Source organism: Phascolarctos cinereus, unplaced genomic scaffold (assembly GCF_003287225.1).
Source record: "Phascolarctos cinereus isolate Bilbo 61053 unplaced genomic scaffold, phaCin_HiC Scaffold_3;HRSCAF=262, whole genome shotgun sequence".
Classification (NCBI taxonomy): domain Eukaryota; kingdom Metazoa; phylum Chordata; class Mammalia; order Diprotodontia; family Phascolarctidae; genus Phascolarctos; species Phascolarctos cinereus.
In genome coordinates this window covers 155,710,492-155,847,667 of record NW_027555736.1, presented here as the reverse complement: position 1 = coordinate 155,847,667, position 137,176 = coordinate 155,710,492, and the positions used below count along the sequence as shown (strand labels likewise).

The 137,176-nt window shown below is 38.8% G+C and overlaps 1 protein-coding gene across 4 annotated transcripts; it reads left to right on the top strand.

The window, feature by feature from the left end:
• Positions 1–23,263: 23,263 nt before the first annotated feature.
• Positions 23,264–123,222, top strand: MYZAP (myocardial zonula adherens protein). Of its 4 annotated transcripts, XM_020981707.2 has the most exons (14): positions 23,265–23,673; positions 40,270–40,356; positions 48,733–48,789; positions 56,609–56,764; positions 58,513–58,605; positions 60,910–61,023; positions 66,472–66,624; positions 74,964–75,089; positions 76,805–76,933; positions 89,283–89,368; positions 91,243–91,348; positions 113,978–114,061; positions 116,083–116,183; positions 122,194–123,222. In XM_020981707.2, exons 1-14 carry the CDS (start codon positions 23,599–23,601, stop codon positions 122,300–122,302), a joined length of 1,476 nt encoding a protein of 491 aa, XP_020837366.1. In that variant the 5' UTR covers positions 23,265–23,598; the 3' UTR covers positions 122,303–123,222. The 4 variants fall into 4 exon arrangements, with proteins under 4 accessions (XP_020837386.1, XP_020837366.1, XP_020837395.1 ...); XM_020981718.2 differs by lacking the exon at positions 48,733–48,789 and having other exon boundaries at positions 23,266–23,673; XM_020981727.2 differs by lacking the exons at positions 113,978–114,061; positions 116,083–116,183; positions 122,194–123,222 and adding an exon at positions 98,937–102,799 and having other exon boundaries at positions 23,264–23,673.
• Positions 123,223–137,176: the final 13,954 nt, after the last annotated feature.

Here is a 137,176-nt window from a genome sequence, read left to right as displayed (position 1 = left end):
TACCCAGGTTGTTATAAGGATTGAGTGAGTTGGCAAATGTAAAGGGCTTAGCAAACCTTAAAGTGCTATATAAATGCTAATTATTATGATTATCATTGTTATTAGCCTCTAGTCAATACGCCTCCAGCTTAGTGATGACTTCATTCCCAGGGCCATTTTCTGGACTCTTTCTGAGCTCAAGTCTCTACTACTCCTAGTCATAGTTGTAGAAGAGGTGTTGACTTGCATTGGTAGAAGGATTTTCCTCACTTGGGAGGTAGCTCCCTACACTAATTCAATCACAGATCCAGTCCCTATCCTTTGCTCTCAGGATTCAGAACTCCAACTAGGAACAGTCATACTTGCGAGTATAATAGTGTGCTGGGTCTGGATCTGGAGCCAGGAGAGATCTTGATTCAAATGTTGCCTCTGATACTAGTTGCCATGGGTAAGTCACTGCCTCTCTAAGCCTCAGTTTCCTCTTCTGCAAAATGGGGATGCTAGTCCTAATAACTTTAGTACTTACCTTATATATTGTCATGAGAATCAAATGAAATAATACGGAGAAAGAATTTTTTTTCAAGTCTAAAAAGCATTACATGAATATCTTGCCTGGAGGCACATTTAGTTTGATGTAAGAAAAGACTTTTTAACAATTAGAACTATCCCAAAGTGGAAGGGGCTGGGGGAAGAATCTTGGAACTCTGTGTGTGTGTGTGTGTGTGTGTGTGTGTGTGTGTGTGTGTGTGTGTGTGTGTGTGTATGTTCAGTTGTTTTTCAGGCATATCCAACTTTCAATGACTCCATTTGGGGTTTTCTTGGCAAAGATACCGGAGTGGTTTGTCATTTCCTTCTCTATCTCATTTTATAGATGTGGAACTAAGGCAAAAAGGTCAAATGACTTGCTCGGGGTCACTTGGCTAGTAAGTGTTTGAGGCCAGATTTGAACTCAGGAAGCTGAGTCTTCCTGATTTTAGGCCTTGAACTCTATCTACTCCACCACCTGGAGCAAAGTATGGGTGACCACTTATCAAATAGGATGGAGAAAGGATTACTGTTCAAATATGAGATTGCCTCTGAGGTTTCCTCCAACTCTAAGGTTCTGAGTCTGTAACACTGTGACCCCTACATTATAGGGCAAAGAGGTTTTTATGGATTGGCCTAGGAAATGAACCACTGCTAAACACCGAATGAATGAACCTTTGATAAACACCAATGAAAGACTATAGGCTCATTATTTGAAGCTGGGGTAAAAGAGAGGGGGGAGAAAGTAAACTCTTTCTTGGTGCAGTTTATGGCACTGGAGATGAATTATGATCTTCACCCTCTGGAAACAGTAGAAAAGATGAAAAGAGAAAAACTATCTCGGTCTGGCCAGTTCTAAAGACACAGCCTTTTCTGACTACATGGTCAGTCAACGGAGGTCTGAATGGAAGATGCCTCCGTGGTAGGAGATCTGGGCACACCCACATCAAGCTCCCTTCTTCAAAAGAAGGATACAAATTGTCCATGGAGATGGGGAGAAATTTAGTATTTTAAAAAGAATTTTAGCTTTTTGGTAGAAGCTTCATTTGAAAGAGACTACAGAGGGATACATGATCAACCTGTGGAATTGGAAGAGAAGAATCAGAGGAAATGGGATTGTTCACGCCTTGGCCACCTCTGCCCTTGTTTGGGTCCTTGTTACATCTTTGGGGTGTTTGGACAGCCTCTGCTACCTTTTATAGTGGGTCAGCTCAAATCAATTCATTTCAAAGTTTAATAGATGCCAGCTATCTTAGAGTTACTGTTATCAGATTCAAATGCAAAAACAAAACAGTTCTGGCAGGACCTCACACTCTACTAGTTAGCTCCAATCTCAGTTTCCTCAGACATAAAACGAGGAAGTTTGACGAGGTTCTATTCAGCTCTAGTGATGTACTTAGAGTCAGGAAAGCCTGGGTTCAAATTCTGCCTGAGATAATTGCTAGCTGTGTGACTCTGGGAAAGTCATGTAACCTCCCTGGGCTTCATTTCCCCCATCTGTTAAATGAGGGTGGTAGGCTGGATAACCTCACACGTTTCTTCCAGCTGTAAAGCCATGATCTTATGATCCTTTGACCCAGGTTCCTCTGACTCCCACCCAGTGACTTTGGGCAATTACTTGACTTCCTTGGACCTCAGTTTCCTCATCTGTAAAATGAAAGGATTATACTAATACCAAGGGTTCTTAACCCAAGTCTGTGAACTTAAAAATTTTTTCCCCAATAATTATATTTCAGCATAACTGGTTTCCTTTTTAATTCTATGCATTTTATTTTGTATATTTAAAATCATTACTCTAAGAAGGGGTCCATAGGCTTCACCAGATTACCAAAAGGGTCCATGATACAAAAAGCTTAAGAATCCCTGGACTAGATGGTCTTTTCCAACTCTAAATCTATGGTCATATGAAAATATTATGTCATATCCTTTTCTTCCTCAAAAAAGAACCTTTAAAATGCACACCAATTATTACCGTGATTAGCAGCATCTCAGTATATTCTGCTCTTTCATGTAAAGAAGCATCAAATCATTTGTTGTTATTGTTGTTCAGTTGTTTAATTTGTGTTCAACTCTTCATGACCCCATTAGGAATTATATTTTTTAGTGAAGATACTGGAGTAGTTTTCCATTTCCTTCTGCAGTTCATTTTACAGATGAAAAAACTGAGGCAAACAGGGTTAAGTCACTTGCCCAAGGTCTCACAGCTAGTAAGTGTCTGAGGCCAGATTTGAACTCAGGAAGATGAGTCTTCCTGACTCCAGGCCCAGTACTTTATCCACTTCACCACCTAACCTACTTTTCAAATCACAGAAGACTGTATAAAGTTGCCTTCTCATTTGGTCTGATCCAATTCTTCTCTGACCCCTCATTGCCCTTTGAGCTCCTGGGAATTACCTACATTCCATAAAATAGCTTATCTACACAGTTCTCTGATAAGACAACCCTTTGAACATTTTATATTTTGTTGGCTTAATTTATGAAGGCAGTTTATGAATCATCAAAACCATATCATGAAACAAAATTATCTCACTTTGATCTCAAGGAAATTAGGTACTTTTCTGCCAGGCTGAATGGAGGTAGTTACCTTCTAAAGTGCCATCAATCTTACTATTGTCTCTTCAGCCAGGATCCCTGGCCAGCCTGAGCAATAGGTACTAATCATCAGCCAGCTAGCATTTATTAAATGCTTATTACGTGCCCGACATTACCAAATGCTGGAGACACAAAGAAAAGCAAAAAGACAGTCCCTGCTTTCAGGGAGCTCTCTTTCTAGCTGGGGAGACACCATGCAAACAACTATGTATGTACAAGATAATGTTCAGTGTGAAAAAGGTGGCAATCCAACGATCCAAGAAAATCCCAGGGGACTAATGATGAAGCCTACTATCTGCCTCCAGAGAAAGAACTGATATTGTTTGAATACAGATCGAAGCATGCTATTTTCCACTTCCTTTATTTCATTCTTTTTTTTTATTCAAGTCTTCTTGTACAAAATGATTAATATGGAAATGTTTTCCGCGATTGCACATGTATAACCTATATCTGATTGCTTATAGTCTCAGGGAGGAGGAGGGAAGGAAGAATAAAATTTGGAACTCAAAACATTTTTAAAAATTTTAAAAATTGCTTTGACATGTAACTTGAGGGAAAATAAAATATACTAATATTCAAAAAAGTTAATAGATAGAAAAAATAATAACAGGATTCATTTGGAAAAACAAAAGGTCCAGAATATCAAAGGAACTAATGAAAAGAAATGCAGGGGAAGGTGGCCTAGCAATTCCAGATCTTAGATTGTATTATAAAGCAGCAATCATCAAAACTGCTTGGTACTGGCTAAGAAATAGGGAGGTGGATCAGTGGAATAGGTTAAATATGCAAGACACAGTAGTCAATGACTTTAGTAATCTATTATTTGATAAACCCGAAGACCCCAGCTTCTGGGATAAGAACCCACTCTTTGAAAAAAACTGCTGGGAAAACTGGAAAAGAGTATGGCAGAAACTAGGCATAGACTCAAATCTCATACCATATACCAAAATAAAGTCAAAATGGGTTCATGACTTAGATATAAAGGCTGATACCATAAGTAAACTGGGAGAACAAGGAATAGTTTACCTATCAGATCTATGGAGAACAGAAGAATTCGTGACCAAACAGGATATAGAGAACATTATGAAAAGCAAAATGGATCATTTTAATTACATTAAATTGAAAAGTTTTTGCGCAAACAAAGCCAATGCAACTAAGATTAGAAGGAAGGTAGAAAATTGGGAAAGAATTTTTACAACCAGTCTCTCTGATAAAGACCTCATTTAAAATATATAGAGAATTAAGACAAATTTATACGAACACAAACCATTCCCCAATTGATAAATGGTCAAAGGATATGAACAGACAGTTCTCAGATGAAGAAATTAAAGCCATCTATAGTCATATGAAAAAATGTTCTAAATCATTATTGATTAGAGAAATGCAAATCAAAACAACTCTGAGGTACCACATCACACCTATCAGATTGGCCAACATGACAAAACAGGAAAATGATAAATGTTGGAGAGGAGGTGGGAAAATTGGAACACTAATGCATTGTTGGTGGAGTTGTGAAATGATCCAACCATTTTGGAGAACAATTTGGAACTATGCCCAAAGGGCTATAAAAATGTGCATACCCTTTGATCCAGCAAATAGCACTTCTAGGGCTATATCCAAAGAGATATTGGCAAAGAATTGGAAATTGAGAGGATGCCCATCAATTGGGGAATGGCTGAGTAAGTTGTGGTATATGAATGTAATGGAATACTACTGTGCTATAAGAAATGATGAACAGGCTGACTTCAGAAGAACCTGGAAAGGCTTATATGGTCTGATGCTGAGTGAAGTGAGCAGATCCAAGAGGACTTTGTAAACAATAACAGCCACGTTATGCAATGACTAAGATTGTTAAACTGAACCCTTCTCAGCATTATGAGGATCTAAGACATCTCCAAAGGCCTCGGGATGGAAAATGCTGTCCACATCCAAAGAAAGAACTATGGAAGTCGAATCGCTATCACTTATTTTTACCTCCTGTTGAGTTTTGTTTCATCTTTCTGATGGTTCCTCCTATTGGTTTTAATTTATACTTACAACTTCACTAATGTGAAAATATATTTAATGGGTATGTAAATGTAAAGCCTATATCAGATTGTGCACCGTGGTGGGGAGGGTGGGGGGGGAGGAAGGGGGAGAAAATTTTTCAACTCAAAAGCATATGGAAGTGATTGTTGATAAATCAAAATAAATTAATAAAAAAAGTTAATAGATATATTGGAAACTGTAAATGACAAAAAAGGGGGTATGATCACAGGAAAGGCCCTAACAATGGGGAAAGGCCTCTTACAGCGGGTTTGAGCTGTTCTGAAGGAAGCCAGTGAAATTGCCTACTCAGACACAAATAAGACCCTTTCAGAGTCAGAGGTCTTGACCAGACACGGTTAGACTCAACAGTTAGGCGTGAGATGAACCAAGAGAAAAAGTAGCCGAAGCTCTCAAACAATTATTGGAACTATCTGGTGATAAAAACCTGTTGTGGCTATTTTAATACGAACCTCTAGAAGTCCCCTGCTGCCTTAATCTTCTGGTTCCAGTTTTTATTTATTTATTTTTTAGGCAATTGGGGTTAAGTGACTTGCCCAGGGTCACACAGCTAGTAAGTGTCAAGTGTTTGGTCTGAGGTTGGATTTGAACTCAGGTGTTCCTGACTTCAGGATTGGTAGTCTATCCACTGTACCACCTAGCTGCCCCTGGCCCCCAGTTTTTTTTATCTTGCTCTATGGATTCCCTGGTCACTGACTCAAATGACTCTGAAGACAAGAGATCCATGCCTCCCCTAGCTTTGTCACTCCCCCACTTCCTGGCTTCTTAATGACTGACCTGAACCACTGGACTTTGCCTTTGCCCAGATCTTCTTTCACCTGACTTCATGACTGGAGCCAGATGGTAAAGGAACTGCCCCTGAAAATGGTACCAATCAGACAATCTAAGTATATATGCCAAATGCTTCTTCATTTTTCTTCATATACTCATTGAAATTAGGGTCTTATTTTAAGTAGGTTGAAAGGTCTCAGTCTGATGACATCTACAAATAACTGCTTACTAGAAATCAGAATATGACTATGAAGCTCTTTTGTCTTTATGATTTGTTCATTTGAAGCTTTTCAGTTAATTGAGCATTTTTCAAATTGAATGAAAGTCTGTGAAAACAGATTGGTTTGATAAAAACCAAAAAAAGTAGTCTCTACTTTGCTGAGTTTTTTTAAAAAAAAAGATATTGGCTTACAATGTGCTGGACAGATTAAAGTTGGAATTGGGAGATTATGTTTAAAATTCTAAGCCCGACCCCCCTTCAATCAATCAATAAATCAGCTGACAGACATTTATTAAACCTACTACTCCCCTTTTCATTTTGTTTTCCCCCATTAGAATATAAACTTCTTGAAGTCAGGGATTGTTTTGTTTGCTTATGTTTGTATCTCCAGGGTTTGCCTGATACATAGTAAGCACTTAGTATGCTCTGTCTGTGTGTCTGTCTTGTATGTACTTTGCTGTGCAAGGAGCTGGGAACACAAAGAAAAAACAACCCCTGCCCTAAAGCTTTTATTCTATCAAGGAAGACAACGGGTACATAAATAGGTATCTCTACTGCTGATATCAAAATAGCCTAGAGTTGGGGCAGCTAGGTGGCGCAGTAGATAGAGCATGGCCCTAGGTTCAGGAGGACCTGAGTTCAGATCCAGCCTCAGACACATAATACTTACTAGCTGTGTGACCCTGGGCAAGTCACTTAACCCCATTGCCTAGCCAAAAAAACCAAAACAAACCAAAACAAACAAACAAACAAAAAAACCCAAATAGCCTAGAGTCCCTGTTCTTGGGAAAAGAATCTCAGACTTAGAGAAAGGAATACTGGAGTTCAAATCTTGCCTCAAATGAGCAAGTCACTTAAATTCTGCCTGTATCAGTTTTCACATCTGTAAAATGTTAATAACAATAGTACCCACCTCCCAAGGTTGTTGAGAGGATAAAATGAGATATTTGCAAAGTACTTTGCAAACCTTAAAGCACAATATAAATGCTAGTTATTATTATTTTTGTTATTATTCTAAGGAAGGATCATAAAATCTACCACCTCTCTCTTTTGGAGCTGGGGTGAGTAAGACCATGACTCATATTTTTTGCCGCCCGTGATCAGCAATTCCTGGGTTTTCTTCCTTTGTGGCAGGATTATAATCCTTAGTCCTCTGCACCACCCTTCCCACCCCACCTAGTTCTGGACAGGTCAACACCTTCCACACCCTCTACCTGATCCTCTATACAGGAAAACAACAGATGGCAAGGTCTAAACAATTATTTTTTTCCGTTCATGACTGCCAGTGTTTCTCCACCAAATGTGTAAAAGATCTGTAGCTCAATCATCACCTCTGTGGAGAAGACTCACACAACTCCATATAGAGTACAGATTACTCTCCTGATCTGTGGTCCATCTTCACAATTTATAGAATATTTCCACCTAAGATCTATAATCATTTAAGATAATGGAATTGACTATCCATACAGGAAAAACCAAGTGGATAAAAAATGCCTATTACCCAGACTACAATATGCAGTTGGATAGACAATCAAAATAGTTGACCCTCATTGTATATATATGTGTGTATGTATGTGTGTATGCATGTATGTATGTATGTATGTATGTATGTATGTATCTGTCTATCATAGATGTGGCAAATGGACAATGAACTGGTACATAATTGAATAGAAGAGTTGACTGGATTGTCTTTGGGAAATTTTATTGTGTGGTTTTTTTTAATGACCATAAGCTTTTCCCTGAAACAAAGATCCATATTTTTAACAAATGCACATGAAATTCCTTTGGTAATGTTTATCCGCAACCTATGAAATCGCTTAGTTTCTGAAGAATTGAAGTTAAGTCTTCCCAAAAGAGCATTGGAGAGGCATAGGAGTGTAGAGGTTTCAATTCATTACACATGAGTAATCAGGCTGAAAAAGTGGTGTAAAAGATATTATCAGAGAAATGTATGAACACTCCTCCCCACCCCTACACACCCACTTTCTCTCTCTCTGTCTCTCTGTCTCTCTCTCTCTCTCTCTCTCTCTCTCTCTCTCTCATACACACACACACACACACACACACACACACACACACACACACACAAATGGTCTGGTCACATAAAGCAAAAGCAAACTTCTAGATCAGGTGTTCTTAACCTGAGGTTTCTGGAACCCCAATGGGTCTGTAGATAGCATTGTCCATTAACTTGGATGGGAACAAATCACAGTCATTTCCATTGTAATCTTATATATATTACTTTATGCATTTTATTTTATTTTAATTTTTTTTTTTAGGCAATTGGGGTTAAGCGACTTGCCCAGGGTCACACAACTAGTAAGTGTCAAGTGTTTGGTCTGAGGCTGGATCAGAACTCAGGCCCTCCTGATTTCAGGGCCTGTCCTCTATCCACTGTGCCATGTAGCTGCCTCTACTTTATGCATTTTAAAATATTATTGTGGGAAGGGATGCATAGGATTCACCAGACTGCCAAAGGGGTTCATCACATCCACACCACACACACACACACACACACACACACACACACACACACACACACACAAAACCTCTGCTGTGTTGTTGCTGGGTCATTCGATCATGTCCAGTCTTTGTGACCCCATGGACTACAGCATGCCAGCCCCTTCTATCCTCCACTATGTCCCGAAGTCTGTCGAAGCTCATGTTCATTATTTTTGCTGTAGAGGTTAAAATAAATGGCAAACTTCTACATGTTTTTAACTCTGATGTACATGTGCTTGCAGAGTCCCTATTTGCATGACAGGCAGCAGGGTTCAGTAGACAGAGTGCTGACTTTGGAGTCATATAATCTGCATTCAAATTCCAATTCTGTCCTTACCTGTTTCGTTTTGGGTAGTTCACTTTTCCTCTCTGGGCCTCAGTTTCCTCATCTGTAAAAGGAACTGGCCTCAAGAGTTCATTCTGGCCCTAAATCTATGGCCCTGTGAAAATTATTTTCTCCTACGTGATACATTCTTCAGTGAAGCCTGCAATGGGTGGGAGTGTGTCCGTGGGGGGGTGGTGGTGGGAGAGGACGAGAGGTTAGGAAGTTCTCTATCACTGGAGCATCCGTTCTGGGCCTCTGCTGGAGACAGGATACAGGCTTAGTTGGACCTTTCAGCTTTCTCTGAAGCAAGATACTTCATGATTTTAAAAACACATGTTGGGGGCAGTCCATATGGTTAAACAGTGATAAATACATTGCCCCAAAACCTGAACTGGACAGGAAGGAAATGCCTGGTGTTTATGATATATCTTCCTGCTTATTCAAGAAAGACTTTGAGGAGCTGGGTGGAAATAGTAAACACTGCAGAGATAAAAATTGTAATGTCTTTCTAGAAAGTGCTGTATTATGGTTGCCAACAGTGGCTGAGAGCTAAGACAGTTGTAATAAATTGAAAAAGCATTCCATGTCTTAAAATCCAAACCAGACAAAATTGGAAAGTTAATTTTTTTTCTATGTTCTTCTAAGGTTCTCTCCCTCTCCCCCTCCCCTCCATCTAGAGCAGGTATTCTTAGCTTTTTTTCTGTCTAGTCTGTTTTGACACAATACACTATAATATTTTGAAATGCATAATAAAATAAAATCTATCGCATTATGAAGGAAGCCAATTATATTGAAATATAGGTACATATTATATATAAATTTAATTTTATTTCATTTTTTCTCAATTATATGGAAACAAAAATTTTTAACATTCTTTTTAAAAAATTTTTGAGTTCTGTATTCTTTCCTTCCCTCCCTGCTCTCTTCCTTCCTTGAGAGGGCAAGCCATTTAATATAGGTTGTTCTGGTGCAGTCATGTAAAACATATTTCTATATTAGCCATGTTGCAAAAGAAAATACAAACAAAAAAAAAGAATGATAAAGAAAGTAAAGAAAGTATGATTCAATCTGCATTCAGACTCCTTCAGTTCTTTCTCTGGAGACGAATAGCATTTTTCATCATGGGTCCTTTGGAATTGTCTTGGATTATTGTATTGTTGAGAGTAGCTAAGTCATTCACAGTTGATCTTCATACAATATTGCTGTTACTGTGTGCAGTGTTCTTCTGATTCTGCTCATTTCACTTTGCACCAGCTCGTCTAAGTCTTCCCAGGTTTTTCTGAAGTCTGCCTGCTCATCATTTCTTACAGCACAATAGTATTCCATCACAATCCTATACCACAACTTGTTCAGACATTCTCCAATTGAGGCGCGTCCTCTCAACTTCCAATTCTTTGCCACCATAAAAAATGTTGCTATAAATATTTTTGTACATATAGGTTCTTTTCCTTTTTCTTTGATCTCTTTGAGGTCGGGAACTAGAAGTGGTATTTCTGGGTCAAAAGGTATGCACAGTTTTATAGCACTTTGGGCCTAGTTCCAAATAGTTCTCCAGAATGGTCGAATCAGTTGACAACTTCATCAGCAGTGCATTAGTGTCCCAGTTTTTCCACATCCCCTCCAACATTCATCATTTCCTTTTTTTTTTTTATCATGTTAGCCAATCTGATCAGTGTGAGGTGGCACCTCAGAGTTGTTTTAATTTGTATTTCTCTAATCTAGTTATTTAGAGCATTTTTTCATGTGACTATAGACAGCTTTGATTTCTTCTTCTGTCAAAACATAAATTTTTTAGAAGTTCAGAGTGCAATTTAAGAGCCCCTGTTATAGAGCTTGGAAAGAATACAATCACGTTGCTCACCCTTCCTTTCCTCTCCCCTCTCTATTGCTAACAGCCTGCATAGGGACCCACTGAGATGGTTCAGCCCCTCCTACCTTCTTTGCTGCCTCTTATAGACCCAAAGTTTGTTCCTGCTGGGCTCCTTCCTTGACACATTTGACAAATTAATTTTTTCTATATGAGAAGCCGATTTTTCTTGGTGTCCTTAGGTAGAACAGGTTGGGTTGAGGATCCTGACAGCTTTCAAAGACAACTAGGACATATTCTACTTCCCCCGTCAAGGCTGGGGTGTGAACTAAGTGACCAATCGATGTGTCTTCCAGGATCCTGTGATATGAGGAGACCCCAGAGACCATCTAGTCCAACCCTGTCATCTTACAAATTAAGGGAACTGAGGCCCAGGAAAGCTAAGTGACTTTGAATTTGAGTCCTTTGATTTCAGAGCTGGTGAATCATCTTTCCACTCTCCTGTATGGCCTCATCATGGGGCTAGTTTGTGTGGTGGAAAGAGTCCTGGATTTGGAGTCAGAGGATGATTGGTCTTCAAATCCCAAGCTCTGCCATTTACCACCAATTACCTGGATCTCCATTCAACTATAAAACTATAAAAAAGAAGACTAGACAAGATTTAAACCTATGATCTTAATCCTTGTCAAGGGTCCAGAGGAAGAAGGATGGAGGCTTTCTATCTGTCTCATCCACCACCACCATCTCCATTCACAAAAATAACACACCTAGAATCCCTTCATTCTAGCGACAAGGATTTTTCTTTTGTTGCTTAACCCAAGAAGTGACTTTAATGGTGAGATGATTTGGTCGGGCCCTAATAGTGGTCCTCAAATCGTGGCATATAACCAACTATGTCTAGGTAAAAAAAAATGACAAAACAAAACAAATACTTTTGTTGAATTGAATTGGCCTATCCTTTCCCAGAACCCTCACAGTTGGGGAGTTCTTACTAATATAGATTTTGACCAGAGATAAAAATACTACCCAGACAAGCTCAGCCTCTTCTTTATTTGATTTAGCATTTCAATTCAACAAGAATTTATTGAGTACCTATATTTGTTGAGGACCTGCTACGTGCAAAGCACTGTGCTGTAGAAGAGAAATACAAAGATGAATGAGACTAAGTCCTGACCTTAGACTGTTTGGAGAGAGGAGGTATTTTCAAAATAATTATATATAAAGTAAAGTATGCATAAAAGAAGTGTAAATAAAATGCTATGGTAATTCAGAACAGGAAGACATTACTTCCCAGTGGGAGTTCCAGAAGCTTTCTTCACGTGGAAGATGATGTTTAACTTAGGTCTAAATGAACATATGGCATTTAAACAGGTGGAGACTTGTGGGTTCATTCTAGGCCCAAGAAATGACCTGAACAAAGGTATAGAGATAGAAAAGTGTGAAACACATTGGATGAGCAGTAAATAACCCAGTTTAGGTTCAAGGTCATGTAGCAAAGTATCTTAAGACTCAGTTAAATAAGTATCAACTCACTCAGATAGTTGGGGGGAATGGTGTGGAGGGCTCTTCACTCACTTGCCAATGTTATAATAACTCTGAAATTATTTTTCAGGATGGTTCAAAACAAAGGACAGCATAAGATCCAGTTATACCAAAAATTAATAATCACAAAAGGAACCAAGAGAATAGAACAATAGCACATTTATAGAACATTTCATATTTACAAAATGATTTTCTCAAAATAGTATCAATATTATTATCATTCCCATTCTATAGATGAGGGAATTTAGGCTCAGTGGCTTGTCCAGAATAATATAATGAATAAATATTAGAGCTGGAAAGGGAAACCAGGTCTTCCGCCTCTAAGACCAGTACACATTCCATTCTATAACTATGTTTCAGGATGAGATGGAATAAACCATAAGCAAGTAGTAATACCATCACCTCCCTTTCTCATTGGCCTCCCATAATAATTAACACAGATAGTCACACACCTCTAACCTAAATCTACCTTGCTTGCATCACCTCTGCATTCTAGGGCATGCAAAAGCTCTGTAGCAATGTGATTTCCCCTGTACAAGTTCAAATCCTGTCAGTGGACTCTAGAGGTAAATACTTGGAGCCATAGAAATCATAACCAGGAAACAAATCATCTGCTCCCTCCACCTGTTCAGTGATAAACAGATTCTTTTTTGAAGACAGATCTATATTCTTCTATAGATCTACAACCTTCTGCTGCTTTGCCTATCTTAATCACTTTGCCTGGATGGTATGAACCCCTCCTTTGTGTGGATAAAGAGTTACCAGGTAACCCAACCCTTGCTTCACTTATGAAGCAAAACACTTATAATGGCAAATACCACGCTCTGACTCTTAAACTCTAGCCTGTGACAGTGGATGACTCAATCCATTACTTAAACACACACACACACACACACACACACACACACACACACACACACACACGCACTCCCCAAAACCAAACCAAAAACCCCCATGGCTTTCTTATTATAGGAAAGCATGCTTGGCCCCAAGTCTAAAAAAAGGAGAATTTGTTTCTTGTTTTGGATATATGTATACTGGACTAGGATTGTTGCAGAAGCATGTTCGTGGGAATGTGAACTAAGCATTCTGCTTTAAACAACATTGCTGAAAAGTTGAATTTCTGTGTTTCAAAATTTTATGTTGATAAAGTATCAGAGCTGTTTTTCTCTTAGGGAAAAATGTATGAGAACACCTTATACTTACAGCATATTATCTTACTGGTTCATCAAACAATTGTAGCTAGGTGGCAGACTCATCTTCCTGAGTTCAAATCCAGCCTTAGATATTTACTAGCTGTGTGACCTTGGGCAAGTCACTTAACCCTGCTTGCCTCAGTTTCCTCATCTGTAAAATGAGCTGAAGAAGGAAATGGTAAACCACTTCAGTGTCTTTGCTAAGTAAACCCTAAATAGGGTCACAAAGAGTCAGACGTGACTGAACAACAACAACAACAACGATGGTATTATGATCCTTCTTTGACAGACTGAGGAAAACAAGAACCAGAGATTTTAGAAGTCCTTGCCTCCAAGTTTTCAGACTTCTGCTTTCAGTGTCCTTTCAATTCAACTGATTTCAATAAACATTTATTAAGTGCCTATTGCATTCAAGACATTGTGTCAGGTGGTATGCTTTCTATTATGCCAGCTGATGATGTAATCAAATCTTTTTTAAAAGGCAGTGAGCTTTAAATGTTTAGAGGAAATGTGACTTTCTGATAAAAGAATGAAAATAAGAAACACCTTTGGTATAATAGAAAAAGTGCTGGCTTTGAAAGCCAAAGCTGTTCACTCATTTCAGTCATGTCCAATTCTTCATGATCCCATCTGGGGTTTTCTTAGCAAAGATTTGGACTGGTTTGCCATTTCCTTCTCCAACTCATTTTACAAGATGAGCAAATTGAGGTAAACAGGATTAAGTGACTTGCCGAGGGTCACACAGTTAGTGTCCAAGGCCAAGTTTGAACTCAGGAAGATCTTGTGAAGAATGTATTTTGTAAAACCTTAGAGCAGTATATAAGTGACAGTTGTACAGTTATTAGAGATGAACAAGCTAATCCATATGGATAGATGGTGGTGGGAGACAAACACAAAAGGAAGGGGAAGATAATTTTCCGTGGCACAACTCCAAAAGCTGATCCAGGGAGGTCATCTCTCAGGGGAGCCTGGACCCAGGATAAATGCCTTTCCTCCTCCTCTAAGCTGCAATCCAGCAGAGAGAGTTTCTCCTTGAATAGATCATGGACAAGAAAGGTATCTTGGTAGATCATAGCGTTTCCTTGGGAAGCAGTACCTTTTATAATGGTCAGATTAGTGTTAAGGAATAATGATGGTCACTTGAATGAAAAATGAACAAAATTCAGGTAATTTCAAAATTTCCAGATCCTAATCTATTATTTACCAATAGAGAGCAGATTATTTCAGTTTGTTGACTACATTACAATTGTGGGGCATAGGCTATGGGCTCACCTCCTAATTCTCACTTTATTGGCTATTCCCTTCTGGGAATAGCCCTTTCTGGGTTATGAGGGTAACACTGAAGAGGATGAGATCATTCAAATACTATTGCTCTCAAGCCTCCATCTGATGGGCTCCCCCAATATCATTCGCTCAAGTTAATATCTTCCCAATATCATCTGACCAGATACCCCCTTATTATAAAATAACTATTTAACCTCAATTAGCTTTTTACAAAGGATTATTTACCAAAAAGATGGAAAAGGACCAAAACGCAACTGCCTCTGCTCCAGCTGTGAGCACATTCTTTTCTACTACCTTAGCGTCTAGGTAGAACACCTTCAAATTTAAAAGTGGTTGCTATAAACATTCTTCGTAAGTTCACTTCTGGTGTGGCATAGCTGATGGATGAGTTGTTTCCTTGATTGCAAAATATGGCTCTTAAGCCACTTCACTGTTGGGTTCACTGTTCTGCTTCCTAGTCTTGTCACTAGATTCTTTGCTGGGCTCAGCTGTCTCTAGCTCCTCGCAGACTCTGCTGTGAATTCCAGTTCTCTCCAGGTCTCTGATAGCTCAAAACTCACAAAGTCATCACTGGGTCTGTCCATCACTAGTGCTCATTCACCTAATATCAGGAATGAACAAAGGCAATAGACATGAAACAGAGGCATTATGTATTCATTGATACATAGTGGTCTGGGCAGCAAGAAGCTTGTAGCATTTCTTCTACCTCCTCACTCAAAGCCTGACAGGGAATAATATTTCATCTGTTTTAGCCTTTTGTGTGAACACTCAGTTCAAGCTCAGGGGCCAATTACAGGGCTTTCTATCACAATAAAATAACTTGACAGCAATAAGTCACAGGACACCTGTTCATACTTTTTGTTGAGGAGGGAAAGGGCTCCTGCATCACGCATTTGTGAAAGCAGGCTCATAAAGCCTCATGTGGATATACAGCAGGTAAAGCATATTGTGAATGCTCTAAAGGCTGGGCCTCATTGATCAGTCCATAATTTGTTGTTATTGTTCAGTTGTTTTTCAATCACGTCTAACTCTTCATGACCCCATTTGGAGTTTTCTTGGCAAAGATACTGGTGTAGTTTGCCATTTCCTTCTCCAGCTTTTTTTTTTACAGATGAGGAAATCGAGGCAAACAAGGTTAAGTAACTTGCTCAGGGTCAGAAAGCTAGTAAATGTCTGAGGCTAGATTTGAACTCAGAAAATGAGTCTTCCTGACTCCTAGTCCAGTGTTCTATCCACTGTACCACCTACCTGTCCATAACACTATATAGCAGATACAATATTATGTAATCAATGTAGTAAAATTGTAGGACTTAGAGCTACAATGATCAAATTAGATTATAATTGTAAAGCACTTTGTAAACCTTTAATTGCTAGATTAATGCTAGCTATTATAATACCAATATAATATAATAACAATATTATTATTAATACTATTTTGTGGGTGAAGAACTGAGGCCAAGAGAGATTAAATGACTTGTCCAAGGTCTCTGATTCCAGATCTAGTGTTTTTTTCCCATGATGCCAATCTCTCTCTCCACTTTAATACACCTTTGATTAATGCTAGATCCTGTCATATTTCTGTTTTGAATCTGAAGACATGTTTCCCTCCAGCCCTCTACTTCCTTCAGATAATGTCTCACTGTGGCTCCAGAACTGTAATTTCTATATTTGGATATGGTAGTATATTATACCTTGTGAGACAGCCTGGCATAGTGCAGAGAACCATTAGTCCCTGAGGCAGGATAAGCTTAGTTCAAGTTTGGTCTCTGATACGTACTAGCTGTATGATCAAGGGCAAGTCACTTGACATCTCATTGTTCTCATTGTCCAACTTTCTTAGACTGTAAGTTGCTTATCTGGATTGGTAGTGGGAGTTTATTCATTGCAATCCCCTTTGCCAATTCACAGATTCGGAAAAATAATTTTTAAAAAATTTCAATAGGTTATGTGATGTCCCCTGTCTTTAAAAAAATCTACAACAGAGAAATAAAATAGATCTCAGGAAGAACATGAGATGTTTTAATGTGAGTGTGCCTATTAGCATGAATGATAAAATATAGCAGCTAAGATGGTTAATGGTCATTGCCAACATTTCAGAGTTCTGATATTGTGAGTACCACTGTTATAGATGTCATTTTTCCTTTTAAAATCTAATTATAATCTGTTTACATTGAAACAGAAGACGATAAATTAACATGTCCCTTTTATCCTGATACAGGGATAGGTACATCATTTTTTGGGGAGAGGGCACAGTGGATAGAGTGCTGGGCCCGGAGTCAGGAAGACCTCAGTTCAAATCCAGCCTTAGACATTTACCAGCTCTGTGACCCCGGGAAAGTCATTTAACCCTGTTTGCCTCAGTTTCTTCATCTGTGAAATGAGCTGGAGAAGGAAATGGCAAATCACTCCAGTATTTTTGCCAAGAAAACTTCAAATGGGCTCATGAAGATTCCAACTGAAATGACGGAACAACAACAAAGCTACACGAGGGAGGTATAAAGTGTTGTTTTTGGGAGTAGGGACCTAGAAGAAGAAGCAGGGGCAGCAAGGGAGAGACAATGGGGCAGCAGCTGGCTCCCAGACCGAGGGCAAGAGCTGATATATACAAACCACGGTGGCATCTGCCACCCCAAATTTGAGCAACACCCCTAAATCAGGTCAGAGATGCAACCAAAGATATTGCTAGGGCATCAGATGCAATGATCTTTAAGCTATAGGAGGGGGAGGAAGGGTGGTGGAGTCTACCACGGTCCTGCAAGAGGCCACCCTGTGATCTTGGCATAGGTAGGTAATACCAAACTCTCTTTACTCCTCCCAGTTCCATGGGTGGGATGCCGTCATCTATCATCACTCTGTTAATCAGGACAGCTGGGCTATGGGAAAGCCACAGGCTTTATAGGGAGGGGCAAGGTCTCTGGTGGGGCATCTGATTGACTTTCCTCCTCTAATGCTACAGGTAGGCACCAATTAGCAAGGTTGCATGGTTCATGAAGTTTCTATCTAGCATGGCAAAAGGTAGTGGGCATAGAAGATTCCAGAAAAGGGAGGAGGTGCCAGGCATCGGGAATGGGATGAATCCAGAACAGTCTGTTGAAAGAAGACTGAACGTCACCCTTCCATGTTTTACCACTTGTAAAAAGCAAAATTTGTAAACAAACCGGTTTTTTCTTCTCTATCCAAGCTCATTTCAATGTCTTGGGTTTAGAAGCAGACATAAATGTTACTGGTAGTTTAATTTTGTCAGAACAAGATTAACTGGCCAGACACGAATTGAGTAGCTTTTAGGATGAATCTCACATATTATTCAGTGAAGCTCACATCATATATTACATAATGGGATTTTTAGTATGGTGCCTTACAGGAAGTCTCATGGATCCTTTCACATTTCCCACCCAATTTTCTCCCTACCTTTTTGGATAGAGTGTTGTACCTGCTTCCTCTTCAAAACAAAGCAACTGCTAGAGCCTCTATCAGGAAAAAAAAATTAATTTCCTTCTTTGCATGTAAAATATAAAGTTATTACTGGGAAAAAATGGTATGTGCTGGTCACTTCCCTTATCAAACCAGATTTTATGTAAAGGCACTGGGTTCAAGTTCCAATACCAGATACTTAATAGCTGTTTGACCCTGAGAAAATCAATTAACCTGTTTGGGCCTCACTTTCCTCATTTGTAAAGGTGTCACAGTGGATCTAGTATAGAACTTAGATACAGGAAGACCCAAATTTAAATCTTGCATCAGATACTCCCTTCCTTTATGACTCTAGTTAGGTTATTTAACCTCTTTCTGTCTCAGTTTCTTCATCCGTAAAATGGGGATAGCATCTATTTCCCAGGGTTGTTGTGATGATCAAATAAGATATAACTAGCTATTATGAAGGAGGTTGGACTTGATGGTCTGTGAGGTATCTTCCAGCTCTTAATTTTTGATCCTATGACCCATTCTTCCATTCCCTGACTTGACTATGGGGTTTTCAAATAAAGATTGTACAGTCACTCCATCTGCAACTTAAAGAATTCTTCTTTAAGAAAGTAGATCTCTTTCGAGCAATATCCTCTATTACTCTTTGCTGTTGCCCATTTGTTCACATTCTTAACTGATGCAGGGACCCAGATTATTTTCAGTGGGTCTTGCATTCACCAGTGTAGTTTAGCCAAGTTCTACTCTGTGTGTCTAGACAGATTTGAGTAATACTGTAGATCTCACTGGGTTAGCTGGGTGTATTTGGTTACTTTCAGCCTGCTTCCTTATCTTTGGGTCATGTTCTCTGGTTCTCCAACTCCTTGTGAATGTACAGTGTTTCTTGTTGCACTTTATTTTTTTTTTTAAAAAGCTGTCTTTGTAATTCAATAGCCTTGTCAAAGTGTTGAAAATGTTTCCTCTGTCCTGTTACAAATGATTATTCTTTTCCTGGTGTTCAGGAGAGATGAATGTAGCAGGACTTTGGGACAAATGTTCCAGTGTCCCAGCTGATAGGACAAGAGAAACTTTAGAGATATCAGAAAAGAGGCTACAAAATGCAGAAATGGTCAATGCTTGTTCATTTCTTCCCAAAACCCACTAGGGGCAAAGCAGTGTGCTAGATGCTGAGGGATTTACAGACATAAATAAGACAAATTTACAATCTAGTAGAGGAGCTAATATGCTATGGGAAAAGTATATTGTAATATATTAATAATTGTATATAAAACACAAGCATATTATGATATACTATATATAAAAAGTTAAAATTTTTAAAAATAGAACATAAGTACATGAGAGAAGTGCAAACAAAACATTATGAAGAGTCCTAAGTCTGTGTGTATGTGTGTTGCTGTTGTTGCTCTTCCGTTGTATCCTACCCTTTGAGGCTCTGTGAACCATGCTGTCCATGGGGTTTTCTTGGCAAAGATACTGGAGTGGTTTGCCATTTCCTTTTCCAGCTCATTTTACAGATGAGGAACTGAAGCAAACAGGGTCACATAGCTAGTAAGTGTCTGAGCCTGGATCTGAACTCAGGTCTTCTTAACTGGTGTGTGTGTGTGTGTGTGTGTGTGTGTGTGTGTGTGTGTGTGTGCTTAGCAGTATTATACATCCAATGAATTGATCCCTGATTGTTTCTGCCAATAACCACATTATATCTGGCTCTTTCCTGAAAACTCACTAGAATACTTTTGGGCACCCAACTGAAGAGGGACACAAGAATTTGGAGAGAGTTCAGCAAAAAGTAGCAAAAATAGGACCAGCTAGGTGGCACAGTGGATAGAGCACCAGCCCTGGAGTCAGGAGGAGGAGTTCAAATCCAGTTTCAGATACTCACTAGTAGCTGTGTGACCCTGGGCAAGTCACTTAACCCTGATTGGCCCCCCCTTCCCCCCAAAAAATTTAAAATGATTAAGGGGCTAGCAATAAGAGCCTGTTGGGAAAGGTTAAAGAATTTGAGATTACTTAGTGTGGAAAGAGAAGCCTGAAAGGTAACCAGCAATTTAAGAACGTACTTGAATATTAATACGAAAGTATTTTGCATAGAGGGCAGGTAAACTGCCATTCTACTAAAGTCAGAACCAAATATGAACCCCTTTGTTACTTGTTTGACTAGGGTGGAGGTTGCTTGTCACTGACTTACTTCTGGATCATCTCTTGGGTTTAAGCAGAAGCAGAGGAATTTAAAATAGATATAAGGAAGAATTTAAGTTTTATGTGTATGGACAATTCTACTAGCTTTGATGGTTCAAGATGTCAAGCCAAGACTACTCTCTGGTGGCTTTTCCTGTTGCTGTCACTACTGTTCATACTGAAGTCAACTCTCTTCCATACCTTGCCCTTCCTTATCCCAGCTGTTCAGGGAGAGGTAGCAGTGAAGGAAGAAAAGGCCAAAGTGCTTAAAGGTCCAGTTACATGGTGGAGAATTCTGGAATAAGGCTATGGGAAACTAATCAGCGAACTGCAACACCCCTTGAGTGAACAGGAAGTAAACTACAGAATACGGAAGCTACAGAACATGGAAACTAACTGTAGCTGAAATTATGGAGCAAGGGAATCAAAGAGCCTTAATGGAAGGAGTGATAGACTGAGAATCAGGAGACCTGAGTTCTAGTTTTCGCTTTATCTCTAATTTTTTTTGGGGGGATGTAATTATGGGAAAGTCACTTAACTTCCTGATTTTGAGTTTCCTTAAATGTAAAATAAAGATGTTTGCCTAAACGGTCCCTAAAGTCTCTTCAAATTTCTGTGCTCTTTTTGGGTGATAGAAGAGGTTATGGTATGGTTAGTGGAAAGCTTTAAAAATAATTGGATTCCCCTACTTTTGGGGATAGTCTAAATATGGCCTCCACTTTACTCAATGTAAAACCTATATATCCTTCAAGGTCCAGTTAATTTCTGTATTCTCCAAGAAGATTTTATTAATTTCTTTAGTCAGTCAACAAGTATTTATTGAGCACTTAACCTATGCTAGGCACTGTGAGAAAAATAAAATAAAAAAGACAGTTACTTCCCTCAAGGAGGTTACATTCTAACGGGAAGATAACACATTAAAAGAAACTGAAAAGAGGGGAAAAGGAGGGGAGAAAGAAGATATTCAGCACTGGGATGGATAAATCTGTAGGAGTACAGCCTGGTGACAAATCTAGGACATTCCTAAATTCCTTTTTCATTCCCATCCATATTTTACTCTATCAAGCTGTCATTTAAACATTTATTAAATGCCTTCTCTGTGCAGGGCAGAGGCGATGGATACAAACATAAAAATATCATAGAGCCTGAACTCAGGAAGCTTCTTATTCTATTGGACATAAAATATTTTTCATAGATCAGTTACATATGTTTTCATTTTACATATGACCAGTTTTCCTTATCTTTCTATTTATAGTTATATTGCTACTACCTAGTCTAGACTGGGTTCAAATTCTGGCTCTATCAATAACTACCTGTGTGATCCGAATTCAACCTCTCTGGGCCTCAGTTTCCTCATCTGTAAAATGAGGATTAAATGACCTCTAATGTCCCTTCCTAGCTCTAAATCTATATATACAGAGATTCTTTGATTATTCTTAAAGATATATTCAAACCTATTACTTCACTTCTCAGAATTATTCCTAGAAGTGTGGCTGAGATGAACTATTATTCAGTTTTCTACTTTCCTCTCAGTTCAGTAACATATTCTATTGTTTTCTTTTTCCCAGCGCCAGTGCGCTTCCTCTCTCCTCCCCACCTCCCCCCTTCCACTTTCCTGTTTGCTCCCCATTTTTCTCTTCTTGGACTTCCTCCAATATTGCTAAATATGCTTTCCAGTGTTGGCCTGGCTGGAACATGACATAACCCAGAGAGGCATCATAATACTTTGGGAGTTTACCGAGTAATCAAAGGGCCCAAAGCCCTTCATTCCCTAGTCTTCCCAGGCAGCATGAGCCCTGGGGCTCTTGTCACACAGGCTGGCAAAGTGCTCTGAGAGCTCTGTCAGTGAGATTATCTGGAACATTTTTTTCAGTAGCAAGGTGCTGGATTTTGTTCTTGAGATTTGGAATTTGTAGAAAAGGTTTTTATATTTGTTACAAAGCACATTTGTAGAGCAACGCCCTTGGGACGGAGCATGCAAACCTATTATGTTGCAATGGCCAAATGGGACCCCAAGATAAAATGTAGATCTATTGCCTCCTTTGTCTTTACCAAAACATTCGAGAGACTCTGCAGGGGTCACCAAAATGTAAACAAACAATAGATGCCAGTTTATTTTGTCTTCGTCTGGGCCACAACCCACTTCCTTCCTCCTTAGAGCAGCTGCCCAAACTTCAAGACAATAATCATTAAGCTCTTTCATGATGTCTCTTAGTAGATATCAATTAACCAATGGAATCTCACTAATAGCCTGACCCCATTTTGACGAGTGGGGAAAAATGAGACCCAGGTGGAAAGACCTGTGTCCTCACCCTCACAAAGCCACATTTGGAGAATCATAAAGGCCACGTTAGATTCAGGGATTGGGGGTCCTTTGGACATCCCCCTCCTCAATACTAAGAGGCAGTGACTGAGGAAGACATCCTTCCCATCTCACACAGCACTCTCTAAAGCAAGGATCATTTAATAGTGTATGATAGTTATGTTTGTGTTTTCTCCTTTTACTATTAGTCCAGGGGGCTTGCTGTATATTATCTAAACTACCTATTTTCCTCAATACCAAGAACTGTGCTCTGCGCACAACAGGAGCATAACAAACGTTTGTTGAATGATTTAATGTTGTGCCAGAAGCAGTTCCTATCTCCAGTGCTAGAAAGGGGGTCTCAGAGGGCTCCCTCTCCCAGCTGTGTTAAGGTGTCTGCAGAGGAAGAAGAGTCCTTTGCACTGGCCTAGAGGAAGCGATTCAGCCTTTCCTTACCCAAACTCGGACTGACCGCCCTTGCACAGAAACACCGAGTCAGAGCCAAAAAGAGAAAATGCTGCCGGACAGGTCGGACGAGCTGGGAGTTCGCTTCTTCCGCTCGGAGGTGCGCTCCCTCCCTGTCTACCCGCCCACTCCTCCACCCGGGCGCCCTGCGACCACAGCTGGCCACACAGCTGGCTTGGCGCGGCCTCGGGGGGAGTGGGTAGGGGGCTAGTCTGGGCGTTCCCTCAAGACCCGGCGGGCTGCGGACACTCCCCCGGGGTAGCTTGGGAGAGGAGGAGCGGGAACAGTGACGAGGGCCGAGGGAGGAGGCAAGGAGGACGAAAGAGGGAGGGCAGATAGACAGACCGGCAGACAGACTGCCAACCTGGGGCCTGGGGAGCGTTATTCGAACCCGAAAGACACTCCTGCTTCGCTCCCGCCTTCCGCGCACCGCGGCACAGCTGGAGGATGCTGCGCTACAGCTCTGCGGTCACCCTGCTTTCGGGCAACGGGGCCGCTTCCTCTGGGAGTCCAGGCAAGAGGGTGAGTAGTAGCAGGAGGAGAGGGAGCGAGCGAGCCCCACTGCTCTCCGCCTTTCTCCTCAGTAGTCCAGTCTAAAGGCGCTCGGCTCCCCGCTCCTGGGTAGGTAAGCCCTTGCTCCCAGGAGCGCGCAAGCCGTGGGCCAAAGAATCGTTCAAGTTTCTGCCCACTTCCAGTTCGAGACCCCCTGCCTTCGCTTCACCCAGCCAAGCCCAGCCCCTTCACAAGCCCACCTGCTCTCAACTCTGCAAACCACCCAGACCTAAGAGGCCCCAGGAAAGGGGAAAAGGACCTGGTATTTAACAGGGTGCTCACTGATTCTTCTCTTGCTCACCTTCCTCTCTCTTGCCGCCCTGACCATCTTAAGCCTAGGATGAGGGGATGGCATCTAATTAAGAAAAAAGTGTGACCTTTTAAATCACTTTAGTTGGCCTAGGATCCAAAGGTAAAGCTATACAGAAAATGCCTCTTTGTTTTGTCCATTGATTGAACTAAAAGGACAGTGTATTTTTATTGTAGTGTCAGTTGACCTTTAATACTTTTTCTAGAGCTGCCTTTAAAAAGGGAGATGTAGGGGAAGGGGAAAAGGCCCCTTCTATGTAACTATGGCCCTTATTTTAAAATAACTCCTTTATATAGTGCTTAACAAAATGGAGAAAAGCCCGTCTGGGAGCCAGCTGATTCTATTTCCTCTGACTTCACTTAGTGGAAGTCGCCGTTTTTCCTTCTGAGTTACTTAAAAAACCCAGTGATACTATGTGGATTCTTATAGTTCTGAGCTTTGGGTACCATCTCCACAAGGCATGTAAAGAAACCGTTTTTATGTACCTTGAAATAATGTATGTAAATCAGATTCCTAAAGTATCACTTAAGTGGCAGCTGCTATTATTATTTTCAAAACTGAGTGTTTCCTGTTTTCCTGAGAGCTTTCCTCCATATTAGAGAAATTAATTTAGAAATTAGAGTCTTTTAATATTTAGTGATAATGTTAATCGTTAGAAGTCAAAACTGCACCCTTCCCTCCAAAAAAAGTCATCTGTCTAGTGATTTTTTATCTCATCGTAATATATGTACGTTTTTATCTGTACATGCATGTGTATGTACCTATATGGTAGAGGCCATCATTGGTCACATATTTATATTATTACTATTACTCAGTCAATAAACATTTATTAAGGGTCTACTATGTGCCAGGCACTGTGCTAAGTGCTGGGGATACAAAAAGAGGCATAAGGCTGTCCTTACCCTCAAGGAGTTTACAATCTAATAGATTACTACCAAATTACCACCCAAACCAGAACTACCTTAGGATAGTTTGGTATTTTCTGCTTGCTCTGAAGTTTTTACTCTTTTAGGTATGTCTGTTTTAATTTTCATACCACCAGAAAGACATTAATGGCATTCAATGCCTTGAGCCCTTTAAAGTTCTTTTTCTGGGGGTGGGGTTTGAGTAGGGCACTTGTTGACATCTTACCTAATTTTTCCTCTTGCTTTTGAAATCCAGCTAGACACATAGATCAAAAGGACTTTATCTGATTTTTAACTTCAAAATCCAGGATCTCAATTTGGGCCATTAAGGCTTTCGATAATAATGGTCTTTATACAAAGATATGTGTTCATTCAACTTTGGGGAGATCTTTGTTAATGAGGACACAATTAAGACAGTGGAATAATTAAGCTTCACAAAGGCTAGTCTAGAGCACAAAACTATGGGGTAGATAGAAATGTGACCAGCAACTGATCAACTTCCTCAAATGCTCACTCTCCTCAGTAACCAGAACAATTCTCTAGTAAATAAATGAGCTTATGTTCTTAGTGTGGTATGACAGAAATATCCTTAAGAAAGGCCTTGCCTTTGCAGTTAAATAGCATTCACATCTTTGGTCACTTTGAATACTGCTAGAATCACATAGTTTTGGTGGCTTCCAACTCTCCCAATGAATACAGCTCCTAGTTTTGTGGTCACCTGGAAAGAAGACATCTCAACTCTCCAGTTATTTTCCCTCTTCCAAGGCTGCCAGCTCTAATTACGAATTTCTCATGCCTCAACTTGAAAAGGTGCCATTTATGAGTGGGAAAAGGACACTGGATATACCATTAGTCACTTTATTAAGTATTGGAATGGTTAAGTTGAAGAAAGAAACATTTTGTTTACCTGAAGGGGAACAAAGACAATTTTTTTTTGTTTCAGCTTTATAGATCAGATCGCTGAAAAAGCAACTTTACTTGGAGGTTTGTCAGTGCTGACTGCTTCCCTTTGTGATACTGGATAAGAAGTGAAACTGGGACAATACAATGTTACTAGCAGGTGGAATTATGGTTTTTAATCAAAAGCAGCATGTCAAACATGACAAGGGGAGGTAGGGAAGACACCATGTTTTGATAGTATGGAAACTCAAGCAGAATAGAAATAGTTGTTAACAGCTAATGGGGAGTCATGAATTTTCTGAATCAGGTACCAAAAAATGATGTATCCAACCTGGGTTATTGTTGGGATTTCATTTGTTTGATGACTGTCACTTAGAAACTGTGATTGCCTCTTAACTGAAGTTGTGCCTAAAGAAATAAGGAGTAATTTCTGTCAGCCCAAAATCGGAGATGGGAGAGGCATAGAAATGTGCCAAGCAGCAGAGATTGTGAAACAAAAACGTCTGCCTCCAAACCAGTTGTGCACTAAAAATAGGTTTATCTACAGCAATAGCAGGAAGATAATTGGAAAGACTTGGAAGGAAAACATAACCAGAAAAAAACCCTGAATGATAACCTTGGTGGATGAGGGAAATCAAACATTTTGAAATTTCTTTGACTTTCAAAGGAATGTTTAGAATACTATTTCAAGGATGATCCCTTGAAAGTAAGGCAGACATTTTCTCCCTCAAGAAAAAGGCTTTGTGTGTTTGTGAACTGCATGTGTCCCAGACTGCAACCAAATATGTTCTGTTATTCTGTTGTGTAGAGTGGTGACTAATGGAGTAGGCTGAATCTTTGCTCTAACACCAGAACTTATTTATAGCCACAGGTGACTTGATTGCTAGCTGACAACTGACTCCTAAGAGATATTTACAAAAGGGGGGAATGTTCAACCTAAGGTGAAAAGAATTAGGCATCTCCTCTCTTCCTCTTCCACTACTTTCTTTATGTTGGACTAGTTTCCCCTGCAAAGAACCAAAATTAACTGGGTAGTCATCACTTCCTTGTTTTTGTGTCAATATCCTAAGTCAAACCTGAGTCTGATCATAGACTCATAGCCTTAGGATCGGATGAGCTTTAGAAATATCTTTCTCAGCTGTCAGCCACACTACTGGGTCCAAACAAGTGTTTGTCTTCATTTTACTTTCCCAATAAATATATAGAACCATGGAAATGGGAGAATTTTTGAATTGAAGAGACATTAGAAGAAATGAATAAATGAATGAATGATTGGGATGAATAAACTTATCCACCATTTACTAGTTTGCCAAGCACTGTGTCAAATGCTATGGATACAAATACGAAAGCAAGGATAATCCCTGGCCTCAAGGAACATATAATCTAAAAGGGATGGGGGAAGAAGCAGAGGGGAAGAGAATAAATACTTATATACTATGTTTCAAGTACCATGCTAAGCATTTTTAAACAAATGTTATCTCCAAAACATGGGGGAGTAATCACTAGGGAGGAGCGCTTTGGTGTACAAAATTACAGGGATGGTGAGTAGGGATATAGGTGAATAGACTGATACCACCCATCCAAAAACTATGGTAGTGTTGAATTATTGATCATGATTCATGATTCCAGAGCCGGAATGGCAGGGAAAGTACTTGAGTTGGCATAGTGGATAGGTTGTAGAAGAGAAAGCTGGAGAATGAGGGCTTTCCTGAAACAGTGGTTGGTGGGGCAGTCACCCATCAGGATTGCCAGGCTCGAGGGTCCCTCCTAGACCAGCTACTGAGCAACAACTATTTGTTCTTGGACTATCAGTGTACTTTTAAGACACAGCCTGGTACAGCAAATATAGTCCTTGATGCCAGGCAGTAGAGGAGGAGTGCTAAAAACAATGTCGAGACCTTGAAGCTATCTTTACTGATCTTAGGAAAATGTCTTTAATAATATGAGTCACCTTTAGTTCTACAAGCTACTAAGGAAGTTCGACTTCTTTAAATTCACCAGAGTACTAAGGTTACTCCATGGTTCATTGTATCTAAGTTGATGACTGTCCCTCTTTGTTCTCAGTGAGCTCAATAAATCATTCCATCAGTAAAAATTGATTAAAGTCTTACTATGTGCCGAGCACTGTTTTAAATCCTAGGGATGCAAATAAACACTTTCAAAGAGCTTACGTTCTATTTAAGGAGACAACAAGCAAAGAACTAGGTATTTACAAGCTACACACAGTAAGAGGAAGGCAATCTGAGAAGGAAGACATTAGAAGCTGGAGGGGAAGGGGAGAGACCAGGAAAGGCCTCTTGCAGATCAGCTTTGACCTGAGACGAAGTCAAGCAAACTAAGAGGGGGAGGTGAAGGAGCTGAGCATTTTAGGCGTAGGGGACAGCTAGTGCAAAGGCACAGGGAGGGGATGGAAGGTTGTGTTCAAGGAACAGCAAGTAAGCCAGCATGGCTGAATCATACTGTGGGTGGAGGGAAGAAAAGTATAAGAAGACAGAAAAGGTAGGAAGGGGCTAGGTGCTAAAAGTCAGAGTATTTTGTATTTGATCATGGAGGGAATGAAGAGCCATTTGAGGTCATTGAACAGGAATAGGGAGCAGACACTGTCAGAGCTATGCTTTAGGAAAATTGTCATGGCTGCAAAGTCAAAGGTAGATTGGAGTGAGGGAGAGAACTAAGGTATGGGTTAAGAAGGCAGTAGTCTAGGCCAAAGCCGATGAGGACTTGAACTAGATTTTGACTGTATGAGTAGAGAGGAGACATATGTCTTGTCAAAAGGGCAATATTTGGCAAGGGATTGCATATGTGGGGTGAGTGCGAATTATGTAACAATCCAATTTGTCAGTCTGTGTTAGACTTAAGAGGATCACAGGCTTTAGAAATGGAAGGGAATCCAGAATAATCCTCTCATTTTACAAATGGGGATATTAATGCTCAGAGAGGTTAGGTGTCTTGTCCAAAGCCTCAGATGTAGTAGATAAGACTTGAACCCAAGTCCTCTGACTCCAAGTCCACATCTCCTTCCCCTCAACTGTTAATTGGGGCCTGGAAGTTGGTATCAGTATGCATCAGTTCAATCATTAAATTCTTACAAATGGTGCAAGGTGCAAAGATGGATAGGACAAGGTCCATGATCTTGAAGGGTTTACTAAGAAACTTTGAATTGTTTAGGCAGCAGAAATCATCACAAGTTATGGATGTAGTCATAGAGGAACCCAGGCCCATCCCTTGGAGTAGGGGAGAAGGGTATAGATCTCAGGGTAAAATCACATTGTATTCTTTCCTACCGATCCTTAAAAGACAAGATATAGGTGAAATGAGGTTAAAATAAAAATTTAGGGCAGCTGAAAAGACAGGAAAGAGATCACAAAAGGGCCACTTGAGAATAGGGTTCATATTTCACCTATTTGGCTTGGTGATGGTATGCTGCACAGTCTGCTTGTACAGCTATGAATCTTGGGGCTTACTGAGAATCAATTGGTAGGAGTCACTTTCTTCTTCTCCTGAAGAGCTGCTGTCTTGAGTGACTGCCTAGTCTTAGCAGCCATAGGGTCCCCCAGAACAATGGCCAGGGATAGGTAGTGCATGCTGATAACTGCTCCATGTATATGCATAAGAAGGAGTCTGTATAAGCAGTCAATAATTAGTCAATAAACATTTATTAAGCACCTACCACGTCAAGCACTTTTTCAAGCACTGGGGAGACAAAGAAAGGTAAAAATCTCAGCTCTCATGGAACTAGCTCACATTAATAGAGGAGACAGTATGTAAACAACTATGTCCAAACAAGCTATATACAGAATAATTGGAAATTATCAACAGAGGGATGGTGCTAGAATTAAGGGGGATCCTGTAAAAGGTGGGATTTTAGCTGGGACTCAAAGGAAGCCAGGTGGTGAATATTAGAAAGGAGAGAATTCCAGAAATGGGAGCCAGATGGTAAAAATTCCCAGAATCAAAGATGAAGGGTCTTGTTTGAGGAATAATGAGGAGATGAGTATCATTGGCTTTCAGAGTATATGAGGTGTGTGTATGTAGGCATGTAAGAAGAACAGAAGAGGCAGCTAAGTAGAGCAGTGTATCGATAGAGTACTGGCCCTGGAGTCTGAAGAACCTGAGTTCAAATCTGGCCTCAGACACATAACACTCACTCGCTGTGTGACTCTGGGCAAGTCACTTAATCCCAATTGCCTCACAAAAAAAAAAAAACTAACAAAAAGAAGAATAGAAAGAGGGGGACAGGTTATGAGGGACTTTGAATGCCAGAGGATTTTACATTTGATAAGTATAGTAGCAGTTTATTGTAGATTGGACCTAAAGACCCAACTTAGTACAGGCATTTGACTATACTAGACAAACTTTATCTCCATCCAAAGGCAGGCACCAGCAATTCAACCAGCAAACTGTATTCTAGATTGGTTAGGAAGTCATCCTAATTCCAGGCACTGAGATGATAAAAATTACCCAGTATAAGCAAGGGGAGTGTATGTGTATTATATATACACACATACATACATACATATATACACACATGTGCACATACATATATGTAGGCAGATGTGTGTGTGTGTGTGTGTGTGTATACACACACACACACACACACACACACACATATTTAGTTAGCTAGTAAGCACATAGTTTTCAAACACAGGGCAGGATCCATGATGAAAGACTGGACCCAATACCAGTTGCATTAGACAGACAGATTATGTCAGCCTGAGGGTTGCTTGGGCAATAGTCAAGACATTATTTATGTGTCTTGAGAAATGTCTGTTTTACCTTTTACAACCTTGCTTTTCTGACCCTTCCCTGCCTCTATTCTGTGACCTTGTTTACCTGCTCTTGTCATTAGGCCCATTGCCCTCAGAATGGGTATCTTAGGGGGCATTGCAGGGTCCAGCCAAAGCCTTACTACAAGGCATCCCAGAATTCTGTTGCTATATAGTCCAGTGAGGTTGGAATTGATAAAGAAATAGAAAAACAAGACAATGAAGCCAGTTTCCTCCCTGAAAGACCTTCCGGAAAGCAATGTGCCTAAATGTCATCAAATTCCAAAGCCTGTAGAAAGAGGTAGAATCTGTTCTGTATGAATTAATTCCAACAAGCATTTTAGAAACTGCTAGCTGTAGTTGCAAGGATGAATGAGGCCTGATCTTTGCCCTCACAAGCTCCTAGAGTCTGCTTTAAAACCTAGATCTTCTATAGATGACATCTCCACGCTGTCCAGAGAGTTTCTTTAATGTCATTTCGGACTCGTACTCATAGTAATAGAGGATTCCCCTGTAGTAAAGTGCTGGAAATACCAGGTGACCAGTACTAGGGACTGTATACCTCAAATGTAGAAATTGGAAGATGGCCAAAGACCCCAATACTTTGTATTATGGAATTGATGTGGTGTAACCACTAGCAACAGGCCTCAGGTAGAGTTAATTAGTAGTCATCTACCTGAAGCAATATGCGAGGTATTAGGGAAGCTTCCAGATGTCCCAAAATGTCTGCCTCACCCAAGTGCCATAATGTCTGATATTTCACCACTAGAAATTAATTCCTTAGGGTTAGCCATTGTTCTTTCTCTTCCAACCTCTTTAAGAGTGTAGATATCTTGAGCTTTTATGTGGTAATTAGAGAGGGAGGACATGAGCTTAGTCACACTAAAAAGTTCTAGTGACTTAATCAATCATAGGATACTTCCAGAACCTGAAGAAACTAGGGCTATGAGAGTAACACATTCCCAGGGCTGAAGGGGATATGGAAAAGGGAAATTGGTAGTTAAAAGTATTTTATAAAAAGTCATTTGATCCTCACAACAACCCTGTGAGGTATGTGGTATCCCCATTTCACAGACCAGGAAACTGAAACTTGAAGAGAAATTAGATAGAAGAAAGGTGAAGTGAGGCACTCATTCAATAAAAATGTCACCCACTTCACGATTTTGTCTAGGGCCAGGCCTGAGAAGAAGGAAGGCCCTTGTTTTTATCAGGGTTTTAAAATGGGATGGGGCCTGGGAACTCATTTATAAATCTGTGATCTCTTGTCAGCATCAGCACTCCAAAAGGGCAGATCACAAACCACCTTCTCATCCCAGACAATTTTTGTTCACATTGTACCATAAACATTCCATTGTACCTGTGAGTCTTTTAGGAAAGCATTTATTAAACACTTACATAGTGCCAGCCACTCTGGTAAGGACTGGAGATAAAAATAAGAGGCAGAAACAGTCCTTAAAGTCAGCTCCAGGCATTTTCTCTGTCCCCTAGGCCTGGACTGCTCTCTCTCCTTTACTCTGGACTCCTCACCTTTCTGACTTCTTTCTAAGTTCCTACTAAAATCCCATCTTCTAAAGGAAGCCTTCACCATCCCTTCATCATCCTGGCACCTTTCCTTTGTTAATTATTTCCTATATATCCTGCATATAGCTTGCTTTGTATGTATTGCTTGTATATTGTCTCCCCATTAGATTGTAAACGACTTGAGGGCAGGGATTGTCTTTTGCCTTTTTTTTGTATCCCCTGGCACTTAGCAGGGTGCCTGGCACATAGCAGGTACTTAATAAATATTTATTGATTGATTGCTTTGAATTTAGGTGACAATTTGTATATAAAAAGATATATAAAAAAGATATAGGCAAGGTACTTTGCCTTTCTTTGTATCCTCAGGCCTAGCAATTAGGAAGTCCCTAAAAAATGGTTGTTGTTGACTTGTCTCATTGAAAAAGGTTAGCAGTTTAGGGGAGAAGGAGGACATAGGAGAAACCTGCAGATGAAGTCTGAGCTGAGACTTAAAGGAATTCAGGGATTCTAAGAAGATAAGGTGAGGAGAAAAGTATTTCAGGCATATGAGGGACAGCCACTGAAAATCCTCTGAGATAAGTGATGGAGTATCATTTCAGAAAGAACATTACATCTGGAGTGAGGGAAGTCTTGGATTTGAATTCCAGCTCAGACACTTACAAGTTGCATGACCTTGGGCAAATCATTTAACTTCTGATGAATCTCAGTTTCCTCCACCATAAGATGGGAATAATATTTGCCATACATGCCTCATAGGGTTGTTTAAGGAAAGTGACTTGTTAACCTTCATGTACTATGTGAATGAGTTATTATTTTAGTATTTCATAAGGTTAATGAAACACTGCGATTGGCCATAGTTTGCTACATGATGAATTGCCCTTTCCCAGGTACGTGTGTCCTTGATACAGTCATAAATATCCATCAGTGAAATTCAACTTGGAAAAATAATGCATAGGACTCAGTTTAAACAACCAGAAAGCCAGCCTTTTGAGTAGCCGTTAGGAATGGAGTGGGCCATTCTGGAGTAGTTTTCAGAGACAGTAAGCCTAAGAGCAGAGGTTCAGATGGCAACAAACCCTTTGGAATGGCTGTGCATCCACAATTTTTGTGAGTTTGCATGAGTGAAGAAGAGTGCTCTTGGGATTTAACTCTTCCGCCACACCCACACGGTAGAGCAGGTTTTCAAAACAGATGACAGTGATAGTCCCCTCACAAATGCTTCTTTGAGAGGAAAAGAGGAAGAGGAAGAGGCAGGGATCCGTGTGTGAACTAGCTGACCTTGCTATTCAGTTACAATATGGATTACTTTGAAGAAACCGTAAATGCTGCTGGTGAATTTTCAAACCCGTCTGGGTAAATTCTGCTGACTTTACTTTCCTCTGTTTTCTCTGATTGTCTTCCTCACTCCTCCTCCCTTTTTTCCCTTAGTGCTTGTTTTTCTTGCAAAGGCAAGTGCTTTTGACGTGTCTCAATCACCAAAATGCACAAAATGATTACCATTCACATAATAACCCATAGAACTCCAACCTGAGAAATCAGACTTTGACCTTTTTTTTTAATCCATATTGCCCAGTAATAAAGTCCCAAGGGGAATCATTTAGCCCCTTTTTTTGCCTGAGTCAGAGGCCATGACATAGCAGTGGGTTTCATTGTGAATGAGGGATGTGTGCCTTCTGATAGGTTCGGCCGAGTTTAATTTTAGGTCGATCTTGGCTACTCCTTTTAGGTGTTTTATTTGGAGGTAGCAAGGTGTGGTATTGTTGTTCAGTTGTCTAGTCACATCCAACTCTTGGTGATCCTGTGGACCATAGCATGCCAATGCTGTACATGGGCATTTCTTGGCAAAGATACTGGAGCAGTTTGCCATTTCCTTCTCCAGTGGATTAAGGCAAACAGAGGTTAAATGACTTTCTCAGGGTTACGTAGCTAGTAAGGGTCAGAGGCTAGATTTGAACTTAGGTCTTGAGCTTAGGTACCTTAACTACTTAGCCCCCTAGCTGCCTCCAGTGTGGCACTAGATTTGGGCATTGGATTTGGAATCAGAGGATGTTTTACTTCACCTCTCTGGGACTCAGTTTCCTAATCTTCAAAATGACTAAAAGATCTGTAAGATCCTTTCCATATGGTATGAATCCTGTAGTGCCATGAGGCAATGTTTTGGGGAATATCTCACATTGTATCTCTATTATGAATTGTACAGTCATAGAATTTCAGAAGTAGGTGAGTACTTAGAGATCCAACCATCTAGTTTTACAGATGAGGAAACGTATAGCTGAACAAGTACTGAATTTTGAGTCAGAAGACCTGGAGGTTACTCCCTTAATTGGAACTACTGTTTTCATATCCTGGTTCTATCACCTTATAACCATATGTGTTGGGGCCACTTCTGCTGTCTGGGGCTCAATTTGCTCAACTGTAAAATGAGGGGGATTGGACCAGATGATCTAAATCATTTCTTCCAGCTCTAAATGATATCATCCTGTAAATCTGAAGTGACTTGTCCAGGGTCATGCAATTTAATAGTAGCAGAGCCCAGAATAGAACCCAGGACTCCTGATGTTCAGGTCCGTGCTTTTCTACCAGGTCATGTGCTGCATATTAGTCAATTTTCCTTTTGTATTCACCCTACTAATTCAGCACCTTCCACTTCCTAAATCCTTTGGAAGTAACATAAATCATAGAAAGTCAGTTTTACCTTTGCAAAATTGATTGTATCAAGCCCCTTTTCTCCACTCACAATGCAGTCCCTCAAATTTGTCTATCATCTCTCATCTGGATTATCACAATGGCCTATTAACTCTTTAGTGTTTCTCTCACTAAGCAATCTTTCACATGGCAGCCAAAATGACCTTTCTAAGGCATAGGTCTGACCATGATTTCTGTTTAAAAGCCTTCAGGGGATCCTTATTGCCTCCAAATATAAGTTCTTTAGACTGATGATTAAAGCCCTTTGCCAGATGAGGTAATGAAAAAATCCCAGACTTGGGGGGTTGCCAATTCAAAGGCCACGAAATGTATGGTGGAGTGTTATATGTGAAAGAACATTCCAATTGGAGTCAAGAAAGTCTTGGGTTTGAATTCTGGCTCTGATACAAGTTCTGTGACCTTGGGCAAGTCATTTAACTTCTGAGTGTATCAGGGTTTGTTAACCTGGGGTCTGTGAGCTTGGAAAAAAAGGGAAAGCTGTATTTCACGATCATTGGTTTCCTTTGTAATCATATGTATCTTATTTTATATACTTAAAAACATTCTGAAAAGAAGTCCAAAGGCTTCAACCAGATTGCCAGAGGAGTCTGTAGCACAAAAAGGGTTAAGAACCCTTGCCTTTGACAATCGGGCTTCTTTTACATTACTCTCCTTTGCCATACAACTGGACCCTTGCAATTCCTTGAACTTTCAGTATCGTGCCTTCCACTTCCATGTGTTCACTTGGTATTTCTTATGCCTGCAGTGTACTTCCTCCCCATTTCTGATGGTCAAATCCTTGCTGGGTCTGATACTGCCTCCTCAAGATGTTGCAGTTGTTAGTGTTATTTCTACCTTCAGATTTTCTTAGAATATTTTGGGTCTCAACCTTTGCTCTGATGACACTCTCTTATATTATTTCTGTGTGCATGTTGCATTTCCCTACCTCCTTGAGGGCAAAGACTCCTTAAAAATTTTTTTTTCCAATTACATGTAAACTTTTTAACATTTGTTTTTTAAAATTTTGAGTTCCAAATTCTAATCCTCCCTCCTTGCCCTTCCCCACTGAGAAGGCAAGCAATTTGCTTTGGCATATACACGTATATTCATGCAAAACATATTTCCACATTAGTCATGTTGTGAAAGAAAACAGACCAAAAATAAAAATAAAAAAACAAGAAAAATGAAGTTTAAAAAGTATGCTTCTATCTGCCTGAAGACTTTATCATCAAAAAAAATTCCCAGCCTGAAAATGTTGCCTTGAACATGGAATATGCTTAATGTGTTTGTTGAGTGTTGTTGAATGATGACATAGGTGGGATCTGGCATGATCTTAGCATGGTGTAGCATGATCTTAGCATGGTATAGTAGATAAAGTTCTGGACTTGGAGTCAGATAGACCTGGGGTCGAATCTTCCTTCTGATGCTTGTGATCACACAACTGGTGAGTGAGGCTCTTAACCTCTCTGATTCTCAATTTTCTCATCTGTAATATGGTGATAATACTAGATATGACTACTTTATTGGTAGTTGTTAGTCAATAGTAAATGTAAAGTGCTTTGCAATATTCAAATGTTAGTTATTACTCTCTGCCATGTTTTCAGGCACCACGTAACAGCAGCTCCAGTGAGACTAGAGAGAAGTCAGTCTGTAATTCTTTAGCCATAGTAGCCCTTGGGGAAGGCCAGGAGATTGTTGTCCTGTGTTCTTGGATATGGTAGTAATTGGGGTCATAAAATGCTCAGAGAGATAAGACTTTCACCTGAGCCTGTTCTTACTCTATAGAAAACTTTCCCACAGGGAAATTCTTATATTAGTTTTTCAAAGAAGAAAATTAGGACATATGGTTTAACAAAGACATTCCTTTTGAAATGCTTTGTTAAAGGTACATTAAAAAATTTTTTTTACTAATTTATTTTGATTTATCAACAATCACTTCCACAAGCTTTTGAGTTTTAAATTTTCCCCCCTCCCCCCCACCTCCCTTCCCAAGATGGCACCCAATCTGATATAGGCTTTACATATACATTCCTATTAAACATATTTTCACATTAGTGATGTTGTAAGGAAGAATTAGAACCAATAGGAGGACCCACCAGAAAGAGGAAACAAAACACAACAGAAGAAAAAAATAGCAAATAGTATATTTCAATCTGCATTCAAACTCCATAGTTCTCTCTTTGGATGTGGATAGCATTTTCCGTAAAGATACACTTTTACCAGGCTTGGTGGTACATGCTTGTAATCCCTGCTGCTTGGGGAGTCTAAGACTATTAGATTCCATGAATTGTGGGAGTTCTGAGCTGTAGGAGGGCTGAAGCTGATTTCATGTCTATACTATCTGGTACCAATGTGGTAAGTGCCCTGGAGCAGAGGGCCAGAAGGCTACTAAAGGAGGGGTGAACCAGTCCAGGTCAGGAAAATGGAGCAGGTCAAAAGTTTTGGTGTACATCATAATGAGGTCAAGCCTATGTATTTCTAGCCTTGGTGAGTTGGGGCCAGGTAGGTAGCACAATGGATGGAACATCAGGCTTGGAGTCAGGAAGATCTGAGTTCGAATCCAGTGTCAGACACTTACTAGCTGTGTGACCCTGAGCAAGTCACTTAACCCCTTTTGGCCTCAGTTTAGTGGGGACACATTGGAGAAGGAAATGGCAAATCACCCCACTATCTTTGCCAAGAAAGCTCCATGGACACTGGGGACGTTTAGAGTTGGACACAACTGAACGACTGAACAGCAGTAACTGACAATTACTGACTATATGACCATTGGCCTATCACTTGGTCTTGGTGACCTTTAAAGGGCTATATAACTAGACATTATTGTTACTTGTTCATTACAGTTGCAAAACATTTCCCTCGCTGGCTGGCTGTGGTGGTCTTCTCCCCATTTACTCAGTCTAAGTTCCTTCTATGAGGATCTTACTTTGGTTTGACATCAAAATAGGGATTTTGTCTGTGGCAAACTATACATTACCTGGAATTGGTAGACAATGCTCTGGCTCTTTCTCATAAGGATGAAGTAGATACTATATTAGCTAGTTTGCCCTTGTGAAGATACTCTGGAAAAGATGAGATGAGGATAGGTTGATTTCATTTGGGTCTGGGGGGAGTTAGTAAGAAGTAGGTGTGGCAGCTGGAAAATGGCATGGGATAGAGAATATGTGGGTAGAGGAGAGTATGTCCAGGTAAAATTGAGAGGGGGTAGTGAAAGAATAGGTAGGAATCCATGCCATGCTCTTGAGAGGACAGGGTAATGAGATCTTCTAGGGTGGAGGTAGAGAGGAAAAGAGGGTGGGGGAAGGACCCTTGAGGGGGTGAAGGTACTGCAGCTAAAGAGAGTCTAGGTCAGTCTTATTGATGTCCAGACCCAGTCAGAATTAGAATACCTAGGTGGGGGGGGGCAATAAATTGTATTTGTCTATTCAGGGGGAGTTATGCTTTGGTATTTGTAAAGATCCCAGGAATGTGTTGGATAAACCAGAACTGTTGGGAGTCAGGAGAGTAAATTCTCTCCAAAGTGACCTGGATTAGATGCTATTTCTAATTGTTCAGTCAATTTTTTTTTGTCATTTCTGTCTCTTCCTGACCCCATTTGGGGTTTTCTTGGCAAAGATACTGGACTGGTTTGCCATTTCCTTGTCCGGCTCATTTTACAGAGGAGGAAACTGAGGCAAACAGGGTTAAGTAACTTTCTCAGGGTCACACAGCTAGTAAGTGTCTGAGGCTAGATTTGTATTCAGGGAAGATGAGTCTTCCTGACTCCAGGTCTGGCAGCTCAATCCACTGCACCACCTCGATGCTCTGCTATTTCCAATTAGGCAAGGAGAAAGTGATAGAGCATTGGACTGTTCTTTTTTTGGACGATAGCTCTTGAAATAAGCTTTTACAGCTTTAGTGTTGTTCCAGGCTATGGGGATCTGGAAGTTCAGGAATCTTAAAGATTTTTTTCCGGATACTCTAATTCTACAGAAAAAATGACAGTGTGTTGAACTGTACATTTGAACTGTGGAACACGGTGAATGCTTTCAGGCTGCAGGTCCCTCCTCAGGGGAGAGACCAGTACACATCTGTATTATGGCTCAGATACACCTGTTGAAGCTGTAAATACAGCTCATACAGGTGTGTTTCAGGTGGTAGAATCTGTATCAGCCTTGAATGTGGAACCCTTCTTCCCTGTACTCTGTAGGCACTCACCTGTATGGGTAAGGTGAACTTGGTCACAACCTAAGGGGCAGTGATGTCAGGCAACAGCCATGAGGAAGATGATGATAACAGCTAATATTTCTCTAATGATTTCAAGGTCAGAAAACACTTTTTCTGTCACAACACTGAGGAAGGTGCTATTTTCTACTGCAAGTATTATCTCCATTTTGTGGAGGAGGAAACTGCAGCTCAGACAGATGAAAGGACTTGCCCACAGTCACACAGCTTAGCCCAAGACTCTTCTGGCTCCAAATCTAGGGCTCTTTTGACATTTGTACCTGGTATAAATTGCCTCACTTCATGGTATAAATGTTAAGAAAATAATAAAATGAACTAACCTGCGTTTTAATTAAAATACAGTCATAACCATTAATCTGCTCTTAGTTCTATTTATCTGCCAGTCTTCAGCATTCTAAGCTGAATCACCCTGCAAGCCCCACTGTCCTGGGCCCTCTTTTCTTCACACCCCCTCCCTAGGTGATATCATCAGTTCCCACGGGTTCAATTACCTCCACGTAGATGACTCCCAGATCCAGGGGCCTGGTCTCTCCTGAGCTCTAGTCCTATGTTAACAATTGTCTTTTGGAGATTTGGAACTGGATGTATTGCAGGAACCTCGATTCAACATATCCAAAATGGATTTTGTTGCCTCCTCCCTTGAGACCCTCCCGTCTTCTGAACTTTTGGTTTGGTTCCCCCTCAGCTCTCCGCTCTCCCACACCCAGTCAGTTTTTTACAAGTCTACCACCACAACATCTGTTGAATCTATTCTCATCTCTTACAGTTATCCCATTCTCTCTAATATGGTGACCACTCTAGTTCAGTCACTTGTTTTTCACCTGGACTAGTGCCATAGCCTCGTAATATATCTCTCTTCCTTAAGTCTCTCCCCATGTCTCCTTCAATCCATCCTCCACACAGCTGCCAAAATAATGCTGAAAGCCCAGGTTTGAGTATGTCACTGACATACAGTAGGCACATAATGTTTGATGACTGATTGAGAAAAAGCTTCCTATCAATTCAGACTGTCCAAAAGCAGGACAGCATGCTCCGAGAGGTCATAGGTTACCCATCGCTGAAGGTCTGCTAGAGGTTTCTGTTTAGATATTGGTTGGATTACAGAACACCTGCCCTTCCAACTCCCTTATCTATGGATTCTAAAGTCTCTTCCAACTTTAAAGTTCATCTATTATTTTAGGCCACTAGGATCTGTACTCTGATAACACGCCTACCATTAATGCCAGCTCTATATGTGTATGTGTCTCTTGCTTAGGCCAACATCTGCAGATTACGATTAACGGTGCCCCCTGACTGCCCAGTTCCTGAGCAAGGCGAAAGAAAAGAGGAAAGAAAGGAACAAGTAAGTAGATCTGGCACCTGAACTCTATCAAGTGAATGGTAACCGGACTTACTTTAAAACAACTACAAACACCAAATGACCCTTATGCTTCTTAGCTCTGCTGGTGGAGGCCTGCTTTTTCCTTGAAAGGCTATTCACTGGAATTGAACGTCAGGAGCTCAGTTAATAAAAAGTACCATCATCCCTCCCTGATCTCATTTCACATCTCCCCAGAAAACATACCTTTCCTCCCTGTCCAGGGCTGCCTTCCTTTCCTCTCTCCACCCCCTTCTCCTGTTTCTTCATGAACACTGTTGAGCTATGTTACCTCTGAAGCCTTTGGGGATACTGACTTTCTAGCAGGAGGCACTCTGAGGAAAGGTCCCTCTCCAGCTGAGAGGTGTCACTCACGAGAATCAAAATGCAGCATTGTTTGCAGGTACTGCAATGTTGCCAAGCCTTTCTTTGCCACAGACATGGTAGACTAGACTCTAATTACTCAGCCAGCCTCAACTCTCCCTCTGTTGGAAGGAATTTTCATTGACGTCACAATAGTGTAGATATCTTGGGTTCTGTTTAAGGCAACTGAAAAGGTGGGTGATAAGGTATAGGCTTAGAGAAGTAAAGAAAAGGAAGGGAGTATGGGAATGGACCTCTGAAAAGCAGGTTGGGCAAAGTCCCATGATGCCAAGCCCCCAGGCAATAACCAAGGGCACACTTGCTCCCTCTGTACTCTAGAAAAGTACAGAAAGTATATGTTATTCCCAGGTTACCAGGCAACTACAGTGTTGACCTCTAGATTAGCCTGGCTTTAGAAGATAGGGACCTAAGAATGTTCTCTCGAGATTCCATAACAACTTAGGAACACATGGTGTAGTAGAGAGAACTTGGCCCAGAGTCACAGGACCTGAGGTCCCAACTTTGCCACTTACTAGCTGTGTAAGGTTGGGTATGGTTTTGGATAAGTCACTTAACCATTCTGAGCCTCACTGCCCTCACCTATTCACCCAAAAAATAGCGATGGTACTTGCATTGTCTACCTCCAGGGATTATTGTGAGGGTCAAACGAAAAAATATGAATGATAGTTCTGTAACTACAAGATATCACATAGTAGTAGCTCACGCTCACATAGTGCAGAAAGGTTTACAGCACACTTTCCTCACAACCTTGGGGGTACGGGTGAGGCAAGTATTATTTAAACCCATTTTACAGGTGGGGATATAAGGCATAAAAGGCTAAGTTATTTGCCAGGGGTCACTATAGCTAGTAAGTTTTGGAACTTAAATCCTCTCTATTTGAACTCCTATGGTTTAACTGAAACCAGTGCTCTTTCCATCATCATATCTTGCTGCCTCTCTATTAATCTATCATCACCATTGTTATAAAACAGTTTGCCAAAATGCTAGCTTTTCTGTCATGTGTGGATAACATGACACACCAAAAAAGGACAGTGACATTATAGATTAATATCCATGAAAGACAAGCAAGCAAAATAAAGAAAAGAATCTTTCATAAACTGTTAATATATCATACTGTGCATTTTAACCAAGTAGAACTAAATGAAAAATGGCTTTGCTTTTTGTCTCCTTCTGATTTCATCTGAAATTCTGTTTAAGGCAAATGAAAAGGTGGGTGATAAGGTGTAGACTTAGAGAAGTAAAGAAAAGGAAGGGAATAGGGGAATAGGCCTCTGAAAAGGAGGTTGGGCAAAGTTGTAGTCAATGTGTATACTTTTCTCATTCTATGACCTCCTTTCACATAGCTTTCCATGATTCCTTGTATTTGTCATTTCAGTACACTGATATACCTTTAATATTAAGGGTGGCATAGAGGATAGAAAACTGTCCTTGGAGCCAGAATACCTGGGTTCAAGTTTCACCTCTGATACCCACTGGCTATGTGACCCTCAACCTCTCAGTACTCTAAGTAACTCTATAAGATTGTAAGCTTCAGACAGTGCCAACCTGCAACAATAAAGAAATTTCCTCACCAGTGACTCTCTTTAACACTGCAAAGGTCCTTATCTTTAATATACCTTAATTTATTTAGCTATTTTCCAATTATTGAGCAAATTCTTCCATCCTTCCTTCCCTCCCTCCTTCCTTCTGTCCCTCCCTCCTTCCTTCCCTCCCTCCTTCCTTCCCTCCCTCCTTCCCTCCCTCCCTCCTTCCCTCCCTCCCTCCCTCCTCCCTCCTCTCCTTCCTTCCTTCCTTCCTTCCTTCCTTCCTTCCTTCCTTCCTTCCTTCCTTCCTTCCTTCCTTCCTTCCTTCCTTCCTTCCTTCCTTCCTTCCTTCCTTCCTTCCTTTTTCTTTCTTTCTATTACAAATAGAACTGCTATGAATGTACTTTTTACAAACAGGTATTCCTAGAGACAAGAGACCCTTGGTTCTCTTCTCACAAATGCTACTGCAGTATAAAAAGTCACCACTGCCTTGACTAGCATCAGAATTGAGCCCAAGAGAGCCACCTTAGCTTAAGTTATAACTTTGTAGCCTCCTGACTGAGCAAGGAAGGACTAAGAAGATTGCTAGGACTGAACATGAGTCCAGGATAAGTACAGTAGGACAGCAAATGAGAAGGTACTAACTTCACAGGATTTTGCGCTGATAATGTACAGGGCTATGTAAAGGGGTGGGAGTGGCAGAAATAGGTGTATTAGAGCTCCACATTGAGACAAAAGACAAAACAACCTAGTCTGGCAGTGTCTCATTGGCAGCAGCAACTGAGACTGGCTGAACAATTTCTTCCAATTACTTATAGACATCCAGATATACTGGGCTTTTCTGTGGGATCATTAGCTTTCTAGTCAACAGAGAAGCATGTCTCCCTAGACTAGAATGGACAGGTCCCGAAGGAGCCACATTTACTCACATGAACAGATAGTAGAGGGAAAAATATCAACATAACAGAAAAGGATGTTTCTGATCTGCTTGGTCTCAAAAGTCTTCTTCTAAAGGAGACACCCACTAATATCTTGCATTATTAGTGAGGAGACATGTAAGTAGTCAGATTGCCAGCTGCAAACCCTTATTACTTTTCATCTTTGAAGGCTATAAGCTCTGTTAATACAGTTTTCTGCTGTGTGTATCCTGGTGATTTTCCTTTCTCCACCCTCCTCTCCTTTTCCCCCATGAACGCTGTCTGTGTACACAATTCAGCCTTCTCATCTTGTTTTGACATCTCCCTTTTTCTTGTCCCCTCCTTCCCTGCCTATGTGACATCTGCTTTGGAGGCAAGGTAAGCAAGTTAGCAATTTATTATCCACAGTGAGTTACTCACAACATAGCAACGACAGTGAACTACTCATAAACAAAAGTAATCGTAGCTTACTCAGCCTAGGACAAGTATCTCTTCAGCTAGGTTCCTGTTGGATAAGGCACTGGATTGGAAGCCATACTTTGTGGTCTTGGCCAAATTTCCTAATCTTTGCCAGCTTATTTGGTCTCTTCCATACCTTACTTGGTGTCTAAGGTGCTCAGTTAGTGTTTGATGAGCACTATTTTAGCTTGCTTACAGAGTGCTTTCTAAATTGTCCCCAGTCAGACAAATGACCCATGAATTGGCCATTTTTTAAAATGCCGTGTCTTATTTGTGGAGTCAAGTTTGAAAATACCCCCCCCATGTGTGTATTGGGGATGATAATTGCATTCAGTCACTGGAAAATGGAAAAGTAAGAGCGCATGGAAAGGGCAGTACTTTCATTCAATAGTAAAAACCTATGAGGAAGAAGTCATAACCAATAGCATTTTATATTTCTCTTTGCTTTAATAATAATGGATGAATCAGAACTTTCTGCCCTCCTGACTCTGACATTGCTGTTTATTTAACATCATAGGCTGTTACCAAGTAAACAGTTGTGCCCGTCGTAATCTGGTTTCTATGTTGTAGCTGAGTGGGCTGATCCAATAAAATGAACTGATAAAATAAATGCGAGGGAGATGCAATTACTCTATAGTATATATATATATATATATATATATATATGTGTGTGTGTGTGTGTGTGTATATATGTATATATATGTATGTATATATGTATATGTATATATATGCACACATTATATATGCATATACTATACATATAATATACGCACACACACATATATACACATATATATATATATCTGTGAATGAATGAATGAATGAATTAAAAAATTTATTAGGTGCTTGTCATATACAAAGCGCTATGAAGTTGCCTGGCACGTAGTAGGTCCTTAATAAATGTTTATTCACTGACTAGACTTGAAGGAAAACAGTCCACTTTGGGGAAAGGTTTATCCCTTGTTTCACAAGGATTGCTAGTGCCATGTGCAATGCCTAGAAGATCCTTGCCTCCCTCTCTTAGTAGTAAGAGCCCACCTTCAAATAGCTCCAGCAGCTTATATTCTCATGGACATACTCCTGTTTGAACATAGTAAGTAATTAGTAAATGCTTTATAGTTCACTCATTCATTCATTCATTCATTCATTCATTCATTCATTCATTCATGTCTCTGACTCCTAGAATGCTTCCTGAGAGCTGCCTAGTGGACCACTTCAGAGAAGGGGAAATTTGTACAATAACTACTTGGGAAAGGGGCTGAGAAGGGCAAAGGGGACCATCTGCTTCATGAAGGAGAGTGTATCATAATCACTTTGCCCAGAAGTTAAAAGAAATCAAGATAAGGTCACCAGGGTCCAGGTTCATTTGGGAGCTTCTCCACCAAGTTGGGAAAATACTGTTTGGATATTTAAATTTTGTCAATCAAATTATCTATGAGTTTTTAAGTTCTTTACTCAGTGCTATGGTCTGTTTTTTTAAATATAGAGATAACAGTCCTTGAGTCTTAATCTAGGTCTTATTTTCTTTTTTTTCTTTCCCCAGATTTTTCAGGCCTAAGCTATTAGATTTGCTCATATAAGATCTTACTACTTCTTTCAGAAATCTTTCAAGGAAACTTGTGTGTTTTGAAAGGGAAACATTGTAGGGGAAGGAGTTATTTTCATTTTTATATAATTAGGCCACTGAAAATAAGTGTAAGATTTTTTCTCTGCTACAACTGTTTTCTTCTGGGCTTTATAAAAAATTAGCTTCACTAATCAAGCACTTCTGACAGACTTGTGAATGTATATTTCAGGGAATATCCAGAAATTACATGGATTTCAGCCAGGCCAAAAGTCAGATTCCAAGATTTAGAGTTGGAAGATAACATGGAAACCATCTAGTCCTACTACCTTATCTTACAGATGAGGCAACTGAGTCCTAAAAAAGTTAAGCAGCTTCCCAGATCACACAAATAATAATTAGCGAAACTGAGATTGGGGAGGCAGCATGGTATAGAGGGAAATGCATTGCACATGGAGTCAAAGGACCTTGGTTCAAATCCCAGGCCCTCTGATCTGACCTTGGATAAGTCTCTTAACTTCTTTAAGTCTTATTTTTCTCATTTGTAAAATAAGGGTATTGGATTAGATGACTTCTAAGGTCCTTAGATGGCTTAGTGGATAGAGTGTTGGACTGGAGTCAAGAAAACTTGAATTCAAGTCCGGCCTCAGACACTTACTAGCTGTGTGACATTGGGCAAGTCACTTAACTTCTATTTGTCTTGGAAACAGCCATGTGGCTCAGTGGCTAGAACACTAAGCCTGGAGTCAAGAAGACCTGAGTTAAAATCTGACTTCAGACACTTACTAGCTGCATGACCCTGGGCAAGTCACCTAACCCTGTTTGCCTCAGTTTCCTCCTCTGTAAAATGAGCTGGAGAAGGAAATGGCAAACCACTCCAGGATATTTGCCAAGAAAACCCCATATAGGGCATGAAGAGTTGGACATGACTAGATGACTGAACAACAAGATCCCTTCTGGCTGTAAGTCTATGAGCACATAATCCTTTAAATCCACATCATAGGCTCTTGCCAATACACCAAGGCTGCCTTGTTTACTTCTCTAAGGCAAGAGAGATGCCTTTTTATACCTGTTCCTTACATAACCTGCTTTGGGAGCTATGAAATACCTCCTTTCCTGTGACATTCATCATAGGCACAGGAGACAAAACAGTGTCAAGTGTGAATAATGACCTGAAACTAGTCATTTGCTAATGCTGACAACAGGTCAGAGCACATTCTTGAAAAGCAGATGCTTTGCGCACAAGATACATGCGATGTACTGTAACATTCAGTACATAGCAATTCTCAAAGTAAGAGGCACAGTCACTGGGGTGGGGACTGAAGTGGGGGGTGGCTAACCCACCATTCTGTCCTATGTTTGTCTGCAGTGAGTTGCCACAGTCTTCCTCTGCCAGCTCATGTTGATTACTGTCTTAGAATATTAGTGCCGGAAGAGAGCCCTTAGTGGTCACCTATTTCAACTTGATTTTAGAGGTGAGATCCAGAGATGCCAAGCAATTTCTTTAAGATCACACGGTTATAGAGGCAGTACCCAGGCTAGAACCCAAAGTGCCTGACCCCTAATCTAATCTATACTGCTCTTAATTCAATTTAGCTCAGTTCAGTCCAATCCAATTCAATAAGCATTTTATTGGGACTGACTATATATGTGAAGCGCCTTGGCAGGGACTGTGGATTCAAAGATTAACAAATGGAATCAGTTCCTACCACACGGCACTTGCATTGGCCTGGAGTGACTTTTATGAGATAAGGTAATGATACTTTTTACCTCAGTCCTTCAAAAGAGAACTGCAACTTTGTTGGTGTGTGTACTTTCTCCATCTATCTAGATTGCATTTTCCTCCTAGGCTAGTTTATAGGAGCAGGATTTCAAGCTGGAAGAAAATTTAGAGGCCATTTAGCTCAGCATCTCTTTTTTAAAACATTTTAAAATAATTTTATTGATATAGTTTGTTTATATCACCTACATTTTACTCCCCATTCACCTTAACCATGGAGCCATCTTTGTAATAAAAAATAAAAAGAGGAAAAATACAATGAAACTTTCAGCAAAACTAAATAATACATCAAGAAAGTCTGATGTTGCATGCCATTGTCCACACCCATTGGCTCATGCCTCTGCAAAGGAGCAGAGGGAAATTCCTTCTCATATCTTTTCTTTAGGGCCAAACTTGATCATTATAATTTTCTAGCATTCAATTTTGATTTTTTTTGGATTATTTCCTTCATTTATAGTGTTGTTATGTATATTGTTTTCCTGATTCTGCTTACTTCATTTTCCATCAGTTCACATAAGTCTTCTAATGCTTCTTCGTATTTATCATGTTTATTTGTTACAGCACAGTATTATTCCATTATATTAGTTCGTTTAGCTGTTCCCCGATTGATGGATTTTTACCTTGTTTCTAGTACTTTGCTACTGTACAAAGTGCTGCCACATTTTGGTGTATAGAGAGAGCCTCCCAGTGAATATCTAAATGAAAGAATATGGAGAATTTAGTTACTGTCTTTGTATAATACCAAATTACTTTCCAGAATCCAAGCCCCTTATTTTTACAGATAAGGAAACTGAGGCAGAAAGCAAGGTGATCGATTTGCTTATGGTGTCTAAGTAGCTGGTAGGTATCTAAGGTAAGAAATAAAGCCAGGTTTTCCTTAATGCAAGTCCAGTGCCCTATCCTGACCTTCCTGTGAAGGTGGCTAACATTCTGCTCATGTGCTTCTCAGTACTTAGCTAGATTGTTCTGCAGTTAACAGATGGGAAACCATTTCTGAGTCTATAAACAGAACTTTTCAACTTAGTAAAATCTGTCAGATTTTGTTTTCTGTTGGCATAGCCATTAAAAACCTGGAGTTGCCTCTGTGACATGAGTAGCATCCAAATAAGATTTTAGTGGAGGAAGGGGATGATGAGTTAGTGTAGGAATTTCATAAGGGCCTTGTGGATAAAGCAGTCCTAATCAAGCCTTCCTATCAACTTTCCAGTAGCAGATGTTCTCTAAATGGCTAATTTGGTGGTAAGCCAGAAGCCATGCCCATGAGAAGTGAAAGACAGGCTGTGCGTAAAGCTTACATAGTCTAACCAGATTTATGAACGGCTTTTTAAATTTTTTTTTTAAATTTTTTGCCAGTAGAGGCCACATGGGCAAGAAACACTGAGTGCTGAAGGTACCTCTAGGAAATCTGAATCTTATCTCAGGTCTGAAGACTGAGTCAGCTTGTGAGAGACAACATCACAAAAATCGCTGTCCAGATAAGATCCCCCTCACATTTGGGGAAAATTCCGTCTCTGATATGTGTTAGTGATATTTTACCAGTTTGTCTTTCTTGCTAGGGATTCTAGGTCAATGATTGGTGGAGAGGCAAGATGTTACTTCTACTTTCAGATCTTCATTTTGAGATATTTCAGCATTATATAATTGGTTGAGGGTTCATAGGCTCAATAGAGCCCTGAGGCGAAAAGGGATCTTAGAGATCATTTCCTTCAATCCTCTCATTTTTTTTTTTTACAGATGAGGAAACTAAGGCCCAGAGGTTCAGATACATTAAATGACTTTCCTTCACAGTTAGTAAGTAGAAGAAATGGTATTTGAACTCAACAGCCTTTGTCTCCAAGTTCATTTTTTGGTACTGTTCCATGCTGCTGCTTAAGGGGTAAGGAAGGGAAATAAAGGAGGAAAGGAGGGAAGATTCTGACTCACCCCATAGCTGACTTTGCAAATATATTGTTCACAGCATAGAGATGGGAGCCTGCTCTCATAGCTTAAATGAGAGGCTCCAAAAATCTCCCAGACCTTGCTCTTTCATATAGATGGCCTCTGTCTATCTATCTATCTATCTATCTATCTATCTATCTATCTATCTATCTATCTGTCTGTCTGTCTGTCTGTCTGTCTGTCTGTCTGTCTATCTATCACTCATTAGGAGTTTGGCCAAGTAGCCTCATAGCTCAAGGAATGCCAGGGTGGAACATTATAAAGCAAAGGTATCATGAAAGTTGTTCTTGGACAGGGTTTCTGACGGAACTTTCCTGATTCAGTCATCTAGACTCTAAGCATGCTATCTCTATAAATGTAGCAAACAATTTAACATTCAATCCAAGCTTTTGTTAGTACTTCATATATTAAGGGAGTTTTACATCCATAAGATGGATCAGTAGGCAAGTACAGGCTTGCTGGAATGGCCACTAGGGTTTAACTTAGGCTTCATGAATTCATTCCTCTTTAATGAAGGCAGAGACCACTCTATAAAATATGAAATTAGGCATTTAGAGTTCAATTTTGGGCAGCTTTTCTATAACCTCCTAATTCCTTTTGTGAAACATTTTAAAGATCTTTTTAAAGACATGTGCTACTAAACACTTCTTAAAGGGGAAATGTGTTAGGCAGGAAATTGAAAATTATGGGCCTATTGGTAGGACTTAAAATTTGGATAGATGGTGTGGGATAAGTTTAATTGGTAACTTCTTTAGAGAGTTTTACTGTATAAAGCTGATGTTGATATGAGCACAGTTTGTTCAGGGTTAGTGGAATTCATTTATACCCTCCTGGTTCCTTCTCCTTCTTTGCTGTTGAAAACCACACATTTCCATCATATTTATTTATTATAACTTTCATTTTCAGAGTATTTATCTCAGTACCAATAGATGCTTCATAGATGTTGAAATTTTGGGAAGCATAAAGATGACCCTTTGCTACTATGTAGAGTAAAGAGTCATTGTGGTGTGGTTGAAGGGACATTGGGTGGGAGATAATAATAATAATAATAATAATAATAATAATAATAATAATAATAATAATAATAATATCTGTGCAGCACTTAGAGATTTGCAAAATGCTTTACACATATTATCTCTATTAATTCTCACAACAATCTCCTTTGACAAATGAGGAAACTGAGGCAGACAGAGGTTAAGTGACTGGCCAGGGTCATGCTGCTGGTGTCTGAGGCTAGATTTGAACTGCGGTTTTACTGATTCCAGGTTCAGGGCTCTGTGCCACCCAGCTTTCAGAAGACTAGGGTTGGAATTTAAGCTCTGTTACTTGGTAGCTATGTGCCTATAGAATAATTTCTCTGAGCCTCAGTTGTGTTGTCTGTAAAATGAGGATAATAATACTAACATGACCTAACTGACAGGGATGTTGTGAGGCAAAGTTATAAATGTGATTCATTATTACTTTGCAACATATAAAAATATTTTGTATTGGTCTTTATCCTCCAGGTATTCATTGACTGTGGTAAATGCTAGCCGTCTGTGCTTTAGTCCTGAGGGCCTTGGAAACAGACAATTCAATACATATTTATTAAAGCACTGTACTACATGCCAGGGATGGAAAGGAAAAAACCCACTGTCCACATAGGGATCTTACATTCTACTGGGGGAGTATAATATATGTGTAAATAAGGAAATGTGAGCTGTTGGAGACATACTTCCAGTAGCAGCTCTCTCTTAGTTCAGGTTTGATGTTGGGACAAAATAAGTCACTTGTAAGTCATTGAACAATTAATAAAAGGATATTTAATTTGCTATAACTGAGCAAGGATTTGCAATAAGGATACAGTGGTACTTAACTTCTCTGGGCACCATCTTCTCTTCCCCCAGCCTCCATTTCCATATAAAAACAAATCTGGTCAGCCGGGCAGGGTAAGGCTACTCAAATAAAATTCAGAATCCACCAAGTTCCAAGGGCCTAGTTGCTAAGTGGCTGGGACTTTTTATATGCCCTTAGATGACTAGGAAACTGCCAGGGAAGCCAGGGCCATCAGATGCCAGCAGGATAGCTTTATCTTGGGCCAACCCCAAAGTTTTCTGGGGAAGGATGATCAGGAATGGAAATCGAGGCCAATGAGGCCCCAGGGGCAGCCTTAACTTCTTTTAGGGAAAGCTCTGCATGTTGTAGGAGGGAGAAATGAAGCCATTGGGGAAATGCTGGCCTTTTTACACAAGGTAATTGGAAGAGTAGGAGAGCAATAATATTCGAGGAGATGAGGGAAGACTTCACAAGAGAGGTGGCTGAGCCCTGAAGGAAGATCAAGATTCTGAAAGGCAGACCTGAGGGAGGGATTATATTGCAGTTTATAGTATTTCTGACAGGCAGTTGCTTCTATTAAATCACCATTGTGTTTGAATACTTGGCCAAATGCTCAGCTGATTAGCCCTACTCTTTACTACTTCTATACCTGCAGAATTTTGTCCTTTCCTTAGCACAGACCTGCAAACTGTTCTCCCCCCCGCCCCCATGAAGTCCCTTCCTGTGATACTACCCTCTCCGCCCATCCTGAAATCACTGTGGGTTTGGGCAAATCACTTACCTTCCCTGGTCTGAGTATTCCTCATCTGAAACATGAGAATTTGGATGAGTTTTTCTCAAAGATCCCTCCCTTCTCTAAAGTTCTATAATTCATTTATCTAGAGCCAGGATTCTTTTTTTTTTAAATTAAATTTTAGTTTTTCTATTATAAAATATTTATTTTTTCTTCCTTCTCACATTTCCCACAACTGGGAAAAAAAAGGTAAAATCCGTGTAATAAGTATGTATAGTCATGCAAATATTGCCCATGTCTCTAAATTAATAGGCCACATCCAAAACCGTATATGTCATTCTGCATATTAGTGTATTACCTCTCTGTCTAGAGGTGGGTAGTATTCTTCATCACTGGTCCTCTGGAATCATAGAACAGTGAGGGGTTCTCGACCTTTTTTGTGTCCCCTTTGGAAGTCTGGTGATACCTATGGACTCCTTCTGAGAATAACGTTCTTAAATGTGTAAAATAAAACATATGAGATTACAAAGGAAATATATTGAAATAGTTATAAACATATTTTTAAAAAAGTTTATGAACCCCAGGTTAAGAACTTCTGATCTAGGGGCACGTCTGGTTTGTTTTTTCATTTTAATTTCTCACATTTGGGGGTAGTCTTATTGAAGCAAAAATAAATTAGTTCCTAGTTGTTGCCGACAAGCTTCTCTGTGCTGATCTTACTGTAAATGTATGCAAATCAACAGATCACAAAATTCCTCCACTTTATAGAAATTAAGTTGGTCAGAGGTTTATGCCATCAAGCTTGTTTTTCAGGAAGTAGGTGGGGTATGTGCCTGAAAGAACTGCTTTTCATTTCCTGGAACATGAAATTTCATTGGGAGTTCCATTTTAGTTTTTTCCTCTTCCTAATTATGTGTTGTCATTTGGGAATGCCCATTTCTTAATCACTAGATTCCACAGAAACTCAAGTTTAATATCTATAGGATGGAAAATTGACCAGTTTTGCCTATGGGTCAAAGGAGGTGAACAATTTGCATTTCTTATTTCAAAAACTGTCAATAACCAGATTTAAAAATGTACCAAATTGCTAATAAGAAGAAGGCAAATTAAAGCAGGTTTTACCTTACACCTATGAAAAGTGCAAAGATGTAAAAATTCAGTCCAATTTAAGAAGTATTTACCAACAAGTGTAAAAGTTGTAACAAGTTAATGGTGGAAGGGCTGTAGGAGACAAATATGCTTTGGAGTAGCTGTGAATTTTTGTTCAGTCATTCTGGACTGAATTATATAAGAAAAATCACTAATTGACCTAGCAATCTCACCAAACATATGCCCCAAAGAGATTAGAAAACGGAAAGATCCTATACACATGAAAACACTTATAGAAGCACTTTGTGTGGTTGTACAAAACTGGAAACAAAGTCGGTTTCATTTGATTCAGGAATAGATAAACAATTTGTGGGACATGGATATAATGAAATTATTTTGTGTCATAAATGGAGAAAGTCAGACAAACCTGAGAAAGCTTACATGAATCGATGCAGAGTGAAGAAAATGCCACCATAAAATGATACAAACAACCACAAGAATGTAAATGAGTACTAAAATGGGGGAAGGTAATAGGCATTTATTAAGCACCTGCTATGTACCAGACACTGTGCTAAGAACTCTCCAAATACCTCATGTGGAATTTAAATAATGAAAGTTGATTTTTATGTATTACAATTAAAAAAAGAATTATTTATTTCCTTTTGTCCCATTAAAATGTATAAGAACAAAAGCACAGGCACAGGTATCCATATAGAAGTATTTGGAGGCATGTCCCAGACCTCTGTCTTGGGCAGAGGCAGGTGAATTTGGATTAATTGCAATGTTTTGTGTTGGTATACAAGAACAGATGCCCAAACTCACTTTTCTGCTCTTGGGAGAAAGGTAGGAGGACTATAAAGGTAGAATGCTATATGTTATCAGATGTGATCACTTGGGGACTTGTTTAGTTTAATTGTATTCTTTTGTTATGGGGGAGAATTCCAATGGGGAATCTTCAGAGGAGTAGCCCCATTTGGGGCAAGGTATATCAGGAAATAATTTTCATATAAAAACATAAGGCAAAAATTAATACATTTTAAAAAGAAAAGTGATAGATCTCTAGGAATAAATAATAGGTGGGTTTCATGAAAATACAAACTACTTGTATTAAACCCTTATTCCAGGGACAGGCAAGTTCTTTCAATAGAGGACCATACGATCAGCAATCCATAAATGTTTGGGCCCTGTGCTTTTATAATAATGACTAATATAAATCTGCTAGTATGACACATGATGGCAATAAGGCTACTAATTTAAATGTACTAGGCAATCAGGTTTTTAAAAATGGGGTGCAGGGAATCTTTGGCCAACTTCATTCTGAAGTCATTTAGACTTTGAAATCTACTAAAAATTGGAAGAAAACTCAGGCCACTTAATTCGAGAGACTTGAATAGAAATTCCCTCTGAAATCCCTTACAAATGACCATTCAACTTTGGTTTGAGGATTTTTGGTACTATGAAACTACCTACCTCCCAAGATAGCCTATAGCGCTCTTAATAGAAGGGTTTTTTGTTTTTTTTCTTACTTTGAGCCAAAATGTCCTGAAGCAACTTCTACCCATTGCCACTCATTTTGCCTTTGGGGGCTTTTGTCTGGAATAGGTTAATCCCCTCTTCTTTTTTGCCAGTTCTTCAAATATTCTGTCCCAATAAGCCTTCTCCATCCATTCAAATGGTCATTATATGACAGTCTCTAGTTCCCCTACCATCCTTGTCATTTTCTCTGGATACCCTCTAATCTGTCTATGTCCTTCCTAAAGTATTATACATAATTCTTCAGGTGGGATCTGACAAGGGCCCAGGATTGCTAGACTATAATACTTCTAATTCTGGATACTTTGCCTTTATTAATGCTTTTTTTTTTGGCTGCCGTGTTGATTTATAGTGAACTTGCAGTCCACTGAAACTCCTAGATATTTTTTACATAAATTGTCATCAGTGCACTTTCCCTATCCTGTATTTGTGATGTTGAATTTTAAAAATTCAAGTAATAAAAAATGTTAGATTTTATTTTATTAGATTCAACCTATCATTCTAACCTATTGAAATCTTTTTGGATCCTGACTATTATCTAGTGTATTAGCTATCCCTCCAATTCTTCTGACACTAGCAAGTTTAATAAGAATGCTATATATGCCTTCAATTAATAAAAATATTACATTTTATAGGACCAAGACCAAATTCCCTGGGACATACCACTAGAAAGCTGTCTTGATACTTGTGTCTTAATATTCTCATTCATGTATATTTCTAATAAAGGAAGGGGAAGGAGGGGAAGAAATAGAAACTTCTTCTTAAAAAGCTTATAATTTTGAAAAAATCAATTTAAATTATTTTAATTAAAAATTTGTGGTGGAAAGAATATGATCTCAAGAAATGTGAAAATTAAGGTTATAGAATTTAATAGAAAACATGTATGTTAGTGGGGTGAGCATGGGAAAAATATTAAATAGACAATTTTGTCTTCTGTGGTTTTTGAAAGCTTTCTCTCTACAAAATCCTATTCTCAGATCATTGATCCCATAAGGGATAAACCACTGATAATATTTTAATGTGATATAGTATATAGGGCATTGGATTTGGAATCAAGAAGACCTGGGTTCTAGTCCTGCCTTAAAAACTGACTTTCTATATCTTCCAACGTATCCCTCCCCTGCCTAGAGAGTCATTTCTTATAATAAAGAAGAAAAAGAGAAACCAGTTCAGCAAAACTAAACAAAATATCAAAAAGGTTTGATATTGTATGGAGATATTATATCCATAGTCTTATAGCTCTGCAAAAGTGGGGCCTTCTCAGAACTCTTCTTTGGGGATAGTTCGCTAATCATGTTTGTCAGTATTGTCATATTTGAACTGATGGCAAACTCCTTGACAATAGGGACTTAGGTGGCCCTATTAGACAAGTCATCTCCCTCCTCTGGACCTCAGCTTCCACATCTGTGAAATGAGGGTGGGGTGAGGTGGACTACATGTTATTTCAAGTCTTTCCCAGCTTGAAATCTGATTTTGCTGCTACCTTACCCATCTTTTGGATCTGTCATAGGACCTGGCAGAACATTTGGCACATTGTGTTTCCTATTCAGTGGATCTCTGAGATTGTACAAAGCAAGTTAAGCAAATCCAACCCCTTAAGCGCTGTGGTCATTCAGGTGGTGTTAGGAGGACAGCTAGTTGGGCTTCACAGGATCCTGAGTAGATGTCATAATTAGGAAATTTATGGGGATGGTAAGGATTGTAGTGCTGTAGAACTGAGGTAAGAGGCCTTGACATTTTCATGCAGAGAAATCAAAGAAAGAACAGTTTAATTCTTTCTTAGAGCTAGTTCTTAGATTCCAACAGACTTGGAATCAGGAGGGCTTGGGTTCAAATCCTACCTCAGATCCTTAGTAGCTTTGTGAACTAGGGCAAGTCATGTTAACTTCTTTGTGCCTGAATTTCCTAATTTCCAAAATGAGGAGGTTGGAATTGATGGCTTCTAAGGGTCTCTCTGGCTCTAAATCTGTGATGCTATATTTACCTCTATAACCTCATTGAGTGCTGTGGGAGAGAGGTTGGTTTGAGTGAGAATGGTATATGTGAGGGCAGCTAGGTGACTTCCTGGATAGATCACTGAACCTGGAGTCAGGAAGACTCATCTTCCTGAGTTCAAATCTGACCTCAGACACTTATTAGCTGTGTGACCCTGGGCAAGTCACTTCACCCTGTTTGCCTCAGTTTCCTCATTTGTCAGATAGGCTGGAGAAGGAAATGGTAAACCACTCTAATATCTTTGCCAAGAAAACCCCCAAACGGGATCACAAGGCACTGGACATGACTGAAACAAATGAACCACAAGAAGCATATGTGATTTGGATTGAGGTTTTGTTTTGTTTTTAATGGCAAATGTCAGAAAAAGAGGATATGAATAAGAATGAATGTTTTCCCCACAGTTTCACTATTTACCTATTATACTTTGTTTTTACTATTTACTTTTTGTATTTTTACTATTATTAATGCCTATAGTATTTTTACCATTTACCTTTTTCTTTTTTGTAGCATCCTGATTTAGTCAATGGAGAATCTACCAAGAAACTCCCCCAAGGTGTGGTTTATGGTGTGGTTCGAAGATCTGACGAAAACCAACAGAAAGAAATGGTGGTATATGGTTGGTCCACTAATCAGCTGAAAGAAGAAATGAACTACATCAAGGATGTGAGATAATTTAAAGATTTTTTTTTCTGGCTCTTGTTCCTTTCCTCTCAGCCCCCTGATAGATTGCAGTATGTCATTTAAGATGATTATCAATTCTTTTTGTTAGAGAATGTTCTCTAACTCTTCATGTTATTGTCATGGCCAAAGCACAGAAGTGGTTCTCATAGCATAATGTTAGCCTTTGGTGGACTCCAGATGAGACACTGTATGTAAGGAATTGTCCTAAGAAGCTTCTCCTATTATGCCCAACAGCCCTAAGAAACAGTGACTAAAGGGATGCCATTCTTTTCTTTGGGTTTCCATGGAGTGTTTTCCTTCACCAAATATAACTGAGACTGTGTCTGGGATGTTATGATCCCATGGTCAACAGCATAGATTGGTAACAAATAGGAAATAGAAGCTACTTGGATTTGCCTCGGGTTTTTTTTTCAATCTTTCTGAGGAGGATGCATTGTTTGTGTTGCTGAACTTGAATGAGTAGCTTTATATTCTGTTTTTCACTGGAGAAAAGTCATACATGCTTTACCTCCCAGGTAAGTCACTTAACTTCTCAGTCTAAATCATTTCTGAATCTGTAAAATGGAAAAGTAATAGCACTTAAGTCTTGTGAGGATTAGATGAGATGTGCACTTTGCAAACTTTAATGAGCCATATGCATGCAGTGGTGTTGTTATTGGAACTCATACAAAGGAACTTCACACACTGGATTTTTTTTTCCAGAGGAAACACTACTTTTACTTGTTCAAGCCACCTAAATATCTCAGATTTTCTTTTCAAATATTCAGAGTGGTATGAAAGACAAGGGCTGAAAATCAAGTCAAAGGTCACAGGAAACCACTTGATGTATGAAGCCGAGCACAGCTGGCAAGGTTGATTCAGAACTGCCAACATCAAAACATACTAATCCATTATGATCTTCTGTGTCATAACAAATCAAAATTCATTTTCTTATCAGAACTGATAACATTCTATCTATCCACCTAAGTTCAAATTCAAGTTCAAAGTCAGTGTTGACTAACCTCTTGTTTAGTCATTCTGAAACAAGAGTAAGGGTTGCTAAGCTTTCAAGTGCCTTGTGAGCCTCTAAAAATCACCTTTTAAAAAAAATATATTTTGTAAAAGGAAGATCTGACTTCTCTCCCTCCCAGCTCAAACAAAACCTCTGTTATAGACATATATAGCCAAGCAAAACAAATATCTGCATTGGCTATGTCTAAAACAATTATGCCTTGATTTCCACTCCATCACATTTCTATCAGGAGGTGGGTAGCCTTTTTCATCATGAGCCCTCTGGAATTGAAGTTGGTCATTGTGATGATCAGAGTTTCTAAGTCTTTCGAAGTCAACAATTACTTTTTACTCCCTACCTAATTTCCCCTCTAAATAAGCCAGTTGGGACAAGGGGGATATTAAAGATTACCACAATATCCTAACAGTGAAAGATCTTTCTTCTTTTTCAAATGGAAAGGCTATGCTTTTGTCCTTATTTTCCTAGGGCACTTTTTGTTATAGATGAGACAATAGACTTTGGCAGTGCATGATTCCCCTCTTTTCAAATAAGCAAGAGTAAATGAGAGCTGATGGAATGAAAATGCCTAAGGTATATTACCAGGTTACATATGAGGCCTTCTAGGCTTCCTTTTCCAAGTTGTCTTTCCCTTAGGAATGTCTTATGTTAGGGCTGCCCATCATTGTGTTTTCTTAAAATGTTTGTGTTATCTTTAATTAGCATCTCTCTTGGGCTTCAGGTGAGAGCAACATTGGAAAAAGTCAGACAACAAATATATGGGAACTACGATGAAATGAGGCAGAAAATTCAACTCCTTACCAAAGAATTGAGAGTAAGTAAAGGTCTCATTCATTTGGAAATGTGGAGAGATGATTAGAATGTAGATAATTTTCTCAGGAAAGATATATGTTTGTATGTGTGCACGTGTGTATGCAGGCTTCGTTTTAAGCAAAGATGTGTGAGAAGTTTTGAGGCTATCAATAACTTGTGAATTGAAATGTGTTTTAAGATATACTAGAGGAGGTTATTTATAAGAAATGGTCAATTAATCTTTTTGAAGTGGGAATCATATTAATTTACTGCTTTTTTAAGTCCCAAATTTTAAATATTTGCCTTTCTTAAACTAGGGCTCACCTTTGTGTGTGACCCAAGCCAAATAAAGAAGAACCAATATCCTCTAACATTCTATGGAGATTCAACATCTTAATGAAAAGTGTTGATGTATAAATATTTTGGGAAATTGGATAGTAAAATTCCAACATACCTACAGAAATCTGAGCTTGACATTCACTCACAATCACTAAATCCCTGTAATAGGGGCAAAAGACTTAGTGTAAACAAAAAAATTTGATTGATAATAGAAACACAAGCAAAACTCTTAACATTTGTACGTGATCTGTTTCTTTGTTCACCTTCTTCACTTCTCTGTGATTATACCACCACTACTACCACCATCATCATCACCACTACTCTCAGCTTTACCATGCCTATATGAACTAAAACACCTCTTTCAAGAGGTCTTTCCTAATTACTCCAGTCTATAATGAGATCTTCCTTTATTAAATTCTGATCTCACTTGTGATCAGTATCACATAATTTTGTCTGTGGTCATGTATGATCTAAATTATTTGCAAATTGTTTCAGGCGTGTTAGTCTTGCCAGCAAAAACATTGGCAGAGCCCCGAACCTGGACTTGCGTTCAAATCTGGCCTCAGACATTTACTAGCTGTGTGACCTTGGGCAAGTCACTTAGCCTCTGTCTGCCTCAGTTTTTAATATCTGTAAAATGGGGATAATAATAGCACATACCTTCCAGGGTTTTTGTGAGGATAAAATTAGAAAATATTTTTAAAGACCTTGAATGCTATCATGATCACCATTATCATCAATAGTAGCAATAGAATTAGTAGTAATAGGGAAGAGTCAGTCAGCAAGCATTTATTGTTTACTCTATAGTAAGTACCACGCTATAATGTACTCATTGTGCATCTACCACAGTATCTAGTGAAACAGACCATTATGTAATAGGATTCTATTTTGACAACACTTCATATTGCTGATGCATGGTGAACCCCGCTGCTTCCTTCTTTTGTCATTAAATTTTAATGGTAGTAACATCACAAATATTATGTTATTAGTGTCTTATTCTAAATTATTTGTTTTTTGTCATTACCGCCATCAAAATTTAATGACAAAAGAAAGAAGCAGTGGGGTTCACCATGCACCAGTAATATGAAGTGTTATTGAAATAGAACCTTATTATACCATAGGTCAAATCACATCCTTTGCCAAATATAACTAAATGTGGTAAAAGCGGGGCACGTGTTATGTAAGATCAATCAACATTTGATAAATTAGTTAATGAATTTGCTCATTGCCTTTCTCTGTTATGGGAATTAGCCTGTTTTTGGACTCAACTATGATGTCTCTATGTTATGTATGTATAGTTTATATGTAGCCCTCTGGAGAAAGTAGCTTGGTGACTTTCTTGAGTTGTTATTTGTTTATTTATTATTATTAATATCATTTATTTATTTTATTTGTAGGCTGGCTTTCCTTTCCCTTTAGAGAATGGGACGTGGATTAATGAGAACACTAGACAGATTATTCTGCTAAATAATATCATTCAGATCCTGGGTCCTAGGGAGAATTTAACAGAAGGGCTTTGTTCCAGCATATTCTTACCTTGCCTACTTGAACATTGGTTTTGCCCAGTGTTGGTGATGTTACTAAGTGTGTAGGGGTATCAGGATACAAAAAAAGGCACTCTAGCTTTCTTGGAGGACTTTAAAAGTACATGTAGGAGGGGCATCTGAGACCAAAGTTAAGAACATTCTTTTGATTTCAAGAGTGACCATCCTCTAAATGAATTAGCAAACCAGGGCAGTGAGCATCTTCTCTAATCTCCTATGTCTGAACAAACTGGTCATTGTTTGAGAAGTCCATCATATTTTATGCTTTTACTTTATTGGATGTATACAGCCTCTGAAGTTCTGTTCTCTTGACTATCTGGTTGTTGCCCTTGAACATGTTCAATGGAACCTTGATGAGCTTGATTAATGCATCTGAGGCAACTGAGTTGAGGGTCCATCTATGTGTGTGGGGTTTTACATAACTATCTATTCCTTCTGTTTAGGTTTCCAATGCTCAACAGGACTATCTACAGAATCACATCGACACGCAGTCTTCAGCCTTGGATAGTTTTAATGACATGAACTCCTCTTTGGCTTCAGACTCCATTGGCTTACAGGTATGTTATTGTGCACTCCTCATTCACAATGCTCCAGGATGGCCACATTCCAGCTTTCTAGAAAGGCTTGAAAATGAGACTTGAAGGCACATTTCAAGTGGAGAGTCTTATTCTAAACTATTTGTTTTTGTTGTTACCGCCATCAAAATTTAATGACAAAAAAAGAAAATGGTTTGCCATGCGTCAGTAATATGAAACATTATTAAAATGGAATCCCATTACACCGTGGGTCAAATCACATCCCTTGCCAAATATAACTGAATATGATAAAAGTGGCATACGATATAGTAGTGGCATCTTCCAATGTCAATATCACAAAAGATTTCTCTACTTTATTACAGATAAGCACAATCTGAGTGAGGACAAGATATTTGATTTATAGAAAAGTATAAATGAACGAAGGAATAAAAGAATGAATAAATGAGAAAGCATTGATTATGTGCTTGCTTTGTGCTAGGCACTGTGCTAAGCACTAAGGATACAAATAGAAAGAAGACAATAGTTCCTACCCTTAAGGAGCTTACATTCTAATAGGAGGAAAAGAGCCACATATAGGGAAGTGGTGTCCAAGACTGGGTGTTTTGGTTGGAGAGTTACAGGAATGGTGGATGGAGGTGTAGAGTGTTGGATGGCTATGTCTTTTCTATAGATGGTAGTATTGATTTGCTACTGTTCCTAGAGCAAGAGGCGGAAAGCAGTGAAAGAGAGTGCATATATAAGGTGCCATAATAGGGATAATGGCCAATGATGAATGGTCTGAGGACATTTAAATACATTGAACACTCATTGATCAGCAGTAGAGGGCCCCAGGTCAAGAGACAGAGTACCACTTTGGAAGTGGATGGTGGCAAATTGAAAGGCTTTCTGCTTCCATTGTGATTATTATCAATATCAAATACATGTATGACCAAAAAGGAGATGGGTTTGTCACGTGGTAGGAACAAAGGATAATCAAGGCCCAGCCTGTATTCTGCACTGCTATCCTTACAATGACAAGAGAAAGGGAAGAAGATCCCCAGTGTGTTGGGGAGAACTTCTGTGGCAAACTAATGGCCAGAATCACAAATGGTGGGTAGGCAAAGATCCGTGTCATTGGAAGAAATAGCTAGGTCAGTGAGACCACAGGTCCATTTGTAAAATAGAAATCATAAATAATAATATCATACTTCACCATTTACAAAGCCCATTCCTATTCACAATCTCATTTGATAGCACTCGTAGCAACTCCAAGAAGTAGGTAAAGCAGATATTATTCCTATTTTACTGATGAGGAAATTGAGGTTCGGAAAATAATATAAATCTAGTGCTCGTTCCCTATCCCATATTGCTTCCATTAATTCATTTAGAAATCATTCGTATAGGAAGGCAGGGGCCACCTGCATGTCAACATGACGGAAAATCAAAGTCACGCTGACAGCAAAGCTGGCCATAACACGTCTGATGACTGGTCTTGGTGAACTTCATCTTGTATTTGGGTTTAGCTGGAATGACCCCTGGTTGGAGTACCTGAAGTTATAGAGATGGAGATCCATAGATGATTAGAGCTGGAGGACCTGAGTGATCATCTCATCCAACCCCCTTATTTTGCAGATGAGGGAACAGAGACCCTGAGAGGATAATTGACTCACTCGAGGAGACTGTGTAGTGATATAGTGGCAAAGTTGGCAATACAGTCCAGGTCTTCTGATCTCACAGTCCACAGATTTTTGTACTTAAATAATTTAAAAAGATGCCAAGAGATAGCTGCACCTTTGCCAGAAAGCCAGTATTGAACCCCTCCCTTACAAAATGATAAGGACGAGCCTTCTGTCACTAATTATAAACATAGACACTAGTCAAGTGGCTCATGGGATGAGGTTTCTGGCATCAACATCTTAGCTGCTTTCTCGTGGCTTTCTCACCAATAGGGTGAGGGATGGAATCAAGTGTGACCCTCAGCTGAAAGACTTTGATAGTTATTTAAATGGCTTTATGGAAAAAATAGAGAAGGAAATGGCAAACCACTGCAATATCTTTGCCAAGAAAATCCCAAATGGGGTCGCAAAGAGTGAGACACACAGAAACAACAGAACAACAAGAATGGAAGAAGAATTTGGAAATAAGGGTATTGCACGTCTCTATATTCTTTCTGAGCCCTTCTGGAAAACTTAATTTCCCTCCTGGGCATAGACTGAGGATTTGTTCTGTAAAACTTGGACTCAGTCAAAAGGCCACACCCAAGGACCTAGAAAGCCACATGTGGCCTTGAGGCTGCAGGTTTCCCACTCCTGGAACAGTTTGGCTTCTTATTTATAGTAATTGCTAAGTTTCAATCAATCAACAAGTATTTATTAAGTCTTTACTATGTGTCAGTCACTCTGCTTCTCCCCTTACCAACTTTGCCCATATCTCATTTGAGTTGATGAATGAAGACAAGCCCCTGTTTAGTTTTACTGTGACATCTTTTCCCCAATAAGCTTAGACTGTATTCTGTAGATGAGGAGGAGCCAGTGGAGGTTTTTGAGGAAGAGAGCAACGTCTAGGCTTTTATTTCTTCATGTTTAAAATGAGTTGGTTCAATTAGGTCATCTCTTAGATTTTTCTAGCTCTGAGATTCTACGATTCTTAGGTAGCCTGGCCTTTGGCTTTGTGACTGATCTTACTCCTAGAATTATAAATTTGTGACTGAAAGAAAAACATTCTAACTCTTTTTAGATTAAATCTGTTGGAAAGACATCTTGTTAGTGTACACACAGCTTGCTTGGATAGAGGTTCTGATCAATAGAATTCTATTGTCCCAAAACTTCTCTTTTCTCTCAAGCAATTTACAGCTTGCATTTATAAATAATGGTGAAACAAAAGATGAAGACATTTCATGGTAATGACAGCAGTAATGTAGGTACATCTTTGGGGAAGATGTTTCCCAGAAAACTAAAGACCTTCCCCTTCTTGGTCTGGTCAGGAATGGAGTATGCATCCTTTCTTAATTTGGTCAACAATAGACAAATAATTCTCCCTCGACTGATTTAGTCAACACTGAACTAAGAGACATTCTCTTTGTTAAGACTGTCCCTATATTTTTTAGGCCTGTTATTCAAGGGAGACTGAGGAAATTAGTCCAAAAACACTTAACACAACATTAATTCTCAATTTTTTAAACATAGCATTTTATTTTTTCCAATTACATGTAAAGACAATTTTAAACTTTTATTTTTTAGCTTTTATTTAGTATTTTAGTTTTCCCCAGTTACATGTAAAAACAATTTTTAACATTTGTTTTTAAAACTTTGAGTTCCAAATTCTCTCCCATCCTTCTTACTCATCCCACTCCCTCATTGAGAAGGCAAGCGATTCAATATAGGTTATGCATGTGTAGTCATGCAAGACATATCCATAATAGTCATGTTGTGAAAGAAAACATAGACAACAAAACTCAGGAAAAATAAAGTTGAAAAAAGTATGTTTCAATTTGCATTCAGACACCATCAGTTCTTTCTCTGGGGATGGATAGCATTTTTCACCGTAAGTCCTTCAGAGTTGTCTTGGATCATTGTATTGCTGAGAATAGCTAAGTCATTCACAGCTGTTCCTTTGTACGCAATATGTTTCACTTTGCATCAGCCCATGCAAGTCTTTCCAGGTTTTTCTGAGAGCATCCTGCTCATCACTTCTTATAGTACATTTTAATTTTTATATAGCATACAAAGAGGCTTCCAAGGACCTTAGTCATCTACTCCAGTCCCCTCGTTTTACAGATGAAGAAACTGAGGACGACAGAGGTGAAATGACTTGCTCATGTTTCACAGGTTGTATGTGGAAAAGTCAAGATTTGAACCCAGGTCCTATGACCCTGAATCCAGATGTCTTTACATAGTACCATACCACCATCCAGGCTCAATATTACTTCATGGTTTTAGCTATTTCACATACTTCATTGTAAGATTTCAGTTCAGCAAATGTTTTTGAAGTATCAGGGGATGTAGTAGGTACTGAGGATACAGAGATAGATACAGCAACCACCTTGCTATTGAGGAACTTATAATCTAAAGGAGATAGGGGCATCGAGGTATTCAAATAAATGTGATGTAATGGAAGTTGCAAACATTCAAAGAGGAGGTTTACCAGACATGTAAGGTTAGATAGATTACTTTTAGGTATGCAAGGGAGTGGAAAAGGATTGTGGAGTTGGAAAAGACCTCAGATGCCATCTAGTCTAACTCCCTTATTTTATAGATGAAGACAGTAGGGCCCTGGGTAGTAAAATGACTCACTTAAATAATAAAGTGTGACAGGCTTCATGGAGGAATTGCTACCTGATTTGGGTCTTAAAGCAAGAGATGATCTTTAACAGATGAAGATGGAAGAGGAGTCCATTCCAAGCATAGATATTTTTTATAGTCACTATACACTCTAATGAAGAATCCTGTTCTCTGCTTAGAGAAACAAGGAGGTAAAAGGCTTATTATCATAATTTAAATAAGGATTTGGAAAGGAAGCGGCCTCAGAGATTAAATTCTCCTCCTCTTACAGATCATCAAAGGTCTTGGGATTCTTTTTCAAAGGATAGGATTTCCAGATGTTCGCATTTGAAGTGGCATGCGACTTGGGCTGGGGGGTGGTGGGGAGGTGGGAGGTGAGAGAAGACGGCCTCCGTAAACACAGTGTCTAGCAGTGGGAGTTCTGGATTTTAATGACCTCACTTTTCTGGAGTCCTAAGAGAATAAACCAAACACAAATTGCAGTCATAAAAAGCCGCAGGCATTTAAAACATTCTTGCTGATGGGCACCCTCTGGCCATTACCAAAGACATTTGTTAAGCACCTGTCTGTGCATAGCACCATGGTTAAGTGCTATAAACTACATTGAAAGTCCATGGTCCTCTAGCTTTACCAGCTCCTCCCTCCCACTCACTCCTGGGCTAGAGTGAGAGGAGCCACTAGGGAAGAGATTACTTGTGAAACTGACATTTCATTGGAATCAACTGAGCCACTCCTTCCCTTCTCCTCTATATTGCCCTGAAGGACAAAAGTGACCACCCCTTTCAGGTAAGAGAGAGGCTCCATTTTTTAGATTCCTCTCTAGCCAGTATCCATGGTACAAGCCCCATGGGAAAGGTGTAGGTGGCTGCAATGGAGGAGTTTAGGTGGTAGGCAGATTAGAGCCACGAGATAGTTTGGCAGTAATGAGAACCCACACCCCTATAATGGTGACAAAGGCTCCCAGAATGGACTGCTTTCCAGGGTGTGAATAGGCAGGGTGATTTGTTGTTCCCCATATTGGCTACATACTGGGTTATCTGAGCATGCTCCAGGGTGAGGCAAGGGACATAAGGATATTCTAGGCTACAGCTTTGGTGAAGGTTTTATGAAATCCCTTGGCCCTCTCTTCACATGTGGTTTCCGTATGTCTTTATGGTGATCAATCAGTAATGGGATGTCTCAAAATGCATTCTCACTTTTGTCCTGGCAGAAAACATTGGTGGATGTTACCTTGGAAAACAGTACCATTAAGGACCAGATCAGAAATTTACAGCATACATATGAAGAATCTATGGAAAAATTGAGGGAAAAGCAGAGACAGTTAGAGGTGGCTCAGGTTGAAAACCAGCTTTTGAAACTAAAGGTAAAATAAATGAAATTTAAATTCTTCGTCTGGTTTCTTTTCTGAATTTCTATTTCTTTAATTTCCTCTTTCCATTTTCAGCTCCCTTTTCTTTTGTCTTCTCATTTTTTCTTTCTACCGCTTTCTTCTTCCATTATTTCTTTTCACATTCATTGTTAATAGTCCGGAAGACTGAAATTGAAGGCATTCTCTAGGTGACTTAGAAAATGTTTGAGTATGTTACTGTTGTCTCCCATGCAGTCCAATACTGAAGCCAATATTAACCATATTCCATTCTCATATACACTCTTAACAAGGCAGCTAGTGGCATGGTGGATGAAGCACTGGGACTGAAGTCAGGAAGATCTGAGTTCAAATCTTCACAAAGACACTTTCTAGCTATGCAATCCAGGCAAGTCACTTAACCTGTTTTTGCCTCAGTTTCCTCATCTGTAAAATGGGGATAATAATAGCACCTACTTTGGAAAACTGTTCTGAAGATCAAATAAGATAATATTTGTAAAAGCACTTAGCATAGTGCCTAGCATATAGTAGGTGCTATATAAATGCGTATTCCCTTCTTTTCACCTACCCCCTAAGTGTTGCGAGAACTGTTCAGACAGGTTATACCTTTGTTCTATGCAAACAGGCAAGGTTATTTACTGTCAGTCAATTAGCATTTATAAAGTGCCTACAGTACACAATCCCAGGTACTGTCCTAAGTGCTAGGGATACAAAGAAAGGCAAAAAACCATTCCCCACCCTCAAGGAACTCACAATCTAATGAGGGGAGAGAGGAGGAAAGACAACAAGATATATGTAGATTACATTGGGGAATAATCTCAAAGGGAAGGCACTAGTCTTAAGTAGAAATGGGAAAGGCTTCTTCAGAAGGGGAGACTTTAGCTGAGACTTGAAGGAAACCAGAAAAGCTCAGAAGCAGAGATGAGGGAAGGTGTTCTAGGCATAGGGTATAATCATTGAAAATGCTAGGATACTAGCTGTGTGACCTCGGGCAAGTCACTTAACCCTGACTGCTTAAAAAAGTTTTAAAAATGCTTGAAGTTGGTAGGTGGAAAGTCTTATACAAGGAATAACGAGGTCAGTGTCATTGCATCTCAGAGTAAATGCGTGGGAATAAGGTGAAGGTAGGAAGGCGCCATGCTATGAAGGGTTTTAAAGGCCAAGAGAGGATTTTATATTTGATCCCGGAGATTACAGGGAGCCATTGGGGTTTACTGAATAGAGGGGTGATATGGTTCAACCTGTGACTTAGGAGGATCAATGGCTGAGCAGAAGTAGAGGACAGGTTGGAGTGTGGGAAGACTTGAGGCTGGAGACCAATCAGGAGACAATAGTCCAGGTGTGAAGTGAGGCGGGCTTGTGCTCCTGGGGTGGCAGAGCCAGAGGAGAGGAGAAATATATGAGAAATGTTCCAAAGGCAGCAATGACAGGATTTGACAACTGATTGGACATAGGGGGCAGGGATGGGGGAAGACAGAGAGAGAGAGAGAGAGAGAGAGAGGGAAGGGAGTGTGCAGGATGACACCTAGTGTTGATTGTAATATTAATAGTTTTGGAACACAGATGTGTTCAAGCTCAACCAAAATTATCCTAGAAGCCACAGAATAATCCCAAAGTCCCTCTAATCTGATTTTGCAGCAAAAAAGATAATTGTGGTGTTCCCTAAGTTTTTTAGTCCTAGTGGGGGCGGGGGGTCCCTTGGCAGTGATGAGTCATTGGTGCTATTTTATAAGAAAGAGAGGATGCATATAGAGAGGACATATATCGAGGCTGCCTTCTTACTGGGGTAACCAATCCTGCCCTCATCCACCATGAAGAAAAATGTAAGAACATTCTCTAGAGTAGAGGTTCTTAACCTGGTATCCATAAATTTTTTTAAAATTGAAAAATGTATTTTAATAGAATTTGTTTCTTTTCTAATCTTGTATATTTTATTTTATACATTAAAAATGTTATTCCAAGAAGGGATTCATAGATTTATCAGACTGCCAAAGTTATATATATATATATATATATATATATATATATATATATGTATATACACACACACACACACACACACACACACACACACACACACACACACACACACACATATATATATATATATATTCCTACTGTAACTGCTAGACATGACTGGGTAGATAAAAGTTTGGCTAGGCACTGAATCTTTCTTGAACCATGTCATTCTTCTCTGCCTGCTGGAGGCTAAAATTTTCCTTCTGGCACTTTACACCTATACCCTGCTATAATAACAAGCTCATTTTCTAGCCTAGGGGGTAAAATGACTCTAAATTCCACGTGGATCTCTTTATCTGCTATTTCAGGAAGCTTAAACAAATGCTAGTTATTAATAAAAAAAAATCTCATACAACTTTTTTATTTGCCTCTAGATCAGTATGAAATTCTGATCAGTTGAATCTACTGACCTATTTTATAATTGTCTACACATTCATGCCACATATGCATTCATAATTTTTAAATGAAATAAAAATCAGGTAAGAAACAGCTTAGATAAAGGGAAAGACAATTATATAAAATGCCTGTTGTCAGGCATAGGAAGGATAATTTAGAAAGCTAAAAATAAAATCCTTTAAGAACTTTGTTCAGTTTTCCAAAGGGGCAGTCAGAGCCATTTGCTTTTTCTGTCCAAGTTCTTTGTTCCATTGACCAGAACCCATGCACCGAAGCTTAAGTTTTTGGTTCTAGAGGATGCTATGCAAGATACCTGTAGGGAATCCATAGTGCTTCTCTCCGTTGTCCACTTCTGCTCCACTGAACTCCTTCGCTTATATGTCCCTTTTTTCAAAACTCCTGGGCACAACTCAAGACTGTCTCCTGGATCAAAGATTACAGTAGTCAGGATCTCTCCCAGGGCTGGGAGAGAACACTTACCTCACTGAACTGCAAATCCCAGAAGGCCAAACCAGTCTTAAATCCCTATTACACTTCCATAGAAACATAGACTCTCAGAGTTGAAAAGGATTTCAGACGGTCTTCCCAGTTTTGTTTGAAAAGCGCCAGTAACAGAAATTACTATGTCAGGACGGTCAGCCTCTTTCATTTTTGGACAATTTTCATTGTTACGCATTTCTTCCTTTGTATTGTGCTGAAATGTGTCTCTCTATAAACTTTTGCCCTTTGGTCTTGGTTTTGCCGTTTGAGACCCAGCACCATAAACTTAATTGCTCTTGTACAAGCTAATTCTGAAAATACCTGAAGATAGCTATCTTAGTCCCATCATCCGCTATTCCCTCAAGCCAGTCTCCTCTTCTCCAGACTAAGGATTCTCATATCTTTAGACTGCTCCTTGTGTGGCATGATTCTAGTCCCTTCACCATCTTCTTGTTCTCTTCTGGATATACTACCATTGTCAATATCTATTCTAAAATGAAGGTCTCAGAACTTACAAATGTGTTCTGACCATCAGAATTCAGGAAGTCATCATTTCCCTAATTATGGACATTATACTTCTGTTAATGCAGCTCAAGATATTATAGTCATTTTTTTCAACTTTTCTAGGCACCAGTTCTCTATTATAGATCTGACCTTTTGGGATTCAACTTGGTGAAATTGAGCAGAGCTTTTTGTTGGCTCCCAGGGACCTGAAAGTGTTAATGTATTTCTCAATGGTGAACAGCTTGTTACTTTCCCAATAGTAGAATCTGTCACATTCATATTTATATCAGTCACTTCCTCAGCCCGGGTATTCTTATTCTGCATTCTTATTTCTGCAAAAGCCTCTAGGAGCCATATATTAATGTTACCATGGCTCTATGAAAAAGGAATGTGGGAGAGTCTAATTAGATTGGAGATAGCTTTGATTTCAAAATGCAATTCTTGAACTTGGAATGGAATGTTGTGAACACATTCATAAGGCGTTATAAGCCTTGGCACCTGTGTTTCAATTCAATCAACATATATTAAGCATTTACTTTGCGTTGGGTCACTGGACTAGGAAACTTTGAGAGATGCAAACTTTTACTTGACAATTAAGAAAACACAAAAATATAAAAATAGATGCATTTATAGAGCACAGATTTCTTTAGTGAGTGGCAAAGCCAAGATTCCAAGCTAAGTGTTTTGATGGCAAATGCAATACTTTCCCCACTGTACCATGTATTTTTCTAGGTCTTAGTTTCATTATCTATAAAATGGGGATAATTATATTTTAATTAGCTCCTTCAAAGAGTGATGGTGAGGAAAGCATTTGTAATCTTAAAATGATGTAGAAATGTGAGCTATTAATAAAGTCTATCACAGGTTGGCTTGATGGTACAATTCAAGAATGAACCTTTGTTACTTGTATTTATCTCAATTCCATAGAAGTGATTCGTGTCCCAAAGCTCCCTTTTAGTAAATCCTTGGCTCCACTTGCAGCCATGGGGTTTATGAATTCAGCCCAATTAAAGAAAATGCTACAAAACTTCATGAAACTCATAATGCCAGTTATGTATTAGCACAATAACATGATTCTTAAAGGCTCAGGCCTCCACTATCCTCCACTGCCTTATTCTCCCTATTTGTTGAAGGGAGAGTGATTTTCCTATCTTTTGTGCTAAAAGGTCATGTACTTTTCTCACAGGAGTGCCTTCAAGTTCTTACTTAGAGCCGATTTACTTGTACTTTAGACACAAGTCCAACAGGCTTGTTTATCTGATTCCTCAGCTCATATCAGATTAGAAGCAGCAGGTTACAAGGAAGGCTGTATGAGACAGGCGGGAGCCCTGATAGGAATGCGAAATGACAACAAAGAAGAGACAACAAAACAATAATAAAATAAATCACATTTATGCAGTATTTTTAAGGTTCATAAAGCATTCTCTCCACCACAACCCTACGAGGTATGTAGTTAAATGACTCGGAAACACACACCTAAGTAAATGTTGGAGGCAAGACTAGAATCAACAGTACTATTAAAGCAGAAAACATAGGGAGGACCGAGTAAACTTTAGTGGGTCCCACTGTATAGGCAATATATTTCCTATAGGAAAAAGGTGCCCTTTCCTATTGGCATACTCCTGAACTCCAGCTCCATGCCCAAAGTGTTTCTGTGAAAGGTAAGAAGTACACTTCTTTAGGGGTAGGGGGGAGGCTGTCAGGGTGCTTAAGTATTGGCAGTCAATCAACATTTATTAAATGCCCACTATATTCAAGGCACCATGCTACATGCTAGGTATACAAAGACAAAAGCAAAATAAACTCAAGGAGCTTACATTCTATTAGGAGAAACATGTTTAATATAAATATATACAAAAAATATAAGATAAAGGGCAGCTAGGCAGTACAGTGAATAGACTGCTGGGCCTGGAAAGACCTTAGTTCAAACTGACCTCAAACACTAACTGTGTGACCTGGGCAAGTCACTTAACCCTTTTTGCCTCAGTTTCCTCATCTGTAAAATGTGCTGGAGAAGGAAATGGCAAACTAGCCCCTCAAAAAGGGGTCACGAAGAGTCAGATATGAATGAGAATGTGTTGAATACCAACAGAAAAGGCCCTAACATCTGGGAAGGGGAGGTCAGGAAAAGTTTTATAAAGAAAATGGTGCTTAAGTTACACTTTGAGGAAAACTAGGGATCCTCAAAGATAGATGGAGGAGGAGGAAATATATTCCAGGAACAGGGGGATAGCCTATGCAAAGTCACAGAGTTAGGAGATGGAATGTTGCATTGGCAGTCACCAATCACCACCCTATCCCCGATAAAATCTTGCCACATGCTCTGACTTCTTTGGGAACAGGAATGCCTAGAAACTAAACAAGTTTTACAATAGTGAGGTGTTTTTTTCGGCTTTTTTTTTCCTATTGAAAGCCAACATAAAACATTTTTATTTGAATAATGAAACTGGAAACTCATATTGATGAAAGAATGTGTGGTTGGTAGCAGTTTCTCTGACCAAAATCAGTACGTAGGACGGCAAAAAGGAGGAAGGGATGATATCAGCTGTAGAGAAGCTGATGGTCAAAACCAGGAGATTCTTAAGCTGTGATGACCAGGATCAGTTTTTGGTAGAGAACACACAAGTATTTGTTGTGACAATAACTGGGTTTTTATTGTGTTGAAATTTTCTCCAGTGAGCACCTCTGATTTACTAGTTAGTTTCTAGAATTTGGGTATGTGTAGAGCAGTGATTAATCAATTAATAAATGGTGGCACAATGGATAGAACACTGGGTCTGGAGTCAGGCAGACTCATCTTATCTTTGCCAAGAAAACCCCAAATGGGGTCATGAAGAGTCAGACATGACTGTAAATGATTACACAATAACAACAGATGTTTATTAAATGAATTCTATTTCAGGCGCTGTTCTATACGCTGAGGACACATATACAAAAAATGAGACAATTTCTACTCGTGTTGCTTAGGAGCTTGGTTAAAATCCCACATCTGATGCACTTTACTCCCTTTGTGACCTTGGGCAAGTCACTTAACTTTTCTGGGCCTCAATTTCATTGTCAATTTCCTTAAACAGACTCAGTTGCCTTTCTATGTTCCTTCCACTTCTAAATCAATGATGACTTCTAGAGATTGAAAAAAATTCTCCAAAGCCCTTAGAAAACCAAAAGGTGCGAAAAAGTCAGGCATGAATGAAGCAGGTCTAAGTTATAGAGTCATAGGTTTAAAGCTAGGATGGACCTCAACCACCCTCTAGTTCAACCTGTTGGTTTTACAGAGAAGTAAACTGAGTTTGCTGATCACTTAACTTAACTTAACATCACTTAACTTAACACTTAACATCTATTAAGTGATTTGTCCATGATTAGACAGCTAGAAAATGTCAGGGAGAGGTTATGAACTCAGGTCTTCCTGACTCTAAGTTCAGAAAATATCTGCTTTCAAAAGGCAGAAATTACTGGGTAGGGGAACAGGTGGAAAAGGTGGACAGTGAGATGAAACAAGCTTCTTGTTCCTCACATTTTTCATTTTGGACAACATTTGGCATTTCAAATATGTCAGCCCACTCAAATTCTTCAATCAGCTATGTTTTTATAGCAGTAGCAAAAATATTTACTCCCTCCATAGATACTTAATGAATTTCATCCAGAAAAGGGGAAGGCAAAGATTTTCTCTATCCAAAGGATTCCTATTTTATTCCTCTCTGCTGCTAGTGCTTGACCATATACTTAATCTTAAATTGATGCGCCAAAGATTTCCCTTTAGATCTCTTTTTTCCCTTCCTTTCTGAGACCGTTTCTCCCTATTTCACTCAACCTGGAAGTACATCAGCCACTCATAATCAGATCCATTGCTGATTTGCATGGGAGCTCTGCCCTGATCCATTTCTGACCTAGCACAGTCCTCTCACCCCCAGCTCCCAGGGGTTCACTGTACTGATGCTGGACATAGTATAGATAATAGGCTTTAGACCACTGTGACTCAGAACTCCCAAGATCAGGTGCTTTACCAGCCTTAGCTTCCCTCTAGAAACAGGGATTAGAGGCATGTGTCACCTCAAACAGCTTTCAATTTAAATCTGGGCAACAAAAAGCAAAACCAGAAAGATGAACGACTTGACAAGATGAGGTTTACTTCATATTATTTAGAAATGACACAGGTACAAAGAGGACGAGTGATAACACTAAATCAGGGTCTTGGTAAGTAAAGTGAGAATAGTGGAATATGGGGGACAGCTCCAGACACTTTTTTTTTTAGGCAATTGGTGTTAAGTGACTTGCCCAGGGTCACACAGCTAGTAAGTGTCAAGTGTTTGGTCTGAGGCCGGATTTGAACTCAGGTACTCCTGACTTCAGGGCCGGTGCTCTATCCACTGCACCATCTAGCTGCCTCTGCTCTATACACTTTAACGTGCATTGTGTAAAAATCTGCAACATCATGATCCAGTGGAAAAAAAAACAGAGTCTAGAGTCAGAGGACCTGAGTTCTAATCCTGTTTCTGACACTTAGTACTTCTGTGACCCTTGGGATAGTTATTTAAACTCCCTTGGCTTGTGTATGTGTGTATATGTTTATGTGTGTATATACAAACATGTACATATACACATGCACGTACATACATATATGCATACTTTTTTTTGTTGTTGAGTTGTTTTCAGTTACGTCGGACTGTATGTGACCCTGCTTGGGGTTTTCTTGGCAAAGATACTGGAGCGGTTTGCCATTTCTTTCTCCATCTCATTTTATAGATGAGGAAACTGAGGTGAACAGGGTGAAGTGACTTGCCCAGGGGCACAGAGCTAGTAAATTATAATGTAATATTAATATTGCACATGTATATCTATACACACACACACATACATATACATACACACACCTCTTACCTCTGGCCTTATTTCATTTGCAGATGGCATGACCCTGATGTTTCTCTCTTTTATAGGTAGAATCTTCCCAGGAAGCTAATGCTGATGTCATGAGAGAGATGACCAGGAAGCTGTACAGTCAGTATGAAGACAAACTACAGCAAGAACAGCAGAAGCACAACGCGGAGAAAGAGGCCCTTCTGGTATGTTTGGGGAGCTCCGCAATGAACATCAAAGAGAGAGTTTTTGTTTTAATTTTGTTTTCCTCATCCTCAGTACGGTCATAATCATAGGGCTATAGCGCAGGAGGATTCTATTTATTTATTTGTTTCTCAAAATCTCTCAGTGACTTCCCATGATCTAATAAATTAATTTCAAATTTTGTTGCCTGACATTTAAGCTCTTCTGTGATATAGACATAATCTGCCTTTCCAGTTTTATCTCCATAAATAAAATCCCCAGATATATTCCTTGTATGGCAAACTGAAATTTTCACTGTCCTTCAAACTCACCATGTACTTTTCTTCTTCCATACTATTTTTTCCTTCTAAAATGCTCCACCCCCATGTCTCTACTTGTTTAAAATGGAACTGTTCTTTAGAGCTTGGCAGAAATGTAGCCTCTTCCATGAAGCCTTCCCCAATTACAAAAAAATAGCTTCTTCCACTGGGAGGGAGATGGTACTTGTTTTATACCGTGCTTATGTTATTGTCCTGTAAATAGTAATTATATGTGTGCACAGAATCAAGAACTCAAAGTGACCTTAGAAGTGATCATTTTATAGATGAGGAAACAGAAATCCAGGGAGTTTAAATAACTTGGCCAAGGGTCACATAGGTAGGAAGTGTCATAACTAGGATTTGAACTCAGGTCCCCTGACTCCAGAGTCAGCAGTCTTTCCATTCCACCATGCTGATTCCCATGTCTTCTATCCCCCCAATACATTGTAAACTTGAGAGGGTAGGGGCCATATTTTATGCATTTTTATATCTCCCATCTCTCCAGTACAATGATTTGCCCAGATGCTCAGAGAATGTTTGTTGAGTGATTGATTCATTTATTTGCTCAATCAAATGAGAATATTTGTAAAATGCTTACTAGAATGAGTGGCATATGATAGGTGCTATATAAATCCTTATTCCCTTTCCTCTCCTTAATAATAAGATTTCTTCTTAAGGGTAGTTTGGTGGATAGCAGCATAGGAAGGGCATCCAGGAATTTTGTAATATACTTATGCCACTGACGGATAATGTGACTTGCTGTGATTCGAAAGGGCAAGCAAACAAAGCCCAGGGAGCAAATAGTTAATTGTTGAGTAATGATGGCAGGACCTTTTAGATTGATTACATGTGGGAACCATGGTGATAAATGGAAACAAGGTAGTGAGATTGTTCTGTTTACAAAGTTAAATAGCATCCCTCTGCATGCAAGTGGGAAGAATACCTCCTCCAAGTACTCGAACCCTGCTTAGGCTTCCTTAGAACTAATGTAAGGTGACTAGCTTCTCATCTCTACCCCTGCTATAGTCACTGTAGAGGAAGGTATATGTCTATATGGTATGTGGGCTCTAAATGCTAAATGATGTTAAAGATTTAATGAAATAGAGACAGGGCATTATATTTGGAGTCTGAGGACCTGGGTTGGAATGCTGTCTCTGCCAGTGTGACCCTGGCAAGTCACTGGCTTCTACTTTCCTCATCCACAAAATGAAGGGGTTGGACTGGCCTCTGGGGTCCCTTCCAAGTCTGCATCTATGAGCCTATAAATAGGACTTCCTTGCTTTCAAATAAAGTTTGAAAAATGATCCCATTGTGGATAAGACCCGAGCTCTCCTTCATATCCCTAAAAGAAAGATAATTGAATTAGGATGGATATCCTGGACAAACTCTGTGTGTTGAGACAAGTGTTTGTTTTGAAGGAAGAAACCAATAATTTTCTGAAAGCCATTGAGGAAGCCAATATCAAGATGCATGCAGCTGAGACCAGCCTTGAGGAGCGAGACCAGAGGATTGGGGAGCTGGACAGACTAATTGAACGCATGGAAAAGGTAGGCTCAGCATTCTCCTTTCCTCTCTTCGTTCCAAACTCTCATGTACTATCACAACTCTCTAGACCCAAACCCTACTTCATCATTCCACAACTCTTTTCATTTCAGGATATGCAATGTAAACATAAATGTAAAAGGTTTACTCGACACGGTGGGCATGGTGTAGTGGTGGGAGGGCAGACATGGCTGCGAACGTAGGACACATTTTTATAGGAAGATGTGAGCAGGCTGATGAGTAGAGAACATTCCTCTAGAGCAGTGGTTCCCAAAATGTGGTTCGGGGACCCCTAGGGATCTTTGCAATGGTTCTGTGAGGTCAAAACTGTGCTCATAATAATTGTGACATTTTAGTTCTAAGACAGTAAATATTGACAATTTATACATAAACAAAAGCTCTTTGGGGTCCTCAATCGTTTTTAAGAGTTTAAAGGAATCCTGAAATCAAAAAGTTTGAGAACTGCTGCTGTAGACTTGATTACTAAAGTCATAGAAGAGAGGAGGCTACGAGGAAGAATTAGAGGGAAAAAAAGAATGAAGAAAATAAAAAAGGAAGAAAAGAGACAAGGAAGAAGAAAGAGAAAAGAAAACAATGGGTGAGCTTCTACTCAATTATGTAATGGTCTGGCATATAGTCATCACTTAATAAATGCTTATTGATTGAGTAGCTTCTAATTATGTTTGATGGCCAGGACTAAGATTAATGGACAATTGTGGTTGGATCCTCTTTGACTATTTTTGCTAAGCTTAGGTGACCTTACTGAAGCCACTGACCATAGTGACCCCTCAGAGACTTGAGAGAAAGGAAATCCCAGCATCCTTAAATACTTTTATAGAGAAAAACAGGAAGAAGGAGCTGGTACTAACTATATTAAACTTAAATAGTTCTTTCCACTCCCTCAAGTGAAAATATTAGCTGTTCCATGAGGTGAAATTTGGGGCCCCAAGCAAAAATTTCAAAAGGGGTTTTGCTTTTTGTTAGCTGAAAAATTCATAGCTCTCTAGTGCTTGGGCAGGGATTAACTGAAATAGGAAATGTAGTAAATTTGGTGTTTATGGAGCCTGAGGGGTTCCTAGTGACTTTCAATAAAGTTAATGTATGCATTTGGGGTGCATGGAAGCTTACTTCAGTCTATAATAATCTGACCTGCTTTTCCCTAGGAATGCCAATTCTCTCTTGCTGAATGGCCAAATCCTCTAATAAGCTTGTTGAAAATTAAAAGTATAGGTGGAATATATGAAGGTGTCCCCCTGTCTCTCTGTAGACATATACCTTGCCTAGAGACAGTGTGGTATAGTGGAACCATCGATGAATTTGGAGTCAGAGAATCTAGGGCAACCACGGGCAAGTCATTGACCCTCTCTTGGCCTCAGTTTTTTCATCTGTAGAACATGGCTTGTGAGGTCCTCTAGAACTATGATCCCTTTGTGGCATTTTCTAAATAGCCCCTGAATTGTGTGAGCTGGAGTACGGGGGAGGTGCGTTATAGATTTAGATACAGGCAGTTCTGCTATGACTGTACTATATACTATAACTGTACTATAACTATAACTATACTTTCCCGCACTATGTAAAACAGGGTTTATGAGGAAAGTGGAGCTAGGGCATGATGTTCAAGAACGACATCGGTGAAAAAGAGATAGAAACCTAATAAAATGGTAGAAGAGGTTTACACGTGTTAAATGGTTAAGAAATACACAAAATACTATGATAAATAGTGTCCTCATCAGCAGTGGTAGCAGTAGCAACTTGGACAGGCATAATTCTGATGAGGCCATAGGGAAAAGGAGTAGGAGTGGAGGTGGTGCAGATGAGCCTTTCTCCTCTCGTATATCAGAAGATATACAATTAACATGGCACTTTACCTCAACAAAGATCTGATGTTTCCTGGTGGAAGTGGGTGTTGGAAGGGTTGCAGCTTTTGAGTTATTGTGAAGAGGGGCAGTTTTCTGCATTCTCACTGTCTCTTTTTCTAAAATAAATTTTACTGATGTCTTCTACTTCTCACATCACTGTAGTAATACCAAGTATCCCCTCCCCTCCCCCTCCCAGAGAACCATGCCATATTTGTTGTTGTTTAGTTGTTCAGTCTCGTCTGACTCATTGTGACCCCACGGATTATATCGTCCATGGTGTTTTCTTGGCAAAAGTACTGGAGCAGTTTGCCATTTCCTTCTCTAGTAGATTAAGGCAAACAGAAGTTAAATGACTTGCCCAAGGTTACATAGCTAGTAAGTGTCTGAGGCTGGATTTGAATTCAGGCTTTCCTGATTCGAGGTTGAGTTTTCTATCCATCAAACACCATATGGCCAATACTCTTTTTTAGAGAGGAAAACCATCAGCTCAGTTGATCGATACATATGTACGACGTGTAGTACCTGTGGACATCCCACCTCCACAAAGGGGGTGTTCTCATAACACTTGATTTGAATCCCGCTTGATCTTTATACTTTCGCTACATTCACTTTTGATTTTTGGTATGTAATTGTTCTTTCCATTCACATTGTTGTAGCTACCATATACATTGTTTTCTTGGCTCTCTGCATCAGTTCATATAGGTCTTTCCATACTTCTCTGTATTCATCATACACATCATTTCTTACAACACAGTAAATAAATATTCTGTTCCACAATAAATATTCATGTGCCACAATTTGTTTAGCCATTCTCCAATTGATGAGCATCTACTTTGTTTCTAATTCTTTGCTACCAAATGTAAATGTTTTGGTATATTTGGAGACATGCTCACTGTTTCTCATTGAAGAAATTGTGCAGAAGCAAACTCGAAAGTTGTGTTATGCTTGTAAGTTCCCTAACATGTTAATCATGTTGAGACAAACCAAAATGGACCCTTTCCCTTTTGCCACCAAACCAATGTTTCAATTTTGGGGTTACTTAGCTTGAGTATCTCAAATAATCCCTAAATCATTTCTGGCTTTTCTTCTGACAGAAAAGGAGGTCTTATAAGTGCTCTGCTATAACCTCTCCCCCGAAAACAACCGCCACCACTATATTTCCCCATGCTCCTTGACATAGCAAGGAATATTAAAAGTTAGAAGAATTCAGGGATTCGAATAAACCAAGTCACGCCATGTATATTACTTATAGTTAATGAACATTTCCAAGCAACTCTTTGGAACTCTAGATTTAATATCTCTGATACAGAAGTCTGGTGGGATTCTCAAGGGTGTTTTATTTTTTCTAATCAAATGAATAATTTTTAGTTAACAAAAGTCTAGTCAAAATGGGTTCATGACTTAGATATAAAGGCCGATACCATAAGTAAACTGGGAGAACAAGGAATAGTTTACCTATCAGATCTATGGAGAACAGAAGAATTCATGACCAAACAGGAGATAGAGAACATTATGAAAAGCAAAATGGATCATTTTGATTACATTAAATTGAAAAGTTTTTGCACAAACAAAGCCAATGCAACTAAGATTAGAAGGAAGGTAGAAAATTGGGAAAGAATTTTTACAACCAGTCTCTCTGATAAAGGCCTCATTTCTAAAATATATAGAGAATTAAGACAAATTTATAAGAACACAAGCCATTCCCCAATTGATAAATGGTCAAAGGATATGAACAGAGGGTTCTCAGATGAAGAAATTAAAGCCATCTATAGTCATATGAAAAAATGCTCTAAATCATTATTGATTAGAGAAATGCAAATCAAAACAACTCTGAGGTACCACATCACATCTATCAGATTGGCCAACATGACAAAACAGGAAAATGATAAATGTTGGAGAGGATGTGGGAAAATTGGAACACTAATACATTGTTGGTGGAGTTGTGAAATGATCCAACCATTTTGGAGAACAATTTGGAACTATTCCCAAAGGGCTATAAAAATGTGCATACCCTTTGATCCAGCAATAGCACTTCTAGGGCTATATCCCAAAGAGATCAAACAAATGGGAAAAGAACCCACATGTACAAAAATATTCATAGCAGCTCTTTTTGTGGTGGCAAAGAACTGGAAATTGAGAGGACACCCATCAATTGGGGAATGGCTGAGCAAGTTGTGATATATGCATGTAATGGAATACTATTGTGCTATAAGAAATGATGAACAGGCTGACTTCAGAAAAACCTGGAAAGACTTATATGGTCTGATGCTGAGTGAAGTGAGCAGATCCAAGAGGACTTTGTAAACAATAACAGCCATGTTATGCAATGACTAAGATTGTTAAACTGAACCCTTCTCAGCATTACGAGGATCTAAGACATCTCCAGAGGCCTCGGGATGGAAAATGCTGTCCACATCCAAAGAAAGAACTATGGAAGTCGAATTGCTATCACTTATTTTTACCTTCTGTTGAGTTTTGTTTCATCTTTCTGATGGTTCCTCCTATTGGTTTTAATTTTTACTTACAACTTCACTAATGTGAAAATATGTTTAATGGGTACGTAAATGTAAAGCCTATATCAGATTGTGCGCCGTCTTGGGGAGGGTGGGGAGGAGGAAAAGGGAGAAAATTTTTCAACTCAAAAGCACATGGAAAAAATAAAAAATAAAAAAAAATTTTAAAAAATAAAAATAAATTAAAAAAAGAATTTATCTGTTAAAAAAAAAACAACAACAAAAGTCTATTTAATCTTCCTCCCATCCCTCAACTGAAAAAACTAAAACAAAAACAAAACCCTGCAACAAATAGGCATGGTCAACTAAAACATGTGTCATCCATGTTCCGAAATATAGTACGTTCTGTACTTTGAGCCTGTGGTCCTTCTGCCAGGAAGTGGGTAACATACTTCAACGTTAATCCTCTGGAATTTTGGTTGGTCTTTGCATTAATCAGGGTCCTTGAATTTTTGAAAGTTTGTTTTTACAGTGTTGTTGCTATTGTATATATTGTTCTTCTGCTTCTGTTCATTTCACTTTGTCCAAGGTATTTTAAAACTAAGTTTGAAAAATAGTTGTATTATGATAAAATGAGGGGCTAACGATTATGCTGTGGATGTTTGAGGTTACAGACTCTTCTTCAATAAATTGGACTGCCCTTTCTCATTCTCCCCCCTCTATTACTTTGTTATATACTCCAGATTCTATACTGCTATGTAGTCCAGGTTCTAACATATAATTTCCTGGATGAAATGGGCCCAGATTTTCATTCCTGGTCCTTCCCAATCACTTGTTTAATATTCTGTAAAGAAGACAGTGACTGTTGCCATGATGGCAGCAGTGTATCAGCTTTGCCACTCCTCTGAGCCTCATTGTTAAGTGCCTCTTTGAGGCTTATGCATGCTTTAAGGCAGTTTATGTGACCCTGGACTAACTGCTGTGGCATGATGAGAACTGCAAGATATTTATTCATCCCAAATGTGAGGCAACTAGGTGGCACAGTGGATAGAGTGGTGAACTCAGAGACAGGAAGATCCAAATTCAAATTCGCCTTTAGACAGTCGGGCAAATCACTTAACCTCTCTAAATCACAATTTCCTCACCTATAAAATGGTGATAATAATAACACTTAGTTATTAGGATAAAATGAGATGGTATATGCAAGATTTTGCAAACTTTAAAGTGCTATGTAAATCCTAGCTATTATTATTAACACAAGAATGAGGGCTAGGAGACTTTCCCACTCTGTATCTATGATCTAATGAGTCAAAAAGAAAAGGTTTATGTCAGCCAAATAACTCAACCCTTAATCATATGTCAGTTAGGGTGAGTGAATTCCTTCCACTTTTATCAAGCCCCTGGGAGCTAGCACATTAACCATTCAGATTGCCTAGAAGTTTTAGTGTCTGAAGTAGGTCCTTAGCAACACTGGAGGAAGGATGGCAGAGTTGTTGACCTTTGCTCATTCCTTTCCCCTTAGCAAAGTCTCCTGTTCCCCCTATAATTCTTTTGTGAACTTGGTAAATTCTTTCTTTGTCATATGGTGTTTTCTTAATTAAACTGTTTGCTTGGTGTTCAGATTATGGTATCCATTTTGCAAATTCAGGGAGGCCATCTATCTTTCACTTTTGCTGCTCTGACGTCTTCTTAAACTGCTACAGTCTGACTTCTGACCTCATCATTCTACCAAAAGTACTCTCACCAAAGTTATCAATGATTTCTTCATTGCTAAATTCAGTAGTCTTTTGTCAATCCTCATTCTTGACCTCTCTGCAGACTATTGATCACCCTCTCTTCCCTGATTTTTCTTTTGTCTCTGAGTTTTTAGGACATCACTTTGTCCTGGTTCTCCTCATAACTTTCAGACCACTTCTTTTCTAGATCTTCATTCAGATCACACCCTCCAGCCACAGGTCTTCCTTAGGGCTCTGTCCTGGGCCCACTTCTCTTCTCCCTCCATACTCCTTCACTTTGTGATCTCATCAGCTTTGCTGAATTTAATTATCATCTCTATGCTGATGTTTTCAAATCTACCTATCCTGCCCTAACTCTCTGCTGACCTCTAGTCTTGAATCTCCAATTGCCTTTTAAGACATCTCTAAGTGGATGTCCAGGAGACATCTTAAAACTCAATTATGTCCAAACTGAACTCAATACCTTTCCCCTAAACCCTTCCTCTTCTCCTACCCCGCCCCCCCATCCCCAGACTTCCCTGTTACTGTCTAGGGCATCAACATCCTCCCAGTCCTCCAGATTTGCCACCTAGTGGCTCTTCCTTGACTCTTCATTATCATTCACCTCCATCTACCCCCTTTGTATCTAATCTTTGCCAGGACTTCACCTTTGAAATATTTTGCCTATGCCTCCTTCTCTTTTCTGACACTGCTACCATGCTGGCGCAAGTACTCATCACCTTATGTTTGGATGATTACAATAGCCTACTGTTTGGTTTCCCTGCCTCAGATAGAATTGCAACTAAGCAGTGTTGGTATTAATGTTGAAATTTACTTAATACCTGATTTAAAAGGAAGAAAGCAGCAACAACAAGAAGACTGGAGGCATGCACATGCATTTCAACAGAGGGATCACATGTCACTATAGACAGTTTTCAATTTAGAGCAAATTTTATTCAAGAAGTCTGTGCGTGTTGTTTGGAACTTGGAACACATTTTCTCATGGAAGCAAATGGTGATTATGTTCCTAGGCTAAACCAGTAAAGCCTATTTAACCCACAATATAATTGAAATAATGCTAATAATTCCAGCTTAAGTTCTGGGTCCTGGTGCCATGCAGCACAGTAAGAAATAGGAAGAAGAAATGGAATAGCATTTCTACCTCAGCTGCTTTCCTGGGTACTATATAGTTTAAATTTAGTTTAGGATTAAAAAAAAAAAGAAAAGAAAGAAAAAAAGAAAACCCTTTCCATACTCCCTTCTCCTGGTTCCTGTTGTCTTTATCTTCCCCTAAGCCCTAACTTGTTCACTTCTTTCAAGTCTGTCTGCTAAAATACTCTGTGCCACTTCAAATTTACCTACTTTTCCTCACTCTACATCAAAACTCCTAATCTCTCAGTGGCTGATTTCATCTCTAGGTGTCTGCAGGAAAGCTTGTGATGAGATTAATTCATAGTATGTGCATGTATAAACACCAACACCCCTCACTCTGAACCTGGTATTTGCATCTTGCAAAGAAGATTCTTATTAACACAAATGATTCAAAGGCGGGATTTTAGGTAGTTGCAACAAAGGAAAGTGAAGAAATTAATAATGTTGGGGTCAGATACATCAAGGCTGTGTGCTTTTAGTTCTATATCTATAATTCTAATGACTGTTTAGCAGGGGTTCTTAAATTGGGCCTTTGGGCAGATATCAGAACATCCATGAAATTGGATGGCAAAAAAAAAGGACATCTTTATTTTCACTAACCTCCAAATGAAATTTAGCATTTCCTTCCATTATGATTTTTTAAAAAACATCCAATCAAATGTCATGTCCTATTGTTTAGCCCTTTGGATCGTCTCATGTGTATTCCCTCTGAGACTACCGCTAGGTTTTCCTGTATATATCATGTTAGTACATAGTTGTTCATTTGTTTTGTTTTGTTTTGGTTTTTTGTAGGCAATGGTGTTTAAGTGATTTGGAGTGAGTGTCTGAGGTCAGATTTGAACTCAGTTCTTCCTGACGTCAGGACCTGTGATCTCTCCATTGCACCACCCAGCTGCCCTTAGTATGCTGTTGTTTGCATATATACATATTTTCCATAGACTGAGCTCCTTGACAGCAGGGAATGTTTTTCTGCCTTTTTTTTTTTGTATCCCCAGAACTCAGCACAGTGCCTGGCACATAGTAGGCACCTAATAAATACTAAGTGACTGACTGACTGAGAAGGCTTAGGCTTCACCAGACTCTGAGAGGGCTCCATAGTACACAAAAAAAAGGTTAAAAATCCCAGTCATTTGGGAAGCCAGCCTTCCCTACCAGCTAAGATGGCAACTAGCCATTTTTTTTACTTGGAGCAATTTCTATAAAGTCTTTCTGGAATAAGGACAATTAAACACATTCAAATACTACTAAGGAGGCCACCTTGGGGCCGACTGGGGAGAATTCACTTAGTTTACATATAACTGCATGCTTTTTGGTAACTTCCTATTTTACCTAATTTTGGAGCCAAAAGGGACCCTGTGAATTATCTTATCCAATTCCCTAGTTTTGCAGGTGAGGAAACTGAGTCCCAAAAAGATTAGTTGTCTGAGCTAGACTCCTAGTCCAGGGTTTCTTTCGCTGGATCAGCTATTTGTGAATTGGGTATTTCTTAGTCTGAATTTCCTGTAAACTTGTACATGAGCATACAAATGTCCCTCGAGTCCTTACGACTTTCTCTTGATAGCTTTAGAATAGTTCTCCTCTCCTCTAAATTATCATTTCCATTTGGGCTGGAGAAATGTCTCCTTAGCTAAGCTAAAATTTGGCATGTCAAATTACAACCCTTCTCCCCACCCTACTCCCACCCTGCACCCCTACTTATAAATCTTTGAGAGCAGAAATGCTGCCAGACCCTTATCAGGTATGGGAACAGCCTGCCAGGAAGAATGAATTGTGATACTGTTTGTATTCTTACTTCCCATCTCCTGACCTTGCTTCTTCTATTTTTGGACTTTGCTCAAGGGCAAATTTCTACTTTGTGAATGGCTTGTCAATTATAAGGCTTAATTTATAGTTCTCCTCACTCACAATATTGAAAATATTATCTTGATCTAAATTAAACTCAAAGTCAGATCCTGTGGTTCTGTTTCACTACCTTTTTTTCCCCCTCCTGTAGTTTATTAATGAGTCCTTTCATGGACCTGTGATCTCATCCTTGTGGATACTCTCTCTATAGTTCCTTCTCCTATACAATTTTTTTCTGTGTCTTTCTGTAAATCTGCTTTAGAGGCTCAACCAACCAACAAATCAGTTAACAAATACTAAATGCCTATACTGTCATAGGCCCTGGGAATATGAAGAGCAAAAACTAAAGCAACACTTGCCTCCAACCAATGTGGGTATAAGTGTATACAGTAATTTTTGAAATTTTTTGGTTAGGCAATAGGGTTAAGTGACGTGCCCAGGGTCACACAGCTAGTAAGTATCAGATGTCTGAAGTGGGATTTGAACTCAGGTCCTCCTGACTCCAGGGCTGGTGCTCTATCCACTGCACCACTTAGCTGCCCCTATATAAGTATATACAAAGTAAGTACAGGGATCTGCTCTCATAAACTGAAGGCTTTCCTGTGGTTCTTTTTAACATATTGGGGGTACCAACGAACCTTGAGGGCAGTTCCTCTATTGTCTCTCAGTCTCACTGCATGACATCATGAGGTATGGGAGTAGAATTTTTGTGGAGAGAAGAGAAATAAGAAAACTTTCCCTTTTCTTTCTCTTACAAGAATAAAGCTCTTTATTAAAATGCCTGAATTCAAATATCAAACAATATTTGCATCAATACAGTCTGACATTTAAATTTAGGTCTTTTAGTAGAGTATTTAAAAAAAACTTTAAATACCCTTTATATTATAAAGAGGTACATTGGAAAGAGGAGTATTTTTTAAAAGCCTATAACTACCTTTTACATTGGCAGAGGTGTCAAACACAATGGCCCGTGGACCGCATGCGCCCACAATACTCTCTCATGTGGTCCCAACCAGATTAAACTATAATTGAGAAATATGTAACAGAATAAATAAAAACATAATAAAACTTATGTAATTTTAATATGTGGTTTTTGAATACAATATTCAACCTGCAGGGATCCTTATGTATGGTTTAGTGGCAACCATTTCTACCTGAGTTTGACACCACTGCATTACAACATTTCTAATAGACTCAGTCTCTACTTGCCTACTTCCAGTGACAGGGAGTTTATTACCTCAGGAGGCAGTCCATAGCATTGTTGGACAGCCTATTTCATTGTTAGGAAGTTTTTATGTTGATCTGTAATCTGCGTTATAATAATGTTCCATTGTTTCAAGTTCTTTCCTTTTGAATAGTACGGAATAAATTGAATACCTTTTCCACCTGACCATCAGTCAATTACTTGAATCACTGTCATCTTAAGTCTTCTCTTCTCCAGGCTGAATGTCCCCTGGTCTTTCTTATGGTCCTCTGTGGTGTAGTGGAAGGAGTGACAAATTTAGAGTCAGAAGACCTAGGTTCACTATTCACTAGTTGTGAGACCTTGAGTCTCAAGTTCCCCACCTACAAAGGAAAGATAATAGTATTTGTATTACATACTTTACAGGATTTGTGTTGAGAACAAATGAGATAATAGTGCTATATACACTAACTCTTTCTGTCTTAGTTTCCTCATCTGTAAAATGAGCTGGAGAAAGAAATGGTAAATGACTCCAATATTTCCCCAAGAAAACCCCAAATGGAGGCTGCAAAGACTTGGACATGACTGAAAAATGACTGAACAATATGTCATATTATGTTATGTTATATTATATCACATTATTTAGAGATATAGTGTGTGTGAGAGTGTGTGTAAAAGTGCTATGAGTTGCTGTGATTAAATGGCAGAGTTGGCAGATTACTAACCAGCTTTGTCATTTCTTCTCAAGTTTGTCATTGTCGATGTTTTTCTAGAATTTCTCTTTGTTCCTTTTAAAACAAGATGTCCAGAACTGAATAGGTATGCCAGCTGTACTCTGACCAGCACAGGATATGATTGCTTAGGTTTCCTAGATGAAGACAGTATATATTTCTTTTAACGAAGTTTTAAGATTTATTAGCTTTTTTGGCAGTCCCATCCTATTATAACTTGGGCGAGAACTCTTCCCAAAGAGTATTAATTCACCCTTTTAGGACAGAAAGGGTTATAGGCCATTTTCCTGATAATAGCATGGCCTCCTAATGTTGACAATCCATTCACAAAGCCAAACAATCCCCTCTAATCTGAAATTTGGGGTTGTGAAGTACTTCTGGAAAGAGTTTAGTGCCTCCATCCTAGTTCTCAAGTCCAAATGGCCTATTTATTTATCTTAGTAGGACCAATTTTTGGCATAGACTGAGTAAACTCCCATTTTGCAGAATGGCTGTGGAATTTGGTATTTTAGTTAATTAACTCTTGTGGTAAACTAAAACCTAGCATAGCAGGATTACTAAATTTCAAGGAACTGGAAGATAGGAATACTTAACTTATAATTATACTTACCCAAATTTGCACTTTCTTTGATGATTCAGAAGGGAGTTGAGGATATTGTAGTGCCCCTGGCTATTCATTATGAGCATATCTATGTAGAGAAGCAGAGTAGCATAGTGGATAGCGTGTTGGCCATAGAGCCAGAAAAATCTAGGTTCAGATCCCACTTCTGACACTTATTAGCTTGTTATCTTGGGCAAATTACCTAACCTTTTTTAAACCTCAGTTTCCTCATCTGTAAAGTGATGTGGTAGGACAGAAGGATGGACTCTGAGGTTCCTACCAGTTCTAAATCCATGATCCTATAAGACTATAGATGTAGGATAGTAGGATATAAAAGATTCTAGGCCAAGGTTGTATTGACCTTGTGATATACCCTGGCCTTTCTGACATGTATCAGAACTTTTTTTTAATTTTAATTTTTTTATTTTTCATAGTTCATTTTAAAAATTAATTTATTTTGATTTGTCAACAATCACTTCCATAAGCTTTTGAGTTTTAAATTTTCTCCCCCTCCTTCTCCATCTCCCTCCCCAAGACAGTGCACAATCTGAGGCTATACATGTACATTCCTATTAAACATATTTTCACACATGTATTAGAACTTTAGAAAATAGATAATTCATACTATCAACCTACTTATTTCTAATATGTTTATTTCTCCTAAAATTTGAGAGTAGAATGTGGAAACAAACAAAAGTGAACGTTATTACCGATTCTTGGGCCTAATTTAGAGGCTGGTTAAACTGAGTTTAATATATGTATAATTGCTTTGGAGGGCTCTTTTTGGAGTTAATTTACAAATGTTTCTCTTTGTTTAGGAGCGCCACCAACTTCAGCTACAGCTCCTTCAGCATGAGACAGAAATGTCTGGAGAAGTTGTCAGCACAGATTTTGACAAGAAAAGGTAAGCTATAACATCTCTTGTCTTAAAATGAATGGCCTCAGTGGTCTAGCATTTGTCATTGAAATGCTGTCTCTATAGGCAACACTTTGCCTAGATAGAGCGTTCATTTTCATATCATTTATCTCATTTGTATGGAGTTTTAGTAGCTTGTATGTTGGGACATATAAAAGATTACTTCAGAACTATGGCTTGGTGGATAGGTACTGGCCTCAGAGACAGAAAGACCTGGATTCAAATCCTGCCTCTGACATACTGAGCAAGTCAATTAACCTCTCAGTCTTCTAGGCAACACTCTATGTTGAAGAGAAGATGCCGACCTGCATTGGTACAGGGGGTTCCTTGTCTGGGATTTCCCTATGTCAATGAAATCACAAATCCAGTCCCTGTCCCTCTCCGGGGAAAGTTCAGTCTGTGAAATGTTTTCTATCATTTGATTTGTGTCAGGGGCTGAATTGCTCATTGTTCAATAGAATGTACCATTTTGATGAAGAACCATCATTGAAACAAATTCCAGTTTCCAGATTTCAAAAATTTGGCTGTCTCTCCTACCTTGTTCTCACTTGTTTACAGAAATTGTTGGGGCAGCTAGGTGGTGCAGTGGACAGAGCACCAGCTCTGGAGTCAGGAGGACTTGAGTTCAAATCCTGCCTCGGACATGTAACACTTACTAGCTATGTGACCCTCGGCAAGTCATTTAACCCCATTGCCTAGCCAAAAAACCCCCAAAAACAAATAAAAAAAGAAATTGTTAACCAAAACTTTCTTTGTACAAAGTAAAATTATCTCCAGCTATTTGTTTTACATTGAAAATAAGAGAGTGGCATTCATAAGCAACAGAAATGTTGCTAATACATGAAAAATTCTAAGTGGAACAAATGTTTAAAGAGAATAATGCCGCTTTATATTTTCATCCTTTACAACTTTTTGAAGTGATAGGATTCTTCTTTTTCTCAAGGCCAAGTATTTTAACACCCCTCACCCCCTGCCCAGTATTGTTCTTCTGGGGCATAACCTGTAGGTGATATATAGTTAAAGCTTGAAACAGCTATATTGTCCTTCATGGCTCATATAAAGATGCCTCATTAAACCCCGGGATTCCACAAAACATTGTTTGGAATCAAATACAGTGAATTCAACAAACCACTTATTAAATGCAGACCCTGCTAGACATTGAGTATGTTACAAAAAATAATAATGCTGTCCTCCCCCCAAGAAGCTTACAATCTAATTTGGGCAAATGCATCTCCCCCAAAAATGTGATAGAAGTTAAAATGAAATAGGGGCAAAGGAAAGATACAAAGTACTATATTAATGTTCATGATTAGAAAACAAAAATACTTATTACTTTCGAACATGACTCTCCTTTAAACCAATGCCAATCACAGGCAAGGTCTTTAACTTTTATATCTGTAAGAATACTGAAGTTGGAGTCAAAAGACTAAGACACATTTCCATCACTTTCTAGCCATGTAATCTGGGACAAGTCATCTAATCTCTTTGAGCCTCTGTTTCTTCTCCTATAAAAATGATTGATGGTAAAAACTGTCCTGCTCTCTTGAAGGGTAATTGTGAGCATCAGATAATAGTGGATATGAAGGACTTTGTATACTTCCATACAAACCTAGCTTTTCTCTTTCAACTTTGTCTTCCTTTCAACAAAATAGAGGTTGGCAGAGTTATGGTTCTTTTTAACAATCGAACTTATTAGTGGGTACTTAGGGAAGTATATCTGAATGGGTATGGCTAATGAATACACACGCAAAGGATGCCGGATTTCACATCTTAGACTGTATTTCTTTAACAGTTTGACTGTATGTGTTGATTATATTGCCTCCAAAAGTAATTTTGCTTGCTTTATATTCTCCTGATGTCAGGTATCAGCAGCTGGAGGAGTCAGCAGCTAGCCTGCGAGAACGCATTAGACACCTGGATGACATGGTCCATTGCCAGCAGAAGAAAGTCAAGCAGATGGTTGAGGAGGTAAGCTTTTCATAAAGTATTGTAATGCCAGAAATGCTGTCCATAGACTTTAACAGCCAACTAAGGATGAGGACTCTCTGGCCAGTAGGCCAGATCGAGCTCTCTCTTTGATTTCATCAGCTCTTGGGTCAAATTATTTTGACCACAACCATTTTAGTGCAGGGATTAATGGCTCTCGGCCCAGGTTTCTGTGGCTATCTCTTTCACAATGGAGATGCCTGAGGTTAAAAGATTAAGCACTTGAACATATTCTAGTAGCTAATCGAATGAACAGTTTTCAAAGGGCTGTGATAACTTATTTTGATGTCCATAGTCCAGTGCTGCACAGGGCATGATGAAAGCTGTTTGTTTCAACTAGTGGCCACTGCTAAACTGGCTAAGTCTTTTTCTGTCTCTAACTTTATCTCTTATTTCCTTCTCCTCTCTCCTTTTGATATCTTCCATTCCCTCTTCCTTTCTCTTTCCCTCTTCCTTCCTTTCCCTTTCCCTTCCCTCCTTTTCTTTCCTTTCCTTTCTCTATCTTCCTTTGTTCCTCTCCTCCCACTTTTCTCTCTCCTACTATATTCCTTCCTCATCTGTCTATGCTTTCCACCTGTCTTTCTCCATTTTCCTATTTCTTCCTTACTCTTTCCCTTTATCTCTATCCCCGTTGCTTCCCTAAATTAGCTATTATATCAAACCAAACTATATCATTAATATCTGTTGTACTTGTTGAATAAAGTTTCATGTTCCCTGTTCTTAATTGACATAGTAGGTAAGTCAAGTATTTTTTATTTCTTTTTTTAAAAAAATTTGAAAATTAAATTTTTTTTTTTAATTTCTAGAAGGTTCCCCTCACCTTTGGAGGGGGTAGTTCATAACCCCTGATTTCTGTCATAAAGTCAGATTTTGGTTGTTTGGTACTGTGATACATTATGCCACTACTTATGCATTTGTGAGTTATTTTTCTTACACAAATTTTAAAATTACTTCCAGTGCCATTTCATTTGCAAACCTGATTAAAAAGAGAGGGATTGACATTCCAGCTGGTTAGTAAAAATTCCTCAGGGTCTAATTCCCTTTCTCATAAAAAAAGGGAGGTTTCAACCTAATTAGACCCCTGGTGAGCCAAGTAAATATTGAAAAGATATATATATTTACACTGGGTATTGCTGTAAACATTTGAAATTTGCTGATTACGTTTTGCCAATATAGAAAAATGATGGAATTACTGCTAAGGTCGGGAGTGTGGAGCAGGAAAGGGGAAGGGCCTTCTATGTTGTTGCTTTAAAATATGATTTAATTAGCATCTTGGCCTAAAATGAGAAATCAAATCATATCATGTTGTATTTTGTGAGTCCTTTTCATCGGCTCTGGCCTTTTTGGATTATGCCCTTGATATAAATGAAAAGTCACACATATCCCTCCCCTTTAACCTCCTACCCCCACCCTGCCTCTGCCCCTTGTGCATCTGGACAGCTGCTCTGGTGCCCATGGTACCTGTATCATAAGAATAGCATCCGTATCGCCTATTGTTATGAAGTCACTTCCCAAAGGGAAAATGTTCCTTTTCTGTTAGTCACTTACTGTAGGCAGAGCTTGGGCTCATTATGGCACAGGAAATTCTTAGAGACCATAAACAAAATTAGGAATCTTTTCATGTTCCATTACAACCTATGAGAGATTACATTCAATGTTTCTCTAGTACTAGATATTGAGGAAATCATAGGGTGCTCTATTTTGCTGTTGGCCCCAAAATTCCCTACCTAATTTGGGGGCATAATCTTTTCCTTTTTGAGAATATTAGCTTTGTTTTCCCCTCTCTTCTACCATGTCACTTCTTAAATTGCAGCTATTTAACATTTTGTCAAATTGCTTCCTACTGGATGGAATCATGGTGTCCCATGTTGTCCTCAGAATCTAGTAATAGATTACTACATTTCCAGGCACCGTACTAAACACATGTAAATATATGCAAATGTATTATTATGCTGTCCTTGCTCAAACTTAAAAGAGCTACAGTCAAATTTAGGAAATTCATTTCAACAAACATTTCATGTTCAGGAATGCTGACTTTCATTTTCTTTGGTGTTTTGGAAATCTCTGTTCTTCGTCTCAAATTCAAAATATAACCAACATATAATTTTTAAGGACAAAACATTATTGTGAACAACTGGGGGCCCAGGGCCAGAGGCAAGGGAATTATAGTGAATGCCCATATCCTTCTGTTATGCATGTTGTTAGCCTACCCAGATAAGCTCCTGTAAGTACTACTAATATCTCTAAACCCATTTGTTGGAATAAAGTTACAGCCTAAGAGAAATGATGGTATGTGTGTGTGTTTGTGTTTGTGTGTGTGTGTGTGTGTGTGTGTGTGTGTATGTATGTGTGTGTGTGTACATGGCAGAGATGGCACTTCTGGCTATGATCCTGAGATTTATTGGTACATTAAGACCTTACTTTAAAAATAAAAATATTATACTCCTGAATCAGTACTCCTGATACTCCTGAAGAGTACTATATTTGATCCTTCTTTTAAAAAATATCAGGTTTTAAACCGGGATGTTAATCACATATTCTTTTTATTTTCTGTTTGCCTCAAGTTGTAGAGAAAATGAGTGGTTTGAAGTTTCAGTTGCTGTAGTAATTAACATGGCAACTTTTTGGGGGGTTGTTTTTCAAAGACATCTTTGAAGTACTTTGACAAAATGAAATGTATCCTGAGGAGGATAATCACAATGGCATGAGGGATGTGAAAATCATGTCCTGTGAGTACCAGTAGAAGGGATTGTCTAGATTTATGCAAAGGATTAAGCCTAAGGAGATAAATGATATTTGTCTTCACATTTTTTAAGATCTATCATGTTGAGGAGAGCAAAGGCTTGTGCTGGGTTGCTTTAGAAGGCAGAAGCATAAATAGCAAAAAAAGACAAATTTTGGCTCAGCATAAGATTGAACTATTGAACAGAGCTGCCCACCAGAGGAATATGATGCCCTAGGAGGGAGGATGGCTATCTGTCAGGGCTTTGAAGAAAGGATTGCTTATTTGAGTGGGAGGTTGAACTAGATGAGCACCAAGACCAAATTTTGACTCTAAAATTATTATGATCTGAAGTACATCTGGTTTTTTATTGTTTAAAAAATCCCATATATCTAATGATGGCATACCATAATTCAGGTAAATACCAGTATTTCTATTATTTTGGGAAGGTGGGTCAAATCAGCAAAGTCAAAACAGGTCATGTCATAAGGACAGACTTTGAGAAGCAAATGGACTTGAGAGATTAGTTGTGAAATCTTGTTCCAGTGAACCAAACATCTGTTTATCTGGCTACAGAGTGAGTTTTTATTGGTGGCAAATTATTTGGGTAGTTTCCCCTACACTGTATTGAAGCCTGAAAGCTCATGAGTATTGTGGACTGAGGGATCACACTCACTGCTAATGTTAATCCATGCATAATATATCATTTTAGTTATAATATCTATGAAGAAATTCTATACATTAAAATAAGTGCTTTCCATTTTAAAATCAAACTACCCAAAATTACACTACTATGTGGTTTTCTGCATATAGTCCATTCTGTAAAAACAAAAACAAAAACTTACCTTTCCATTTTACTTGAAGTTCTTAAGCTACTTATATGGTCATTGTCATAGTGAAGGTGTGTCAGACTTAATTTACATGTAATATATATGTACATATCTATATGTATATATGTGTATATTACACACAGATGTATATATGTATGTATATATGCATATACACACATACATACATATACACATATATATATACAAACAAATATAAAAAGAAACAATGCAGGATTTAAAGTCAGAAGTTGTGGGCCCAATTCCAGCTCTACCACTAACTGTTAAACATTGGGCAGATTGTTTCTCTTATTTGGGTCTCAATTTTTTCATTTAAAAAAAATGAGATTAATAGCTATACTACTCACCTTACAGGGTTGTTGTGAGGGAAAAGCTTTGCAAACTACGAAGTTCTCTGTGAGTATGATCTACATATGACCCTAATGTAGAATTTTACACATGAGTAGAATGGTGAGTCATTTTTCAGTCGTGTCTCACTCTTTGTGGACACCATTTAGAGTTTTCTTGGCAAAGATACTGGAGTGGTTTGTCATTTATTTCTCCATTCTCACTGAGGCAAACAGAGTTAAGTGACTTGCCCAGGGTCACACAGCTAGTAAGTGTCTGAGGCTAGATTTGAACTCAAGAAGAGTCTTCTGGACTCCAGATCCAGCACTCTATCCACTCCAACACCTAGCTGCCAGAAAGATAAAAGATGTTGAGGAAAGATGGGCAGGGGAAAGAAAGGAGATGATCTCTTTTGCATGAAGGATGTATACATATACTCAGCTGGAAAAAGCCAAAAGATAAAATGCCTTCCCAAGAAAGACTACCAGACTGAATTATAGTCTAAGAAATATGGCCCTAATTAGACAGGTGAAATGAATTGTATTTGTTTAGTCAATAGAAAAGACTATAAGGGTCACAACTTCAAATGAATGTGAGGCTATTATACGTGAGTGCTACCCAGCTATTCTCTGTTTCCACAGAGGGCTTGACTAGGAGAAAGATACTAGGGCTTAGGGACATGTCCAGAACAGGAACATTCTCTGGTCACTTCGTTGTATTCCTTATCTGGACAGCCATTTGGGGGGTAGATCAGGCCTTGGATTAGGCTTTATGCATTATACAGTATATAGGTTAGGCACCAAGTTTCCCAAGTGTCATTTCCTGGCACACAGTGAGCCCTTAATAAATGCTGATTGATTGTCAGTTGTCATTGCAGCAGAGAGAGGGAGGAGCGAGACCAGAAGAGCAAATTATTTTACTATCATTAAAAAGATACTTGCTTTTATTTGTATAATCTACTTTCCTCTATTAGCACAGATTTTAGTGCCCAAATGAGGGGAAGGGTGAGTATGCACAGGGATGAACTAATGGGGTAAATTCCCCAATCTACCAAGGAAGACAGTTAATTCTTCTCATCACTCTCAGCTTCATTCCTTGAAGGCTTGGGCAAAGCACTTAACTGCTGTTAACACCTCTTTAAGCCTTCAGACTTGCAAACACGGTCATTCACACCTCTTCAATTGCTCTGACCCAGCCTGCTACCTTTGCCAACCAAAGCATCCCACTTGCCTGTGGAAAAATAATGTGAAGAAGAAAAAGAATCTCATAATTTTCCTCATATTTAGTGGGGACATGGGGAAGTATGTGAGTGGACGGTTTTGCAATTGCACATTTGTGCAAATGGGTGTACATGTTATTCTTTAGATTAATAAGGAGTAGCTTAAATCATTATTCCTGTGGCACTTTCCATTTCAACCAGCAGAGAGCATTCCAATTATGTCCTCCATCTGATGTCTCTTTTGTAGGTATCTAATACTTTCTTTCTCTACAAAAAAGTCAGTTCAAGAGGCTTTCTTGTTAACAGTGATCAGAAGCAGGCTTGGCTTACTGCACAAGAAAAGAGGCTGTAATTGGTTCTTATTTATTAAACTAGATCCTAGGTGGGAACAGAAATGTAGCTCCCTAAGGTGCTACTTCACAACAGTAACCTAAGCTTTTGTCAAGTAAGTGCCCAAGTCTTTATTTTGCTAGTCCTTCCTCAGCAGATCCTCCACCTAAGGTCCTCTCTATTTTGACCTATTCTAAACATCAGGAAAACTTTAGCTAGCTGAAGTTAGGCTGATAATGCAGAGTCTGAAGCCATACATGAAACAGAAACACAGAAAGGAATGACTGCAGAAGCATCCACATTTAAATGGGTGACGAGGAGATTTGCCATCATCCATGACCTTCATCATCTCCCATTGGAGTGTTATGTTGCACCATCTCCTGTCCTCCACGAGTTCTTAGGCTGTCAGAGCCACAAATAATGACTAGAGAATGCTTGCTTTCTAGCTGATGGCCTTGTGTATATAAATAAAAGCCTTGCAGAGGCTGTCCAGATAGATTGAGAGTGAAGATTTTTCTCAAGTAAAATGTATGTCATCTTTAACAGGAAGCAGAGAGCAAATGGAATACAATATAACCTGTTCCTCTGTGAGCTACTCCTAGGGATTACCAATAGCTGAACATGATTTGTTTGGCCTCCTTGGACTCTGGTCCCTCAGGACAAGTACAAGTGTCTCCCCATCCCTTCTCTGACTAGTTTAAAATATTCAGGAAGCGTCTGTGAAAGTTGGCTGTTCTGTAGCTTCTTAGGAAGAAGGGAATAGAGCCTTGTAGTGGTGGCACCTGCCTGTAATCCTCACTCCTGGGGAGGCTGAGGTTGGTGGATCACTTGGGCTTAGGAATTCTGAACTGCAGGAAGACTGAAACTTATCAGGTGTCCACACTGAGTGTGACACCAGTATGGCGAGCCCCAAGGGGTGATGGGGGCAGGCAGTGTGCTGTGGGCTGTGGAGGAGGGGTAGCCTGCCCAAGTTGCAAGTGGAGCACATCAGAGTTACCCTTTGTATCACAAGTGGGGTCAGAGTCAGGATTGTGCTGTGTGTGGTTAAGGCACCTCTAGTGTGGGTGAGATGGGGAGACAATCTGAAAGAAAGAAAAGGAAAGGAAGAGAAAGGAAAGAGGAAAGAAAGAAATTCAAAGTAATTCAAGTCTTGATTTTTTTTTTTAAGTATCAAAATAAAATGCACCTTTGTACAATTTCTGAGTTGTTTTTCATAGAATAAGCTATAAGGGATCTTAGAAGTCATCTAGTTATCTAGAATTCTTAATCTGAGGCATTGGTTTCCTTTATAATTCTATGTATTTGATTTTAAAGCATTATTCTGAGGAGGCCATAGGCTTCCCCAGACTGCCAAAGGCATCTACGATACAAAAAAAAAAAAAGGTTAAAAATTTCTGATCTAGTCTGACCCTCTCACTCCATAGTTGAGAAAAATGAGGTTCAGATTGATGATAGGATCACTGGAGCATGATCTTGGGCTAGAGGGTACATTAGACTTCTTTTACAGAGATGCCAATGTGAAAAGTCTTATGTAGGTAGAAGATATATGTGTCCCACATAGAATGGGCATATAATCATTTTGGGTAGGAAAAGACAAGATTGGACCTACCTGCTACCCTTATCACAAAGGCATCTTTTTAGAGTTTTTATTTATTTTTTTCTTTTGAGGTCTCAAAAACTAAACCTGGCTTTTTTGGCTAGCTTTTCTTAACTCTTCTTCTGTCTTTATATTGCTACTGATCTTCAATACGTTTCATCTTCAAAATCTCCCTTACCCATAACATTTGTGCACACAAGCATTCTTTTGTTCTGTTTCTTTTTCCCTAGTTTTTTTTTTACATAATTCCTTGACACACATAGCCATTTGATGGCCCTTACCAATACATGTTGTACAAGCTGAACCATACATGTACTAAATTTCAGACTGTATATCTTGCCATTGGCCTTGCATTCAGTCTGATTTTTTTTTATTTTCTAAAGATAAAAAGTAAAATCTGCATTATCTTTATTGGTCAGAGATTCATGGTCTCATGAATGAACAGTTCCATTTTAAATGGGGGAGGGAAAGAGGAAATTTTTCTATAGAACCTAGAACCCTAATCAACTGAATTGAACTGTTTCTAGATCATGTCACACGAGCTCTTCTCCAGATTTAGTCTTCGTTTCTTTGGAAGATGATAAATGGTGACCTGATCTAAGAAGCTTTTCTAATTACCCTGTGATGTACCATATGATGTTGGAAGAATATTCGTGCTGGAGAGATGATACTTACCCATTGGCATCTAATGGCCAAAATATTAAGGAAGTGCCATTAAGAAGAAAAATCCTAGGACTTTTCGTTTGGGAAAATATCCATGTAGTTAAATACTGCACAGAAGGAAAATTACAACTTGTATGCTGCAAACAGAGAAGTGAAAAAATCCTAAAGACTGATCCTTTGGAATATTTCAGAAACTGTAGGCAGACTTCAATATTAAAAAAAGAAAGTTTTCTTATTAAATCTGAAAATGCAAGCAAAAATGGTATTAAGGAAGTGACATTTGGAGGCTGGGTTCCAGACAATCTATACGTGTATATGTACAGAAAAAAAAGTTATAAATACCTTATCAAAGACATTACTGATGAGATATGGAGAACTATGTGAAGATGGTATAAGGATCATCGATATGTCTGATTTTCAAATGGACCTGAGCTAAGGAAATCATCCTTACAAAATCACTCTCAATCCTTCAAGAAAAAAAAATAAGCCAAAAAAAAAAGAGGCTTATATGATTTTTAGTGGCCAAATAATGTACCTTTAACATGTGGTGGCTATATGGAAGGCTGTTCTGATGGAATAGACATCAGCACTTGAGAATTGAGCCCTGAATTTTTAAGAAAAAAAAATGCTTGATTTGAGGCTGAATTGGATCATTTTTCTCTCTGAACCTCAGGCTTCTCATCTGTAAAATGAGTGTGGCAGGACTAAAAGGTCTCTAAGGTTCTTCCTAGCTCTAACATTCTGTCACTGATTTGGTTCTGATACTAAGAACATCCTACCAGGCCTGAGGCAGTTCTGAAGTGGAAAGAATGTTAGATTTAGGGTGCAAAGACCTGAGTTTGAATTCTGGCTCCGTCCTTTACTTACTGTGTGGCCTAACTTCTCTGGGCCTCAGTTTAATCACTGATAAAATGAGAGCTTTGGACTAGATACCCCTCAAAACCCCTTTCAGTTCTAAATCTGGCATCCTATGCTCTATAAAAAGAAAAAATGTATACTTATGTGAAAACAGATACATGAAATATATTGAAGTAAAATATACTTCATCTATGCTTTGGATTTTACAGTGTTTCTGAGAGGCAGCAGGGTTTGGCAGAAACCGCGCTGGGCTTGGGTTCGAATTTCAGTTCTGCAATTTACTTCTTGCATGACTTCGGGCAAGTCATTGAAGTTCTTTTGATCTTCATTTCCTCATCTGTAAAATGGAGATAATAATACTTATATTAACTATCTTACCAGGCAATTATAAAGATTAAATGAGATATCATATGTAAAATGCGCTATACCCCTAAAGTCCTGTATAATTGTAAGCTAGTAATTTTTAGGGAGGCAGTGGTGGTATAGTAGAAAGAACACTAAAACTAATTATTATAATAGTTAGCATTTATATAGACTTTAAGATTTGCGAAGTACTTTACATATGTTACCTCATTTTATCCTCACAACAACTTTGGAAGGCATTTACTATTATTATCCCTACTTTTTCATATGAGGAAACGGAGGGACACACAGGTTAAATTACTTGCCCAGGGTCACACAGCTAGTCCAAGGGAAGATTTGAACTCAGGTCTTCCTAACTCCACGTCCAACATTTTATTTACCACACCACCTAGATGCCTAGAATAAGAGTTCTTGTTATCTCTGTGACTTTGGATGAGTCATTTAATTAGCATCTCTGAACTTGTTTCCTCATCAGTAAAGTGAGGGGAAGTGTCATCTGAATAGATAATCTAGCTTTAACATTATTTGATTTCTTGATGAAACAAAACAAGTTGGCATGAAGTAGTATCTTACTCATCCTCATAATATTCTTGTGGAGTAAGTGGGTGGTATTTTCTCACGGTAAGAGAGTGAGACTTGGAATAACAGTCAGTTAATAAACATTTATTAAGCACCTATTATATGCCAGGTATTGTGCCAAGCACTGGAGATGCAAAGAAAGGCAAAAAGCAGCCCCTTCTGTCAGGAATCTCCCAGTCCAATGGAGGAGGAAGAAATGGAATAAAGAAATGAGGTGGATTTAAATCATTGATGATCAGCATCTGATCTGCAAATGAAGGGGCTATATCTAAATTATCTAGAAATCTTGTGAATGCCTCAGTGGCAAACTCGATGTACCATGCTCTTTCCTAAGCATCCATCCTTGGACTTTCCTTTAGATTTAGTTGGCCAGTGTAAATGAGGAGAGGACGCATTGCTTGATGGATAGCGACTTGGCCTTGGATTTAGGAAGACCTGAGCAGAAGTCCTTCTGATACATCCCTGGGCAAATCTCTTAACTATTTCATGCCCTAATGTTGCTCTTTAAGACCAAGTTGCAGATGTCTTGATCTGGATTGGTAAAGGAAGTTGCTTTTGATGAAATCACATGTCGGACCAAACACGACCACACAAAAGTGAGGGATAGGTTCAGAAGGTAGAGAAGTGAATGATTTTCAAGTTGTGAATAACAGTAAAGTGCAGCTAAGTGGCTCTGTGGATAGAGTGCCAGGCCTGGAGTCTTCCTGAGTTCAAATCCAGTCTCAGATACTAGCTGTGTGACCCTGGGCAAGTCACTTAACCCCAACTGCCAAAAAAAAAAGTCACCACAGCCCCCTGAACCTCTGTTCCCTCATCTGACCTAAGGGGTTTGGGTGTTGGACTAGATTGCCTTTGAGGTAAATACTATGTAAGTGTCCAGGGCTGGATTTGAACTCAGATCTTTCTGTCTCCAGGCCCAGAACTCTATCCACTGTACCACTTAACTCCCTGGTAGCCTTAAATGCCCCGCTCTGAGGAAGACCTAAGATTCTACTGACCCTAACCACTTCAAAGATATTTCTGTCTCTGATCCTACTTCAGTCAAGGGTAGGGTTTTCTTATAGGCCCTTTGCCTTTTTTTGAATTATGTTCACCTCCTTTGAGTTCAGGGCACACCCAGCAGCAACTACAGAAGACAGAATCCAGCCCTGCTGATGCTGCATTGGCTGATTTTCTGACCTCGATGCTGAAACCTACTTCCTTTTGCTTGAAGGGACTTCCCTAGGCTTGACCCATTATCTGCTTGAGACCTATTGCTTAGCAGAATTCTGATCCTCGTCATTACTAGTCACATCCCAGTATGAGGTTGCCACTAGAAAATATTTATACATAAAGAATTTTTAGTAAATAGAAATGTTAAAATTCTAAATGCCAGGATTTGGCATGGTCTTGTTCTTAGCTTGATATTTAAATATTAACATATTTTACTTATGCTATGAAGTTTACAGTCAATGCCAGAAATATTTGTATGTACATAAGCCTGGTGTGTGTGTGTGTGTGTGTGTGTGTAATGGAAGGCAATAGAGGCAGCTAGGTGACATAGTGGATAAAGCCCTGGGCCTGGAGTCAGGAAGACTTGAATTCAAATCCATTGTCAGACATTAGCTGTGTCACACTAACTGTGTGACTCTGGGCAAGTCATCTGACCTCTGTTTGCCTTAGTTTCCTCAATTGTAAGATGGAGATAATAGTAGTACCTACCTCCCAGGGTTGTTGTAAGGATCAAATGAGATATTTGTAAAGCACTTACACAGTGCATGGCACATAGTAGGCACTATATAAATGCTTATTCTCTTCCCCCTTCCCTTTCCCTACTGCAACTTCATTTTATGAAGCATATGTAAATATGGATGTTGTTCATATTGTTCTTTTAAAGCTGGACATGCTTTCCTTGCAAATGTTATTAAATAAACTCTGTTGTTCTACAGATTAGTTGCTCTTTGGGCTCCAAATGTTATCTAGATGGTCCAAACTCTTCCTATGAAAGCAGGGGACCACAGGAGTAAGCCATCAATATCATTTAAGCATTGAGACACTTCTTATAGGACATGCCAATGAGATGAATGTTGTTATGGCCACTTATAGCTCTTGTACATCCCTTGGGGAATGTGGTCCCTAACCATCCATGGAAAATCCAACCTAGGAGCCAGCAGGGGTGATGGAGGAAGGTGGAGGGTTTAGCTTGGACTAAAAGCAGTGATGAGGTCTCACTGGTGCACACTGAACAAGGACCCCTTTGCCTTGGGGTGGGGAAGATGGCAGTGTTGTGGTGAATACAATGCTGGAATTGGTGTCAGGAAGACTTGAATTTAAATCATGCCTCAGACACTTAGTAACAGTATGATCCTGGGTGAGTCATTATATTTCTCAGAAGATATTGAACTCAGTGATCTTTACATTCCCCTCCAGTTCTAATAATGTGGGCCTATAACTTTTAGTAGCATTGTTGAAACATTCTTCTCAGGCACCTCCTATAGGAGATGCCTGTTCTATTCCCTGATCCTTCCTTCTATCACTGATTTATGGAAAATAGTGATTCTATACATGTGAATATTGTGTATGATTAAAAAGAGAGCAAAAAGGAAAACGATAGCAGCACATGCATTCATTGGAAATATGCAAACCTGCCCATCTGAGTCTGAGCCAATCTTGTCTCAAGAAATTTCACAACTGCTACAACTGAATCCCAAGAAATTTTCATTTGCTGCCTGTGAGAGCAGAGATACAAGAGCTTGACACAAGCTTTTCCCACTTCTTCCTTTTGAGAGAATGACAATAAGCAACCAATTTAAACAATAAACCCTTTCTAAATGTAGATAAGAATCATCTATAATTCCTTTTCAGTATAGCCTATGGTGTGGACAATGTTACAATCTCAGGTAGATGTTGATATTTGACTACATGTCCTCATTGGGAGGAGAACACAGTACGAAACAGGGGAGCCAAAAAACTTTTGCCATTTCTAATTGACTTATTGATGTTAATTTCAGTCATAACATTTAAAAAACTTGACCAATGCCTGGAAAATGACACGACATGCTATTAAAAAAATGGATAAAAAATAGAAACCATTCACTGAGAGCTCCCTTTTCTCCCCTTCTCTCCTCATTTCATATCACTCAGATTTCTTCCAAAAATCTCTTTCTATCAGCCTTGTCTCACAAGAAGTGGCTCTTCTTGCTAAGATGAACCCATCTATATTCCCTTGATCCCATTCCACCCCATCTCCAGAAGATGACTCCATCTATCATTTCCTCTCTCTCACTTAACTTCAATCTCTGTCTACTGGTTGGTTCCCTACTGGCTAAAAATACACCTATGTCTTCTTCCTTGTTCTAAAAAAAAACTTCACTTGATCCTTCTATACCTGCTAGCGATGGTATCTCTTCTCTTTTTTGTGACTAAACTTCTTGAGAAGGCTGTCTACAAGCAATGCCTCTACTTTCTCTCCTCTCCTTCTCTTCTGAACTCTGCAGTTTGGCTTCCAGCCTCATCATTCAACTGAAACCCTCCCTCCAAAGTACAAATGATCTCTCCATTGTCAAATCTAATGGCCTTTTCTCAACCCTTATCCTTCTTGCATTCTTTGCAGCCTTTGGATTATTGGTTCCTCTCTTCTTGATATTCTCTTCTTTCCAGGTTTTTATGGCACTTCTTTCTCCTGCTTCTCCTCCTACCTGTCTGATTCCTTTCAGTCTCTTTTGCTGGATCTTCATCCCAGTCACACCCACTAACTATGGGTATCTCCTAAGGCTCTGTCCTGTATTCTTTTCTCTTTCTATAGTTGTCTCAGCTCCCATGTATTCAACTATCATCTCTATGCAGATGATTCTCAGATTTATTTATTCAGCCCTAACTTCCAATTTCACAACTCCAATTACCTATTGATATCTTAAGCTAGATGTTTAGTAGATGTCTTCAACTTAACGCATCCAAAACCAAATTTATTATCTTTCCCCCCAAAACCCTCCTCCTTCCTAACTTCCTCATTATGATGGAGGGTGCCACCATCCTCTCAGGCTTACAATCTAGGTGTCATTCTGAACTCCTCATCCCCACACCCTTCCCCAAACCCAACCAGTTGCCAAGTCCGGTCATTTCTACCTTTATAACATCTCTTGTATATGCTCCATGTCTCTTCTGTCACTGTCACCACTCTTTTATTATCTAGACTATTGTGATAGCCTTCTGGTTGGTCACCTTGTCTCTAATTTCTCCCCACTCTAGTCCATCCATTCAGCCATCAAATTGAGCTTCCTTAAGTATAAGTCTGACAACATCAATGCTCCCCCTATTCCTCCATTCTGAGATTCCTTCTAGTTCTAAATCTAAGATGATGTATCATGCCACTTATGCCCTTTCCACCTCTATTTACTGTATGACTTTTTCAGTACAAGGTCTTAATTTCCTGAAAATTGGGAGGAAAATACAATGGGGCTGGCAGCTAGTTCGTATGCACAATCTCCATGCCATCAGGGAAGGTATGGAGTGGTGTCTCAGAAAGATTGACGGCCTATTGAGTTTCTGTATTGGGAACTTGTTGGAGGAGGAGGGGGTGAAGGCACTTATTATGAAAAGGAGATGTTAAAGAAAAGCAAATGAATAGAAGTTATGGTAAGGGGCAGGTCACTTTTCCCATAAACCAAATCCTGATTATGATCCTTGGGTGCCCTAAATCAGTGGTTTCAGCCCCAAGGGCTGCATATTGACTCAGAAGACCACAAATTAACATTATCTATGCTGTATTGTATTTTTATTTATTTTCTTAATTACATTTTAATCTGGTTCAGGCTGACCACACATCATGAGTCTGACACCTTTGTTCTAAACTGAACACGTATTCCTTCTCAGGGCTGCAGCCCCTTGGAAGAGAGACTTCTGTACAAGTCCCAATATAGGTTCTTAAGCTGGGGTCCATGGATCCCAGGGGGTCAGGGGATAGGTTTCAGGGAGACGTGAACTTGGATGAGAAAAAAAATTACATCTTAATTTCAATTTAATTTCCTTTGTATTTTATTTTGTACATTTAAAATATTATTTTAAGAAGGGGTCTATAGGTTTCACTAGGCTGCCAACGGGGTCTATGACACAGAAAAGGTTAAGAAGTTATTGCATCTAGGCCCTGACCTCAAAGGCTTTGACGTATCTTTTCCCCCATTATTCAACAGTGGTTTTGTGGGTCTCCTTGTAAGCAAAACATTCAATAGATGTTTGGAAAGTAAAGGAATTCTATTCTCCCCTCCCCCCCAAAAAAAGACTAAAGAGACAGAGAAGGGATAAGGGGAAAAAGGGATTTACCTCTCCTCTATTCAAAGTATCAAAAGGAATGCATTTGTAGAGGTCTCCGTCTTCCCCCATCCTGCATTATCAGGTTCTCATGTGTTTAACATTTTGAAAGCTGGTATAAGTAGATTGTCGTCTGTCACCCAGAGGTTATAAGTGATTATAAGTGCCCCCTCCTTACCTTTATGAGGTTACATCTGAGTGTTAGGCAGTGTTGGGGGGGGGTGTGAAAAAATCTTTTACAAGAAATTCAGGGACAGAACAATTCTGACAACATAGGGAGAACTACCATTTTCCTCTTTTTGGTGACTATATATTCTCTATGTCCAAGCCATAAAACCAATTTTGTATCACTCTCATACACCTAAGGATGGTTTTTAGGTGCTCCAGAGAATTGGACTTAACATTTTGTGTTGCCCACTTTAAAAAGAAGTGGACATATCATGCGTCTAAAATAAAAGTCAAACAAAGGTGGATTATTTTACCTTGGAAGCCAGTTTCATCTTGAACTCTTTAAATGGCATAATTCTATTACTGTACATTACTCGGAACTTAATAGAAAAAATTGATTAAAATATGAGCACTGTTCGTTGTATGTGCCCTGGCTGAATGCCACAAGACACATTAATTGAAAATGAATTTTCACAAACCCAATCAGGCATCATGAAGATGAAAAATGTACCTTTTTACCCCTTTCTTTCATTGATTTTTCATTTTCCCCTCTTAACTTCATTTAGCAATTTTTCAGTTTCATTTTGTTCTTGCTTTAATTCATTCCATCCTTTTCCTCTCAATTGGGGTATTATAACTTTTTTTCCCTCCTTGTTAAGCTACTTTCTTATAGTTTATTATAGCAGGGCAAATTCTGATAACTTAATAGCTGACTTATTTCTCCCCATATGGTTTATTTCAGAAAAAAGAGCTTAATACTTACATTATTTTTTAAACTTGCATCCGGAGGTCATTTTTATCATGAGGATTCCATTTTTAATATAAAAATAAACCCTTAAAGCATAATTATTTTAATATAATTTAGGGCAGACATAACAATGAAACCTTTCCTGTGAAGAGATTGAAATATGGATTAGTCTTATTATAGGTGGTGGTATCTTAAAGTGGTTTGAGTGAGGTTTGGGGTTCCAAGGTACAGGACAAGGAAGGGCAGAGCACCACAAGACAAAATAGCATGAGAAGGAATTCAGCAGAAAGAAAAGCTCCTTACTGAGGGGAAATATAATAAGGGGCAGTCAGGGAGGATGGAAACAGATCAGGTCCTTAGGGATCTTTGGGTGAAATAGGGTACCCCAAACCCAAACAGGGGTTTATAGAGGGTTCATATTTGAGTCCAGTGAGACCAGGTATTGGGGGTAAAGAGGGGGAAGCTTGGACCTGACATATAGGTAAGGTTTGGGGACTGGAGCTGATTCATGCTTGGGGGTGGGGAATGGGGTTGAGCACCTGAAGAATTGGTAACTGGTTAGGGGATTTGAATCTACTAGGATGCAGAGTAGCTGTGGATAGAATGCTGGCCTGGAGTCAGAAAGACTGGTTTCCTAAGTTCAAATTCGGTCTCAAACACTTACTAGCTGTGTGACCCTGGGCAAGCCACTTAGCCTTGTTTGCCTCAGTTTCCTTATCTGTAAAATGAGCTGGAGAAGGAAATGGCAAACTACTTCAGTATCTTTGCCAAGAAAATCCCAAATGGGAGTTTTTTGTGACTGAAATGAATGAACAATAACAACACTATAGAAGTGATATTTGCCAGTCAGGCACCTGCAGTATGTGATAAAGCTGAAGTAGAACATTCATTTCCTGCTTTATGATAAAACTATCTATTATTGAGACTAAGCACTCATCATTCATTACTAGTGGCAAAAAATGTCTCTCAAAATCCTATATAAAATGTTATATTACACTTGATACTCCTATGATCTTTTATTTTCACAGGCTTAGGTACTTGAGCTAAATTTCATTTACATTGGAGAATTGGATGCCAATCATAATGCTGAATTATAGAGTTACATCATGATCTGACCCCTATGAAGAGGGATCAAACAGTGGTTCCACCATTTATTAACTGGGTAACCCTGGGGCAAATCAGTTAAATTTCCTACGCCTCAGTTTCCTTATCTATAAAATTAAGGAGTTGGACTAGGCGACTTCCAAGCTTCATTTCAGCTCTGAATTCATGATCCTAAGTCTCAGATAACAAAAAACTTGTATAACTGTTCTGTGAGACTAAAAGTTGCCTTGGGCAGCTAGGTGGTGCAGCAGACAGATCATTGGGCTTGCAATCAGGAGTTCTGATCTGGCCGCAGATACTAACCGGGTGATCCTGGGCAAGTCACATAACCCTGTTTGTCTCAGTTTCCATATCTGTAAAGTGAGCTGGAGAAAGAAATGACAAATCACTCCAGTATCTTTGCCAAGAAAAGTTAGGGTTGGACACCACTGAACAACAATAAAAAAGTTGCCTCATCACAGTCTTGTGATGAAGCTACTTTACATTTTTACTTCTAGAACCTTGTGAAATTGGTTGTTTATAAATATTTTCTTCTGCTAGAGATGCAAGCTTGTTTTAGAAATCCATTCAAATTAATTTGTTAAAGCAGTCTGGATTCTATTTATATTTTATAAATAAGGGTCAGGGTGGTAGGTACAATTTCAACATCTAGAAGAAATACTGTTACATTTAAATGATACTTTTACCCATTTCTTATTGGAGATTGAGTTTAGTGCCACGCCCCCTCTGCCTTGGCCATTGAGAGAAAGAAGCCCCTGAGGAGAGGGGAACAGCAGTAGATCTTCCCAACTGATAAGAAGGCTAGATGGGCAGATTAAGGCAGTTCCCTTAATTAGCTAAAATAGGATAAAGCTGTTGGCAGCTAGGCAAAGCTGGTTTTTGACATGAAAACTGACTTGATTTCCTAGAAATGAAATCCTAGAAGCTTGTACCATGCCCATAAGGAGTCCAACTACAACATAAAGATTCAGAGGTCGTTATAAATGATCATTCAGATCAGAACTGGGAACAAGACAAAGGCTAGGTAAACCTGTACTTTATAAGAGTTTAGCTTAGTGAGAAAGGTTTTACATTGTGCCTAGGTATTTTTTGCTTCAGAAACTTGCTTTCTAAGGCTTTGCTAGTCAATGTTTAAACTCGACTGTTTTTAAGGGGGTCTTTTAAAAGATCTTTTTAGAAAAATAATCCAACAAAACCCAGAAAAAAAAATCTGAAAAAATCCATGGTTCTAATCTCTTTCAGGCCTGGTAGTTTGTAACAAGCCACCTACTACCACTTGGTGGCAGCTTAACCTAATTGGAGGCTACTTTCTTTTGACTGTTGAATAAACCTGTTTAAATTTAGATAGGAAACCTAAACTAATACAGTGATTACTGCAAACACGCATGCTGGTAATGTGCTGCCCCAGATTGTAATCACAGAATTTTTGGGGTTATAGATCCAAGAGATGTCCAGCACTTCAGGGCTTCCTCAGAAGTTCTGCTCCAGATGAGTTAGCCACTGAAATTCAAGACAAGCTTTCTAAGTGTGGCCCTTCTCTAGTTCAAGTCATCTATTCCAATCATCACAGGAAAGGTTAAGTAAGGAAGGCATGATCAGATTATACTTCTTGGAATCAGCCTTAATGAAAATGGATGCCCTTAAAAACATCACAAATTGAGCTACTCTCCTGGTGAATAGTTCTACTTCTGCTTTTCTCCATCTCCTTTCTCTTCCTTTTCGTTCACCAGAAATTTAATATCATTCTAACCTTACATTATTATTTTTCACTGCAATGCTTCCCTTTACTCAAAATGTGGTATGGCATGTCTTTTTAAAATTAAAGTTTTTTTTTTTTTTAAGAGCTTGTTGTGAGAGGCAGCTAGGTGTTACAAAGGATAGACTGCTGGACTTGGAATAAGAAGATCTGTGTTTAAGCCTTGTCTCAGAAACTTACTAGTTGTGTGACCCTGGGGAAATCACCTAATCTTCATCTCAGTTTTTTCATCTGTAAAATGGGAATAATAATAGCACGTACCTTACAAGTTTGTTGGGAGGATCAAATGAGGTACTGATGGCGCAAAGTAAATTTGTAAAGCACTTAGTAAATTTTAAAGTCGGGCAGCTCGGTGGTACAGTGGATAGAGGGCAGGGCCTGGAGTCAGGAAGGCCTGAGTTCAATTTTGGCCTCAGATACTTACTAGCTGTGTGACCCTGGACAAGTCATGTTGCCTCAGTTTCCTCACCTGTAAAATAAACTGGAGAAGAAAATGGCAAACCACTCCAGGATCTATGCCAAGACATAACCGAAGCAACTGAACAACAACAAACTTTAAAGTGCTATATAAATGGTGTTATTGTTGTTGTTTTGTATTTGGAGATATTCTAGTCGTCATAAAACCAATATTGATGATTGCTGCCTTAAACTAATACATCCTTCCCTTGCGTCCCAAGATATTCCTACTTTCTATTAGAGCAAGAGATTTTAAACTTGGGGTCATAGAAAGAGAACTAACCAGACATGTGATCTTTAACAAGTTGCTTTGTTTCTCTAGACCTCAGTTTCTTCATCTGTCAAATAAGAGGCTTGGATTGAATGTCCTCTCAGGTCATTTCTAATTCTATGACTTTGTGACTTTGTTCAAACATTTTGAGGCCTTGAGGTTTCTGGGATACACACACACACACACACACACACACACACACACTCATATACACACACACATGAAACTAGGTATGTCACTAGGGCACAGTCCAAAGATACTGAAGTAAGCAAACATAATGATGCTACCATTTTCTAATTCTATCACATTTGATAATAATAGTGGATAATAGCTAAGATTTACATAACACCTTGAATTTTCCAAATCACTTTACATTTGACTTTTCCATCCTCATGTCAGTGTATTTCCCAATTCATGTCAGCACTAACTGCCTCAAACAGGTAATTTTTATTGTATACCATCATTGAGATCCCTCAAAGGGAAGAAGCAAATTAGGATGAACAAAATTCCTTTGGCGCAATAGAGTAATGCATATTTGCCGAAAAGCATTGGGACTTCATCCTGAGTGTCTTCAAAACCCCAAACTCCGAGAATTCCTCTCTTCCCAGTAGGAAGCTGTTTCCTGTTTTCAGTCTTCTAGCCATTCTTCCATCTGTACTCCTGGCCTACTCGGTTTTCTTCTTTCATTAGTTCCCTAAGTCTATATTTATAGCTCTATGATATTTATAGCATCTAACGTAAGCAGCTCATTAGTTGTCCCAAGGTAGTTTTCTATTTTCTTGGGTAAATGTTCTTAAAACATATCTGTTGCCTGCCTTAATTATTCTCAAAAATTTTCCCTACTCAGAACCATTTTTCTTATCCAGTAAAGGCATCGAAAAGAAATTGACTTTTAAAAGCAAATAGAAAGGAATTATTAGGGGCAAGATGACGTTGTTGTTGTTGTTGTTGTTGTTGTTCAGTCATTTTCTGTCATGTCTGATTCCTCACAACCCCATTTGGGGTTTTCTTGGCAGAGATACTGGAGAGGTTTGCTATTTCCTCCTCTAATTCATTTTATAGTTGAGGAAATTGAGACAAAGAGTGTTAAGTGACTTGCCCAGGGTCACACAACTAGGAAGTATCTGAGGCTGGATTTGAACTCGGGTCTTCCTAAGTCTAGGCCCAGTGCTCTATCCACTGTATTACCTAGCTGCCAAGACAACATTACATTAAAATAAAATTGTGTTCAACAAAAACTAATAATCAAAAGAAAATAGCATTCATAAAATATAACAAAAATTTGACATCTAAACTATATAAAGGAACTGTTAATGTTAATATACAAGGCATCTTTGAGATCAAAGGCTATGAATAGTTTTTGAAAGAGAAATGTAAATCATTAATAATCACTTGAAAAATGTTCCACCTTAATAATCAAACAAGCACAATTTAAAAATGTTAAAAGCAATTTAAAAATTTTAAAAGCAATAAAAGGCATTGCTGGTTGAGCTGTGGGAAAACAGGTACAATTATTCAATTGCTGGAAGAATAGCAAACATAGCATTTTTTTTGAAGTACAATCTGGCAGTCTTCGTTATGGGGTATTTAAACAATCTTCTTTGCTTCAATAATTCCATTTCTGGGAATATACTCTCAAAGTGTTATCAAAAACAAATGAAAAGAGCTGTTAAAATTGTTCATCGCAGTATCATTAATAATCACAAAGAATACAATCTAAATGTCCAACAATTGGGAAATGGTTAAATATGTTGTGATACATTAACGTAATGGATTTCTGCAATGCAATTAAGATAAAGCATAAGTACTATTTTTAAAAAGCTGGAGAAAGCTTTATGAAATGAAACAGAGTTAAAAAAAAAAAGCAAAACCCCAAGAACAAAGGACACACTGACAGCCCACATGGAAAAAAAAGACTAAATAGTAACAAGAGATAAACGGAAATCCTGGTGGAGATTTAGAGAGAGTGACTGAAAAGTTAAATTTTATCAATTAAAATTGCCTTATTTAAATGTAAATAGTTAAAAAGCAATCTTAATTAGTCATATTAATGCTTAATATTATTTATAGCAAATCATGAGAAATAAACTTTAAGCTCTTAGAGAATGAGTTATCATACTTCTTTACATCCCTCTATCATAGAGCATTTATCACGAGGTTACACATTTAGGAAGTGTTTTATAAATGCTTAATGAATTTTCCTTTCAGAATATTTAATGGACTTTTTGAAAGAATTTGTAAAAAGCAACGTTCTATGAAGGAAGGAAAATGAGAAAAATAATGTCAAGTACAAGATTTTAAAAACTGTAATTAAAAACATTTGGAGGGAGAAATAATCAAGTTTCATGTGTGGTCTTAATGTTGGTGTTTTTTAAAAAATGTTATTGATGGCTACTGAAAACCTGGTAGGTTCAATAAAGCAACACACATTTACTGGGCATTGGTACCATGCTTGGCAGAGTGGTTATCAGTCATATCCTGTGGGAAAATCCATCGAACTATATGCTAAGAAACTATAAGCAAAGAAATCAACAAAGTCTCTACTATTTTGGAGCTTATAGTCAGTCTGGGGGAGAAAAGACTTGCACCCAAGAAACAAATTAGAACAATTCATGACAAAGAGATAATCAAATATTAAATTCTGCTCACTGAATGAAAAGTACTATAGAAACTTAGAGGAAGGAATTGTCAATGGGAACCAGAATCATCCGGAAAGACTTTATGCAAGATGGAGCAGGACATTAACTGACTTTGAAGGATGAGATTTAGGGAGCTGAAGAGATATGCAGGGAATTTGGGGTACAATAAAAGCTAACCACGGAATTAGGAATGTTTAGCAGCCAGTTTAATTCTTATCTTCAATTTCTGTGTAAATAGCCCTGGTGATACATCCATGAAGACTCAGCCAGAACAACTTGCTAGATTTTCCTCTTCTTACTAAAGTGTAGAGTCTTTGAAGCATCTACGTACCAAATCAGATAGAGTGCTGGGCCTCATCAGGAAATCCTGAGTTCAAAACTTGCCTCGGAAACTTACTAGCTGTCTGATTCTGGGCAAGTCACTTAACCTCTGTTGGCTTCAGTTTCCTCAACTGTAAATGGGGATAATAATAATAATACCTATCTCCCAGGGTTGTTATGAGGACCAAATGAGATAGTATTTGTAAAGCGTCAAATATAATTCCTGTGGCAGGTATTATTGTTATTGTTATTATTCCATAAAAATAATTAGGTAGGATTCTCAATCAATTTGCATGTAACTGACTTCTTACATCTTTTCTGATTAACCATTTAGTACCACTTTTGTTTCTTCACAGGTCGAATCATTAAAGAAAAAAGTGCAACAGAAACAACTATTTATCTTGCAACTTTTAGAAAAAATATCCTTCTTGGAAGGAGAGGTAAGAATCAATGATTATTTAGGTTCAATTTTCTGTACCATATAACTTTACGTTACCAGAGTACTAAAACTTAGTTTTCAAATAAATGAAGACTTTTTCGACTCAGAAAATAGATAGCAAATTAACTTTCAATAAAAAGATGAAATTCTGATAATTAATCATTCAACAAAATTATTTTATACATTCATGATTCTACCAGTAATGAATGAATGAATGTAGCTACTACTCCATAATCTATCTTGGGGGTGTTGGCTTTTCTTTTATATGAATTTCTAAACAAGTATGCTAAAATGCTGGATAAATATGATAGTGGATTATAAGTCATTTGGTTTTTGCTAGAACTTCAAAATAGTTAATATTCATATTTTTTCCTTTCTGAATTTATAAATTATCTTATTTTGTCCAGAGGAGGAATAGAACCAGAGAATTAGAAGGAAACTTAAGAGTTCAGATGTGCTATCGATAGAAGAAGCTAAAGATCTATTGTTCTACACGCTCTTTCCATTTCAAAAACGTCAGCCTATATTTTATCTTTATTGATATCTTTTGTTTCTATAACATCTTCATTTCTGAACATGTTCCTCTCCTACCCAGCAAGCCATCCCTTATAACAAAGATTGAAGAAGAAAGTAGGGAAAAACAGTTCAACAGAACCAACCAATACACCTGCCAAGTATGACAGTACTGGCGCTTCCTTAGGAGCTTGGCATGACTCTAGTTCAGGGGCTGGGAACCTGCAGCCTTGAGGCCACATGTGACTGAGTTGGGAATACAAATGGAGAGCAAGACTTTCTGGGCCCTCAATGGTGGTAATGGAATGAGTGCTCGATTAGGAGTTGAGGACCTGGGTTCCCATTCTTGCTCTTCTACTTCCTACCCATGTGGCCTTGGGCAAGTCATTTAACCACTCTGAGTCTCAGTTCCTATTCTATGAATTGAGAAGGTTGGACTAGGTCCTTTGACTCCAAATCTGCATTGCTGTGAACCTAGTCTAATCTAATCCCATGGTCTCAATAGCAACTGTCAGATCTGAGCCTTAAAACGGAAACTTCTGATTTCAAATTTAGTGGCACTCTCATTAATATGTTATCCTGTAATCCTGTGCTCAAATGACATTGGGCTGCTCATTGTCCATATAGAGCATACAAGTTAGGGCAAAGTCTCCAACTCTTTCTTTTGTGCCTAGTTAAGCAAAGTTCCTAGAGCCGATGTCCACAGTTTCAGCCTATACATTTGTAAATTAATGGATTTAAAATGACTGCAGAAATCCCTGTGTTATTTCCTCTCCTTGTGAGTGGTAAAGTCCAGATGGAGCTGGAAAAGATGTGTGTATGTACATGTGTGTAAATTTCTGTGTCTCTTTGGCTAGTGTCCAGTATTATTCTCCCATAGAGTGTGCATTAGGTGACTGTTTCAGAGTCCATAGATCTGTCATGACCCGTCTGCTGAGAGGGCATCTGGAATGTATTCTATCCCTCTACAGCATTTCCTATTTATCGGAAAGGATGCGGTCTTTTATGTCCCATAGCTTTGTACAAAAGCTATGCTAAGATTCAGCTGAATAGCTCATATTCCTTCTTGCAAAACCAGTTGTCTGGGAAAAAAACCTGGAACTCAGATTTCCCATGCCACACTGTGTGGCATCTCCCAGTGCTCCTCCACTGCCAGGCCAACTTTTCCACATCAGCTTACTGAAAAGGAAAAATGAATGTGCTAATTGAATGACAACAGTTCCCTAACTTAAACATTGTTATCTGTTTTATAGATGTGAAAAATCAAGGACCTAACATATTTCATGTGAAGTCCATGAAGACAGAAACAATTAACATTTTGGAAAGTCCCCCCCCCCCCACTCCAGGCCAGGGGCCAAGCATTATATGTATTTGAAAATAGAAAAATGTACATGTTTATGAGGTGAAACCAGAGAATGAGCACAAGTTGTCTACTATACAGTGGGAGAGGGGAAGAAGACTATTCCTTGCTAAAAACATTTTTTTCTTGCCCCTTTCCCCCCAATACAGAATAACGAACTACAGAGTAGACTGGACTATTTAATGGAAACACAGTCCAAGACTGAAGTGGAAACCAGAGAGATTGGAGTAGGCTGTGATCTACCACCCAGGTATTTATGGATTTCTTATTTTCCTAAAAAAGTGTTCTTCAGTGACTAAAAACAGACAAATGAACACCCACCCCCTATTTCCACCTCAAGGGCAGGTAGGTGGCACAGTGAATAGAGTGCTGGGCCTGGAGTCAGGAAGACTTATTCCCTGAATTCATATCTGGTCTCAGACATGTACTAGTTGTGTGACCTTGGGCATGTCACTTAACTCTGTTTGCCTTGGTTTCCTCATCTGTAAAATGAACTGAAGAAGGAAATGGCAAACCACTCTTCTAGAGGAGCTGGCTTGAAATCTTGCCTCTCATGCTTCCTACCATTTGATCTTAGGCCAGTCAATTTCATTAGCCCTCAGTTTCTTCATCTGTAAAATAAGGGATTGAACTAGAGGGCCACTGAGGTCCTTTCCAGTTATATAGCTATGATCCTATGTTCCTATCATCTTTCCTTTCTATCCTTACTGTACCACACTCTACCCCACCCCCCAAGAAACATTCAGGAGGATCAGTAAATAAGTCTTTGTAGGGTTTTTGACAAAAAGCAAGCTTGTGTTTTTGCTACTAAAGACAGATGAGGAATTGTGACTGAGCAATTGTTCCTACCAGGATTTATTTCTTTCTGTGAACACTTTTCACGTGAACTATCCCAGGAGCACTGATAGATCTTTGTGTAAACAGAGGCATGGGAAGGTGGGAGTTTGGAAGCAGTTAGCAAAAGTGTTGTAACAATCACCTCTTATTCCAGGGGGGTGGGGGTAGGGAATTGGTCCTTTTAAGTACAATGCATCTGATTGCTTTTTATTTCTGATCTTCATAACACTTTTGGGTTAAGTAATGAATGAGTCCATTAAACAATGAAATTTAGACATTAAGATAGGTCATTATAATCACAGGTTTAGAACTGGAAGGGATCTCAGAGCCTATTTAGTCTAACCCCCTCATTTTACTGGTAGAGTGGGACTCAGAGACATTAAGCGATTTGCCCAGTAAATGTAAGAGGCAATATTTGAACCATGTCTTCTTGACTTAAGTTCAGCACTCTATCCATTATAGCATACCGTGAGCTCTGTTGTGATTCATTCATTTGTATCAAGACTGTGTTCTAGGCTGCCCAGTCGATCTGTTCTACTTGGCTCAATGAGTGACCTGCAAAAAGTTGATAAGGTTGTGTTTTTTGAGATACTGGTGCCTACCCTTGTTGCAAGATGGTGGTGGAAGGGATATGTAGGTCAATTAGCCAGTCTTTTTAGAGCCAGCCAGTGAACCAGTCAATGTGTTAAGTACCTTGTGAGTATAAAAGAAGAAGTCGTGATCCCTCCCCACAAGGATCTTATAATTCAACAACAATTTGGTAGTTATTAAGTGTCTGCTATGTACAAAGCAGTGCAAGACACTGGATACAAAGACAAAATACAAACTAATTGCTGTCCATACACAACATACACACAGATAGTTAAGACAAAGTATATAGAATGTGATAATATATGGTATCAAGTATATGAAATGAGATCATATATATAAGGTGCTTTTAATGCTTAAAGCAATATGTGTATTGTCAGTCATTTTCATTCGTGTCCAACTCTTTGTGACTCCCTTTGGGGTTTTCTTGGAAAAGATCCTGGAGGGATTTGCCATTTCCTTCTCCAGATCATTTTATAGATAAGGAAACCAAGGCAGAAAGGGTTAAGTGACTTGCCCAGGGTCACACAGCTAGTTAGTATCTGAGACGAGATTTGAACTCTTCTGACTCCAGGCCTGGTGCACTATCCTCTGCACCTACCTAGCTGCTCCACTATATGTATTAGCTATCATTAAATATCATTATTATTTTTAGAAGGTAATGTAAAATAATTTCAAAAGAGAGTTTGATGTAGAAGTCAGTGCTGACCATTTTGTCTTGCCCTATTTACACTTACATGATACATGAATTACCATTTAAAATGCGCATTTTATACCATACATTCGACCAGTATTGCATCTAGTCACCATATAGCCTTTCCTTGACAGGTATCTCTTCTTATTTACATTTTCTAGCCTCATTTTTGCCTTGCTTGTTTCTCCTGCATCTTATCTACTGTTTTTTCTCTTTTCACTTATCCTCCCTGATTTCTGATTATGTTTATTTCAAGTGGTCATTTGTGTTTCTAAAGGAATTCACTAGGCCTGGCACCTTGAGTCCTTGTTTGACAACCTTGTTTGTACTGCTTGTCTCCTTGCAAAACATGGGGTTTTTTATTATCCTGACATAATTAAAAGGAAATATAAACAGAGTTTGAGTCTGTGTATCATGAATATGTAGTACCAAGCGCACAATAAAAGTTTATCAGAAAATAAGGACTGACCATGAGCAAGGACTGTGTTTGAAATCCAAATCTTGGGCACTTCACTTTCCTTCCTGCCTCCCCCCCCCCCCCAGTACCCAAGTGGCTTAGTCTGCACTAATTGACTGCCTAATAAATCTTGTTTGGCTAAGAGGAATACAAAACTATGCCTGAAGCCAATAAATTGTTTGTTTTTAAATTCCCACACTTTAACTTAAAATAAAATCAGCTTTTCAATTTGTGTGCCAAAGTTTAGCCTGAAGCTAACTTTTATGGCTAAGTTATGGAACCACAAATCGGTTTTCATAATGGAAGTGCTGACAGACCCATAACTTATGTTAGTAGTGAACCTGGAAGCCACTTTAGTATCTAAAAGCAGCTTTTTACACAAGTTTCATATTCAGTTTCCCCTGAGCTACATCATAGTGACCTAACTGCCTTGGTCATTCAGTGGTAGATGTTGAAAGTGTGTACAGTGAGCTACATTTTTTTTATTTCCTAAAATTTCATATTCTTCTGGATTTTTAATATGACTCAGGGATGTCAGGTGATAGGTCCCAAGTTGTTCTCAACATTTTAGTGTGTTTTGTGGTTAATATTCTGGCTCCAAACTACTTGTGTTAGAGAAGGTTTTATAGTCTGTTTTTTCAAAACCAACTTATTGATCCATTTTTATCATTATTAAAATTGTCACATGGTTTTTGGCTAATGTTTTTGTTTCCCACCAGAAACTAATAGGTAAAATAAAAATGAACTTGATTTTAGAGAAAAGGTTCCTGTGTTGATTAGAATATATCCTAGAGCCATGAGAGGAAATGATATTAATGATAGATTTAGAACTGAAAAGAACATTAGATGTCAGTGCTACCACTTTGCAGATAGGAAAATGGAGGCTCATGTATCTTAAGTGATATTCCTAATGTCAAACAGGTAGTAATGGGCTTTGAAAAGGAAAAATACATAAATATATACAAAAAATAACAGTGATTACAGATTTTTATAAGCCATATTTGGAGAAAAAATTCTAGCTTTTTATTTGGACTAACATGGCATATTTTTCAAAGTAGGACAAATCAATCTTTATCTTCCTTGATTTCTCTGCATTTGACACCATTGTCGCTCTGGCTTTTTCAATAAACTCTCCTTCCTTGTCTTCCCTGATGTTAAACATTGTCTTTCTACTTCTCTAACTGTTCCTTGTCTGTCTCCTCTGCTGGCTACTCTCCTTCCTCATGGCTGTAATTATTGGTATCTTGGAAAGTTCTTTTCTCAGCCCTCTTCTATTTACTCTCTCTGTACTTTCTCCTTCAGTAGTCTCATTGACTAACAGGTACAAGGATCACTTCTATAAATATTATTTCTATATCTGTGTCTCCAGTACTACCCCACATTTATGCCTACTAGACATTTCTGACTAGATGGCCTGCCAACACACCTCAAACTCAGTATGTCTAAAGTTGAGGTTATCATCGTCACTCCTAACTGATCTCTCTGCCTCTAGTCTCTTTCCCCTTTGATAATCTTTCAGGCCACCATTGGATTAATTTTCTTAAATTGTTATTTTTGTCATGTTATTTCTTTGCTCATAAACCTTCAGAGGGGTCCTCATTACTTAGAAAAATAAAGTTCAACCTTCTTAGCTTGGCATTCAGACCATCCACAATTTGATCTCAGAGTACATTTCTGAAATCATTTTCAACTAGTTCACTGTATGTATTCAATTGTTCTCAGTTGTATCTGATCCTTTGTGACCCTGTTTGGGGTTTTCTTGGCAAAGATACTGGGATGGTTTGCCATTTCCTTCTCCAGTTCATTTTACAGGTGAGGAACCTGAGGCAAATAAAGTTAAGTGACTTGCCCAGGGTCACACAGCTAGTAAGTATCTGAGGCCAGGTGAGTCTTCCTGACTCCGGGCCTGGCATTCTATCCACTATGCCACCTAGCTGCCCTGTCCCTTAGTTGAAAGTTGTGTTCTAATCAGAATGGTATTTTGTCATTTCATGAACAGATGCCCAGCTCCCTACCTCTACTTGTGCCATTTCTTCTGCATGGAAGGCTTTTTACACTTCCTTCCTTCTCCATCCTCATCCCTTAAAATCCCATCCTAGGTGCCACTTATTTGAGAAAGCCTTCTCTGATCAGCCCCATTAGAAGTGATCTCTCCTTTCTTTTTTTTTTGGGCTAGGCAGTGGGGTTAAGTGACTTGCCTAGGGTCACACAGCTAGTGAGTGTTATGTGTCTGAGGCCGGATTTGAACTCAGGTCCTTTTGACTCCAGGTACTTTATCCACTGTGTCACTTAGCTGCCCAACCTCTCCCTTCTTTACAACAAAAGCAAGAAGCATCTATGGAATTTTTTATTCATAGTCTGAATAGTGTAAAAGGCTCTGTAGAAAAAAGTTGAAAAAGAATCTCTGCCCTAAAGGAGCTTACATTCTACTGTGGAACATCTTTTGTACTTTGTAACATATACTGATCATGTAGTGGCTTGTAGTTTTGTTAACTATGTCTGTGTTCCAGCTTGTCAAGCATCTCTGTGTCCTGTAATGTAGAAAGATGGAAGGAAAGAAGGGAAGGAAGGAAGGAGGGAAAAAAAGAAGGAAGGGGGAGAGGGAGGAAAGAAGGAAGGGAGGAAAGGAGGGAGAGGAGGAAGAAAGGAAGGGAGGAAGGAAAAGGGAGGAAAGAAGGAAATGAGAGGAGGGAGGGAAGAAGGAAAAGAGAGGAAAGAAGGAAAGGAGAGGAGGTAGGGAAGAAGGAAAGAGAAAAAGAGGGAGGGAGAAAGAAAGGAAGGAAAGGAGAAATAAAGGAAGGGGAAAAGAAAGAAAGGAAGGGAAGGAGAGAAGAAAGAAGGAAAGATTAAAGCCATCAGAGGCCATGAAACTCAAAATCTTCACTGACTCAGTTATCTGGGCACATAATTGAACATCCTTGAATTTAATCTACACTCCTACAGAAAAGTGAGAAAACAGATTTAGATAGCCCATCTAATCCTCTCTCCTTATTTCCTTCCCCACCAGGGAAGTCAGTCTCAGAGGGGAAAAAAAAGAACTTTTTTTTTAAAGGTACCACTTATTAGAAACCAGCATGTCACCAGAGAGAATGTAACTCCTAACATGTAACCAGATGACAATCTTGCTTTTTGTTTAAATGTTCTGTGTTTTTATTTACTGATCCTGTTTTTTTTGGGGGGGGGGCAGAGAGAGGTGGAATTTGGAGGAGTGTGTGAAAGCTGAAAGGAAATATGAAAAAAAATAGATTAAAAGTACCAAAGCATATTCTATACCATGCCTAAAATTCTATCTTAAAGTTAGGTATTCATTAAATCTGTTTTTCTCTCATTTTTAACTCAAAGGGGGAAAAAGCAATGAAAATAAGATAAAATAACAATACAAAAAGTCCCTTACTCCTTGCTCTAGAAAGACAGCTTTGTGAAACCTCATTCTGAAGCCTTGAAGGTCTACTCCCATAGCTATTTCTTCATTTTATGACATCTAGGATATTATTTCTTGAGATAGTTTTTGCTATGTGTATTTTCACTATGGTAATAAGTCACTAAATTTCAAGAGGAATGTCCTTTCTATGGAAATTTAATCATTTGAACTCATCAGAGGTACCAGGAGTTTAGCTTTGATCTTCCTAACTTGGTTTGTTTTTTGTTTTTTGTTTGTTTTTTTTTTTCTTTGAAATTTCTTAGTCAAACAGTTAGGACTCGAGAAATTGTAAGACCTGCAAGGACCTATGCACCATACACAAGAGTAATGGAACTAACTATGAAGAAAGCTATAACTGAAGCAGACCAATAAGTACATTCATTTCGGAGAAATAAATGCACTGAGACTGCAGCATGAATTCTGGAAAGGATGGATGTTACTTCCTTGATCCACACGTTTGCATCAGTGAAAATTAGAGTTGCTACAAAGTTAGCTTTCCTTTTGGGCGCCTAAAAGATGGAAAGTAAGGTGGGGGTTGGGAGACATAGGCAAGAGAGAAGAAGCCTGAAGTGCAATATGTCATATTTCAAACACTAAACCCAACTATGCTTATGTGCAGTGTTTTCTGTGACTTTTCGATGTACCCACTAAGGTTTTGCTAGTGGAATTCAGTTACAATCTGTTATTTTATTAGATATGGGTTGTTGATAGAGGAAAGGGGCATTAATCAAAAAGTGATTTGTGTTTTTTTTCATGCCAGGATCACTTGTTACATACACTATGAAGGTTTTATTACCCATAAAGTATTAGGAGTTGATATTTTTCTTTGGTGCAGAGACATTTGTCTATGAACGAGAAGAAGACTGTCAGACACACTTTCACACTAAAGTGGAAATGAAGACTCCTTGGCAGTCAGATGCTGGTGACTGCTGGCCATAGATGTCTGTCTACTGAAGGCTCTGTATTTCACATGAGCCCCTGTGAAGAATGATTCTAATGCCTGGGCAGCCATCTCAAAGCTGGATTCTGGAGCTTCAAAGTCCTTTACTGTTCATTTGTGCCTTGTATCTTTATCAGGCCAACTGAAATCACCATATTTATTCCTATCTATGAGCATTTTTCTTCCTCATTTCAACCTGAAAGATAATTTTGTATGTTAAAATTTTACTAATTTAAGTTTTCAATAACAATTGATGTTTTTTTTTCTTGAATTAATATTTTATTCAAGCATATAGTACCTTGGTATTATAACCTGATACATTTATTTAATAAATTCTCTATATTTTGTTCTATTAATTGGTCCTTAGTACTTCATTTGTGTCCACGTTAAAAAGGTAGAAGGCAGAGGAAGAACATCAAATAAAGCTTACCATAAAGCAAAAACAAGGATTAAAATTAGTGAAGTCTTTGAAAACAAGATAAACCTCAAGATGAGGTCTTTAAAATTACTGCAATGCACAAGCTTTCCTGCTTTAACTTAGTTACGTGGTTCTATTAAAAAAAAATACTTATTGCTAGAAGGAATGATATTACAGGAGGCATTCCAGTTCCTCAGGGATTATACTGTGGTATAGGTGCTCAGGTGACCAATATGGAATTCTAGAGTGAGGATTGCTTACAACATAATACAACAATAATAACTTTTATTGTGAAGCAATGTTGGACAAGTTTTATCTGTTTAGCTTCCCTGTCTTCTCCAAGGCATTGTATACTTTTGAAAGGGACTTCTGAAGGCATCTAGCCCAACTCCCTCATTTTACAGATGAGGAAACTGAGGCTCAAAAAAGTTAAGTGACTTACCCAAGAACATGCAGGTAGTAAACAGCAGTCAAGACTTGAACCCAGTTCCTCTGAGAATAATCCAGTAAACTTTCTACTACATTGCCTTTTTTCAAAAGGGAGGGAATGGTGTTAAGCCATCAATATTAAAGAGCACCAAATTTTTTATTATTCATGCTGATGGAAATGAGAAAAGATGGGTGATGACTGATAAACAGCAGCAGAAGAGTTGGTTGGGGAAAACTAGCCCTGGGTCTGGGCAATAACAAAATCAACCCTAGGACTAGCCACTAGAGAAAAACTAAGACCTTGTTTGTGCAGCAAGAGTCACTAGCCTGGAGCGATGGTGGGCAGGGAGCTAGTTTCATGACCTGCTTTGGCAGTCTTCTTAACCTAGCACATAAGTTCTGTGGAATCAGAGACAGAAATAAAAGATGGCCCACAGAATCTCCCACATTCCCCTAGCTCTCTTTCATTCTCTTAGAATACAAATCTAGGGGCAGCTAAGTGGCACAGTGGATAGCGCACCAGCCCTGAAGTCAGGAGGACCTGAGTTCAAATCTGGCCTCAGACCAAACACTTGACACTTACTAGCTGTGTGACCCTGGGCAAGTCGCTTAACCCCAATTGCCTAAAAGCAAAAAAAAAAAAAAAATACAAATCTAGACATTTAAAAATGAATAGACAAATGCAAATGTCAAAGATTATCTTCCAATCAGCAGGATGTCACTGAATGCCTGTTGGCATTAAAGCCATCTTGTCACTAAGAGTACATGTGTATATGCACATATATACATACATACACTTTCATATATACACACATATGTGTGTATGAAAGGTTATTATTTTGCCAAGTTTCAATTAGTGAAAAGCTACAAATACCAAATATTAGTAAACCCCATTCAAAGAGACTATTAAGGATACTTAGGAGGAATTGACATTTAAGTATAACTGGATTAAAAGACAAATGATGTTGTTTTTAGGTCTTTTGACAAAAGGTTAATGCTTTATAATCTCAAACTCCCTACCAATTACATTCTAAAGGGATTTTTAAAAAAAGGACACTTTTAGCAACATCTTCTTTTGTGTTTAGTAGAGTTCAGAATTTGAGGAATAAATTCAAATATGACTTTCCTAAGCACAGTAAAATATGGATCTAGGAATTTATTTTAAGTATTTTAATATGATACAAACTCTCTGTTCTAGTCCAAAAGACTCCACAAATGGGGAAATTGCCCCTCAATCTGGGCTTGCCCACATCTTCCTTTGGGGAACACAAGTTGTTGGCTTTTCTCAGTCTTGGCTAGGTTTGTTCTGTGATTGTCAGTATTCTCAAAGAGAGGGGCCCATTGAACATGGATATTGGGAGAATCTCAGTGTCCCAGGGGAACACACAAAACAATGAATAGGAATGAGAGGAATGGATTTAAAGTGATTGCTCCAGAGCATACCAACTTGAAACAGTAATAATAATAGTTCACATTTTTATTCTCATTTACGGTTTGTGAAGTGCTTAACATAAATTGTATCACTCAATCCTCAAATAGCTCTGTGAGGTGGTTGCTATTATCCCCATTTTAAAGACACAGAAATTGGAGCTCAAGGAGGTTAGGTAAGCTAGTCTAGGGTCACACAAATAATAAGTGTCCGAGGCAGAATCTGAAAGCAAGTTCTCCTGACTTTAATCCAGCCTGTCTTCCACCAAACCAGATGCCTTGGCACACTTTGGAGCCAGACAAGGGGTTGTCCTGCTTGTTTAAAACCTCAAGCAGGGCAGCTAGATGGCGCAGTGGACAGAGAATCGGCCCTGGATTCAGGAAGACCTGAGTTCAAATTTGGCCTCAGACACATGACACTTACTAGCTGTGTGACCCTGGGCAAGTCACTTCACCCCACTGCCTCGCCAAAACAAAACAAAAAACTCAAGAGTAGAAGATGTGTGCAGTTCAGCCCCAAGTTGGGTTTTGTGGAATCAAGACAGCATTAGAAAGAAAAGACTTGGGGTTGGGGTCAGATGACTGACTAGAGGAATTAACAACTGAAGGGATCTCCAGAAATATGACATCTAAAGTGGACAAAACAAACTCTGTGTTGATATTTTATAACCCCTGGAGGCAGGAACATTATCCATCATGGAGTTAGGAGATAGAGAGCTGGCCTTGAAGCCAGAAAGAGCCAGGCTGAAGTCCTGCCTCTGACACATATGAGTTTCATGACCCTGGACAAGTCACTTAACTCTCAGTGTCCTAAACAACGAGATTCTAAATTGCAGAGAAGGTTCCAACCTCAGTTTGTTAGACATAGAAAGGGGATGTGGTACTTTTAGATGGGGCTCTGGCCCTTAGGAGCCCTGCAGTAGCAGTATAACATGATTTCTTAAGAACCAAGGAAGAAGGGAGATTGGGTATAGTGAATGAGGCTGAATACCTAGAGGAGGTCCAGATGGCAAGGGGTTTGTTTGGTGTCTGAGATTCTAGTTTTGGGTAGGGTTTTAGAAATGAGGGGCCAGGTGTGTAAGGCTATGGATCTGGAGCAAGAGCTTTGGTGACTGAATCTTTCTGTCTGGGCTGGATCCTGAAGGGGAGGGGATGTGAGGATGTGGCTAAGAGGAGGGAGACTGAAGTCCAAAGGCTTAGAGCAGTAGTGAGGGTCTTAGTTGTAGGTGGGGTCATGGAATATAACAACAAGGTTAGACTAGATGTTTAAAGTCCTTTTCATCTCTAAAATGCTGTGATTCTCTCTTCATATAGTATAGTAAAAGTAATTTCATACTCTAAATTGACTGTTAAACTGAACACTGCATATGTAGAGAGGTAGGGGGTGTGTATATACATACATGCATTGTGGGGTAAAGGAAGGACTACATAGAAATAATGAAGGATAAGAGTCATGAGGGTGAGCTCTCTTAAGAACACTACCTCATTCCCTTAGACAGAACTTCTTTTTATTTTTCTTTTCAATTTTAATAGTATTTTATTTCCCCCAATTATATGTAAAGACAATGTTTAGCTTTCATTTTTACTACATTTTGAGTTCCAGATATTTTTCCATTCCTTCCTCCACTCCCCACTTTCTAAAATGGTAAGCAATTTGATATGGTTATATATGTGTAATCATGTAGAACATATTTCCACATTAGTCACGGTTGTGAAAGAGGAAACAGACCAAAAAGAAAAAAAAACATGAAGAAATAAAGTGAAAATAGTATGCTTTGATCTGCATGCAGAGTCCAACAGTTCTTTTGCTGGATGTCGATAGCATTTTTCATCGTGAGTCCTAATTGTCTTGGATCATAGCATTTCTGAGAAGAGCTAAATAATTCATAATTGATCATTGCACAAGGTTGCTGTTACTGTTTACAATGTTTTCCTGGTTCTGCTCACTTCACTCAGCATCAGTTCATGTAAGTCTTTCCAGGTTTTTCTGAAATTTGCCTGCTCATCATTTCTTTTTTTCTTTTTCATCTTTTCCTCTTAAGTAATATTTTATTTTTCCAGTTACATGTAAAACAATTTTTAAATTCATTTTTAAAACTTTGAGTTCCAAATTCTCTCCTTTCCTTCCTTCCTACCCCACTCTCAATTGAGAAGGCAGTCAATTTGATATAGGTTATACACATATAGTCATGCAAAACATATCCATAATAGTCGTGTTGTGAAAGAAAACATAGATCAAAAAACCTCTAGAAAAATAAAGTGAAAAAAAAAAGTATACTTCAATCTGTATTCAGACATCATTGGTTCTTTCTCTGGGGATGAATAGCATTTTTCTTTTTTTTTTTTCCTAATTTTTAAATTTTTATTTTTAGGCAATTGGGGTTAAGTGACTTGCCCAGAGTCACACAGCTAGTAGGTGTTAAGTGTTTGATCTGAGGCTGGATTTGAACTCAGGTACTCCTGACTTCAGGGCCAGTACTCTATCCACTGCACCACCTAGCTGCCCCTTGAATAGCATTTTTCATGATAAGTCCTTCAGAGTTGTCTTGGATTGTTGTATTGCTGAGAATACTAAGTCATTCACAGCTTAATCTTATAATATCGTTTTTACTTTGTACACAGTACATTTCACTTTCCATTAGCCCATGCAAGTCTTTCCAGGTTTTTCTGAGAGCATCCTGCTCATCATTTCTTATAGTACAAAGGTATTCTATCATAATCACGTACCACAACTTGTTCAGCCACTCTCCCCAGCTGATGTGCATCTCCTCAATTTCTAATTCTTTACCTCTAGAAAAGAGCTGCTATAAATATTTTTGTAAATATAGGTCCTTTTCCTTTTTATTTTTTATTTCTTTTGGGATACAGACCTAGTGGTGGCATTGCTAGGTCAAAGGGTATGTATATATGGTTTTATAGTACTTTGGGCATAGTTCCAAATTGCTCTACAGAATGGTCGAATAAGTTCACAACTCCACCAACAGTGCATTAATGTCTCATTTTTCCCACTCATCATTTCTTATAGCATAATAGTATCCCATACATTCATATGCTACAACTTATTCAGCCATTCCCAAATTGATGGGCATTCCCTCAATTTCCAATTTTTTTGCCACCATGAAAAGAGCAGCTATAAATATTTTAGACAGAACTTCTTAATTTTTTTATGTCATGGGCCTCTTTGGCAATATGATGAAGCCTATGGACCTCTTCTCTGAATAATGTTTTTAAATGTGGAAAATACATAGAATTACAAAGGAAACCAAATGTATTGAAATACAGTTCAAATGAACTGAGTTCAAATCCAGCCTCAAATAATTACTAGTTCTGTGACCCTGGGCAAGTCCCCTTGGATATCTCTGTCTACCCTCACTATAAATTGAGGAGAATAGTAACACCTACCTCCCACCGTTGTTGTGAGGATCCAATGAGATCATATTTTCAAAGCCCTTAGCATAGTGCCTGGCATACAGTAGCTGCCTAATAAATGCTTGGTCTCTCCCTCCTCTCTAGAAGGAAAGAACCTTAGAAATGTTCTAGTCTGTCTCCCTTATACAGATGAGGAAATTGAGGCCCAGAGAAATAGAAGTGACCTACCAAGGTTGCATAGGAATAGGAAATAACCAGGGCCACACAGCTAGTAAAAGTTCTACGTAGGATTTTAACACAGATCTCCCAATTCCAGAGCTCTTTTCAGAAAAGAAATCCAGAAATTGCAAAAAGTTCATGCAACTTAAAAGTCTGTTCAACTTTAAGTTATGTTCTACTTTTGCCACTATTGACATAATGACCTTTGGGACAATTTTCTGTTTTCTTGAAAGGAATTTTGATTAAAATGCTATAGGGGCCTTTTTTTTAAAATTTATTTTTTTTTAATTTTTAGGCAGTTGGGGTTAGGTGACTTGCCCAGGGTCATACAGCTAGTAAGTGTCAAGTGTTTTGTCTGAGGGTGGATTTGAACTCAGGTCCTCCAAGGCTGGTACTCTATCCACTGAGCCACCTAGCTGCCCCTACAGGGGCTTTTTAAAAAATAGGGTGGTATACTAAGAGGCTATGCTTTAAAATTCCAAAATATCATTAGGACTGATAAGAATATTCTAGTATAATGAAAAGAGTTGAAAGCACATCTCAAATTTCCCTAGTTACAAATTAACCTGGGAAAAATTCCAAACCATGTAAAAAGAAAGAAGATATCAAGGAATTTCAGTATTATGAGCACATGGAAAATACAGAAGTAATTTTTTATAGATCAAGAAGCAAGAAGTGAATGCATGTTTCTATATTGGATTGGGATATGATTTTATTCTATTCTATATGGCCAGAACTGTGAGTCAAAGGCAAACACCCAATTATCCAATTATGCAGTTATCAAGACAAATTGGAGAAGAAAGCTGACTCTCCCTTGGTTTGCCAAGGTGCCTGAAATGTCTACTTTCAACACCATGATTTTTACAGAAGGAACGCTGTAAAATTGAAAACGTTACTTTAAAATGGAGCAGCTAGGTGGCGTCATGCATAGTGTGGTCACTGGGCCTGGAGTCAAGAAGATCTGAGTTCAAATGCAACCTCACACATACTCACTGTGTGACTCTTCGCAAGACACATAGCCTGTTTGCCTCGGTTTTTTTTTTATCTATAAAATGGGAGAAATAATAGTACCTTCTTCCCAGGATTGTTGCAAGGATCAAATGAGACAATAATTGTAAAGCACTTAACATAGGTAGTAAGTGTTATGTAAATGTTAGCTATTGTTATTATTATTATGGCAATTAGGTGGCACAGTGGGTAGGGTGCCAGGCCTGGAGTCAGGAAGACTTGTATTCACTTCTGGCCTCAGATATTTAACTAGTTGTGTGACTCTGGGCAAATCACTTAACCCTGTTTGCCTCAGTTTCCTCATCTGTAAAATTAACTGGAGGAGGAAATGGCAAACACTACAGTATCTTTGCCAAGAAAACCCAACTCGGGGTCAAAAAGAGCCAGACACAACTGAAACAAGTGTACAACAGCAAAATTATTATGATTAACTACAAAATGGATATAATGATAGTACGCACTTCACAGGATTGTTGTGAGGATTATATGAGATAATATTTGCAAAACAGCGCAGTGCCTGACATTTTTTGTTGTTCAGTTATTTTAGTCGTGTCTGACTCTTCATGACTCCATATGGGGTTTTCTAGGCAAAGATACTGGAGGGGTTTGCCATTTTCTTTTCCAGCTCATTTTCCAGATAAGAAAACCGAGGCAAACAGGGGTAAGTGACTTGCCCAGGGTCATACAGCTAGTAAATATTTGAGGCCAGGTTTGAACTCAGGTCTTCCTAACTCCAAGCCAGGCACTCTATCCACTGTGCCACCTAGCTGCTCCCCTGACACATAGTAGGCACTTAATAAATGCTTGTTCCCTTCCCTTTCCCTTACCTGGTAGAGGTAAAATGTTAACATTATCACCTGTCATCACATGAATGATCTATGAGGTTTGGAACAGTCCCTAACAGCAGAAACGCTGTCAAGATCACTTCCTGTCAGTGGGATCATGGGTAAGTCATGTAGCCTCTCTGAGTTTTGCTTTCCTAATATGTAGCATATGAATGATAATACTTGCACTGGCTGCCTCACAGGATTACAATCAAGCAATTGCCATGTAATCCTTATCAAATGCTCAGATGCTACGAAGCAGGTAAGGATGAATAATGCATTGGATGACAGAGACAGAATCTTTAAAGGTCTCGATAGGCTAGAACATTGGGCTGAACTGAATAAGATAAGATTTAATAGGGGTAAATGTATTGTCTTACACTCATGTTGCAAAAATTACTTTCCGAGTACAAGATGGGTAAGATATAGCTAAATAACAATTCTTCTGATAAAGCTCTGAGGATTATAATGGATTTCAAGTTAAATATTAATCAATGGTATGATTTGACAATTAAAAAAACTAATATTAATAACTAGCATATTTATACGTCTTTAAGGTTTGCAAAGCAGGTTTATATATGTTATACCATTGTTTCTCACAACAACTCTGATTTAGGAGAAGAATAGTTTCCAGGCATAGGGAGGTGATTGTCCCACTATATTCTGCCCCCCATCAGACAACATCTGGAATATTGTGTTTTGTTCTAGGAAGCTCATTTTAGGAAAGAAATTGAGAAAATGGAGTATAATCACAATGGTGAAGGGTCACAAGATCATCAAATGATATAATAATTAGCATAGTGCCTGGCACATTTTTGTTTTTGTTCAGTCATTTCAGTCACGTCCAACTATTAGTAACCCCATTTGGGGTTTTCTTAGTAAAGATACCGTAGTGGTTTGACATTTCCTTCTCTAGCTTATTTTACTGATGAGGAACTGAGGCAAACAGGGTTAAATAACTTGCCCAGGGTCACACAGCTAGTAAGTGTCTGAGGCCAGATTTGAAATCATGAAGATGAGTCTTCCTGACTCCAGGCATTCTATCCTAGCTGCCCCTACTGACACATAGTAAGCACTATATAAGTGTTAGCTATTATTATTATTAACTACAGATGGGTACAATATTCATTCATTCTTGTTATGACAGGTGATAAGGCTTTACAAGGATCAGCTGAAGTATCTAGGAACAGTTGCCCAGAGAAGAGAAGACAGGGAGCCATGATAGCTATTTTGAAGAATCTGAAGGACTTCCATGTGGAAGGAGGACCAGATTCCCTTTGGTTTTTTATTTTATTTTATTTTTAGGCCATTGGAGTTAAGTGACTTTCCCAGGGTCACACAGCTAGTGTCAAGTATTTGGTCTGAGGCTGGATTTGAACTCAGGTCCTCCTGACTTCAGGGCCAGTGCTCTATCCACTGCGCCACCTAGCTGCCCCCTCCCTTCGGTTTTTGAAGTGATGCTCTACAAAGATTCTGCTTTCTAAAAATTAAAAAAAGCATTAGTAATATTTTGTTGTGATGTTTTATTCTGTTATATCATATACATTTGTACATATTCATATATATTAGTAAAATTTTCATAGAAGGAAAATAGCTGAAAACTCATTTCAAATGTCTATAGCTACTAGTTAAACCTAAAAAAAATGCTTAATTGCATAAAAAGATAGACACTATCCAGAAATAGAAATATCATTAGCAACGAGAACGTGTGGACATAATTTTACAGATTATTTTGTAATCCACAGAGTCAGATATGTTACAGTGGATAGAGCTCTAGATTTGGAGTCAGGAAGACCTGAGTTGAATTCTGGCCTCAGAAACTTACTGGCTATATGACCCTGGACAAGTCACTTTACCTCTGTCAGCTTCAGCTTCCTTATCTGTAAAATAGGGATAGTAATAACACCTACCTCTCAGCGTTGTTATGAGGATTTAATGAGATAATATCTGTAAAGCACTTTGCATAGTACCTGGCACATAACAGGTACCTGAGAAATGTTTCTTACAATTTAAAAGTTAAAAATCAATCTTTCAGAGTGTGGAACCAGGAGAGATGAATAGCAATTAGAGAGCAGAAGATGTAGGCTCTGTGCAAGAAAAAGTTTCTACAAATTTAAACAATCCCAAAGTAGACTAGGTTTTCTTGGGCAGTATTAGGTTGCTTCTTACTGTAAGTCTTGAAGCGAAGTCCATGTGACCACTTACTGAGGATGTTTTAGCCAGGTCTGATATTAACTAGCTGATCTCTGAGATCTTGTGATTCTATGATTCTAGGTTCTATGTAAGTATGTCATTTTTACCTAAATAGAGTGGCCCAAAAATCTTAGTACAATTTTAAGCTATTAAAGCTTTAAAATGGACTAAGACTTTTGGGACATCCTGCATATGTGCGTGGATGAATAGATGTAAGATAGATAGCTAGATAAAGAAAGGAAGGAAAGAAAAAAAGGAAGAAAAAAGAGAAAGGTAGACAGATACAGAGAGGTATGTACATACATACGCTTAATATATTTGTCTAGGGCTGTGTATGTGGCAAAGATACTGGAGCAGTTTGGTATTTCCTTCTCCAATTCATTTTACAGATGAGGAACTGAAGCAAACAGGGTTAAGTGACTTTCCCAGGGTCACACAGCTAGTAAGTGTCGGAGGCCAGATTTGAACTCAGGAAGAGGAGTCCTCCTGACTCCAGATCTGGTGCTCCATCCACTGTACTGCCTAGCTGTCCTTAAGTATGTGACCTTAATTCTCCAGGTTGACTTCTTACGCTGCCCACATGAGAGGCGAGGCAGATAGCAGATATGGATTTAGATGATGGACAGTGTACCTTATCTACAGGCAGAGAACCTGGATCTGAATTCCATCTCTGCTATTTACTAGCTCTCTGATCTTGGCCAAGTCACTTCAGTCAGCCAAGAGGCATTTATTACATTCTTAATAAAGGAGTAGGGATACAAAGAAAGGCAAAAGCTATCCCTGACCTCAAGGAGCTAATATTTTAATAGGAGAGACAAACATGAAAATAACTAGGTATGCCCAAAATATAGACAGAGTCTATGAAAGGAATCTCAGAGGAGACTGGCACCTGCCCCTGGGGGAACTGGGAAAGGCCCCTGGCAGAAGGTCTTTCACCTATCTGTCCCTGAGTTTCCACATCTTTTAAAATTAGGGGATTGAACTAGATGATCTCTAAGGTCCCTTCCAGCCCCAAATCCTATGACCCTATGATTCAATTCACAAGTAATTGTAAAACATTCTGCTTTGCTATGTAAATATTGAACAAATTATAGCCAGAAAACCCTGAGGGAAGAAGAGGGATGAGGAAGCATTTGTTTTAATCAATAAAACAACAAGCTTTTATGAAATATTTGCTATGTTCCAGGCACAGAGCTAAGGCTGGAGATACAAAGAAAAAGTAGAGTCTTTGCCCAAAAGGAGCTTACATTCTAAGGAGGAAGACATCATTTATAAGTCAGTACATAAAAGACAAACACTGAGCAGGTGGAACCTTAGCAGAGATGGAACTAGAAGCAGAGGAGAGCAGGAAGGCTCCTGGGGAGGGGGTGCTTGAGTGTTAGGGTATGTACAGCATAATATTTAAACCCTCTTAAAATGTCACTTCTAGTTCGTGCTCATCAAAGCACAGCAATGACTACTGCAAGATATTTCAAGGCCTTGCTCCATTTACGAGACAGGTCTCAGTTGAAAGGAAATCCATTCCTTGTATCCCAACCCTGGTAACATATTTTTATGTACAAGTACCTATTTCTGGGGCCCTATTGATAAAAATCTGTTCATGCAGTCTCGTCTCTAGATTTAATGTTTGAAGGAATGATGTAGCAAGAAGTCTTAAGCAAAGCTGTAAAAATTACAAGGTTAGTTACATAATGATATAATTGTCAATACGTTTAGACTGGCTTTCTTATCATTTATGCTTTGTATTTTCTTGTCTATTTTTACCTGATAAATGCTTCAAGGTATATTTTGTTTGTGAGACATTAGGTAAAATTGCATGAGATTTTGTTCATTGTCATCTGTGGAATTTTGAACATGATACCATTTGAAATACTACACCTATGCTCTGGGGGTCATTAAAAAAAATGGCACATTTTGAGTGTAATAAAAAAGAAAAAGAAAAGGAGGAAAATTCTTAGGGGCTTTCTCTTAATTTTCCAGCATATTTTAGGGTTTTCACATATAACATTTACAATATTCACCTTCCTGAATTAGGGTTGGGGGTTGGGGTGGGGAAGGAATAATTAGCAGGCAATCCTTTTAGCTCTTGGCCTTTGCTTGTAAATGTTTTCTTTGGCAGCCAAGCTCTTGAGAACAGGAAGTCACTCCCTTGTTACAGATTTAAGACTTTCTTGAGCCAAATAACAGAAAGTTAGATTAGTTCCTTACTAAATGGGAGAAGAAAAGTGTAGACTTTTTGTTTTCGCCTGAGATAAATGACATCTTGACCAAGATTTGCATCAGTTCTTTGACACCTCCTAACCGAAAAAACAAAAACAAAAACAAATCCAAAGCAATGATGCTTCCTAGGGGAAAAAAACACCAAATTGGTTATGTTGGAATCCAGTTCTAAAATAAAAGAGCACTTTCGGTTCAATGACTTGTGGTTGTGATTATTATTGAAGGAAAACGAAATTAAGACTTTTCAAAAATTTGACCTTTTTTTGTTTTGGTCATTTGTTATAAAATCTGTGAATACATATGTATATTTTCATTTATTTTATTTTTAATTTGTGGAATAAAACAAGCATTTCCATAGCATAGCATAATAAAAAATAACTCTAGACACCATCAAATACCTGTGAATATATTTTTGAAATTGAAAATGTTAAATACAATAATAACAATGGTAATATTTTCCCTCGTGATTTTACATGTTCTTTTTAGGAGGCACCCAGTACATTGGTAGTCATTGTGACATTGTGGAAAGAGTGCTAGACTGGGTTGGAGTTAGGAGACCTGGGTCTGAATCCTGGTTCTGACATTAACTGTGTGAGTCTACCAGACTAGCCACTTCCCCTCTCTGAGGATCAGTTTCCTCATCTGTACAAATGGTAATCATCAAAATACTTGCCTTTTCTTGAAAGGAAATGCTTTGAAAATTTTAAACTGCTATAGAAATAGAATTATAGTATTAATGAGACTGATTGCCTCATGGCTTACCAAAATTTTGTCTCATTTTTGTTGCGTTCTCTTGATGTTACGGTCATGTCTTGTCTGTGATATCAGGGTTTAAAACAACAGATAGCAGAAACTTCTAAGCAAAGTCTTGTAAGACTTAAAAAAAATTGTTTTCACACATATTTTTGTAGGGTTTTATGATCACTCTTTAAATGGTATCTCCTGACCTAGAGCCAAAGTCTTTAAGCCATTTCAAATATGAATGTCTAGAGAATGCGGCAATCTACTTAAGGCCACACAACAATTCCTGAGACCTCTCTTTGAGGACTCTTCCTTCTTAATTTATCTTAGGAACTTTTATAAGATAAAGGTAAGAAAAATCCTACCATGTTTCAAGTATGTATCTTTGCCCAGTGGATAATGACATTTCTATGGCCCTCACAGAAATGTCTCACAAAATAAATGGTTTGGGCTCAATTATCCATTTCTACTATCTAGTGTTTTGAAGAGGGAATGTTTGTTCCTTTTTCTCAAGTTCATTTTTAGTGATATTCCTCTCACATCATTTATTACAGTTCGGTTGTCTGGTGCAATTTGAATAACTTCACTTTTTTACTGAATTCCAAGTTCATTACCTTAAAAATAACATTAAATTACTTAAAGCTGTCATTGATTAGAAGCAAAAACGAAATTAAGCCTATGACTTCTAGGTGACTGAAAACATGATCCAGTCCTATGAGATATTTCCAACTGTAGGAGTAACAAAGACTGATAAAGTCAGGAACTTAATCGGTGTTGGAAGGAGTTTTTAAGGGGGCTCCCTGCTTCCTACTTTACTGCATGTCAAATAATTCTTCTCTACATTAAGACCTTAAAGAGATGCAGATGTAGCCAAAGAATGTATTTTAAAAATAAAATAAAATTATGGAATTTTAAGTGGTAGGAGACTTAAAGATCATTGAGTTTAACTCATTTAACGGATGTGGAAATTGAGACCCGGAGAAAAGAAGTAGTTTGCTGAGGGATCATAGAACGACAGAGTCTGGGCTAGATTTGAGATCTTTTGCCTCTGGATCCAGAGACCTTAACATCACAAAAAGGCATGAGATTAAGAAATTCCACCTCTTCCATTATCTTATGAATGTAAGACATTAAATGTCTTATGAATGATATAATTGAATGTAATTCCCTTTATCACGTATTGAAAAATGTCTTTACTGCATAATCAAACACACACACACACACACACACACACACACACACACACACACACACTTTTTTTTCTGCTTTGAAAAAGCAATCCCAGGTGCTTTCTCTAGCACATCACTCTCGTAGGCTTTAAAAAGGGGGATTAACTACAAAATAAGGGGTAGAATAAATTAACAGATGAGGTGTTCAAGCCTGGATCATTTATATAAGACTTTCCTCATTGGTGGGCAGGATGATGACTTGATGTGTGGTGTACATTTGTGATGGAC

Bases quoted from the DNA above. Each gene is read 5' to 3' on its own strand.
- MYZAP (XM_020981707.2), top strand. From the start codon at position 23,599: ATGCTGCGCTACAGCTCTGCGGTCACCCTGCTTTCGGGCAACGGGGCC. The intron at 23,674-40,269 runs GTGAGTAGTAGC...TCTCTTGCTTAG, and splicing joins CTGGGAGTCCAGGCAAGAGG to GCCAACATCTGCAGATTACG. The intron at 58,606-60,909 runs GTAAGTAAAGGT...CCTTCTGTTTAG, and splicing joins TCCTTACCAAAGAATTGAGA to GTTTCCAATGCTCAACAGGA.